This window comes from Populus trichocarpa, chromosome 9 (assembly GCF_000002775.5).
Source record: "Populus trichocarpa isolate Nisqually-1 chromosome 9, P.trichocarpa_v4.1, whole genome shotgun sequence".
Classification (NCBI taxonomy): Eukaryota; Viridiplantae; Streptophyta; class Magnoliopsida; order Malpighiales; family Salicaceae; genus Populus; species Populus trichocarpa.
In genome coordinates, this window is record NC_037293.2 from 3,675,376 (window position 1) to 3,814,606 (window position 139,231).

Below are 139,231 nucleotides of genomic sequence, written 5' to 3' on the forward strand. Positions count from 1 at the left end.
CAGCAAGAAAGGAAGAATGGAGAAAGGTTATGAATGAAAAAATTGTAATTATTGAGAAAAATCATACATGAGAGTTAGTGAAATTCCCAAAGAAAAAGAAGGCAGTTGTATTAAAATAGATCTACAAGACTAAATATAATGAAGATGGCAGTGTACAAAAGTATAAGGCAAGACTTGTTGCTAAAGGCTATTCATATCAGCTTGGAGTAGACTTCACAAAAACATTTGCACCTATTGCTAGAATGGAAACCATCGGAATTGTTCTTGCTTTGGCAGCACAAATATAATTACAAGTTTTTCAACTTATTGTCAAGTAAGCTTTTCTCAATTGAAAATTATAGGAAGAGGTTTATGTAGAGTAGCTTCCTGGTTGTGTGATGAAAGGAAAAGAAGACAAGGTCTGTAGATTTTACAAGGCCTTTTATGGTTTAAAGCAAGTACCAAGAACATGGAACAATAAGATTGATTCTTATTTTCATCAAAATGGTTTTGAAAGATGTTAATATGAACCATCACTTTATGTGAAGAAAAAAGGAAAAGATTTTGTGATGGTGTTCCTTTAAATTGATGATTTAATACATGCATGCTCTAATACCATGTTAGAAAGAAACAGGAAAAAAGAAAGGGAACTCTAACATTACATTACTTCTTATGAGAGGAAGCCCCCTGTAAACCTAGACTTAAACTAATTTAGAATAACTTAAAAGATTTAAAAGATAAATATTTTTTTAATAGTTACGTGTATATATCTAGGTCTACACTTTCATGCAATTTTGAAAGGGAAAAGGGTGTCCTACGGTCTCAATTACAATCAGCAAAGAGGAGAAACTGATTCAAAGGAAGAATTCTTGGGTAAAATCTCCTGGAAAAGAAAAGACCTTGCCCCTGCTTTTCATAGCCAATTGCATGTGAGCTTTTGCGTGCTTAAGAAAAAAAAAGGGAGATTTTCTCCTATTCTATGAAGTAAGGTCGGCCACCTGCAAAAAAGCTTTTTGTTTGTTTCCTCTTCTAATATAAATACATGAGGGGACGTTAAGATCTTTCCTATTTCAAATCATAGCAAAAAGAGAAACAATTCCTGTTTTGTAGTACAAAGTCGGTTTACCCTATGCCCTTTTAATAAAGATAGTCTATAGCCCTTTTCTTTTTCTTTCTTCCAAATTAACTGCTGCTACGATCTCACAGCCCGCCATCACCATCGTCACAGGGCAAAATGAGAATTAGCAGACTCCCTCGGTGATTACTAGTAACTAACAACAAGATAGATGAGGCTGATAGTAGCTCAGAGTCTGCGTCTTCACATAAACACAGGGAGAGGTTGCATTCTGTCCCTCCTCATAAACATACTCAGCAGTTTCCAGAAGATGGAACCAAGTAAGCTGATGGGAGCTGCTGGAAAAAAAAAAAGTCAAACGGCCTGTGGGAATATTTTTGTTTCTACCACCTCCGTAATATACAAAAGAAATCCAAGATCCATTTCTGTTGAGCACCATTATTTCTTTATCATTCCAAATTCCCAATAGATTCAAAGAGGTTTCTGCATATGAATGACCGTGTCCACTCATTGTCCATAACTCAAAAGTGAAAGTACTAGCTGATTCTCTCTCAAAGTATACGGTAATGGCAAGTAATCCTTTGTACACCATAAGATCCATTTCAATCCCATGAATCGATCATTATAAGGTACAGCAACTTCCATTCCTCCCCATCCGATTGGCTAAATGGTACCGCCAATGACCACATCCACTCAAAGGAATGCCCTTAACTTCTTCCCAGTGGTTTGTACAAAGTTTTACTACGAGTAACTTCGATAAATTCTAATCATAATCTTTTAGTATTTGATCATTCAAAAGGAAAATTATTCTATTCTTATACATAAATATAGAACAAATTATCACTGGAGATTAAATTTCACCTTCAAAAAATAAAATGAAGGGTTAGTTTTCGGAAAAATTAAGGATAAAAAGAAAAGATGATGTGCTTAGGCTTACTAGACCAGCTTCAAAGACAGAGAAGTCTCAGCAAGTCTGAAGAGCATAAGACAAATTAATGTACGAGCAGTTTAACACCTTCTTTGCTATCTTCTTTTCAGCAAAGAGGCTGCCTGAATTACTACTCGATACAGAACCAGATAAAATAAAATAAAGAATCAAGGATGTATCAGCCTTTCTACAGAAATCCGCCAGAAAAAAAAAGAAGGCGAAAAAGGGTGAGAAAGGGCTGTTTGTTATAGGTAGCTGCATTCATCTCTATGGCACTTTTTATCAGCCAAAGAGCCAAACTCCAGCCCCATCAATTCCTTTGATCATCGGATTGTATAAAAAAACAACAAGAATTAGGATAACCCATCAATTATTTTGATTATTTGATCGAAATAAGATGGCAAACAAACCCGGATTGGAAGAGAGTTGATAACTTGAAACTAAGGATGGAGCCTTGGGCGGCTTGGCCAAAAACCCTACCTTTACCATGATGCTGGCTGTGAGGGTTATACTTGTATATAAAGGCAAAACCCTTTTGAATATTATTCAAAATCACGAATTTCTCCTCTTTATTTTTCTTTATTTCCAATTTAAGCCTTTGTTTTCCTTTAATTTTTTGTCTGAAGTAGGGTGGGGCTTAATGATGGGTGACAAATCACAGAGCCTGGTTTTTGGTAAAGCCCACTATGACCCATACCACCATTTATTTATTTGGATGGTAAAATGACAATTTCCAGGGAGATTAGGGCTAGCAATTTACTGTATGCTAGGGGAGTCAGGATGAAGACTGAGGAGGGGCCGGGAGGGGGTTAGGCTGAAGAATCACAAATTAAGAGGAAGGCAGCACCTTTCACTTGTTTGGATTAAAGAACGTTGAACAGATTTTCATTGTTTGGTTAGAGAAAGGAAGGGGCGTGTTTCTTAAGATTAATCCTTGCAAACACTTGACGAGGCAGAGACAGATATTATCAACCCAGTCACAAGATTTTTTTTTTAAAAAAATAAAATGTAAAATAATGTGAAAGAAAGGAAAAATAATACTTGGTTCATCTTCTCATTCTACTACTACAGTTGATGCTGGATGACAGAAACGGCCTGTGGAGAAGTCAAAAAAAGAAAAAGAAAACAGAACCAACCCTGGCGCAAACGGAGTGGCAGTTTCAGGAGCCCACCTTCAGAGAGGATGCCCTGAACTTTAAGACAAAATAGCAAAATCCGTTGGAGAAAAGGCAATATAGGCTGAATTATGACAACTTTAACCGTAGTTTTGTGGGGGTGATATCAGTGAAGACGACCGACCGGCAAAAACACCTAGAATATTCCTTTCTCGTGCTTCGGAGAGAGAGAGACAACTTTTTTTCATGAATGTGCTTTATTCCTTGTTGCTAAGCAGCCCTGGTGGGTGGCTGCAAAAACAAAGTCCAAAACACCCAGATACCTTTCTTTCATGATGGCCGATTGCCGATGACCAATTCACGTTGGAAAGAAGTTTAATAGATGCAGGCATGCAGTTGAAAGAAGTTTCTTAGAGACCAAGAGGGATTAATTTCTTTTCCTTCTCTATTGTTCTGAGGACGGCTCCACACTTCTGAGCAAGGTCGGTCTTAATTTCTTGTACTGGAAATCAACAGGAAAGGAAAAATAAGGAAGGGAAAGAAGTGAATGAAGCTGACGAACTTAATGAATTAGTCTTTCACAAAACATTCAACAAGGGGCGACGTCTTGTATCAAGAATGGAAAGAATTAAGGAGGAATGAAGCATAATTTTCATTGTGAACAGAGATTGTATATAATATACAAGTATTATGTCGACGTTATATTGGTTCTTACATGGTACCAAGTAAAGAAATCACACAAAGGATGAGTGCACAAAAATTAAGACGAGAGAGAAGAAAAAAACCAAATCTTTCATACGTCTTTATTTATTATCCGCTAGTTAGAATCATGAAGGGATTGATTGAGCTATTGGATTCAGGATGATGAAATCTTCAAATCAAGATTTCGCGGTAGTCACTTTTAATGAAAGAAAGAAGTCCTACACACCGGTAAAAATTGTTGGTTGCTATTTATGTATAAGAGTAGGTGATTTTCTCGAGGGGTATCTGTATAACCAAATAATTTCTACCAATAAAATTTTCCTGTGTGTTATTTTTACATAAAAAAATAAAATAAATAACATAAAAAAATAAATGGGTCTTTATATATTTTTTATCTAATAAAATATTGACATATGAGATGAGATATTTAAAATATCTTATCATAAATATAATATCATATAAATAAAGATCAACTAATAAAATAATATCATGTGGCATAAGAAAAAAAATCTGAGAACCCCTTCAAACTTTTATAAATAGAAAGTCTCATCCTAGAAAAAAAAAATCATTACAGATACAAAAAAAATAAATTCAAGACAAACTCTTCAAGTAGAGAATTTTTCTTAAAAGCTCTCAAACCTATTTATTTATATTTGAAGTCTATAAAAAATGAAACTTTATTGAGTTAAGCTTAAACGGTTCATAAGAGTTCTTCAACAACACTTTGAAGACAAATCAAAGATATTTTTCAAAGTATTAAATTATCAAATCTTGCTTTGTAACACACGTTTAAATTCGCATTCTTGCAAAATATAAATCTTGAATTCATTTCATAAATAAATCAAGTCACTACTTCTTAAATTCAAGAAAAAAATTCAAGGATTGTTTTTTTTTTTGTAAGAATATTTTAAACATGGATTATATGTGTGTGCTTGCTTGTGCTTGTAAAATTTTAGGTATTCAAAATTGTCTGCAACATACAGCAAAGTGGCTAGCTTGATCAGAATTCAGGAACAAAACCATCACTCTACAATTTGGGATTTCTTTTGTGAATGAAATGAAACACTACGCCAAGAGTATTTTTTGGTACAAATATTGATGGAATTAATGGCTAAATCACTGCCCCTAAAAAAAATTAATTCAAGCTTATGTCATGTAATTAGATATGATACTATATTCAAACTTCATCTCCAATCCAATTTCTTTTCATTTTGGGGCCTGTTGGTCCTTGTTCCCCGAGCACTTCATTTGGTAGACTCCTGATAAACTTGTCGAAAGCAGATTTTAGTTTTCCGGGCAATAGTTTATCCACCTTCTTGATCTCTTCCGAGATGTCGTACGTAACTTTTGGACCCCATTTCCTGAAATAGTTGAGCCATGGTGGTTCATTAATGTCTGTGCCCAGATACTCAGCTGCCACCACTAAGGAATTTGCTCCTGTATCCATCAATTTCTTGCTTTTAGCAGTATCATTCCTAATTCCTATGCCTCCACTCCCTTGTAAAACTAGACCTGGCTTGGCATACATGGCATGGCCGTGTAGGGATGAATAGGTCACAGCTTTGTTGCCATTTTGAAACTCAAGTTCTGAAGCCTTCACCCATGTTCCCCCACTGTGTTCCGAAAAATAGACGCTCCATAACTCTCCATTAAAATTGCTGATCCTCAATGTCACATGCTCCCAATCACCAACATGTTCTCCTATCTTTCCCAATGGAATATTTATAAATTCAACTTTAGCCTTTGAAGGACCATTGAAAGGGTAGAACACCCACACAGCTATATCAGTGAATGTGGCTCCGAGCATTGGCTTTATGTGTAAATAGACTTGGGAATCTTGTAGATTTCCTTTCTTTACCCTCTCTTTGGCCCCTTCGTCCAGAGGAAGATCCATCCAATAAGTATCATCATCTGCACCACCTTGGGGAAGTTTCGAGCCATTGGATTCGATTGGCACAGGTTTGGATTCGTCCCCCTTTTTATATAGCAATGCCCCGTTTTTAAGATACCAATTCACTGAAGAAGGAAGGTATTGTTCATCAGGATGAAAATACATCCAAGGAGAATATGCCTGAAAGATCGTTTGAATTTGGTTTCGATTAGGCATACAAGATAGATTGGACACCACATTTTTCACACAAGCCAGAGAAACAGGAGCAGTGAAAGTATTTTGGGCTACAAATGTCCCTACACAGACACCCATGGCTTGCGTTCCTCTATTACTAGGCAGCAGACTATAAACATTGAAACCATTTGGATCGCTCTCCTTACCAAGTCCCCATATCCACGAGTCAAACTCGCATTGGTCGGTGAGGTCAGACCTGACACAGTGGATTTTTCCAAGAGGAGGCTTCTGAGGGGAGTTGGTGACGACATGGCCTACAGCTTTGTAACCATCAGGCGGAGTAGGTAGCCAAATGTAGCCAACGCCGTCTTGCTTGATTCGCAAAGAATCGCTGCTCCAAACAAGAGTATAATCAATCGGTTGCTTCAATGCTGAGCCTGTGTCGTCTCTCCCTGCAAGAACCCATCCATGTAGCAACGTGTTGTTGGGTTGGCTGTAGGAACCAAGCATAGAGAAACCTTGTGGAAATTGTGAGGGTTCAAAGAAGGAAGCTCCGAGATTATCTGGCCCTCCTTCATGTGTGGCCCAAACTTTGTTGAAAGATGATAACAGGCACACTTGTAATCCATCTCCAAGATCAATAATTCCACTGCCAAAACCTTCACCTGTACACATATATAAAGGAATATATTCAACAGTACACCACAATAGGACTGCAATAGTTTACTACCAGAAAGAAGAAAGCAACCTGGTGGCCAAGATGGTAATGGAGCGGGAAGCTTGAAAGAGGCATCAATGGGCAATGTTTTCCGTTTCTTGGAGATAACATTAGGATTTACTGCAGATTGAGTGGAGGAAAGACAGTTCCCCATAATTGCCGGCCGATCGAGTTATTCAAAGAAAGAAAGAGGTTGAGCTTGATAAGGAATACTTGCGTACATTTACAAGGAGATCAAAGCCTAGACTAGAGCCATATTCTGTTTATAAGACAGCTTAAGGAACACAGATATGAATGATTGTGTTGAGGAAAAGGGAAAAGACAGCGCATAAATAAAAGTAGAGAGAAGCTAAAGGCTGTAACGTGCAAGCAAGACAACGGGATATACATCCATATTTGTATGCTGTATGCTTTCAAACTTTGTTCAACTTCTCTTTCACACCAAGATTCATATATGGGTGAACCGCATATACACTATTTCCCAAGTCTGGATGATGATTACAAGAAGATACGTAACATATGTAACATGGGCATAGCATGATTTTCTTTTTTAACTTGATTAGTCTTTCAAGTAAACAAATATTCCTGAGCACGCCTGTATATGTTAGTCCATGCTTGGGCGGCATATCAACTTCATGCCCATCTACCGATGCGGGTAAGGACTAAAAGTACGAAAAACGGCATGCTTATTTATCTGTGTTATATAGTAGTTTTGTGAATAAAGCAGAGATATAAAGCTCAAAAGCCTTAAGCCCCTGAATCCTAAATTTATAAAATTGCAATAACAAAAAAATATATCCATAGAAGGAAGCAAGTGCAAATATATACAGAAACGAACAAAGAAAAATCCCAACCTTCCAATACGGATCTCTTGTTCTTGATACACGGGTGGGTTTGTTTTTGTTTTTATTTTTGTATTTGTATTTGTCGTAGGATACAATCCTCCACAACAAAAAAAAATACAAGAAAAAAAACAGCAAATTCATGATGTTGTTGCGGCTATTTTTGCTTTTAGTGACCCACCTCTAAAAACAAAATTAAAGCAGCAGCAAAAACGAACACACATTTAATTATGTGTAGTACATTGCATAGTTGTAAAAGACTGGTCTAGTAGGTTGACTTGAGATTTGGTTGTTTGGAGGTCCGAACCGATTCGGGTTGAATAAAAAATAGAAAAAAAAAATATGGTTGTCTCAATAAAAAAAACCCAAGTTGATCTGCTGACCTAATCGACCTGGCTTGAACCATTCAAAACATGACTCTTAATCCATTTTTATTTTGTAAAAAAAAATAAGTCAAAACATCTTTGTTTTGTTTTTTTTTATAAAAATAAAAATTAACATGGATATACATCCTCAATTTGTGATTCAGGATGCAGGGGTTGCCCTGGGTGCATTGAAACCAATTTTAGTCTCAAAAAAGTCAATAATGAATTTAAAGTTTAATTGACATTTAGATCTTTCTTCTTTAATTAACAAAAACTCTAAATCCCATTGAAAAAACCATATCATAATCATTGTGCATACAATCTAAATTCACTATTCATTGCTATAGTACAATGACTTTTGTGCCCTTCCAAGAAAAAATGAAAGTACTATTAGGTGGGAGTAGTTTGATCTTACTTTTCGGTTGACTTATTAGTCATTAATGATTTGGCTAGGGATATATATGACTTTTTCCTCTTTTTGGAACAATAAAATGACTTGATTATCATTCTGTTCAAATTTTTTTAAGTTGTTAGTCGAGGGTATTTAAGTCTTTTTTATTTTTAAAATATGATGAAAGGACATTTTTGCCCTAGGAATAAAAAAATAAAATATAAGTTCAAAAGGCCTTTTGATCTTTTCACATAGGTTTTTTCTTTAATTCCAGGCCATCATGGGTAATTTGGTCTTTTAAAGTTAATTAACTAATATTACATTTCAAGAAGTTGATGATGTGTGGGAGGCCCACATGTTTTTTTGGCAGTGCCTACGACGTGATACGATTCAAGAAAAGGTAGAATAAGAAAATTCAAAATCTAGTGTAATTGTGTTTGTTGTCCAGTTTTATATTATTAAACATAATTGTAAGACCCATGTTTTGGCCCATCAAACCTAAGCTCAAGTTTAACCCAAACCTAAGAACCCAACCTAATCTAGGTATTTAAAGAGAATGTGGCCAGGGAATTGATTTTTTTTCTCTTCTTCCTTTTCCTCTCCCCTGTTATGACTTTCCTCTCATATTAACCAAGAGATTCAGCTTTAAACTTAAGTTTTTGGGTTTAAAGAAGGGTTGGAGAAGCAAGTAAGTATCATGACTCTCATTTTCTGTTGTTTTTTATTGTGGATTTGATAGTTGATGGATTAAAAAAGTATTGTTTTAGGGATTTTATGATGTTTAATTTATTCATTTGATATATTGATGATTTAAAAGGTGTAATTGATGTTTTAAGGTATTAATTTTAGGATAAAATGAACTAATTAAGGACTGGAATTATAGGTTTTAGAGGAACATGTTGATTATTATATGATCTGTAGATTAGGAAACTAAGAGATCAAGATTCTAAAATCTCAATCTACTGGTTAATCGGTTAGGTTGAATAGGTCGATTGGTCAGCCATTTTTTATCGACCAGTTTGTCTGATGGTCTTGATTGATCGATTTATCGATTTCGATCGATCGATTGACCGGGCAATAGGGAATGATCAGTTCTTTTTTATTTGATTAGTTTGGGAGATGTTCAGGATCAATTAGCGGATCCGTTTTGATTTTGTAATTATGTTTTGGTCTCTACTATTAGAGTTGAAATATTTTATGTTGTCTACTTTGAGTTATTTTATAGTATTTTTTGTATTCATTATAGGTTTTGTTAACGTTCCTCCTAATGATCTTTAGTAATCTCTAGTTCTACATTTGTTTATCTTTTGCTTTGATTTTTTAGGTGAGTATGATAATTTTATTGTGCATGTAATATAAATAATTTATGTATGTTGATTAGATGATGAGTACAACTGATTATTTCTTGAATAATCGCATATGTTGTTGCTTTATTTTCTAAGTACTCATATATTCTTGAAATTATATTGGCATTCTGTTGAATTAAATTCCATTTGATATGATATTCATTTACTTTGATAAGTATGTGAATATTTGTTATATCTTGATATTGGGATACTTGTCAAAAACTTCATACTAATAAAGAGTAGTTAGTCTATGTGCACATAATAGTTTGTATACCTAGTTGGCAAGTGAGGCACTAGCTTGTGGTGATTGATCCTCCCATAGTTATTGGAGTCGCAAACCTCGTATATTATCGGAACCTTCAGGTTTCATATATTATCTATTATTTACATGTATTCCACTACCATATTACTATTATGCTTAATACATGTGTGTATGGGGGGTAGGTGGGTTTCAGTTCTTATACTTCTATTTTATATATGTAATGTATATTAAATGTTATTCCCTCATCGAGTTGGGTGAACTTACCCCTCATTTTTAATATTATTTTTAGGTTCTTAGTTTCTTGATAACATGTTGACTTTGTTGAAAGTTCTTGCTTTATCATCTTTTTGGTTGGTATGCATTGCTTACTTCCGCGAGGCTTTTCTTTTTAGTTTTGTTTTAATGTCTTAGAGTGCCCCACCATTACATTGTTTTAGTTAAAGATCGGATTTTGATATTGTAATAAGTATTATGAAGATTATTTGATTTTATTGGTTTTGAAGAGTATTTTGAAAGTTTATGAAATGCTATAAATTTTGTATAATTTGTTTTATGATAAGTATGTTTAAGGCTTAGCGTAAGTGGGATGTCCTCATAGCATCGCTCATGTGTTGCTAGTCATGGACTTGGAATTCGGGTCCTGATAACAACACTCAATCCGACTATTGGATTAACTAAAATTTTACAGGAGTTTCTAGTCATATTATTCTATATTGGGTTAAAATTTAAGGTCAATCGGAGTTCGGGAAGGTCTTGCAATATAGGTTAACAAATGCAATATGAATTTTGTTATTTGTTGCCTTTTGACCTGTGAACTTTCTATTTGAAAATGATTTTTTTTCTAATAATACAAGGATATTCAACAACTAATTCAAGAAGTTTTCTTAATTCTACAAGGACACTTACTGGAAACAATAAAGGTTTCCTTGTGTGGTGGGGATTATTTAATAAAATCATAGCTATAAAAGGAAATCTTATAGGCAATAATAAAGAGAAACATGCCTCATTGTTATTTGTTCATGTTTTGCAAGGATCTCCTAATATACAAGGATTATTATGGGTGATTACTTAAAGGAAACAAATCAGCAATTATATTCAAAAGTTCCATGCTTAGAGAGGACATTAATGGCGTCAACATTTTCCTATCTCTACTAGATTGTGATCTCAACTATATGTAGAAAATCAAGCAACGAAGATTAGTTGGGGCTTATTTAAATTATTTGTATTAATCTGAATATTTATTTGGGGCTTTATTGTTGTTTTATTTTCATTATAGTTTTGGACAAGTGTTAGCTGAATTTTAGTTTAGGCTTTTTTGTTTGCAGTCTAAAAGAGGTGCATTAGGGTTATTTGTATAAGGACTATATATTATTTTCTTCGCTGTAAAATCTAGCAACCATGATATTTTGAATAAACTTGTGTTTTATGTGATGCAATATTTTTTTATTTGCCGAGACAAAAAGCAAATTTGACTTATCAAGGTATAATTAATCTTACAATGTTTTCGTATACTTTGGACTCTTGATTCTCTATAATCAACGAGTCCAATTTCAGTTTCCAATACCTTTAGTTATTAGGTATAATATTATCTTTGGATCAAGGTTTATTTATCACATACTTGAATTTTCATTTTTCAAGATTGTGTCAATCTTGCTTGTGGGTTTCTAGATTTTTATATCTAACATGGATATAATTTTGAAAACTAAAATTGACACAGTCTTGAAAAGCTGAAACTCAAGTTTGTGATAGATAAACCTTGACCTGAAGATAACATTATACCTAATAACTAAAGGTATTGGAAACTAAAATTGAACTCGCTGATTATAAAGAATTAAGAGCCCGAAGTATACGAAAATGTCATAAGGTCAATTATACCCTGATAATTCAAATTTGTTCTTTGTCTTAGCAAAGAGAAAAACATTGCATCACACAAAACACAAGTTTATTTAAAACATCATGGCTGCTAAATTTTGCATCAAAGAAAACAATATATAGTCTTTCATCTAATAACTTTAATGGACCTTTTTTGAACCGCAAAAAAAAAAGGCCTAACCAAAATTCAGCCATGAGATCTAAAACAAGTCCTAAATATTGATTTTGAATTGTTATAAACTCAAACTAAAATAAAGCCCTAAACTAAAATTTAAATCCCAAATCATCCCTTGGCCTTCGTAGAATATATGGAGGAGATTCCTTAGGCAGCTTATACAGACAGCAACATGCCCTCGTCATCCCTTGGCCTTTATAGAAGATACCGTGGACATTTGGCAATGCCGGCCTTGTTTATCTCCCTATAAAAAATATTGCAGGGAAAAACTGAACTAAAGAGAAAATTTAAAGCAACGCAAGTAAGAGATATCTTATTCGAGTTCGTAAAGCATGTAGGACTTCTTTAAAGAAGGTTTCTTGCAATGTGATCCAGTCAACGGTGAGATTGTGTTGTTCTTTTATGCTAAAATCATCCTTGTTGCCCTCATCCTGATGCTCTGTTAATGCCAGGTTAAGAGTATCAGGGCTTCATATTTGTTTTCAAGTTTGAACTACTGGAGTGTGAAAGGCAATCCGAAATGTTAATAAGAAAAATGAGTGGGTTAGATCGTGGGAACTCAATGAGAAGAGCTGGTAAATTTCTCGTAAAAATAATGCGATAAATAGCAAGTAGTGAATCTCATTGTTGAATCATCTGTGTAGAAGGTTTAATGTATCCTTATGTATTTGGTTCTGTGTTCAAAGGTGCTGTTTGGAAGGCATGACTAAGTGGGATTATTGATAATTGCAGCACATACAGGATCGTGGGCTGAAGCCTCTCCGGATTTCATGAATTGTGCAAACATGTTCTGGTGGCCGGCTGAAAGCCAGTGGGGTGGCCGGCTCGCATCAGAGCCGGGAACTGGCCACCTAAATCCCTTGAATCCAAAGACCTAACAAATTCTCAAAAATGTGATTGGTGTTACAGCTACCTTATTTCCTGAGCCATTTGACCATGCTGGAGGCCTGGATGTTGGAAAGCAGTCCCGGCAATGGAACTCTCAGTCAACTCCTTGAGACATTTGTGAGCTCAACCTTCCCTTACATTGTGTCCCTCAATCGCACAGTGGTTTGCTGGGAAGACTTTTTATTGGATGACAACACCCTTCATTTTTTCCACCTGATAATACCATCCTACAGTCATGGAACAGCGGTCCAAACAGCACAAAACTGGTTGTTTCTTCTGTTTACAGATCTATTGCGTCATCCTCAGAGTTTTATTACTTGGATTGTGGGCGTTGTGGTTTTGTTGGGAATGACAGCCACTATGATCCACCACCACCAAGCGGTAACAGTGGCAGTGGTGGATCGTGGTGTGGACCTTTCAAAACATGGCAAACCATATATAACTATGACATAACATATGGATTGACCCCGGAGGAGACCAAGTTGGTGCTCGGGGGTGAAGTGGCGTTATGGTCAGAGCAAGCACGCCCAACAGTTTTGGACACACGGAGTTTTATTACAGGTCGCACTTTCGGTTTTTCGTTCTTGTTCCTACTAGTGTATGGACCTTAAATAAGATCAAGGGGTGCTGCAGGCTTGAAATTCCAAGCCACTTTCATGGTGATTGTTAGCTTAATTTCAGAAGAGGTATGGGTAGTTCTGCTAACCATTTTGGCAATCATTATACAAAGTTACGGTAAAATCATCTTTGAAATTGTGTTTTATTTTCTCTCAAATGAATCATCCATGCTCTTTGTAACAAAGATTCGGCATTCCTTGTCTTTATGTTATACATTGCAGAATTCAATCAAGAGGGTTCAAGAATCAATAAACATAAAAGTATACATGCCCAGCTGGGGAGAAACTTATCCACATGTAAGTGCAGTATTTCAATTTTTTGACAGCATACATCTAAATTCTGACCTCACTGTGTTGTGTGTTAAGAGGAGCAGTTATATCCAATAATAACAATTGAATTGCAGTAACATTGATATACTTTTAGACAAAAGCTAGTGTCCTCTTAGCATAATTTCAATGAAATTGGAAGAGTCACAGATATAGACCTGCACTGATTCCCTTGGGGTATTTTTTGCAGGCACTGTTTCCCATCAAGAACATCACTATAATGTACACATGCTGTTTTCTGTTTGCAATGTAACTAGTCTAATCACACAAACCAATACAGAAACAAAATGGCTCATTTGACAGAAAAAGAGAGTGGTTAGTAATTTGCTTTGTAGAGATAAATCATCAATTATAATGTTTACTTGGTCTAAGACAACACACCAGCTGCATCAATATTTGTTTTGGCAGTCTTTTTCCTAACCATCAACACTTGGATGAACCAAGGACCACAGACACCACCGCTTGTAGGAGAAGACATTTGTTGTTTCTTGTTCTTGTAATATAATAAAGTTATAGTCTAAGTTGAACAATACAAGTAACAAAAAGCAAAGCAAATGCTCAACAGCCAAGCTACATAAACATAGACGACAGCCTAATTAATGCACTTGCTTTACTCTATAAGCTAATTTGTTAGAAAATCTTTATAGATGGTTGAGATATCCATTTATGAGAAATGAGTGTCTGATTGTTTTTCTGCTCTATATTCTTTTAACTGGGAAAAAACATATTTGATGGAACTTGCTCAAAAAAATGTTTCACTCGGGGTTTGGCATTACTTCTGTATTGAGTATTAGGTGCCGGCCTGCCGATCTTATACTGCTCCAATGCATCACAAATGGAATTGGGTGTCTGCATCATCCTTTATAATAAGTTTTTAACTCGATATAGAGTGGATAGCATTACTGAATTTACGAGATTGTATTAAAAAATAATATAAATTATATTTTAATATTTCACTGAATAATTTAAATATTTAGATTAAAATGATTCTTTGATATAATATTGAAATTTTGATAACTACGAGTTCGAATGTTAATATTTTTATTTTTTTCTAATTAAAATTAATTAATTGTATAAAATAGCATGAGTTAATTTATATAAATTTCAAGTTTTTACTTCAAAAAATAATATAAATTATATTTCGAACTTAAGATTTTTTTTTTTTTTTTGACAGACTATTTAATAGGATTGGCCTCCGGTGAAAATTAGGTTGAAATTAGAGGAACTTGGGACAGGGGAGAAAACAGTTGAATGGTAAATCTTGTTTCAGGCAATTAGCGAAGTAAACATTTTGCACAAGTTAAGATGGCAGGTTCAATAGCTTGCTTGAGACTTTCTTCATTAATCCCACCTAACTTGACTTTTTTACACTACCTTATAGGGATCATTTCCTCTTTTTAATTTCTTGCACTCATTTATAACTGAATCGTCTAAATCTTTAGATTTTTCAACATTTCTTGCACTTGTGAGTATCCCTCCAGGTTCACTATAAAACTGAGACTAGTTTCAAGGGAAGTGCTCAAGTTAGCCTTATCTCACCTTCTCCCGCGCCATGAACTCTTCAAGTGTAGTGGTGGCAGCAATGGCTGCACTAATGATGTTTCTTTTACTTGCCCCAACTTCTGATGCTGCGATTTCCTGCAGTGATGTGATCAAGGACCTGAGGCCTTGTGTGAACTACCTTACGAGCGGCACTGGGAAACCACCTTCTGCATGCTGTGCAGGAGCCTCAGCTCTTCAATCTGCTGCATCAAGCACAGCTGATAAGAAGGCAGCTTGTGAGTGTATCAAATCAGCTTCAAAGTCATTAAATCCAAACCCCCAGTTAGCCCAGGCTCTTCCAGCTAACTGTGGAATCAGCTTGCCTTACACTATTTCTCCCAGTGTTGATTGTTCCAAGTAACATATATATCAACTCTCTCACGCTGTCAACTTCCATCAATGCTTGCTTTTTTTCCTTTTACTGCAGTTTCCTGCTTTCTCTTTGATAACCGAATGTTTTTCCTTCTGCAGGATTAGTTAGTTGAGATGGAGATGGAAATGGTCTGCTGAAGGCTTTTCGATCCGCGTGTTACTATTTTAAGTGAAATGGGAAGAGTTCTACCTAATTTATGTATGTGTGTGTACGGGAAGCTTACCCTATTTTGTAATGTGTTGAACGCATGCTAGTGCCTTTGCTTCTGCAAGTAAATAAAGACACCATAATTATGGTCAAGATTAGCACGCTAATCCACTCATCATCTATGCCCTTTTCTTAATATGCAAAGGAGACTTCTTCTCTTTTTTCTTTTCTATATTGAACTTCAATGCTATAACAATTAAGGACAGGGCCATCGTCTTCTGCATTTTCTGGGGCACGTAAAAATTACGACTATTGCAGTGGAACTCACGTTGTTTGAATACCATATGATGTAAACAAAAATCAGCTGTGTGATTTCAATCTCAATTAATGGGGTTTGAGAGGGAAGATCTGAAGCTGGACTCTCTGAAATGCAAGTAAGATCACATTAAATCTATGGTTAATGGACATGGCAGCGAGCATAGTTTTGAAACCCGGCTGGCTCGACGGGTCGATCCGAGATCTGGCCGATTCGGCCGATCCGGGACTGGAACTAGGCTAGGTTGAAGAAAAAATAGAGGAATAAAAAACCTGGTGTGACCTGGTTGACCCGGTCAAAAACTCGGTTGCAATCTATTGACTTTTGTCTTTTTACTAAAACGACGTCGTTTTGATTTTAAAAAATAAATTGACTCGAGCGACCCAGTGACCTGGCCAAAACCCAAAACTCGGGCTTTAGACTGAGCCGGGTCTGAAAACTATGGCAACAAGGATTATCATTCATAGGCTTGTTTTTTTTATTCAAAACAGTTTGTTATTTTTTTTCTTCACATTAATTTTTTTTTTCATATTATTTTTTATTTATTGATGTCAAAAAATAAAAAAAATATTTTAATATATTTTCAAACAAAAACATTTAAAAAATAATTGCTATTAAAATAACAAACGGGACGCTTTAGAAAAAGAGGTTTCTCATATTAGGGTTTGGTGGTCGATGAACAAAGAACAAAAAGCTTTTCTTTTGCTAAACACTCCTTAGATCTAAACCATCAGATTCAAAGAGAGAGAATATGATGCAGCAATGTGCCAAGAATAGCAAATAACTTAACTATTATTAAAAAAAAAAAAAAATCTCTCAGTGAAAGATAGAGTTAGTAACACAATAATGAAATCCCAAAACATCAATTTTTACATGTTATTCAATTACTTGCGACTATTGATGACACATCAGCACAAGCCCTTCTAAGACCTTGACAAGAACATAGAAAAAATTGAGCACAAGAGGCTTATGGTATTGGAAAAATGTGATAGCATTACATACATAAAATTAGACCGAATGGGGCATGGCAAATCTTATTGTAATGATGTTTTTATGCGCATATATGACTAATTAAAAGGACTATTTTTCTTCCATCCAGCTGGAGTTGGATTTGTTGAGATTTCCTGATTTATTGTATGTATAGAGATTTAGAGTTTTTTTCTTAATTATTAGGTTATTGATTTTCTATATTATTAGTTTGATTAGTATTGTGTGTGTATATTATATTTCTCATTCTCTCAATAAAAGAAATCAGAAAGGTATTTTCTTTCTATTGAAAACATATTTTTAAAACTTTTAAACCCTTGATTTTTCTTTATTGTTGTCTATTTTTTCTTCCTTTTTTAAAAGTCTTTGAATCCTAGAGGAAAAAAAATCAAATTATTCTCTCTTCGAAATCTTTCGAAGGGTATTATGTTTGTGTGTGACTTTTTAGGAAAAATCAATTTCTCAAGAACAAGAATTTGAAAATCCATCTAATTTTGATCAAACATTTTGATCAGAGTCATCCATTGTCCGATTGAGATAAGATTTTGTAAGGAAACATAGGTCAAAAGAGATATTGATGTTATCATGAATAAATATTTATCAAAATAGATATTGTTTTTTTATGAAAAAAACCATGTTTTTTTTCTTTGAGTCTTAACTTCAAGGGGAGTATCAGAAGAAAATTCAAACGCTAAATTAAGATTTAGGAATGATGATTCACAATCTAGATCAAATAATCAAGAAGAATATGAATTGAATTTGAGTGGTATGATTTTGGATTAAAATGGGGATGAGCACTCGAAAATCTAACTCCAACAAGTGCTTTGTTCAAGTTAGAATCCCTTGCAACTAATATACCAAACCAAGTGATTGTTGAAGATATTTCTAACTTAGTGTTGAAGTTAATCAAAAAATTATCAAATTGTCATATTAAAGAAATTTCTAAACCCATATATGAACCTAAATTGTCTAGTAAAGTTAAATATCCTACGAGTTATTATGTCTTTAACTATCATTTTTAAAATTAAATTTATTATTTATAAATCAATTATATATTATATTTACTCTTAACAGTGTATAGAAAACCAGAGGTGAAAAGCAATTATGAACAAAAAAAAATGAAATCTTTGCAAAAAAAAAATAAAAAATAAAAGTGGGAACTCCTGATCCTCAATCAAGAAGGAAATCAATTGGATGTCAATGGATTTTTACACAGTAAAGTATCCTTTATTGAGGCGTTGAGATTTAGGTTTTTGATTTTCTATGTAATTAATTTTGATTTTCTATATGATTAATTTTGTAAGGTAGCTATTAATATTGTACATAAATTGTATCGAAAACACTCACAACTTTCCAATCTAATTTATGTAGCTGAGATGGTCCCATCACATCTGCTTAGTAAACAAGTTCTAGCATCGGGCAGATTAGGAGCCATAAGCAGACCACATGCACATGTGCAACATCACTAACTTACATCAAAGCCTTAACTTCTGTCCCAGGAGTCAGGACAGCATAAGCACTCGGCTTACAGCCAGTGGTAAAGTACAGTACAGAGTCACAGTTTTTTTCTAAAGACTCGATCCCCGCAGCCTGGGGGCAAAATTCTGACAGCAGAAAGCAACCGAGTAGGATAGGAGCAGATGGCCTCGGTGGGTTCATTTTAAGTCTAAGTGGGGTGATTCTCCATGCCCCCTCGTAGCATAGCCTTGACGAACAAGAATAATGATTGAACACCCCAAGTCTCGGCTATGAAAATGACGAGTTAATAAAGAAAGAAAAGTAAAAGCAAAAAAAAAAGCAGCAGCAGCATGGTTGGAAAGCTTTTTTTATATAGTATTTGAGGTCCCACAACATAGGACCTTTTCCCCATGTGAAATAGCCAAAATCCGGCACCGGCATGAATATCTTCTCCACCGGCCTTCCCCCACAAAGACAAACCCCACAGCCCACAGGGGGCCCTCGTGTTTGGTAAGCGTAAAGAGAGGGGATGCATGTATGGTTATGGTCCACCCGCCCATGATTTGAATTGTAGAAAAACATAGGTGTCTTTCTGTGACTGGATTCTTGAAATCAGCTTTCCTGTTTCTTTCTTTACAAATGAATGGGAATCACCAAACTGTCCCCTTCTTCCTTCGAAGACGTTGACTTTGACAGAATGCTTGACATATTCCATTATCCGGCTGAATGCATATATTTATATGCGTGTGTGTGTGCAATATGAGGTCACTAAACTTCAACAGCACTTCTAAACGTCACTACAACAGACTTAATTGAACAATGCTGCTAAACTAGAACTACAAGATGACCCCTCTGCAGAAACAATCAAGGTTGCGCTCATGCAATGGAACAGTACCGTGACTTTGTCCATCACCGCAACATAATGTATCTGCGGGATGATGGGAATCAAATTCTGCTTGTAGCTGCTACGTATGGCTTAAGCAAATAATGAAGAGATTGTGGGGGCTTCTCTAGTGGCGCCAGGTCAGCATCCTACGTATGATGAGCAAAAAAGGTTGGCAATGGAGTGGGGGCGGGAGGTGAGGGGTGGCTGGCTGGCTGGCTGGCTGACTGCTTCCTTTTGCTTTTGAGTTGCCACACCCTGCACTCCCTCTGCTTTTTGAATTCCTTTTCAACATTCTTTTATACTTTCAACTTCTTTAATCCAACACCCAGTGGCTCTATGACCACCCTTGATTAAAAAGACATTCCCATTCTCCTAGCTAGCTAGCTACTACATTTCTTCTTCTTTCCTCTCTTTCTCTCAAAACCATTACATTTTTTCCATCTGCTTCTTTACATCATTCCAATTCTGAAAAACATTTGATGATCGTATAAACAAGCTTTTCAATATGGTAAGCTTCCCGATCATGGGTTTTTTTGTTGGTTCATTTTCCACTCTTTGATTTACTAGCAAAGTATTTGAAATGATTGATATTATGTTCTCTGTCGTGGATGATGTATCCAGGGAACCCCGGTAAACATCATAGTTGGATCGCATGTTTGGATTGAGGATCCTGAGGAAGCATGGTTGGATGGTGAAGTTACAGAAATCAAGGGCAGAGATGCCACCATTACTACCTCAAATGGAAAAACTGTGAGACTTCCTGTTTAACTATATCATCCAATCTCTTCCATACTAGTTCAGATCATGTAAATATGGTACTCAGAGTTTGAAACCATCTATTCTATTGAAAGGGTTTTGTACTGATATAGTAGAAAAACTAAATACCTTTGAAATCCAGGATCCAAAGCATGGCAAAAGATCCATTAGTGAGTGCATGAATGCTAACTACACTTAGTGAATATCTTGCAAGAATCTGACTCTGCTAGCGATCCAGCACATCGTGAAACTTGATTGTTTATATCATAGTAGCTAGGCATACTTAGGGGAAATGTATATTGTGGACAAACAAAAATCAATTACAAGATGGATAAATATATACTCTGTAACTTCTGCTTTGTATATTGAGGACATTGGCTGACGTTTAAATTTAAATTGCAATTTTCTTCTGAAACAATTTAGACAACTGTTATAACACTTGCTAGCTGTTACAAATAAGAAGAAGAGGCAAAAGCTTACATCACTCAAACAAAATACCGCTCTATCACTCATTGAATTTTCTTGACTCCATAATCGGTCAAGATTTATGCTACATTATTATGTTTGAGGTTTGTTCTTAGAGACCAGCCACCAACATATGAACTAGATAGATGAAGTTCGAAGTATTGATTGGTATTGACAAGAATTCCTTATTGATTCTTACCTCAACTCCAGATAGTTGCAGATATTTCAAGTATATATCCAAGAGACACAGAGGCGCCACCAGCAGGAGTCGATGACATGACGAAATTAGCATACCTCCATGAACCAGGAGTCTTGCATAACCTTGCTTGCCGGTTTGCACTCAATGAGATATATGTGAGTCAACATTAATTGATGCATCTGACACCACCGTAAATTAAGTGAATATAATTTAGGAATTAGTCTTGAGACTATAGAACATAGATTTATGTACAAACCAGTATACTGATGATCAGTACTGAAATAAGCAGACTTACACTGGGAACATTCTAATAGCGGTAAATCCTTTCCGAAGACTACCACATCTGTATGACGTCCACATGATGGAGCAGTACAAGGGAGCTGCATTTGGAGAGCTAAGTCCACACCTTTTTGCTGTGGCAGACACTTGTTACAGGTAATATCAACAGATCAAAAACTAAGTTTAATTAACATGCATGAGCTGAATTCAACATATCTTGTAACTAATATATTTTTAATATATACATATATTTACATATATCAAGCTAATATGATAACTTCAAACATCAGAGCAATGATAAATGAACAGGGCAGCCAGTCCATCTTGGTAAGTGGAGAGAGTGGAGCTGGTAAAACAGAGACAACAAAGATGCTCATGAGATACCTCGCCTTCATGGGGGGGAGATCTGCAGGTAGCGAAGGAAGAACAGTAGAACAACAAGTTTTGGAGGTAAGTTAAAAACTATATATGACAAAATATTGCCTTTTAGGTGATTCAACTACTGAACTAATTGAATGAAGACTTGTATTAATTTCCACTTCAGTCCAATCCAGTATTGGAAGCATTTGGGAACGCAAAAACTGTCAAAAACAACAATTCGAGGTGAAATTTAGATGCTCTATCTACGTTCTATTTCTTCTAAAACTTGGTGTTAAACTAACAAAAATTGGGTGGTCAATCAGTCGATTTGGCAAGTTTGTTGAGATACAATTTGACAAGCATGGGAAAATATCTGGAGCTGCAGTTCGTACTTATCTTCTCGAAAGATCACGTGTTTGCCAAGTCTCTGACCCAGAGAGAAACTACCATTGTTTTTACATGCTCTGTTCAGCACCACCAGAGGTGATTTCCTGACAACAGCAAGAATTCGTGGCCATTCAGGAAAAGCTATCTAACTGATGTTACCTTTCAGGATGTCAAGAAATACAAGTTAGGGGACCCGAGAACTTTCCACTATTTAAATCAAACAAACTGTTACGAAGTTGCAAATGTAGATGATGCAAGGGAGTATTTGGAGACCAGAAATGCAATGGATATTGTCGGGATCAGCCAGGATGAACAGGTTCTTACTCTTCCCATCCCTACAGGAATGGATTACTTAGCATAGAGATACATGTTCCAGATTAACAAAGGGGAGTTTTCTCTTCTGTAGGATGCTATATTCAGCATAGTAGCTGCAATCCTTCATATCGGAAACATTGACTTTGTGAAAGGGAAGGAAGCGGATTCTTCTAAACTTAAGGATGATAAATCACTCTACCATCTTCGAACAGCAGCAGACCTACTGATGTTAGCACTCTGACTTATTTTGACCATCAAAATAAAAGATGCTGTTATAATATCTAGTGATGCCATGTCACTATCTCACAAAATGCTTTGATTTAGGTGTGATGAGAAGGCACTGGAAGACTCACTTTGTAAGCGGGTTATAGTGACTCCAGATGGTAACATTACAAAACCTCTGGACCCAGATTTAGCTGTCCTAAGTCGTGATGCCTTGGCCAAGACCGTATACTCAAAGCTGTTTGACTGGTAAGAAAATCAAACTCATTCATCTAGACCAGAAATTTATTCTAGACACTACATGCAAACAGTAGCAAGAACATCAATTTTATCATTTGTTCAGGATGTTTTGCAACAATGTACTTCAGCCAAATTCTGAACTTACATAATGTTTCCTTGGTGATATCAAATATGGATTCTGCTAATAGATCGGCAGGACAAAGCTGATATATAGTTCTCTAACATCACTTCAGTTTCTCAATTGTTCATTTGGAATCATCTTGATCGATCCCAGTAAATAAGGAATTAACAAGAGAAGAGTCAATTGAATGTTGCAGGATTGTAGACAAGATCAATAGTTCAATCGGTCAAGATCCTAACGCAGCAAGCTTAATTGGAGTCCTTGATATTTATGGCTTTGAAAGCTTCAAGATCAACAGGTACATGAAACTACATATGAAGTTATCTTCGAATAAATATTTCAACAGGAATATCTCATCATGTGATGAATACTGTAGTTTTGAGCAGCTCTGTATCAACTTGACAAATGAGAAGTTACAACAGCATTTTAACCAGGTAGGGTTGAGATTCCTATGCATAGTTTTGAGTTTCAACCATCTTCATAAGTGCTTTTTTTTATGCACACATGAATCTCTATCCACAGCATGTATTCAAGATGGAGCAAGAAGAGTATACACGGGAGGAGATAAACTGGAGCTATGTAGAATTCGTAGACAACCAGGATGTTTTGGATCTTATTGAGAAGGTAAGAGTACTGCATGTCAAAGTAACATATTCTATTCATGAAATATTGACACACGGTTATTATGCCCGTGCCTGCAGAAACCGGGAGGTATTATAGCCCTTCTTGATGAAGCCTGGTATGTGATTCCCTTCTATATTGAAAAAGTTATAAATTAATCTAGCTGTGAAATTATTTACCTTCTACATGAATATTCATACCTAACACATAAAGGTGTGCATGATAGCTCAGGGAATTAAATGTCAGTTAAGTAATATTAATGGAAAGTGGAGTGGGGGAACTACATGATCGTAAGAGATTTAATAAACCTTAAAGCAAAAGGCTACAGAAATGCAAGTGAATGTTATGAAAGCAAGCAAAACATTTCTTCTGAAACTTGTTTTGCATAATAGGAGGTAATCGAAGTTACCAAAGCTAGCACCACAAAACGTCTGAATACTTATTCTAAAGAAAAAAAAGTCTAAATCCTTGAATTCTCTAGACCCGACTATACTTATCGTGAGGCAGCTGAAAGAATATAATAAAAGAAATCAAAATGGGAAAAGGAAAATAAATAAATGTTGAAATCATGGGATGTAAGAATGAGTACCTTCCTAATGCAGCATGTTTCCCAAGTCGACCCATGAGACATTTGCACAAAAGATGTACCAGACATATAAAGCTCACAAACGCTTCAGCAAGCCGAAACTTGCTCGAACAGCCTTCACAATCAATCATTATGCGGGAGATGTAAGTGATGTTTTGAATCTTATTCCTGAACACCAGCTAAAGGAACCACATTTGTGGATTTCTAATCATTGAGCCATTCTGTGAGCAGGTTACATACCAAGCAGATCATTTTCTTGACAAAAATAAAGATTATGTTGTAGCAGAACATCAAGCTCTATTAGATGCTTCCAAGTGTCCTTTTGTTGCTAACCTTTTCCCTCCACTGCCTGAAGAGACATCTAAGCAATCCAAGTTCCCTTCAATTGGTACCCGCTTCAAGGTAAGCTTTATCCACATAGAAGCAGCATCCTGTATGATACAGAAAATAATTCAGACCATGACTGATTCTTGGCTCAAAATTAACATCCAGCAACAATTACAAGCTTTGATGGAGACATTGAACACAACAGAACCACATTACATCAGATGTGTAAAGCCGAATACAGTACTAAAGCCTGGAATCTTTGAGAACTTCAATGTCTTGAACCAACTAAGATGTGGGGTAAGATAAATTCACTTGCTTCCTTGTCAAGGACATATATCGCTTTGATTTTCACTTTTCAGATCAGACAAAACATGTCTGTTTCCAAACTATTTATCAAGCTGCTCTGATTTATAATTATTATTCTAATGGATTTTACAACAGGGAGTACTAGAGGCGATTAGGATAAGTTGTGCTGGTTATCCTACCAAAAGAACATTTGATGAGTTCCTTGATCGTTTTGGAATGCTGGCTCCTGATGTTCTAGATGGGTATGAATTCTTGTGCAGTTACTTTTCATTTCGCGTTATGCAATTGTGGCATGGAGGTCTCAAAGTCAGGGCTAGAATGAGAGCATTGACCTGTTATTTTGAGCAGAAATTTTATCTTATCTAACAGGAGCTGACCGAAGTTTGTGACAGCTGAGTTGGAACATCTACTCAGCTGTTCGTCACTAACTATTCTCCAACACCTAAATCATCTTGAACTGAATTGGTCCAACCATAACGTTCACTGTTTCTTCTGGGCAGATCTGACGAAAAATCAGCATGCGTTTCCATCTTGGACAGGATGGGTTTGAAGGGCTATCAGGTATGTTTAATCATGACAATAATAAAAAGGAGCCATGTTTATAAAATATGTTGTGTTATTGTAACATTTTCCCCTAAATGCCTGGTTTAGATTGGGAAAACAAAGGTGTTCCTCAGAGCTGGGCAGATGGCTGAGTTAGATGCACGAAGAGCTGAAATTTTGGCTAATGCTGTCAGGCGAATCCAGAGACAAATCCGAACATATCTGGCCAGAAAAGAGTTCATCACCCTAAGAAGAGCTACAATTCATTTGCAGAAACTCTGGAGAGGTTAGCTTTCTTTTCCCAAGTAATTGCATCTTGCACTGTAAAGCATGACGGCAAACAGACCAACTGAGTGAAGTAACTTGCACTGATGAAGAGTGATTGAATAGTTTTGCATGCCATATTTGGTTAACAGAATCCTGCCATTCTAAAATAGTTGTGTTTGAGTTAGGCATCGACAACTACATTGACCAGGAACAAGTACTTTGTTAATTTTGGAATTGCCATGATTGTTAATGAAATGTTTTCAATATCAAGAGGTAATATGGTTATGGTTGTTTGGTCGAATTTCTTTATGATTTTCTACAGAAAAATCAGGTTTTATGGCCATGACTTGACCCTAACTGAAAATGAGCCAGACCACCATTTGAAGTCATAGCCTAGAAAACATAGAAGTCTGAGATGACAATACTTCTTTTGTCTTGCCTCTTGTGCAGCACAACTTGCCCGTAAGATATATGAACATATGAGGAAGGAAGCAGCTTCTATCCGTATACAAAAGAATGTCCGTGCTCATAGAGCAAGAACATTTTACACTAACTTGCAAGCATCAGCAAAAGCTATCCAAACTGGAATGCGAGCAATGGCAGCACGTAATGAATACAGATACAGAAGAAGAACCAAGGCTGCAACTGTAATTCAGGTGATGTACTATCTGGCTGGGCTACTTAAATAAGTTTTAAATCATAGGGAATCAAGGAGAATGTAATTAGAAATAGATTGGAATGAAAATGATTTCTAGGAAGAGCTGGGAATTAAGAAAATATAATGTCAACATAAGAGCAAACATGAGATCGGATAAAACATAGCAAGGATGGCATTTGTTCAGGTTCAAATGAATAGAATTTTATTTTTTTTGTACCACTTCATGCAAAAGAACAAGCAATTCCAGAGTGCTTAGATGAACGATTTCTGACTAATAATTTTTCCTGTCTTATCAAATCTTTAATTTTATAGACTCGATGGAGAAGATACCATTCTCTTTCTGCGTATAAGCAGCATAAGATCGCAACTCTAGCATTGCAATGTCTTTGGAGAGCAAGGACAGCTAGGAAGGAGCTTAGAAAGCTCAAAATGGTGAGTGTAACTACCTATAAGCAGTTTTAACTGCAGTTCTCTACCAATTCTTGACATTCAACAATTCATTTGCACTATAATTACAGTTGGTATTTGCACAATAGAGCTGACAAATATACTGATGCAGGCTGCAAGAGAAACTGGGGCACTAAAGGAAGCTAAGGACAAGCTAGAGAAGCGAGTTGAAGAGCTAACATGGCGACTAGAATTTGAAAAGCACTTGAGGGTATATTTTATATCAAAGTTCCAAAAAAAGTATAACTAGTAGCACAGTAATAGTTTGATCATGCAACAAGAAAGAAATGAATTTGTTTTTTGTTTAACAAAGCACAATTAAATTTAGAAATGGACACTATTCATCAACAAATTTAAATGGCATTTCACTTACAGTGCAGGAAAATTATCACCTACATATTGAACACATCCTATATGCTTCCTTGTACATGCTGATTTGACAATCAGTTATTTAGACAGTCAGTTACTTCCCCAAAATGCCCAAGAATCTAAAGTTGTAAAGAAACTTGCTAACAATGTCCAATCTTGTTGCTAAGCTCCTCTTCGATTGGCCAAACTATGCCCATGACATTTGTGTGTGTGTGTGTGTGTGTGTGTGTGTGTAGCTTGATCTTGAAGAAGCTAAAGGGCAAGAAATTGCAAAACTGCAAGGTTCATTAAATGAGATGCAAGGTCAACTAGATGAAGCCCATGCCGCAATAATCCATGAAAAAGAAGCGGCAAAGTTAGCTATAGAACAAGCTCCACCGGTTATCAAAGAGGTGCCAGTTGTGGATAACACCAAGCTGGAGTTACTCAAGAACCAGAATGATGAATTGGAGGTATGACACTGTTCAACCACCTAACATCCTACAGCAGCATCAGTATATTAAATTATGCTACATTAATTGACAATTTTGACACAAGTTATAGCTTTATGTGAAATTGTAAATAATTAACTTGAGGAGTCAAAATTGGTGGACCAAAAAGAAAAACTCTGGAAAAGAGTAAATTGTCAAGCCTGACAACAACTTCATGCATACCAAGCACACACGAGTGCACACATAAGTCTACTGTTGCCTAGATGGATGATATAATTTATATTATGAATACATAGAATGAGCTAAGTGAGCTGAAGAAGAAGATGGAGGAATTCGAGAATAAGTGTTCTGAACTTGAGAAAGAGAGCAAAGCAAGAGCTATAGAGGCTGAAGAATCACACCTGAAAACAATGAAACTTCAAGACACCATTGAAAGGTAATTTCCATGGCTTTATTACACAGGCATTCTGTGATCTTTAGCTGGGGTTTACTAACTCTTTATGATTTTTAGATTGGAATTAAATTTGTCCAACCTCGAATCAGAGAATCAAGTTTTACGACAGCAGGCTTTGGATGCATCAACAAATGAGGATCTCTCTGAAGAATTAAAAATGTAAGACTCAGTCACATAATTAAACCTGAAAAATTGATCTATTTCACCCTCTCTACATTGTTCCCATAAAAATTAGCTAACGGAGAAAATCCATGATGAGATGCAACAGAGTACGGCTGACAGTGCCATTGATGAGTGACAAAAGAGATGTTTGCGTGTGTGTGTGTGTAATGGAGGACCCGCTTCTAAATGGCAGAAAATTTATATAACACAACATCAGACAATTAAACAAATCGTGGAAAAATGGAATGTTGTAGATTATTTAGCAGAGATACCTGTAAATCTAATTTGGTACTTGAAATTGATTCGGTTTTGTATGGCCAAGTTGAACTGGGTAAGCAACATGCCAATTTACCATGAAGTTTCTAAAAAATCTTGAAGCCCAAAGATTAAACTACTCATTCTCATACAAATCTGAAAGCTTTGTACCTTTTATCCAGACTCAAGAGTAAGATTGCAGAGCTGGAGTCAGAGAATGAATTGCTCCGCAAACAACCAGCAATTGTGGAACAGGTAGCGAATCCTGAAAGGATTCTGCCTCAAGTCAAGGTATGCTTCTCTAAAACTGTCGTTTTCCTTGGATAAAATCATCTTACAATTTTTCATTAACCTTGTTTAATGATTCAGAGTTTTGAGAATGGACATCAAACAGAAGAAGAGCCTCAAATGACAAAGGTACAGCCACCTTCCTTAAACACACATTTCCAGAAGCAAATAGATACTGCCATAAATTAACCCTAGACCTAATGATAAATTTTGTATCCAGGAATCCGGGCCTCCCATCTCCCTCTTAACTACACAAAGACCCCTAACAGACAGGCAGCAGGTACCCAGCTGGATGCTGAATTCTTGCCAAACCCAGAAAATATTTCAAAAGAGTGTCTGTGCTTCAATTGTGTAATTGCTGAAAAGGAAATTCTATTATTTCTACTCTATGGACAGGAAAACCATGATGTACTTATCAAGTGTCTTACAGAAGATAAGCGGTTTGATGAGACCAGACCTGTTGCCGCCTGTGTTGTGTATAAATCACTTCTTCAGTGGAGATCCTTCGAAGCAGAGAAGACAACTATATTTGATAGGATTATTCACACAATTCGATCATCAATAGAGGTGGAGTCCTTAACCAATGGAACTACATTATCCAGATATAAGGAAATTAAAATACTATCAGTTTTGCATCATATACTTCGTAATGTTGTGATACTGATTTTCTATATTGTGCTATTGTAGAGTCAAGACAACATCACTGATCTAGCATATTGGCTATCAACAACTTCTACCCTTTTGTATCTGCTTCAAAATACTCTTAAAGCAAGCAATACAACCAAAATATCTTCACAGCGCAACCGAACATCCCCTGCCACCTTATTTGGTAGAATGGCACTGGTAAGTGCTATCAAGTTAATTCTTTAGTAAATCTAATTCCATGACAAAATCATAATACTCGAGCATCCAATATCAGGGATTCCGTTCATCTTCAGTTGGCATGGGAATGTCAAGTGGGTACAGTGGAATGGTGGGAAAAGGAAATGATCAATCAAAAGTGGAAGCTAAGTACCCAGCACTGCTGTTTAAGCAACATCTGACTGCATACGTTGAGAAAATATATGGGCTGATCAGAGACAGTGTTAAGAAAGAGATTGGTCCATTTTTGAATTTGTGCATCCAAGTAAGCATATTGGATAAGAGTGAATTCACACAAAGTAAGAGTTGAGTCATTTAATGGCAATTTCATGTTTACTTAAATGAACAGGCTCCAAGATCCATAAGAGCTAGATCAATAAGAGGGTCGTCCAAAAATATCCATTTGAGTATTGTTGCCAAACAGCAATCGTCAAATATACACTGGCAAAGCATTGTCAATAAGCTAGATCAGACCTTGGGCATAATGACAGAGAACCATGTAAGAATGAATCTTCTCTCTACTAGGTTTTCCAGACTTGAAGTATCAGTACAGAGAGTGGGAAGGAAAGTACTTATCACCTAACCTTTTGAAATTTTCAGGTCCCTCCTGTGTTCACAAGGAAAATCTTTAGTCAGGTTTTCTCATTCATAAATGTACAGCTCTTTAATAGGTAAGAAGATTTTTCATTTCTATTTTTTTTTATTTCATGTGTTTAACAATGCATTCTCATAATCTATGTTGATACTCAATCCAAATGGTTGATCTGGCAGCTTATTGCTTCGTCGTGAGTGCTGCTCATTTAGCAATGGAGAGTATGTAAAGGCTGGTTTGCAGGAATTGGAACAGTGGTGTCTCAAAGCATCAGATCAGGTAAGCACAAAAGGCAATCAATGTATGATTAGCAATACAGAAAAGAAAGAAAATTACTCTAATATCTTGTTATTTATTTCACAGTTCGCAGGATCGTCATGGGATGAACTCCGACACATAAGACAAGCTGTTGGGTTTCTGGTAAACCTTTTAGAAAACCGAAAAGGCCTTTCTTTGTTTCTTGGACTTAGTTCCAGAATGGTGAATTTGATTTGAACTAATCAATGGATTGTTTTGATAATATATGCATGTAGGTTTCGCATCAAAAGGCTCAAAAATCTTCGGATGAGATCACAAATGAACTCTGCCCAGTAAGTAATTTAGTGTGTGCATAGTAAATAAAAAGAACTAAAACTATGGTATAATAAAATTTGCTAATTTAATTTTTGATAGATGTTGAGCATTCCACAAATATATCGCATTGGGACTATGTTCTTGGATGACAAATATGGAACTCAGGGATTATCTTCAGATGTAAGCAAAGCACTCTCTTTTATTTGTTTAGTAGTTAGTCGGAAGTGGGCTTGGTTAAGAAAAATTAAAAATCCTTTTTGCAGGTGATTGGCAGAATGAGAGCCCTAATGGCAGAAGATTCAATAAGCATGCCTAATAATACATTCTTACTTGATGTTGATTCAAGGTATGATAAGTACTAAGACTAGCAATGTTTCCTTTTCTTATCACTACTAATTTTCCACCAGCACTGCAAGAACAAGAAAGAAAGAAAATTAATAATGTAAATAACAATCATTTGGTTTGGTTTCAGCATACCTTTTTCAATGGAAGAGATATTCGGATCCTTGAGTGCAATCCACTTATCCAACATGGATCCTCCACCGCTACTCCGTCAAAGATCTGATTTCCATTTTTTATTGCAGGAAACACAGACAGAAACAGCCTAAGCGTGCCTTTGAGTTCATTTTTCATTTATTAATTTATTTGTTTATATACAGTTTGTTTTGCTTTGAAGGGGTGAGTGAGGTGACTGGGTGATTTCTTCTGCAGAATGTTGTTATTCTTTTGTTTGTTTACCACACTCTCATCAATTTTTGGCAAGTTAGTGTACATGGTTTTTTGTAATCACAATTGTTCCTGGACAAGGAAGAATTCTTGGCATCAAAGAAAAAGAAGATAGTGATTATTTAGTTTTCAATGTTTCTATATCTTCTTTGTTTCAGCTTGTAAGACAAAAACACCAGAAAATAATCAGCAGCCAACAAGAATCAAAGTTGCATGAATCAATTGTGACCATGTTAACATGTGACAGAGACGGTGCAAATGTCTTCTGTTGTGATTTTCTTTGCATATTCTGCTTGAAGAGTTCACAAATGAATTGGATAACCAGATTAACCACCACATTAAAAAATCAAAGCTCATTCGTCTTTAGTATCTTCTTCTTGATTGGCTTCCTCTGCTTCCAATTCATTAGCATCAATACATAATTCATCACTTAAGGTGAACTTGGTTGCATCATAATTCATCAACGTCGACCCATGATGAATTGATTGCAGGAAATTGAAATAAGCATACTTGATGTCGAACTGCATATCATACCCTGCCACACATATCTGTGCGTTAGAATTCGACAATCGTGTGAATATTTAAACAAAAAAAGACACAAGTACTAGATTCTTACAATAGTTTATGGCAATGGTGCATCCATTGTCATCTGGACTCTGTCGAACATGATGAAACCACATACTTGGCCTGCATCAACTTCACAAAATTAGCCTCGATATTATAATTTGTTTATTATTCAGCAGAATAGTCCAGCCTTGCTGCATGTCCCTCTAAAACTCACCAAAAACATTCACTTGTATGAGCTGTATTTCAAAGTTAAATGCTTTTGAGCAGTGCTATGCATGCAAAATTTACATACATAGTAATGTGTGTGAAGCAAATCGAACAAGTAAATGAAAATCTTTCTTACAAGTAGAGAATCTCTCCAGCCTTGACAGTACAATGAAAGGGCTTCGGACCATTGAAATACAAAGGAAATTTGGACATCTCATTCTCCTTAGTCTCTGGAGGCGGGTAAGGATTCACGCTGCACCAAGGCACATATCTCTGCGGCTTCTCCAACTCCAATCTGAACTCTCCAGAGCCACTGGTATAAGAATATTGAGCAGCTGGATACTCTTGAATGTACATGCGATGCACGTCCGTAGGAGGAAGTAGCAAGAATTGCTTCTCCCCTGAAACAACAGCATACAGATTCTCGTAATGGTCCTTGTGGAATGAAGTCTCAGATGAATGGTTTCCGATCCACAGATTCACTGCCTCCGGAAGGCAGCCTCCCAGTGCCTCAGTAGCCCACGGGATGTGCGCATCACAGTCAGAAGCCAACACCGAATATTCCTCCTGAAAACAGTCATTCTGCTGCTGCAAGTATCCCACCACATTATTTCTTTCAGAATTCAGAACAAGATCTAGAGCGCAAGGGAAAGGAACATGCTCCACGTGAGCAGAGGCAAAGCATGTTTCTCCTTTTTTAGGGGTTTCTAGGGGAACAAGGGAATCAGCGCGGCCATCTGGGGTGAGGTGAAGGGAGACAGTGGAATCAGAAAGGGAGGAAGAAAGGTAAGAAAGGTTAGGCCAGAGGCTGAGAGCAGGCCAGTGGGAGATGGCATTGGAGATGATGCAAGGTTTGTTAGGTGATACATAGTCTCTTAGGAATTGGAGTGGGGTTGGAGCCAAGTCTAGCCGTTGTATTCTGTTTCCTAGGCTTAGCTCCCTCACATCCCCCCACAGCCCTTCTAGTACTCTTACTTGCTCCTCCATCATTCCACTTTTCTTGAGCTTCTGTATTTCTTATTATGTTCTGCCTTTCAACAGTCTTTATTATGCATGACACTCCCACATGACAGTTATCGTCACACCCAAAAATAGAGCAAGTTTCTGGCACATAGAACAAGGTGTACGTAAAGATCACATTGGCTGCACTAAGCCTTAAACCTGGACAGATACAAAGAATTGTCCAAATAAACTCCTTGTTCACACTAACAAAATGAACATCTAAACAATTCCTTATTACAGAAACTAAAGAGTAAGACTTAATAAATAAAAGGTCTCACAACGAGGAAATGCCGGGCGTACCAGTTAGGAATATGTACAGCTGCTGCTACTAAGTAAGAAGACTTGTTCTGCTACCAAACACTATTAACCTGATAAGAGATATTGCAGAAAGGAATGGGTTTCCATGACTTGGTGAACAGCAAATACAATGTTTCGGATCACAGAAGCAACTTACTCCAAATCACGTCACAGTCACATATAATCAAATCCATGGGTTCTTTTCATAACCTCCAGGATTTCACAAACACATTAATTAAGTTAATCGATCTTTAAACCTCACGTAATCTCCAAACCGGATAATGAATTAAGGCAAACTGAAGAGCGTAGACTTGCACTCAATTTTTCCCAACAAAATTAACTCATGGAATAACCACAGCTTCTTTTTTGCCGAAATTTCATTAAATTTCCATGCAAAACAAAACAAAACTTGATATCAAGCTATCCTACAAAACACAAATTTATACCATGACTTGACAAGCCCATCCATCTTAAAATTAGAACAGAAGAAAAAAAATACACCTATAGTTATTATTAGCTTAAAACAAACTCTTATTAGCTTAACTAATGATAAAGGAAAGAATTAGAATTAGCATGGCTGTAGTATGAGCCAGAAGCAGCTGAACTAAGGGAAAGAAAGCTTGCCTTTGCGTTATTGTACTGGGTTTTTGTTTCAGAAGCCAGACAAATAAAGAAAAGCTCTTTCCTAATTAAGTCGGGGTTTTTGAGAAACAGGGAGGTGCAGACTTCGCAGTATAGGAGAAACTAGAGAGAAAGACCTGCTTCTCTTCTGCTTCCTAAAACAACGTAATACTAGAGAAGACAGACACAAGTCGCTGCTGTTAAAGCGCCAAGGGCTTTTAAGTTTTAACAATGGGCTCGGCCCTTACATTGTCAAAGAAAATATTATATAATTTATTTATCTAGTTGACAGCCTAACTAACAAATTGATCACCTTCCCTGCCCTGCTCTGCTCCTCTACTCTCCTCTCTTAACAAGCAGCAGCACTTGGCAGCAAAAAATCTAGTCTTGGACATGCCAGGCACCGTACATTTTCATAACACACAAATGCAGGTCTGTATGTAGCTGCAAATTCTCAAGTCTGAATGAATGGTTCATGTGTTGGGGGAAACATAGAAAGAACAAAAAACATTGAAGAACAATATCAAGAGAAGCAGATTCACTGCTCTCCAATACCAAATACGCCCCCCCGTATCTCTGTTTAACAAGATTGAAGTTTTTCTCAGAATTCATTTTACATGGTCGACTGTTAGAAAAGGCTAAAAACACGTCAGGGGTGTTGTTTTTAGGCATCAAAAGGAACCAAAAACCAGTCAACAATATTTCTCTGTTTATATTTGACTAACAACAACTCTAAGCTAGTGTTACTAGTTCATGCCATACATTGACTTGATCATATGATCATTTTCTGTGAGAGTGAGAGAACCAGGTTCAAAACCCAGGATCCCCCACCCCCAAATCCTAAAGATATTTTTTAAAAGAATCTCTCGATGATGATACTCCACAACACAATAGTTGGTCTCAAATGTTTTCTTCAAATCGCCGGAGCTTCCTCGACCAGAGAATGTTTTTCAAGGATTGCCAGAGTCTCTTCCTTAGCGCTGAAAATACAAGAAAAAAGTAGCATAGTTACTACAGCATCACAAAAAAAATAACGGAAGATGAAAGTAAAAGGACCATCTGCATCCACATTACAAGGCTTCATGATCGAAGGGGACAAACAAAGTTTGACAGGAGAATTTCTTTTTTAGATAATTCTAGTTTGGCGTCTGCAGTCACTGCCAACATGCACACCCAGAAAGGTATGAAAGAAATTTTCTATGAGCAACATTTCAATATGGATTCAATTAAATTCTTCATAAATCCAAATCTAGCTCAGACAATGGTCTATGATCAACTCAGTTGTCGTATAAAAATCCACAAATCAAAACTGATAGATGCAAATTGCTGGTTTCATGTTTCTTTACAGCAAAAAAATGAGCCATCTATGCGACTGAAAAATATGCCAATATTGAGATTGTAAGTCCAGGGCAAATGTCTTAAGGGTTCATCTGATTTTATAAATCATCTCAATTCAAAGGTTTAGTGTACCTTCACAGCATTGCAACTATCAACGACGCACATAATGGCAATTTTCTTTGAAAGTTTGACCTGAACAGCTTATAACAATCTATGATATCTCTTCTATTTTTTATTCATTTACACAATGAAAGTTCATTGAAATTTACCTTCCAGGTCTAAGAATCTTGTACTTTCCTGGCCTGGTGAGGTCCACAATTGTTGATCCTGCACGATTGGATGGAAGTACACCACCGTCATAAACATACGCACAACGGTTCCAGAGGTTCTCAAAATCCTTGATGCAAAGGCTACTGGGCTGCCCACTAAGGTTTGCGCTTGTAAGGGCAACTGCTTTTCCCAGACCACGAGCAACTACCCTGATGAAGTTACAATCTGGTACACGGACTCCCACACTATCCAATCCTGGGTTCAAGGATTTCTCAAGTGCGCTCGACTCCCCTGGAAAATACCCAGTCATATACTTTTAAAGCATGAAGACTTGAGACACTAAAAGTTAACATACCAAGAAATTATAACATAGATACAAGGATCTAGGATAACAAGATCATCAGTTTGCATGATTATTTAGTTAGTTATGAAACAAAACCTAATCCTAAAATACAACAATTTTTTTTCCTCTTCCACATGTAAGAAGACATGACTACAGACCTCGCCTCAATATAACAGTAACAGGCCCCGGAAGTAGAGAATCAAGTAAGCCATGAGGCAGATATTCAGTGACCGCGAAGTGTTGTATTTGTGACACATCCCCAACACAGATTGCAAGAGGACTTGTATGCTTACGTCCTTTCATTTCATAAATTCTATTGACTGCTTCCAAAGAACTGCCATAAGAGAAAACAGCAGATTATCAAATATATGGTGATTTCAGACTTGCCCGAATATTGTGAAACGTGCAAAGCGAAGGAGACCATGAAAAATTTACATGGATATCCTTACATGTTAGCATCATCACTCCCTTTAAAACTGGGAAAGAAGTGTACTCAAAAGTAACAGAAAGAAAAACTGCAATAGATGCCTTGCTTAAGAGTGATCTAGAATATGATACCAAGCTCCATCAGAGTTCAATAAGAGGCGTCTATTGACAGGAAAATCTAGGTTTAGTCATTGCCGACAGCACGACCATTTTATCTTATTAAACAATCAAACATGACACTGGGCACAACCATGAGAGCAATAAAGGGAAGGCAAGCTTAGACAGGACCAATTTAAAAAATCTGCAGAAGCAATTAGCTACAAACCCATCAACTATTTCTTAGCAAATCCTCCATCCTTCTCAAAATCTTCTTTACTTCCTAGATTATGTGTTTGTTTTTTTAGAATAGCATGCCCAGATTCCCTTCTTTCTTGCTGTCATATTTTTTAAAGTTCAATTCTTCGGGTCCAGTGCACAATGAAACAGGAAAAGAAATAACACTTAAATTTTCTTGGACATTTCAGTATCAAGAAATCATAATTTAGAGGAATTAAACAAATAGTAAAACGAAATGAATCAAAATTGCCATACCAAGCATCACAAGCAAATCCATACAGTGTATCTGTGGGTACTGCAATCACCTTCCCAGCTTTGAGAGCTTCAATTGCTTCTTGGGCATAAACTTCCGTGGCAGGCCGAACCACCTCCAACTTATTTTGAACATCAACATGACAATTCTCCATGCTCGAACTCATTTTCTTTGAAAACCCCAGCCCTAAATGCCTTTTATGTGTTAAAAATGGCACAAACCCCAACTTTGGGACACCTAGATATAAAGAGAAAATCAGTAGAAAAGGGAGTTTCTTAAGTGAAATTGATAAATAAATGGCTCAGATAGACGAGCGATGCTTCTGAACGTGGCATGGCGTAAACAAAAAGCAATAGTTCAACCTTTACTTATGCTTCATTTTCTTAGCAACTAATAAAACAGTTAAATAATAACTTACAGATCTTTTATAGACAAAAGAAAAGAAGAAGCATCCATGGTGTGTTTGTGTGTGTGTGTGTGTGTGTGTGTGTGTCGAGAGAAAAGAAAGGAGGGGGACTGACGATTGTGATTATAGAGCACCACCTCGGAGGAGGAGGGGAAGACCAGCTGTGGCAATCTGACTGCAATTCTTTCAGGAATGTTCATGCCAATCCACTTTTTCAAATAAAGTCTGCAAGTTTCCTTCTCTTAACACTCACTAGCTTTCCTAAAGCCAATACACATGGTTGTCTACTCTAGACCTCAAAAGCAAGGAGAGGACAACAAGATTTCAATTGAGCACAAAAAATATTTGGGATTATTAGAATATCACAACCCAAAATCATTAAAATGGTAAGATAATAGTAATAAAAGAAACATATTTTACAAGAGGAAAAAATAAGGACCACGAATAGGTGAAGGGGGGGGAAATGTCCACGGCCACAGGTGGGCAACGAGGGACATATCCAGCTTAGAGGTTGTTTGTTTATGCCTATGCAGCTTTTCAAACCGTGATTGAAATGAAAATTATAAAAAAGAAAAAAGAAATATTGTTTTTTTATTCTAATTAAAGTTTTAAAATTACCAGTATTCAATAAAATCCATGTGAGTGATGCCAAAGAAACATGGAGCACAGACACTGTTCATGAATCCAAAATATAAACTCCATCCCTCCCCCTCAAGTTATTCATTCAAGAAAATCTAGAAATTAAAATAAAAGAAGGCTAAACTGGGATTCTTACAAAACACCATTAGCCAACAACCCTCCTACTCAAGTTATTCATTCAAGCAAACAGTCATGCAAGCCAATATTTTCACATACATGAAATGATAATAATAAATTTTACCTGCCTTTAGACCACCGACTGGAACGATAAGGGCTTGAGATGCAAGATCAACTCGATCCCTCCCTCCAACTTCCCAAGACTAAACCCTATTACTCAAAAGTCAAAACCCCTTCAAGACTCTGTCTTTCTCTCCCGAAGTATACGGCGCAGGTTGGGTCGGGTTTTCTTTTCCCACCAGTTTAGAAAGCCCAGGAAACAATAGAGCCCATTGTTCATAAAGATCGACTAGCATTGCTGGTCTGTGGATCCTTTTAAAATGCAAGACCAGGACGATCTGATTTCAGTGAGTTTCCCTGGGAGAGGAGATGAGGTGCTTTAGTTTTTCAAAGAGGAGGAAGGCAAGGCAACTGTATCCTTTCTTGATCCTGATGACAAACCCGCTTCTGGGTTTGGTGTGTCTGGAGATCATAGCCCCAGATCCTCTGAACTTTATGGTATCGTAGCCTCCATTACAGCCGTTGCTGCTACTTTCATTTTCTTGGATTCATCATTTTCGGCCTCATTTTTAATTGCAACCAGTGGCCCTATGGCATTGTTTTAGCTGCTACTCTTTTGCGTTGAGAAAATCAGAAGATGAGTAAGCCTAGTTGTAAGTTGGATTCTGCTTTTTACTGGGGGGATTGGTTGTGCCAACTTATGCCATGGAGTACTTACTGACAGTAGTGTTAGCTCTGCTATTTTACGTTGGTCTCAACTCCATGTCCTCTCCTCCCTCAACTTCCTTAGAATACAATTTTTGGTAAGCCAAAAATGTTATATGATGTTGTACTCTGTATGTTCTTTCTCCAGATGAATTCAGTAGGGAACCTTCAACTTGCATTCCTTCGAGGGAGGGATATGAGCTGCCCATTGAACCCATATTTGATATTGGCATCAATAAAATCAATGACTTCATTATTATTATTATATTTACTGATGGAGAATGACAGATACACCTATGGAAATGGCTCTTCTGCCAAATTTGCAGTTCGGAAGGAATTTGTTATGAAGCTTAAAAAGTTGCTGCTAACATGTGCATCTTCATGTCTTTGGATTTGAACATAAAATTATAATTTCTTACTCCTGTCTTGAAATGACCTTGACTAGCAAGAACAAGGACACTCGATGTTGAAAAAGGCAATGGACTTCCTTCCACTCGTGCAGATATTTGAACTTCAATCTTGACGGCTTTCAAAACCTCACAAATTAAAGTCTCTTCAAAGCTGGTTCTGGTCGCGGATACCATGAGTGAGCCGTTGAACATTATCATATCGAAGAGTCGCGTTCACTTGCGTCCGAGGATAGGAATGTTGAATATTTGATACACACACCTCTACCTTCCCCGGGTTCCTTCTGGGCAATTTCTAGGTAACTTATTAGGTGAGTTAACTGAATTAATCTGATTTTTTTTATTTTATAAAAAAGTAAAATGACGTTATTTTAAAATAAAATAATGGGTTTGAGTTGTCAAACCATTTTTTTAGATGATGTCAAATCACTCCCTCCTCTTTTTTTTTATTGAAACATTAAATCTTGGATTAAGATAATATTTGGTGTTGTTATAATAATTATTTTTAAAAATATTTTTTTATTTTAAAATGTATAAAAATAATATTTTTTATTTTTAAAATTTATTTTAAGATTATCGTATCAAAACAATACAAAAACACATAAAACACGTGTGTATGTATCGTCGCCTTAAATTTTAAATCTTAAAATAAGTATTGTTTATGTATACTTAAATATATAGATAAATTATGTATATGATAATTCATGTTTGAGTATTGTATTTAAATTTTAAATTTTACAATATAAATAATTTGTTAATTATTAAAGTGATTAGATCCTTAAAACAAATGAGTTTCAAGTTATATATTTTCTTAATCACCAATAAATTTAAATACTTATAAATATAAAAATAGTTGTTTATTTATGGATAAATAAAAATTCATTGTTATAAAACATTTTAGAATATTAGTTATTTTTACAAGCATATGCCCTTCAAATTAATGAAAGGACATGTTTTCAGAGCTTCGTTGCAGCTATGCCTCATTTCATAGAGAGAGAGGACTTCATCATCTTAAATTTTGATTTGAGAAAAATAAATGAATTGTTAAAAACAAGAAATTAAGGTGGTTCAGCTTGGTGGCGTACTCCATCAACGTAGAAGCTACAAAAAGATACTATATCTCATTTATATTTTCTGAAAATTATAAAATACCCATATTTATCTATGTAGAAAAACTCACTATAAATGAGGAATTTCTTGTTATTCAAACTATAACCAGTAACATATCAACAAATTCAAAAAACCAATCATGTTGATAAATTAAATAGAAACAATTACTTTCTCATCAATCACTTTCCTGAACAATCAAATTAATATAATTATAATTTAAAATTTAACTGGTCAGACCCTGAGTTTGCTTCCAAGAAGTTAATAGTTTCAGTCCCATAAATCTCGGGGCCATTAGAAGTTTACTTGGTCGTTAACTTTAGGACCCGTGGGATTAGTCGAGGTGCACGCAAGCTGGCCCGAACACCCACGTTAATCTAAAAAAAAATTAATATAATTATTATGAGTTGTCTTTTTAAGTCCTTAATTTGTGCACATTACTATATTTATTTAATGGTCAATGTATTATTAATAAGAGGGTATTAAAATAAACTTTTTGAGCTATAAAAATAATGGACTAAAAATAGATTTTGAGTTTGTTTATAAAGTTTTTGTCCATGACTTTAAAGTGATTTAATTATCTCTTCATATCAAATTTATTTTATTTTATATTACTGAATTGCATAAACAGAAATTCTCTGCAATTAAGTAAACTAATTAAGATGATCAGTACCCTATTATTAAGTGTACGAAAACACTTAATCCTTGCCAAAATAATAATTACATTAATTTGATTTTTTTAAAATAACTGTTTTCATTTAATTTTCGTATTAATATATAGTTGTTCAAGATATATAATTAGACATAGTTGATGTTTTTTTTTAACGTGATGACATGGAACGATGATATGAAATATTAATTAATTAATGATATAGGGTGTAACTTATAAGTGCCTCTAATTACAGCTCAAGCATCGTAAAATTTCTTTATTTATAATGGGTGATTCATGTGAACAGGGAAATATATCGATTAGGTTTATTATAAATTAAATTATTTAATCTTTTGAATCACTCTAGCAAATCCCAAGATTAAGTATTTTTTACTTATAAAAATATTAAAATAATATTTTTTTATTTTTTAAAGATTATTTTTTCTATCAGCACATCAAAATAATTTTAAAACACCAAAAAATATTAATTTAAAAAAAATATTTAAATTTTTTCAAAAATATTTTTAAATATAAAAACAACCAGAGTTTAAATGAAATATTAATATACCAAAGCTATTAATGGATAAATGAGAAAGAGGGTGACGGATATTCGTACACTTACGTGATTGTGTTTTATGTTTTAGACATGAATTCTAAGATCTTTGGTTAAAAAAAAACCAATTATATAGAAAGCTCGGGTTATTTTCTACAGGGCTTGCAATATAACACTTGAATAATATATATATATATATATATATATATATTAAAAGACTGGAGAAAATTATATTGGAACCCGGAATTTCCAAGAATATTTTAACATTTCATCCACGAGTAGAAGATTTGTTTTCTTTCTCAAGTAATATTTTATCGACTACTTATTAATTCATGCTCGATTGATTGATTTGAGGTTATCTAAAAAAAAATATTTGACATGTACTGACACAAGGAGATATTGAATTTTCTTGAGAGCACGTCCACTTTTTAGCCCAGCTTCCCTTTTTATATTTTAAAAATATTTTTAAAAAAATTTAAAATTTTTTATTTTTTTTAAATTAATATTTTTTAATATTTTTATATTATTTTGATATGCTGATATCAAAAATAATTTTTTAAAAATAAAAAAATATTATTTTAATACATTTCTAAATAAAAAACATTTTAAAAAATAACCACAACCACATTTTCAAACAGGTTTTAAGAATACAGCAAGTCTTAAAGGCCATCACTATAGTCTTCAGCTAATTTCGAATAAATAGTAATTATTATTTTTTAAAATATTTTTTAATTAAAAAAGTAATTTAAATTTATTTTTAATATTAACATATCAAAAGAATTTAAAAGATTAAAAAAACTAATTTAAAAAATAATAATTTAAATTTTAACAAAAAAAACAGGTTGAAACTCACTCATATATCAAAACAAATTTTGCTGCACGCTTTAAAGGTTCATACCTTTAAAGCGTGCAGCAAAAAAAATTTTGGTATTGTAATAACAGTTAATTTTTAAATTATTTTTTATTTAAAAATATAAAAGAATATTTTTTTAAATTTATTTTTAATATAAATATATAAAAACGATCTAAAATCATCAAAATAACTTAATTTGAAGCTAGAAAAAAAATTTAAATTTAAATTTTTTAAAAATACTTTTGAAATGTAAAAATAATATGAAAGTTTTGCGTATAGCCTGCACTGCAATACCACTGTGACGCCTTCACAACCCGCCCCTCTCGAGCCAACAGTGCATTTTTGGTTGAACCCTTGGTCAACTGTGCCTCGAATTTCCTCGGGTCAAAAGCACCCCGTTTTGATCCCTGGCCTAGGGTGTGCGGCAAGTCTGGAATCATGAATTTTTTATCCATGAAGAAACATAAAGGCAATCACATGGAAGTTTCGTACGGGGAATAAATAAAATTAAAAGACTAACCCATGACTCGTTGATTTACTTACCATCAAAGTAAAATTCAAAAACTGTGCCAGGAAGCGTTAATATCATGTTTGTTATAAGTTTTAAAAGTAATTTTGAAAAGTATTATTTTTTTATTTTAAATTAATATATTTCATGATTTGGATTATTTTGATAGGTAGATATAAAAATTAATTTTTTTAAAAATATTATTTTAATATATTTTTAATTAAAAAATATTTTAAAATAAAAAATAATCAGCGATACCAAACACCGCTGTGAGTTTCTCGCATAATTATACCAGTTGCGGCACGCCACGTTTGGAAAGTGACCCAACAATACATCTACATACCGGGAACTTTAATAGGCCCGTCAACTTCACTTTTGAGACGTGGCAGTATTCAATTGGATGGCCACATAGTGGAATCTTGTTGCTTCCAAACCTAATAAAACACAAATTGTAACTATTCTTTTAGTCCTTTTATTCTTAATTAGGTTATAACTTAGTTCTTCGTCCGTTCAGACAAATGATTTTTTGAAAATTGTTTTTGAAAATATTTTTTTTATATAAATATATCAAAATAATCTAAAAATACCAAAAACTAAAAAATATATATATATTTTTAAAATACCAAAACAAACAACTTTTAAGAATTTAAAATCAGGAATATGACCGGACTTTTACTTCATTCTAATTTTATTGAGTTTGAAAATAATGAAGTACTATTTTCTTCATTAAATTAAACTTAAGAGGATATTTAAAAATAAAATAATACTTAATTTTTACAGAAAACTAGAGATATAAAAATAAAAATAAAAATTGAAACTTCATATTTAAATGTATGGTTTCTGCATTAAAAAAAAATGAAGAAAGTAGTTTTTCATAAGAATATATTTTAGAAGTTCTCCACTATTTTTCTTAACAATATTTTTGCTATCTTTCAAATAAAATAAAAATGATATGAATAATAAAATCTCTTCTGTACATAAGTACTTTTTTTAGCAAGGTAAAATTTTATTTTATTTTATATTTTTATAATTTCCAATATCATAAATTTAATTATTATTGTCAATCTAATATAAAGACGTTTCTTGAGTTAATAATATAAAATCTTTATTATAATTCTTAAATACTAAGATGGTTATTATAAATTTTAATTTTAATTTTTTATGAAAACAATTTTCATCTTGAATTATTTATTTTATTTATTTTTTCGTAGAAAAATTTATCTTTGTTCTCAACAAATAAATATATTTTTATTTTTTTAGTGGAAATAAAAAGGAAAATAGAATTTTTCTATTAATGAACATACCCAACATTTTTTTTACCTTGCAATATAATAGTTAATATGCTATGGAAAAATAAATACAAAATACATGTAAACATTAAATTTCATCATGACTCTAATACATAGTTGAATAAGAAAATTGGAAGGAAAACTTGATAATAGATTTATTTTAAAAAATCAAAACTTCAAAAAATGTACTTGATGAAAAATCAAACACGACACGTTTGGTTCAGCTTACTTACAAAACGAGGAAGGGGAAATAAGACAATGGTCAACAGGGATTAAATTATAGTGTTTCAAATGCAAATGACTAAGATATAATTAACTTTAAAATATAGGGATTAAAAATAAATTTAACAATACACAAAAGACAGTCAGATAGGTTATTAAAGGAGAAATGAAAAGGAGTTGGGGGCAGAGAGAGAGAGAGGTCTAAGCAATTGAATCGCTCTCTTCTTTACATGCTCACAGTCGCAGATCTAAATATTCAGAAGTAATTCTGATTTTGTAACCCTAAATAAATACTACGAATACAACTAGAGATTCAGAGACATATCAGTACTGGTAGCGGCCGCCGAGTCTCTCTTTCCGGTAAGTGTCCGACCACCTTTCTCAATTTTAGTTTAAGATCATCATTGAAATGATTTTCATCTTCTGTTTTTTAAAATTATTTGATTTTGGATCCGTTATTTTCTATTTATTTATTTTTGTTTTAGCTTTGGCGAAGTTAGCTAAAAAGAAATGGAAAAGTTTGTATCCGTCAGTTTTAATTTCACTTACCTATTTCTTATACTACTTTGATTTTCTGTTCTTGTTCTCTCAATTTTCCTAGTGATTGATTGTCAATTTCAGGTCAAAGGGCGGGACTGATTGGATTTCACTAAGATTTAGGTTGTAATTGATCTTTCTCGATGGGTAAAGGAGGGGAGGACTATGGGGAAAGGGATCAAAATGGTATCGAGTCGCAAAACCAGGGTGATATTTTCCCTGCATGGGCCAAGGAGGTTAAGGAATGTGAGGAGAAGTATGCAGTCAACCGTGAATTTGGGTTATCGAGTGCGGATGTTGAGAAGAGGCTAAAGATCTATGGTTACAATGAATTAGAGAAACATGAGGGTGTTTCGATTTTTAAACTGATATTGGATCAGTTCAATGACACGCTAGTTAGGATTTTGTTAGCTGCTGCTATTGTATCCTTTGTCTTGGCTTGGTATGATGGTGAGGAAGGAGGGGAGATGGGGATTACTGCCTTCGTGGAGCCGTTGGTGATTTTCTTGATCTTGATTGTCAATGGCATTGTTGGGATTTGGCAGGAAAGTAATGCAGAGAAAGCATTGGAGGCTTTAAAGGAAATCCAATCAGAGCATGCCACTGTTATAAGAGACCGAAAGAAGTTCTCCAGCTTGCCTGCAAAGGAACTAGTTCCAGGGGATATTGTGGAGCTGAGAGTGGGTGATAAGGTGCCTGCAGATATGCGGGTTTTGAATTTGATTAGCTCCACACTTAGGGTTGAGCAAGGGTCTTTGACAGGAGAGAGCGAGGCAGTGAGTAAAACTGCTAAGCCTGTTGCAGAAAGTACGGATATTCAAGGGAAAAAATGTATGGTTTTTGCAGGAACAACAGTAGTGAATGGTAACTGTATATGCTTAGTTACAGAGACAGGAATGAATACTGAGATTGGGAAGGTGCATTCCCAGATTCATGAAGCCGCGCAGAATGAGGAAGATACCCCATTGAAGAAGAAATTGAACGAGTTCGGAGAAGTTCTAACAATGTTAATTGGAATTATTTGTGCCTTGGTTTGGCTTATTAATTTGAAGTACTTCCTCACTTGGGAATATGTTGATGGCTGGCCAAAGAATTTTAAATTCTCATTTGAGAAGTGCACGTATTACTTTGAGATTGCTGTTGCGTTGGCGGTGGCTGCTATACCAGAAGGGTTGCCAGCAGTAATCACTACATGTTTGGCACTTGGAACTCGAAAGATGGCTCAAAAGAATGCACTTGTTAGAAAGTTGCCTAGTGTTGAGACTCTTGGTTGCACAACAGTCATTTGTTCTGATAAAACTGGTACTCTAACTACCAATCAGATGGCTGTATCTAAGCTTGTTGCTATGGGTTCTAGGGTTGGCACTCTCCGATCCTTCAATGTGGAAGGGACAACCTATAGTCCTTTTGATGGAAAAATAGAAGATTGGCCCGTGGGTCGAATGGATTCTAACCTTCAGATGATTGCTAAGATTGCTGCTGTTTGCAATGATGCTGGTGTAGAGCAATCTGGGAATCATTATGTTGCTGGTGGAATGCCTACAGAGGCTGCATTAAAGGTAAAATGACCATCAAAAACTGGATTTTTTTCTCAATTATTATAGCATTGTGAATTTGTATATAAACATAGTTTACGTAAGGTAGTGCCAACAAGGCATTAACAGCACCAATTTGTGATTGAGTTTTGATGCTGTCCCTGTAGTCTCTCTCTCTCTCTCTCTCTAATTGTGTGTGCGTTCATGCTTTTGTATGCATTATTTGTCAAGTGTATTTTCTTGCTACTGTATATGTGGATTTATTAGTATGATTCGGGGCGAGGCTTGTTTGTCTGGGAAAGATATGGGATTGCCTTGTGATTATATGGCACAAGGACTCAGATAGTATGCAAGGTTTATGGGATACAGATTTCTTACTGGCTTTTTTTTGCTCTTTCCCATGCTAGGTTATGGTTGAAAAAATGGGATTTCCTGGAGGGCTTAGCAAGGAATCATCTTTAGTTCATGAGGATGTTCTAGGTATAATACAGTATCTTGTTCTATTTCTCTTCTCTATTTTTTTAGTAGCTCTAACATTTATTTTTTGGTCTATTTTGGTCCTATATTCTTGTGCCATGTAAGCTTGCTGCCGATTATGGAATACGATGGAGCAGCGGATTGCAACCCTTGAGTTTGATCGTGATAGAAAATCCATGGGGGTTATTGTGAATTCTAGCTCTGGCAAAAAATCACTGCTAGTGAAGGTTCATTCTTCCCTCTTGCTGTCTTGTAGGTTCAGCTTTTTTGCAGTTAAATTGTCTGTTCTTTTACAGCTAATATCAACTGTGGTCGGTATTGTGTATCATGCACTGGAAAAAAAGAAGATGATCACCAGTCATGCTTAGCCCATGAATATGCATAAAAAGTTGGTATTGAGTCTGAATATCATAGATATTATTTAAAGCAGATTCATGATTTGTTTCTCCTTCTAAAAGACAGGCTAAAATGCAAGTCACCCTGCATACACCCTACGTAGGACAGTAATGTATATGGTTCATCAAACAGTCACATCAAGTTGTATCATCCATTAGCATGAACCTAATTTCTAATCCTTATCTTAATAGAGTGCAGGAAAATTTATTTTGTTACAAAAATCAACATGTGGTCTGGTCTTTTACCTTTTGTTTTGGTCAGATTATACAAAATAGTCACAGGGATTTTGGTGTGTTTGCACCTTGTTTCTCCTATTTTCAAAATGGCACGTATCTTGTGACACTAAGCATCCAGTGAAACCGTTAGTCAAAGGGTGAATAACCATATTATCATATAGATAAAGTTTACCCTACAAAACCATATTACTCTCTCACACACATATGGCAGTCATCATTCTCAACTACACCTGTTTGGCTCACCAACTGATTTCCATGCAGCATTCTCTCTTTTCCAAAGAATTTCCTTAAGCCTTGAAATTTAGGTCATGAAGTTTGTTCCATAACAATTTGTTTTAGACAATCATGTCATTGATGGACTTGATTCAAACAGGCACCTAGAATACCTTATGTTATGGTTTAATAAGTAGATTGGAAATAAAATGGTAATATATATATCCAAAAGGTGGTGAGACTTCTAACATGCTCCCCCCCTCCCCAGTCTCCTTCTTCTCCTGTAGGCCATACTCATCGATAACGTCTTCAACCTGTTTTTCTATTTTTACTTCCATCTATGCTTCTCAATTTTATTTTTAAGTTCACTTTAATTTATTGTTCTTTTCTTTTTGGGATTCTTTTCTGTCGGTAGTGATTGACGCTTTTCAATGGAGGAGGTTGAAACCCTTCAATCAATCTTGCAGATCTAAAATGTTAATTTATTTTGCTTTTTAGGTGACCATGTTATAATCCATGAATGGACCTAGGTTAAATGGACCTTAAAAATAATTACAATACACTGAAGAGGATTAGGAGATGACAAATGTACTTGTGAGAGTGAAAATAAGTAATTAGAAATTGGGTTTTTTATTACTTGGGTAAGATGTTCTGCAAAATTTGCCAATTGGATGCTTTGAAAGACGAGGAACAAACATGATCAACGGGTACTTGTGGAACTTTTTGTCCTTTAATTGAAAATTGCTCATTAGAAGTGTGTTGTTGGACATCTACTGTAAGAACCAAAAGTAAACTATATTTTCTTTTAATCTTATGAACTGATCTCTTCTTTTTTCATTGTTATTTTTTCTCAGTGTAACATTCTAAGTGAATAAATAATTGAATTTATCTAGCTATCTGCTTAGTTTTATTTGTTGTTTTCTTTCCCACTGGAAAATCATTACCCACAACATTTGGTCTGGGGTGAATATCTTGGGTTTGTAAAATTTTCTAGAAGGCTATGTCCTGCTGCTGCTTTTGGACTTTCTGGTTGAGGTTTGACTTGGATGACTGCAAGTTTTTTTAAGCTTCTGTGTCTTCTTTTTTCATTTCAGTTTGTCATGTATATGTCTTGAGGTTAATGCTCTGCTCAAATGTTGCAGGGTGCGGTAGAAAACTTATTGGATAGAAGCACATCTATTCAGTTGCTTGATGGCTCTGTTGTAGCATTGGATCGGTGTTCGAAGGATCTTATCTTACAAAACCTTCGTGAAATGTCAACAAGTGCATTACGTTGTCTAGGTTTTGCATACAAAGAGGACCTTTCAGAGTTTAGAACTTACAGTGGCGATGAAGACCACCCAGCTCATCAGCTTTTACTTGATCTGCATAATTACTCTTCAATTGAGAGCAATCTCACTTTTGTTGGCTTAGCTGGGCTCAGGGTGAGTTTCTCCAGCAATCTTCTGTTTTCTGGTCTGTTTTCTTGCTTTCTCAACCATAATTAAAATTCATTATTTGATCCCAAATTGTGAAAGGATCCTCCTCGGAAAGAAGTTCGTCAAGCCATTGAGGACTGCAAAGCAGCTGGAATCCGTGTCATGGTCATTACAGGAGACAACAAGAATACAGCTGAAGCAATTTGTCATGAAATAGGTGTCTTTGGACCTTATGATGATATCAGTTCTAAAAGCTTGACTGGCAGAGAGTTTATGGGCCTTCGTGATAAAAAAACTCATTTAAGACAAAGTGGAGGATTGTTGTTCTCCAGGGCTGAACCAAGGCATAAGCAAGAAATCGTGAGGTTGCTTAAGGAGGACGGTGAAGTTGTTGCTATGACTGGAGATGGAGTAAATGATGCACCTGCCTTAAAGTTGGCTGATATTGGCATAGCCATGGGCATTGCTGGGACAGAGGTCAGTTTATGGTAATTTGGTGGATATAAATTATGTGGACTTTATGCAGTTAATGGACATCTCTGTGGATCTAATTGTATGCGAAAGTGTATTGGCCAGTTTCTTATGCTTTAATTAGATCTCATGGTTTGTTCTCTTTGTTGTTTGCTTTGCAAGTGTATAATTATATATCATGTAGCTAGGGCATTTTAGTCAACTTAACTAGTCCATGCTGCTCTGAACTGCATTTTGTTTACTTACATTGTCTGCACCATTTTTTTATTAAAAAATTTCATACCAAATACTCATTTTCAGGTTGCCAAGGAAGCCTCTGACATGGTGTTAGCTGATGATAATTTTAGCACTATTGTTGTTGCTGTTGGTGAAGGCAGGTCCATTTACAACAACATGAAGGCTTTTATCAGGTTCGATATATTCTGTTTAGTCAATTTTACATCCAGTGTGGTCTATAAGATAATTTCATATATTGGTGGACTGGAGCACAATTGACACAGGCAGTTCAAGGGCTGTTCTGGTACTGCTTTTATGGGCCGAGAATGGTTTTTTGAGGGGTTTTAGGTTAAGTTTTGATGGTTAAATATTGGGTTTTGTTTGCTGGAAACTATCGATAGACATAACAGGATTTCTAGGAGACTTTGAAGGAGGAAAACCTAATCCCTTGTACCTGGGGTGCATATGCGTCTCACCCAAGTGAGATTTTAGTGAGATTTTATCAAACTATCGCAAAGCATATAGCTGGAAAATTTTAAACATAAACTCATTCCTTATTGAAAGATTCCAGACCTTTTGTGTAGAGTTCCTAATACTCCAAATTCATATATAAGAAGCACTACTATTTCTATGTAAACCCACTAAATTAAGGACTAGTAAGACACTGAAACATGAAATTAAGAAGGGTATCCCATCAATTTGATCTGACAAAATAACAAGTGATTGTTGATATTCGCTCAGGAACATACACTTCAAAATTTATAGAGAGGGTTTCATGAGTTCTGTTTGTCTTCACCCGGTTGGTCCTAACAAATAGTTAGCTTCTGGCAAACAAACCAGTAGTATGTCTGTGATCAGTAGAAATAATTGATTAGCGATCCTGGTGGATCTAACATTGGTTGTTATGCATGTGATGGAGCTTTGACTCCTCACACTTGAAATGAGATTCATTAGCATGCTAGAATTTCAAGTGTCAAGGGATGAAGTGTTAAGGCCTAAGGGTGCAAAAAAATAAAAAATGGTTGAAGGGTGAAGTGTTAAGGATGTTTGGTAGGTATGTTAAAAATGATGTGTTATAGTGGGAATAAATTTCCAATCAAAGTTTAAATTAATAATATGATTAATAATAATAATAAATAATGTGTATTAATGGGACCCAATGGACATAAAGGACATGCCAGAGAAAAAGAGACATCAATCATGATTTTGAAAAAATAAATTGGCACAAATTTTAAAACCTTTCCCCCCTCAACACCCCCCCAACCCCTTAGTGGGTTAACACTTGCCCCTTCTTGGGGTTAAATGTTAACTAACACCTCAACAACACCCCCCCCCCCCCTCCCCCCCTTTAAAAGTACCAAAAATATTGCATAGTTCCTTATGTTGTCTTTGGAGATGTGTGGGATAAATGGGAATGCAGTAATCATTACCCTGACGAGTCAAGTGCAACTGTAGAAAAATTGTCCCTGTGCTTCTAAGGTTCTGTGCACTCTTGCTGCTGACTAGTTTTGTCAATTCCTGAATAGGACACCTTTTTATACAAAAACTGCTTGCTGTCGTTTTCATCAAGTACTGAACCATCTTTCTTGCTCTTGGTTCATCTTGAGAATTTTGGGTTTTAACTGTAGTGATGCTTGAGCTCTCAGATTGATATGCACCAGATGGGATCTTTGTTAAGCAGTGTTTTTGTTGCTTCGGATGGCAATCCACCTAGTAGGATACAGCTTTTTTGCGTATATGCTGTTAGAGTAATCGACAAAATGATAATTTGTAGAGAACTTTTATATTGTATTCTTTTGTGCATTTAGAAACTAAAAACCATGTTGCTTGAGTTCTCGAATTGATATGCCCTGACAACATGAGAACTTGGTTCAACCAGTGCCCATGTTGCCTGTATTGGTGATCCACCAAATAGGATACAGATTTTATGTGCATGTGCTGGTAGTCATGTGTGCAGATTATGATGTGTGCCTATGCAATGTGCATACATGTCAAATAAACATCTTTTTGTATGAATTGATAATCTGAGATTTGTGTATTCATTATGTCAAAAGTTTGCATCATTATTAACTTGTACCTGTCATACAACCTTAAAATCTCTTGCAATGAAAATACTAGATAAACTTGATTTCTCTGACTTGAAGATCTTCATTAACGGTCTTCCTCCTATTTTGAGATTGCATGTTTATTCAGTTCGAAACAACTTTCTTTTTTAACTACCTCAAAGTAACCGTTTTTTTCCTTTCCCATTTTCTCCCTTGAATCATATTTATTACAGGTACATGATCTCCTCAAATATCGGTGAGGTTGCCTCTATATTTTTGACTGCTGCTCTGGGTATTCCAGAAGGAATGATCCCTGTTCAGCTTCTCTGGGTTAATCTGGTCACTGATGGACCCCCAGCAACGGCGTTAGGATTCAACCCGCCAGATGGAGATGTAATGAAAAAGCCTCCTAGAAAGAGTGACGACTCCTTAATTAGTGCTTGGATTTTATTCCGCTACCTGGTAGGGAAACGGTTTTTACCTCAAATCAGATAACTTGTTTTTTCTCCCCAATCAGAGAACTTTCCTTGTTAACCTTAATGTGTCCTTGATGTAGGTGATTGGATTCTATGTTGGGATTGCAACAGTTGGTGTCTTTATCATATGGTACACACGTCACACATTCATGGGTATTGACCTCAGTGGAGATGGCCATAGTCTTGTCACCTACTCTCAGCTCGCTAACTGGGGTCACTGTGAATCTTGGAAGAATTTTTCTGCATCACCATTCACAGCTGGGTCTCAAGTGTTCAACTTCGATGCAAATCCATGTGAATACTTGCGATCTGGAAAAATCAAGGCTTCAACGCTCTCCCTTACCGTATTGGTTGCCATTGAGATGTTCAATTCCCTCAATGCCCTATCTGAGGACTGCAGCCTCGTGAGAATGCCCCCATGGGTCAATCCATGGCTCCTTCTAGCCATGTCTGTTTCATTTGGCCTGCACTTTCTGATCCTCTATGTACCTTTCCTAGCACAGGTATTTGGGATTGTTCCGCTCAGCCTGAATGAATGGCTCTTGGTACTGGCCGTGGCCCTCCCGGTTATTCTAATTGACGAGGTTCTCAAGTTCGTCGGGAGATTGACAAGTGGGTGGCGACATTCTGGTTCAAGAAGACCTTCAAAATCCAAGCCAGAGTGAGCACTAAATAAAGGATTGTGGTTGGACTCCTAATCCTGGTCCATTGCCTTTAACCCTCCACTTTTCAATATGACAAGGGCTGTTATGGACCTCGAAGACTACATTAGATTTCGATTAGACAGAATTGTATTAAGTACTCTGCTTAAAATATAGGATTATTCTGGGATTCTACAGTGGCCCAAATTTCCCCTTCTTCGCTCTCCAAAATTGAGCTTGCAGATCTTTCATTTTCGTAGGCCGAAGAAGCATCCACAAGGGTGGTGTCACTGGTGTGCCTGGCTATAGCAATTAGCAAGTGAAATGTTATGTTATGGAGAGGAGATTCAGAACAATTAAAAAAAAAAGAGAGTCAAATGTGTTCCATGGCAACATTGATAGAAACGAACGAGCATTTATTACATCACATTTTGTCAGATCACCAATCAAGGTGTTGATATGTCTGTTAATTATCGTTGTCTATTTTTTCTTTTTGTTTCTGTCAATGATAATTCCTGGATATGGCTGACAATTGCTAGTTTTTGAAAAAATCCAGGGAATGCTAAGCCAGGAGTGAACAACACCAATAAAAAATAAACTAAATAATCAAACTCAATCTTAAATAAATATTGAAGTCTGAAATTAAAAAAATATTGGATGAAATTTTTTATCAAGTACCCGTTGATAGGATAAAAAAATATTGGATGAAATTAAAAAAAATATAGGAAAAGAAACTTAAGGAAGATGAAATTGTAAAAAAACATTAATTTCAAAAATTATCCCAAACAAAACAAATAGTAATCAAAAGAATGATGATCAAATTTGAAAAATGAAAAAAATTAAAGGTGGATGAAACTGAAAAAGAAATTTAATTTTATAAATTATCCAAATAAAATAAATAGTAATAAAAATAAAATTGGTCACATCCGAAGAAATAACAAATTGAAGGGCTGTTTTGAAATTTTGAAGGGGTAAGCAAGAAATCGAGGAGAAGAGAAAAAAGAAAGAAAAATAAAGAAAAGCACACACTGTTCAAACGATACAAGGGTCGCACACGCATATGTCAACTTTTTTTTGAATAATATTGATGTATGTTAAATTACAAAATCACCCCTAAACCAACCTATAATAACAAAAAAAATTAAGTAAAAATACAAAAATACCCTTGAACATAAGCCGTAGAAAACTCAACCTTTAAGGGCCTGTAAGTCATTGTATTATTCTTAAAAAAATAAAAATACTAAAACACCCTTGAAGATAAACTTTAAATAATGTTAAATCCAAGGGCATACTGGTCATTTTAATATGCATTAGAAAATAAAAAAACACTATTTGCTCTCTTTAAATTTGACAATGACCAATGCACTATTGGGGAATACCAAAATATCACCAATAGCTAGTTACTTAGTTTTGTTTTGTAGGGGTAAAATAAGATTTTCGTTGTGGATTACTAAACTAAAACCCCACAGTTTTTAGATTTTGTTAATACTAATTATATGTATTCATAAAAAAAAATTACAAAAAATAATAAAAACTATACTATTGGCCCATGCTAAGTCGTGGATTAGAGCAGAAATTTTTTGTAAAGGCATTGGTAATGTGTTTAAAAAATATGTTTTAACCATGAATTGAACGATATTTTTTATCTAATATTGAGATGGAAACACATTAGATCTACCTGGGTTAACCTGGGCTGACATGCGAAAGTGACGGGGATAATCTAGGAAAAAACAAATCGGAAAGCTCAATCTCCAATTAACTTAATGGTGAAAAATGAAAGAAGGTAAAAAATAACACTTAACTAAAAAAAAAAACCAAGTGAATTCAAGTTAACTAAGCAAACTCGCGATCTAAATAATGCATGTCATCGGATTCAATAAATTTTTTATTCAAAATATTATTTCTCATTTAATTATACAACAACAAAATGCACGAGAATTGTTTTATGATTTTTTAAAAGGAAAAATATCTTGATATAGATCATTAATAACAAATAGTGAAATTTCATTTTTTTTAGTTTTGAGCTAAAAAAATAAAATAAATTATTAATAATAAAAGGTAAAATTGTATTTTTTTCAAATCGAGAAACAAAAAAAGCATTAAATAAAAAAACAAGTAAATAATAGCTTGGATGCTACGGATTAATTGATTAAACCCGCAATTCTGTTTATGAACTTAATTGGGTTCAATGATATCTTTTATCATTTTTTTATGCAAATACAAAATAGAAAAATTTTAAAAAATAAGAAAGAAGTCCAGGCATGTGGTCTGGTAGCCCAACATGCATGGGAATAAAAAAAAACCAACCCAGTTCGTGTGTCTTGACCTAGTTTTATTCTCAAGATAATTTCTTGAAGTGGCATCCTCCCTTCTTTTTTTTTTTCAAAGAAGACAATACACAACACATCGTCTGCTCTTTTTGCAAAATCTAGTGACCAGAGTCGATGAAAAAATGGGCCTCTAATTGTTTTTGGCTAAAAATCTCATTTTTTATTCAAAATACTTAATTGATCGAACTTCACATCCATCCCAAACAAAACCACGTTGGATTTTTATATGATTTATTTTGACCCTGGTCGTATCAGGTTCTTACGTGATCCAATAGGGTGGGGTCATCCCTACTTTTAATCGATTCTAATCAAGGTTGTCAATTCCATTTCGTTTTGCCCGGAATGACAGAAACATTTCATACCAATTCAAAAAACAGAACAAAATGGAACAATTTTCATCTCATTTTAAATCTCAGTTCGTTCTGGATTTTTCGGCTAAATTTCGGCCGGAACGTTCCGGTTCCATTTCACATGTTCCGTTCCGCTCTTAAAAAGTCATTGAATCAAATTGAATCTTGTTCAATTTAATTAATTAAGCCATCCAAGTATAAAAATATCTTTTTCATTACTATTTTCAATAACAATGATACTAATACTAATATTGAAAAATATTATTACTATTTTCATTAACAATGATATTAATTTTTTAAAATTAGATTTATCACTAATATATATGGTTTATATTTATATTGTTTTTTTTTTCATGTTTATACTTTGTAGAAATTTGAGCAAAATAAAGGATATTTTAGATTCCATTAGCCTTGATAACATTGACCTAACTTTATATTTAAAATATTTATGTTAAAATATTTTACTTTCATAATATTTTGATATTTTGTTTAAGTTAAATTATTTTAAGTTAAAAATCTATTTAATGTTTACTATTTAGAAATATTTTAAATTTTAAAATTATATTTGTTTTACATTGTGTTTGTATTGTATAATTTATAATTAATTTATTTTAAATTTAAATTATGTTTGTTATATATATATATAAAGTGAAATCTTGAAATGGTACAGACATTACAGCCATACCCAAGATTCTTGGGTATAGTTTTATAAAAAAACCTAAAATTTTTAAATTTTTGTTTTTTTTAATATTTTTTATAAAAAAAATGACCCGCGGCATCGCGCGGGTCATGTATCTAGTGTGTGTATATATATATATATATATATATATATATATATATATATATATATATATAGTGAAATCTTGAAATGGTACAGTAAAATATTTTAAAATTAAAATATTTTATTTCAATTAAAAAAATAAAATACCTATGACAGTCTTGATTTAACAACGAAAAGAAAGGAGAGCCGCATTGATATCTGGGAAAGAATTAGGAATCAATTGATAATCGAGTAATACATCTAGAGTTAAGGTTCCAAACCGCTTATCAAAACCCTAAAACCCGTAAAACCCAAATCATTTGAGAGTGAAAGGGCAGAATATGGGGGGATTCTTCGACCTCAACATACCCCAAGACACCACGAAAACTACACGCATAAAACTTGTTGTGAAAGCTATGGAGCTAGGATACAGTGGCATCGCATACAACCGGAGCATCAAAGGTATCATGTCTGATCACGACCGTTGCACAATCCCACTCCTGTCCCTTTCCTCTTTACTCGATGTAGCTCCTGCCCTTGCCTTCTCCGTTAATCTCCACCGTGACCTCCTCGGAATCCCACGCTCCTCCCCTTTCCGTCAGTACACGCGCTTGACTGTCTCTGTTGATACTCCTTCTCAGGCCCAGGTGCTTAACTCTGGGAATCCTGTTTTGAAGACTTACGATTTTGTTGCTGTCAAGCCTCTGAGTCAAACTGCTTTTGATCACGCCTGTCTTAAATCCGAGGTTTGTATTATTATTATTGCTGCTGCTGCTGCTGCTTTTCCTTTTTATTTTTTTTTGCTGTTCACAAAGTAAAATTGAAAATTGCTCCTGGGTTTTGTATTTAATATTGATTTTATTTTATTTAGGTGGATATGATTGCCATTGATTTCTCTGTGAAGCTACCGTTCCGGTTGAAGCTACCTATGGTTAAAGCGGCAATAGAGGTTTGTTGTTCAATTGCTTTCTCATTTCATTTTTAATTTCTTTCCTTTTGTTGGTGGTTTTGGCTAATGGTTTTTTTTTTTTTCCTTTTGGTATTGATAATCAGCGTGGAGTTTATTTCGAAATTACTTATTCTGATCTTATTGCTGATATTCAAGTGAGGAGACAAATGATACCCAATGCGAAGGTGAGTTTTGGGATAGTTTAATGCTGCGTGATAAAGTTTAGTGATAAGTGAAATCAAATTTGTATAAAAAGCTTATGATAAAAAGAAATATAAGAGTCCGTCACATTTCTTGTTTTTGAATGACATGCGATTCATGACTCTGATGAGGTGATTTTCCACACATGCAATATCAGAAAAAGTGATCACTGAAATACGAGTGGGAACACACACTTTGAATTTTACAGATAGGGTTTCATGGGTTTAGCCATCAGCCTGCACCATGTATACATACATGAAAACTGTTGGTGCCTAGTTGGTCCTTACAAATTGTTCAAGGACTATCTGCATTTTGGCCAGTAGTCCAAAGGGGTTGGCACATTTTACCCTTTGGATAGTGATCCACTAATTGGATCTAGCTCTTTTATGCATGTGCTGTTAGTCATGTGAGCATATTCTGCTGTGCACCTATTCATTGTGCTTTCATTTGTCATTTGTTAAACAATCATCTTTTTGTATGAGTTGACAATCCGAACTTTGGTTTTTTTCATGCATATGTATGCACATATAATTAGCAATTAAATAATGGCTAACTTTACAATTTATTGAGGAAAAATGACTCCTAAGAAATTCAGTTTGTATTAATTAATCGTGTTTTGGCATTGATTTCCCAAAATGCTTTTGGTTGAAGCTTTTGTATTACAGTATCTTAAATAATGTTTGGCCAGTATAGGTACCTTGAATCATGTTTTGAGTTTTTTATTAGCCTCCATAACTCATCGAATGGTGGTGCAAAACAGTTGCTAAAGGACCTGCTGCATAAGAAATATAAAGACGTAAGAATGCCATCAATCTTGAATCTCATGTTATTACAGGATTGAGTTTGCATCGGAGAAAATGTGTAAATAACTAGTGTTTTAGAATATATAGTGTCTTAGCTATCATTTACAATTGTCAATCTTGTCAACTTGAAGCATCCAAGCTCCAGTTCTATTGCCAAGTTCATTTTATTGCTGAATCTTCTACTCATCTGGAAGCAAAAGCATTGCTTTATTGATTTTTGAAATTCTATGTGGATTGAGGCCTTTTCAAATTAAAACATTGTTTGGGACTGTGGTGTCCATTGGGATCCCTACTCCCACCAAAATAGAGCCTAAAAAATTGGAAAAAAAAAACAAATAGTTGTGATTCTCATGTGATTCATCCTGCAACTATCAATATGAAAGTTTACGCATGTTTTGACAAATCATCTGAGCTGTACTCTTTCTGGACTTTCAGTTACTAGTGGATTGGACTCGTGGAAAGAATCTCATTTTCACAAGTGCTGCTTCTTCTGTGAATGATTTTAGAGGGCCCTACGATGTTGCTAATTTTTCATCTTTGTTTGGTCTTTCAATGGAACGAGCTAAAACAGCTATTTCAAAAAATTGTAGGTATGAAATCATGCAAAAAGCTTAATTGCAGCAGCACAATTATGGTGAGCTAATGTTTGTTATGTGCACTGTTTTCAAAATGTTTTGTAGGAGTCTGATAGCAAATGCTTTAAGGAAAAAACACTTTTACAAAGAAGCTATCAGAATCGAACCAATATCATCTGATGAAATATCTGACACAAAGGAACTTATTTATGTGAACTGGCTGAAATGGGATCCAATCTCCAGTGGTGGAGGGGATTTACAACTGGGTGATATAGAAAAGTCTTTTTCTGCCACCACTAGAGTATCCACAACTGCAAAAGCAATTGATTTTTCTGAGGTTTTAAACGGCATGGCATCAAATGGTGCAAGTTTTTCAACTACTATTCCGGCAATTGAGACACCAGTTGCAATTAGTGGAGTATCTGAAAAGCCTGGTGAATTTGATTTTCTTCTTGAAACTGATCAGGCTTCATCAGACAATACTTCAGTGAAGAACCAAACTTCGAGCAATGAAAATTCTCAAGAAATGAATTTACCAAATGATGATACGAGGGCTTTCACCAAGTTCGAGGGAAGTAGAAGCCATGTGAGTACCATCAAGGAAGAATCCAAGAATTCAAACATATCAGATGTTATTCTTCCTTCAATAGTGGATGAAAGGCATGATATGCAATCACAAAAATGCATCCCTAGTTGTGAAATAAATGCTGTGTTATCTAATGCGAGTGTGATGAATCTGACATCTGCCACGGACATTAATAATACTACTTGTGTTGCTAATGCTAAAATAGATACTTCATGTGAGAATGCTAATTTTCTTGCTCCTCTGATTGAGAACCCCTCAAGTTTGAAAGGTTCTGATTTAGTTTTATGTCCACAAGATGTTTCTTTGAGTGAAAATTTAATGGAGATGGATGTTAAAGATCAAGAAGATATTCCAGTGACTGAAAAAGTTTCAAGCAGTGATCAGCTGGGAGAGTCTCAAAGTGATTTGATTACTATTGTAGATTATATCCCTCTTCTTGCCACTGATGACACAAACATTGAAAACTACCCTTTGGTTGCCAATAACCTGGAAGTTATGATGGATGAAGATGATACATATGTGACCAATAATGTTATGGGTAGAGCACAACTTGAGGAATCTGGGGATGAACCAATTGCACCTGTGGATCATATTCCACTTTCTGTAACCTCTGATGGCATGATTGTTAAAGATGTCCCTTCAGTTGCAAGTAGTGAGAACCTGGAGAAGCTAGCTGTGGAGGGGCAAGAGCATGTAGATGCTGATTCTAGATGTATTCTTGTCGTGGACGATGATTTGAAAGTTAAAGATAACTCTCCTGCTGAAACTTGTATGTCTCTGGAGGAAGTGGGAATGACAAGGCAAATGCATGAAGAAGCTAATGTTGAAAGTAAACATACAGCATTGGCTACATTTCAATCAGGTATCCTTTCAATTAGTTTTAGGAGTCAGATGCTATAATGACATTAATCAAGCTTTATTTTCTTTGATGATTATTCTGGATTTCCTCTTCTTTTTTTTTTTAATTTAATTTTGATTATCATGAAATGGAGGCAACAAGTTCATTGGTTTTGTTAAGAAATTCTGTTCTGACAACTGCTTTTATTTTGGCATCATTTAATTCTAATTTCAGTGTCCTGATTCATTTTCTTTTGAGGATGTTCTGCCATATCTATCTGTTAATAATCTTTGCTTTCTTCATATCACGGTGGTGATTGGGAACCAGAATAAATGGCAGACAATTCTGATTACAAAACTTGACTTCTGCTTAGATATACCTGACTACTTATTTATTTAATTGTCTTCTTAATGCCTCAAAAAAGGGAATAAAGTCTTTCGAACGATTTCACTCCTCCTGCCTTGTGTGTGTGTGCTTCTTTGATGAACAATTTCATGTTTTGTGAATGCAGGGAAATTTAAAGCAAAGCGGAGGACATCCCATCAACATCCTTCATTTCCTCTGAAGCGTTTGTTGAATCCCATGGCTTTCAAGAGAACTAAAAAATTTAAGCGGAAGGTGTGACCGGAACTTTATTTACCTTTGTTTCCTTTGATTAGCTGGAGCAGGATAAAATGTAAAAAAGATGAGAGATTTTGGTTATGAGGTGGAGAAATTTTGTTTTTAGATCTTACAGATGTTCCACTATATTTAAAATTTTGGCCTTGACACTTTGATTATGAATCTTGACAAATTCACTTGTAAAAATTATTATTTTTTTGGATTATTTTGGATATATATTGAAGTTAAAAATATATATATATTTTTTTTAAAAAAATATTATCATAATATATTTCCAAGAAAAAAAATCATTTAAAAAGCAATTCCTATTATGCTTTCAAATATCCCTTTAATCTTATTTAATTTGACCATAAAAGGATTTCATAAAAAAAAAAATTCGAGAATAAAAAAAAAAAAGAATGACTGAAAGAAAAAAAAAAACTGGGGAAGTGCTTTATTATTTACATGGATCATGAAGCAATACGAGAAATCGCCGTTCTTTAGGTTGTTATATATATATATATATATATATAGATCACAATCACAATTGGAGGCTTCTCTATAGAAATAACAAGAGCGTTGACTGTTGAGTGGGGGTGCGCGGGTCTCAACAGTCACCGCACTTTCTCCAAGAACTGGGTTTCTAAAAGGCTTTACCATAGAGCATTCGGTGCTAACGATGGAGTCATCACTAGAACTAGAAGCAGTGAACTTTGGAAAATCTATAATTATACCTAGCGTTCAAGAGATGGCCAAAGAGTCTATGACCAAGATCCCACCTCGGTATGAACGACCTGATCAAGATCCTCCAATTATCTCAACCGATGCGTCACTACTACTTTCGTCGATCCCTGTTATCGATCTTGAAAGATTGGCTATTGAAGATTCCATGGATTCTGAGCTGGACATCTTGCACTCTGCTTGCAGAGAGTGGGGTTTCTTCCAGGTGCGAATGAGCCTTTCTTTCATGTTATTTTTACATTATATTTAGACCTGTGGCACCAATGCTAATTGTCGTCGATGATATATTATAAACAGGTTGTGAACCACAGAGTCAGCAGTACATTGCTGGAAGAATTCAAGATGCAGGTCGAGAATTTCTTCAAACTTCCGTACGAAGACAAGAAGAAGCTGTGGCAGAAACCAGATAATCACGAGGGATTTGGGCAGCTCTTTGTGGTATCAGAGGAGCAGAAGCTAGACTGGTCAGATATGTTCTATGTAACAACCCTTCCTCTTTATCTTAGAATGAATGACCTTTTTGACAAGCTCCCTCCAAACCTCAGGTATCTCTCTTTCATCCTCTCTTTCTTCTTGGACTCAAAATCCACTCTGTGAAATGCACAAACATAAAAGCAGACACTTCACAGTTTGGTTTATTTCATTAACTAGGAGTCTAGGTGAAGCTATAACACATGAGATTGAGGCTAGAGTTTAAGAAATTAATAAATCTGTTTACTAGCAATTTTTTTCATTTCAATTGAAATTATCATTTTTTAAATGCAGAGAGACTCTAGAAACTTACTGTTCAGAAGTTAAAAAGCTAGCCAGTGAAATTTTGGGTCATATGGCAAAAGGTTTAAAGATGGATGCTGAGGAAATGAAAGAGCTATTCAGTGATGGAGTTCAATCGATTAGAATGAATTACTATCCACCATGTCCTGAGCCAGATAAGGCTATTGGGTTCAGTCCCCATTCTGATGCTGATGCTTTAACAATTCTTTTTCAGCTCAGTGATACTGAAGGACTAGAAATTAGAAAGGAAGGGAGATGGTTTCCTGTTAAACCACTTCCAAATGCTTTTGTTGTCAATGTTGGTGACATTACAGAGGTACTGTTTTTTCGCTTTGCTCAGTGTAGCACCACAGTCTACAAGCTGCTTGATTGGATTGTACATGAATAAATATGTTAAGCATTTATCTCAATAGCAAGCAAGCCTCTAATGAATGGGAAAAGATAAATAAGTTGATGTTATTTCACTCAAAATTGCCGAAAATACTCTTGGCGAGCATGGTTTTTTCTTTGTATAGAATGATAAATTTAAAGGAGAAATTGGTTATTCACTGTTATGTCTGCATTATCAGAAAAGTTGATCTCTGTTGTTGCCATTGTCTGATCGAATAATGTTCAACTTGATTTTGGATATCTTAAAACATGAATTCTTAGAAAAATCCGAAATTGGTAAGATCACAATTCATGCATTTAGCTGCCCATTGTTTCCATCATGTGAGATGCTCCTTTTTCATTCATAGGGACTGCAATTCGACCTCAACTTCTCAGAAGCATTGAAGGCGATGTGAGATGTGAACCTCTTCCTTAAAGGATTTTTAGATTAACTATGATAGATGCAATATGCCTGAAGAAGAATGTGAATTGCTTTCTAATTTGACATTAAAATATTTGTTGATTTTCCATCAGAACCTCAAATGGGTAACAACATCCAATAAGATCACCTGGGCCATGTATAACTTTTAATGACTTTAACAGTAAACATGAAACTGGCATGCCTTAACATAAGATTGTTGCTGTTCATGTTTTCTCTGCAGATAATTAGCAATGGTGTTTATAGGAGCGTTGAGCATAGGGCAAAAGTGAATTCAGCAAAGGAGAGACTCTCTGTTGCTACATTCTACAGTTCCAACTTAGACTCTGTCTTAGGCCCTGCTCCCAGTCTTCTTGGCAAGCATAATCCTGCAATCTTCCGGAGCGTCCCTACAGAGAAGTATTTCAAGGACTTTTTTTCTCAAAAATTGAATGGCAAGTCATACCTTGAATGCTTGAGAATAGCAGATGGATAAGACAACACTGCTGTGCACCCATAAAAGTAAAGAGAGTTGAATTTATTGAGCTGCTTATCTACAGAACTACTAATTATCCATGCCATGGATTGTTAGGTTCTATATTTGAAGACCAGCTTTAAGCAACTTAAATGCGATGGATTGAAAATCCAGCATTGTTATCCTATATAAAGGGTGTTTAAACGAAGCTACATTCCTTGGATCTGTGAAGTATCTCTGCTGGGAGGCAATTGAAGAAGTTGAAGAGGAGCTGCAAATATTACTAATTCACGCCGCCAGACCACCTTGAACCCATGCTGCAAACATTGCAAGCACAAACCACCTCATTATGTGATTTACCTGTTCAAGCCCTTTTCTAATTGATGATTTGTTGAATTAAGCCTATGTCCACGCTTTGTAATTGCCCGGCACACTGGCTGGTAAAAGATTAGACGCTCGCTGCCTCTGCAGCATGTTTGTATCACTTGGTCTCTGGAATTTAGCAGTCGTACAAGTTTTCCCGTATTTAGGTTTCTCTGTTCCCAGCAAATCTGAGAGCTATGTGCCCATTTAGTAACTCGAGATCCATGTCCCAACAATTTCTATGTCATCTGCATATGCTAGTCCACTCAATAGAAGTGTGTCTGCATCATTCTTTCCCAGACAAAAAAATGAGAATTCATCATTGGCAAGATGAACAAAAGCTTGAGGCATTTATCATTAATAAATCATTTATTCTTGGTCAATAAAAACACGTAATAGCATACGAGAAATATAGAGCACAAGATGATATGCCCTTGCGCTGTCGCGGGCTTATAAAACAATTGTACTTAATAGTGTTATAATTGTGAACCAACGCTAGATAAGTAATAGAAATTAAAGGTATGATGGAGCAAATATTTCATGACGGAAAAAAAAGTTGTGTTGGTGATCAAAAACTTAAAGACTAAACAAAATGATTTGTAGCAATCTACAGTGTTTTGTGAGAAAAAATACAGTACTTTCACCACATGATTTAGCTTTTCAGTTAATAAAAAGAAAAAAAAATTACAAAGCTAAATTCTCTACCAACTTAATATTAAAAAAAAACCAACAAAGATAATTTTGGAAGGAAAAAAACCCATGAGAAAAAACGTTGCAGCAATTGACAATGTTTTGTGAGGAAAACTATAACACTTTTCCCAATAAAATAAAATAAAAAACCATTTAGAGAAATATTGTAGCAATCCACAGTGTTTTGTGAGAAAAACTACAACGCTTTCCTCATATGATTTAGCTTTATTGTAATTATAATTCTTAACCAACTCAATATTCAAAAAACAATCGACAAAGATAATTTTGGAAAAAATCATAAAAAAATCACATGGAAAAACACTGCAATAATTCACAGTGTTTTAAAGAAAAAAAAATTACAAAGCTAAATTCTTAATCAGCTCAATATTAAAAAAAAATTAACTGAGACAATTTCAGAAAAAAAAATAACAAAACAAACCCAAAAAAAGAAAAAAAAAATCATGTTGGAAACACTGTAGCAATTCACAGTGTTTTGTGATGAAAGCTACAGTGCTTCCCCACATGATTTAGCCTTATTTGTAATGACTTGTAATTGCAATTCACAAACAACTCAATATTAAAAAAATAAATTTGAAAAAGATAATTTGAAAAAAATTATAACAAAAAAAAACTATGCGGAGAGACACTGTAGCAATCCACAATGTTCTATGAGCAAAGCTACAATACTTTCCCAACATGATTAAGCTTTATTACAAAGTTAAATTTTAACCAACTCAATATTAAAAAAATCAAATCGACGAAGATAATTTTAGAAAAAAATATTACAAAAAAAGAAAACACAAAAGAAACTGGAAAAAAACCATGTGAGGAAAAACTGTATCAATCCATAGTGTTTTGTGAGGAAAAACTTGTATTTACTTGTAATTGCAATTCTTAACCAGCTTAATATTAAAAATAAAATTAACAAAGATAATTTTAGGGAAAAACATAACAAAAACAGAAAAAAACCATGTGGGAAAAAACACTGTAGCAATCAACAGTAATTTTCAAGGAAAGTTACAGTGTTTTCCTCACATATTGTAACTGTAATTTTTAATCAGCTCAATATTAAAAAATAAAATAAAAAAGATAATTTCGGAGAAAATTATAAAAAAAACTATGCTGAGAAACACTGTAGCAATCAATGATGTTTAAAAGAAAAAAAAATTACAAAACTAAATTCTCAATCAGCTCCATATTAAAAAAATCGACAAATATAATTTTGAAAAATAAAGAAATAAAATAGAAAAATTATGTGGAAAAACATCACAACAATCTACAATATTTAAAAAAAAAAAAATTACAAAGTAAAAATTTTAACAAGGTCAATATTTAAAAAGTAAAATAAAAAAATAATTTTGAAAAAAACAAATGAAAAAATAAATGAAAAAAAAGAAAAAATAGGAAAGTTGAAAAAAAAAAAGTAATTTTGAAAAAAAAGGAAAAAAAAGAAAAAAAAAGAAAAAAGAAAAAAGTTAGAAAAAAAAACAAAAAGAAAAAAACAGTATAAATTATTATTGTAATCTATATTATTTTGTAAGTGGAGAAACAGTGATTCTCCGGTACCATTTAAAATATGTTGTAATGTAATAAAAGCATCATCCCTAACGAGCTTCCTTGGGAAATTGTAGAGGTGATGTGGCTACTTGACAGTTATCATACTTTCTGAGTCTTCTTTAAAAAACTTGGTAAAATCTGTACAAGTCTTTGTATTTAATAGATTTTTCTTTAATTTAAATTAATTATTCATTTTAAGAAAATTAGAAGAGAAAAGTCTAAGAACTCAGGATTCGATCTGAAGAGCTTTATAGAGTAAACACTAATTAGAAATAGTAAATATTTTTTGTGAATAGTAAATAAAACTATACTAACTAAATGATAAGAGAGAAAGAGAAGCTTGATTGCGCCACAGCCCAACCCAACTTCTTTTCTCTCTCTCTCTTTTTTTCCTTTTTGTACTATCAGCGAAATCAGTGCTATACATTTTGGTTCTCAGTGTTCTACAAATAATATCATATCCAAGATTCATGCGGGTCGATCAAGCTGCTCTCCTTCAAAAGTTACCAGTGAGAACCAAACTGTACGTAGTAATTCGAAATAAGTTGTTGTTTCTGATAACATTTTAATTGCACATGAGATCATGCATCATCTTGAAAATAAGCGTAGACATGTTCTTCAGACTTGATACGAGTAAAGCTTTTGATAGGGCTCTAACTTCTACGATCTGGTTTTCAAGAACAAGAACTGGTCAGTACTGGCAAAAGCTCAAGCCCAGCACCAGGAGATTATATATTGGTAGCGATTAATATATAGCATGTTAACTCCTGCGGTCTCCATCCAGCACAACCCCGGCCGGCCGGTAAGGTACAAGCAAGATAAACTTCAATGGAGCATCTTCGATATATATCTGGCAGTGTTGGGCTCTTAACTAGAGATTCCACAGGTGCTTTATTGACTGCTAAATGCATCTTTTATCCCCACGCTTCTTACCCTACCATGATAAGAGAGATGATTTCTTAGATTGCGATCACTGTTACTCGAGGTGTTTATAACAAGGTTGTTGTTATTTTTTAAAATGATTTTTTATTTAAAAATATATTAAAATAATATTTTTTTAATTTTAAAAAAATTATTTTTAATATATTATATCAAAACAATTTAAAAATATAAAAGAATATTAATTTAAAAAACAATTTCTAAATTTTCAACCTCGGTTACCTCACTTAAGCACAATTTGAGAGCGCCATTTCGACCGCACCTTTCCAAATCTTATTCTTGAAGAAGTTTAGAATTAAATTTTTTTATTTTTTATGTATTTGATATTAAAAATAAAATATATATATATAAAAAAAATATTATTTTAAAATATTTTCTAAATAAAAGTCAATTTTAAAATTTTTTACATCACAATCATTAACAACCATTTGGTAACAACCCTACTTCCTAAAAAATCAGATACAGTAAAAGCATGCTTTCTCGACTTTTAATTTCTTTAGTTCTTTTAATAATGCTGCTTGTTTGGTTAGAACTCAACTTATAATAATTGCTCATCATGAAGCCTCTTGTTCATTGTCACTCTTGTTCATTTATATATATATATATATATATATATATGTTACCAGATTCAAGGCTTGTAGAAGAATCCGGCCATGCTTGTTTTATTTTGTTTAAAAATATATTTTAATAATATTTTATTAATTTTTGAAATCATTATGTTTAAAAAAATTAAAAAAAATTAATTTTTTTTAAAAAAACTCAAGATCTTTTAAAAACACAGCTGAGTCGGAAAAACAAATATTTTAATACAGAAAAAAGCTATGCTAGTGTTTTCATCATGATTATTATTATGAAGAAGAAGCTAGAATTAAAGAAGTAAACTTAACAAGTTGAACAAGATTTTGGCTTAAAATTTAGGTGACAACTTTCCATTTAGAGGAAATGAAATTAAATGAGAAGTAGAATACACGGGGAGGTTCTATGTTTGTTGCGGTTGTTTTTTTAAGTTTTTTTTATTAGAAATGTATCAAAATAATTTTTTTTTTATTTTTTAAATTTATTTTTGATATCAGTATATCAAAATAATCTGAAAAAACTAAAAAAAAATATTAATTTAAAACAAAAAAAATTCAATTTTTTTCAAAAACGCTTTTAAAACACAAGAACAAACAGAGTTAAATATCAACTAGATATTGCAATTAGATCCTTAATTTTTAGATTTATATCATTATCATCACTTTATTATTATTATCATCAATATTATTATTAGTATTAATATAGAAGACTTTTTGAAGAAAACAATTTAATGTTAATGGAGCTATAACTCATTATAGTTCAAATTAGTGTTAGGATTTGAAATATTATCAAATATTACACGCTTCTAGTTTATTTGACAACACAAGATGGTTTGTTATTTATTTTATAGACTGTGGGTCTTTTCTTTAAATTTAATGAAAATTATGTTTTGTAAAATTCTAAAAACTTTTTTTGAAATATATTTGAAAAAAAAAAGAATCAGACCTATGATAAATAATTTTTATTAATTTTTGAATATGCTGTAACATAAAATTATTATTTTTATTAGGCTATATTAAATTAATTTTTTTAAAATTTTTGTTAAAACTAGATTTCAGATTACGTTTCTATTTGGCAGTCCTGTCCAAAAAAAAGTTGGTCAAAATTTAATTTTTTTGTTATTTAAAATTAATATTTTTATATTTTTAAATTATTTTGATGTGTTGATGTCAAAATAAATTTTAAAATATTATTATTTTAATATATTTTCTAAAAAAAAAACATTTTAAAAAATACACAATTTCAAATACCTGAATATCAACCCGTCGGGTCTCTTTAGAATTTAAAGTAGTAATTTTTCTGGAAAGCAGAAGATCCTAATCGTGCCAACTGTACGCATCAGAGCAGAGGGAGGCTCCTAGTGGGGCCCAGGTTTCAACTCATCAACGAAAAAAAAATCGCTTATACTAATAATAAAGTACACTTGTAGTTTAAAGTAGTATTTGTTTATTAGTTAGTGCTTATTTTTTTAAATTTATTTTTATATCAGTATATATAATTTTATAATAAAAAAATAAAATAAAAAATTTAAAATAAGAAAAATAATTGTTTAACAAATACAACATGACAGTATGTAAGCTCAAAAGCTAGTAGCTACGGAGAAATTAATACGGAGTGGTCGTAGGCGTAGACGACATGGTATTCAAAAATTTTGAAAAGAAAGGAGATTTCTAACGGTCAGAAAATCAAGAAACGGGCGTGAGTGGGTGCCGTCCGTCCTCCTCACCTGTAACGGCATCGCGTCTTTTCAATTTCTATTATTAGCTCTCTCTCTCTCTCTCTCTCTCTCTCTCTCTCTGTCTGCAAGCTTGTCCTTCAAATCCAATTTACACTCTTCTTCTTCCCATCCTTTTCTCCCCCTCTCTATTCCTTTCTCCCATTTTTAACGTCTCATCATAAAACTAAACAAACAAATTATTATTATAAAATAATACAATTCTTCAAATAATAATAGTAACAGTAAAACACAATATCATTGGATTTCTTCATCGAAAGGAAGGCAGGCCGGCCGGCATTTGAGTCACAGTATCTGATTTATTTAGGTAATTTGTGTTGGATCTCCATGGATGTTTTCGCTACCAGGGTTTTTAATTCTTTTAGGAGAAGAATGTACCTTCATGGGATCCCTTCTTCTTCTTCACTTTTTTGTTATTGTTGTTATAATTGGACATGAAGATTCTTATCTATTGATAGATTGATAGAATAATAATAGTCGGACTCAGATGCTGAATTTATTCTCTCTCTTTTTTTTTTTTTGCTTTATAAATAGTAATATAGAGACAGAGAGAGAGAGTTGGTCAGGTGGGCGGGCTGACTTCGTGAATTGCTGTGGTGAATCAGCGGAAAAGGTTTTGTAATTGAATAGAGGAGATATGGATTCTTCTTCTTCATCACAGCAGAGAAGAAGAGGAGGAGGTATGGTTTCGCCATCGCCATCGCCATCACATACTCCGCGATCAACTGATAAGTCAGCAAGAGATCTGCGATCTGGGGACTTCAATTCCAATTCCAGCAGTAAACATGATAAAGAAAAGGGTGTCAATGTGCAGGTCATTGTGCGTTGCAGGTCAGTCTCTCTTTTTTTATAAATTGGGTTCTTTTTTAGATTAATTTTCAGCTGAGGGATGATGTTTTTGTAGGCCACTAAATGAGGATGAGTTGAGGGTTCACACTCCGGTGGTGATTTCATGTAATGAGGGTAGAAGGGAAGTGTCAGCTCTTCAGAATATTGCTAACAAGCAGATTGATAGAACTTTTCTTTTTGACAAGGTTTTTGTCTTGTCCACTTTTTTGCTTTTGTTTTTGCTTAATAGTGAATTGGGTGTGAAAGTTTATGACTTTTGATGATTTCTTTGTGTTTTCGGGGGGGTTAGGTTTTTGGCCCAGCATCCAAACAGAAGGACTTGTATGATTTGGCAGTGTCTCCAATTGTGTATGAAGTTCTTGAAGGTTATAACTGCACCATCTTTGCATATGGACAGACAGGAACAGGGAAGACATACACAATGGAAGGAGGAGCCAGGAAAAAGGTTTGATTTTTCCTATTACTTTTATATATTTCTTTGCTTTTTGGCTGAAACTGTTTTTAATTGTATTTGTACTTTACTCTCTCTTGTAGAATGGAGAGTTTCCAAGTGATGCCGGTGTTATACCAAGAGCAGTTAAACAAATTTTTGAAATATTAGAAGCTCAAAATGCCGAGTATAACATGAAAGTTACCTTTTTAGAGCTGTACAATGAGGAAATAACGGATCTTTTGGCCCTAGAAGAAACTCCAAAATTTGTTGATGACAAATCTAAGAAACCCGTAGCTCTTATGGAAGATGGAAAAGGAGGTGTTCTTATAAGAGGCTTGGAAGAAGAGATAGTATGTACTGCTAATGAAATTTACAAAATCTTGGATAAGGGCTCTGCTAAAAGGCGCACAGCTGAGACTCTTCTTAACAAGCAAAGCAGTCGCTCTCACTCAATATTTTCCATCACCATTCACATTAAAGAATGTACTCCAGAGGGGGAAGAGATGATCAAATGTGGAAAGCTGAATCTTGTTGATCTTGCTGGTTCTGAGAATATTTCCCGCTCTGGTGCCCGAGAGGTATGTTGTAACCAACACTAGAAAATTATCTACACTACAGCACAGGCTGATGCAGCTAGGAACAGAGCCTTGCATTCAGTGGGTTTTATGCACCAGTATCTTACTCTTGTAATTTCTGCAGGATTATGCTTTTGAATTTCTCGACACAATAGCTTAATCGAAATATTAGTTATTTTCACTACTCGAACTCTTTTCATCCTAAAGAAAATGACTTTTGCAGGGGAGAGCAAGGGAAGCAGGGGAGATTAATAAAAGCTTGCTTACACTTGGTCGTGTGATCAATACTCTTGTTGAGCGTTCTGGTCATATTCCATATAGGTACTGCTAATAAAAAACATGTATGATATCCACTTTCACATCCTTTTTGTGATTGCAGACCTTAAAAGTGACATTGGTTGGAAATGTGGTTGGTTGCAATTCCAGGGATAGCAAACTAACCAGGCTATTGAGAGATTCGCTGGGTGGGAAAACAAAGACATGCATAATCGCCACGATATCACCCTCTATTCAGAGTCTGGAAGAAACACTTAGCACTCTAGATTATGCACACCGTGCTAAAAATATAAAGAACAAACCAGAGGTCAGTTGTTTCATTTGACCAATAAAATTGTAGTTTGGGCCTCTAGATCACTTGGTTATTGGACCAATCCATGTTCCTCTTATTCGTGCAATTGTCCACTTTTGGAACTGCTCTAATAATTTGTTTTGGCTACCATTTCAGATAAATCAAAAGATGATGAAATCCGCAATGATCAAGGATCTATATTCTGAAATTGACCGACTGAAGCAAGGTGCTCCTCTCCTTCACTGTGTATTCAAACTTTCTTGAAAACATAAACATTCCTGTGCAGTTGAATTGGGAATGCTGTAGTTCTTTGCATCCTCCAATTTCTTATAAACATAAACTTTTTCATACAGTTAGATTTGACAACTTGTTTAATGTGTTGATTTCTTATAAAAAAAAAACAAATTGTCAGAGGTATATGCTGCCAGAGAGAAAAATGGAATCTATATACCACGAGATCGTTATCTTCAAGACGAGGCTGAAAAGAAGGTTCACGTCCTACCATATAAGTGCTGATATTTTCTGCACTTGGCTTTACATTGAAGTCTGAATATTGATCATTTCTTGTGTTTTATCTGTCCAGGAAATGGCTGAAAAAATAGAACGCATGGAACTTGATTCAGAATCCAAGGACAAAGTATGTTTCATCAAGATTTTTGCATGGTTCTTTGCCAGTTTCCATGCACAAAAATCAGTCTAATTATTTTGTTGTCTTTTGCAATCAGCAATTTTTGGAGATCCAGGAACTCCACAATTCTCAGCTACATTTGACAGCAGATTTAAGTGAAAAACTTGATAAAACTGAGGTAAGCTACTTTAGGTGGTCAACACGTAGACCTTCTTCATTCCACTTTTCTGCTTCCACCAGCAAGATCTGAGTTTATTATTCTCTTCCTTGAAAATTCAGAAAAAGCTCGAGGAAACTGAAAATTCATTAGTAGATCTGGAAGAAAAACACCGACAAGCAAACATAACTATAAAGGAGAAGGAATTTTTTATATCTAATCTCCTCAAATCTGGTGAGACATCTTGTACTTGAGTTTTCTTTTTTATTGTTTGAATGCAATTAGTGAATCTGTATTGTTGGAGAGAAGTGGTGTAAAAGAAATTTTGGACATCCTTGATGAAAGATATGATTCCATTATTTGTTCTGGTTTCATTACTCGACAGTTATGTGATAATGGGCTTCAAAATATCTTGTATATATGTTAACCAGTACAATTTATGTGACTGATATTTGATAAAAAAACTTGTCTTTTGTTCAAAGCTTCCATGTTACTGTCCTTGACATGATTTATTTAGTGTTCGACGTTTGAAATTTGAAAGTCATTCATCTATGCGTCCTCTTTCTTATGTGTTGGCCTGTTCTCTGACCGTGAACTTTGTTATTCTTTCAGAGAAAGGACTAGTTGAGCGTGCATTTGAGCTTCGATCAGAGCTAGAAAATGCTGCATCAGATGTGTCCAGTTTATTTGCCAAAATTGGTTTGTACTGATTCCAAATTTAAACATAGGTTAGGTATTATGTTGAAACCATTGGTGATTGATTGTTATCAATAAATGGTTTTCAGAGCGGAAGGATAAAATTGAAGACGGAAACAGGGTACTTACACAGAAATTCCAGTCCCAGTTGACCCAACAACTTGAGATCTTACATAAGACTGTGGCAGCCTCAATGACTCAACAAGAGAAGCAACTGAAAGACATGGAGGAAGATATGCAGTCCTTTGTATCGATTAAGGCTGAGGTTTGGATACAAACATGATGATAATTGAACTTGTCTTTGTACTTGTCTATCATTTCTTACAAAAAAATTTGGTATTCATGAAGGCTACTGAAGAACTTCAAGGAAGGGTCGGAAAGCTGAAAACGATGTATGGATCAGGTATCAAAGCTTTGGATGATATGGCTAAGGAGCTTGAGGAAAACTCTCGGTCTACTTTTGGTAGTCTGAATTCTGAAGTTTCCAAGCACTCGCATGCTGTTGAGGGTGTAAGTATCAAACTTATGCTACTTTTAAGTGACCTTAATTCCTTTTCACTTGTCTGAGTTTAGTTTGTTTATTTGTTTCAGTTCTTCCAAAGAATTGCTTCAGAAGCTGATGCGTTAATTAATGATCTTCAAAGCAATCTTCAGATGCAACAGGAAAAGCTAAGTGCATATGCACAACAGCAGCATGAGGTTGGTATTTGGCTATCTGGTTTTATAATAGCCATTAATTGAGAGATGTTTGGATTTTATTACTTCTTTCAAATGAATGCTTCTATTTTGATACCGATTACAGGCACATTCCAGAGCGGTAGAAACTGCGCGATCAGTTTCGAAAGTCATAGTTAACTTCGTCGAGACTCTAGACATGCATGCATCCAACTTGACCCAAATTGTGGAAGAAGCACAAATAGTCAATGATCACAAATTGTCTGAACTAGAGAAGAAGTTTGAGGTGGTTTCTGTGGTCAAATTTAGAATACATATATCAATTTATGAGGCGTTTTCTGAATAAAATTAATGTGTTTTGCTTGTAACTGTGTAGGGGTGTGCTGCGAATGAAGAAAGGCAATTGTTGGAGAAAGTGGCAGAGCTGCTTGAAAGTTCAAATGCGAGGAAGAAAAAACTAGTGAGTCACTTTTCAGTGTTAGTTTGCTGGCAGTTTGATTGGCTGGCTTTTTGGGTGCTTGATCTTCACCTGGTGTGTTCTTCAGGTGCAAATGGCAGTGCATGAACTCCGGGAAAGTGCAAACAGTAGAACTAACAAACTGCAGCAAGAAATGTCAACAATGCAGGATACCACGACTTCTATTAAAGCTGAATGGACAGTCCACATGGAAAAAACAGAGTCCAATCATTTTGAGGACACTTCTGCAGTGGAAAGTGGAAGGAAAGTCCTGGAGGAGGTTCTACATAACTGGTATAGGCCGCTTTTGCAATCTGTTTTCTTTTTTTTCTTTTTCCTTTTTTTGTTGTTGACCATTTTTCATCCTGGTATCGTGTGGTATGCTTTTTTTTTCTTGTACTCTCTTCTGAATTGGTTCCTCAACTTGTTCAGTTTAAGGAAGGCAAAAATGGGTGCCCAACAGTGGAGGAATGCTCAAGAATCCTTGCTCATCCTAGAAAAAAGCAATGTTGCTTCTGTGGATTCCATTGTTAGGTATGCTACTTCCCACGAGTATTCTTCTAGCCTTTTGTTTCAGATCGGCAACATATTTTTCACTTTTCATTTAGGGGAGGAACCGAAGCCAACCAAATCCTTCGTGGACAGTTTTCTTCCGCTGTATCAGCTGCAGTTGAAGATGTTGACATTGCGAACAATAATCTCCTCTCATCCATTGAACGTCAGTATTTTGTTCTGCAAGTGTATTGATATTTGTCCATGATGAAAGTAAACTGATGAATGAAACCCCCCCTGCAGATTCATTAAATCTTGACCATGATGCTTGTGGAAATTTCAATTCCATGGTTTTACCTTGCTGTGAAGATCTGAGGCAACTGAAGGGTAGCCACTACCACAAGATTGTTGAAATTACAGAGAATGCTGGGAAATGTCTTCTGGATGAATACGTGGTAAGCCTTTGATGTTCATTTATAGAAAATTGGGCCTGCCATAAACAATGGCATACATGTTCATTTTAGAAACACCATCAAACTCACTTTGGGAACGAAACCGACCATTTTATAAAGCATTCAATCATCACTCTGGTTATCATCTCTTATGTGTTCGCTGAACTGCTTCATCCTTCCAACAAACAGGTGGACGAACCATCTTGTTCAACACCAAGAAAGAGGTCATTCAATCTGCCAACCATTGCATCAATTGAAGAGCTTAGAACTCCTGCTTTTGAAGAATTGTTGAAGTCAATCTGGGATGCGAAATCCGCAAAACAAATAAATGGAGACACCAAACATGTAGCGGCAGCATTTGAGGCTGCCCAATCCTTAAGAGACCCTAGAGTTCCTCTCACCGCTATTAACTGAAGTGAGTAGAGAACATGACGGTTAGGGAGGTAGTGTAGTGGTAAAGGAGAGGGGGTATGTGTACAGAAGAGTATATATATGATCAAGCACGAACTCTGCATATCTTATTCGTTGATTGTAAGTTCCCTTTTGTATGAAAATATTAATTTGTTGTTCTTCAATATCATCATCCTTGATAATCTCGGGTCCCAAGTGTGTAATCTCCAAGAAGGAAGAAGACATAATGGCTCCATGGAGAGAGATTATCCGAAGCAATTAAGTGAGATGAATTTGAAATCTAGTGCTTAACATATTAATTTTTTGCAATTAAGGAAGCATCCAATTTGACAACAGTACATGTAACTCCGGCTTCTTTCTTCAGGTGTGGTCCTCTTTTGCCACGTGTACATCTTCTCTTTGTAAACTTGTCAGCTAGTACTTAGTCCTTTGTGGGCTTATTTTAACTTATTTTGGTATAAGGCCTTCTTCACCACTCTGTTAGCACGTTTATTTTTAAATTTTAAAAATACTTTGAAAAAAAATTAATTTTTTTTCAAATCATAAAAATTATTTTTAAAAAATAAAAAAAATATATCATTTTAATATACTTTAAAACAAAAAACAACTTCTATCCTACTCTCAAACTCTCTCAACATCATGTTAAAGAATTATCCAAATTCAAAAATTTAAGTTAGTGATATCCTCAGAGTATTTCAATTGAAAATTGGATAGCATGTCGGGCTAATTTGATATTTTTCCCTTTAAATTAACTCATCTCTACCGTTGTTAAGGAAGGTTAATGTATTATTTGATACACAAGGGTCATTTTATAAAAGGAGATTCAATTCTCAAAGGACAAAAGGAGAGAAAAAGAAAAGGATCTCAATTGCAAGTTTTTGTCATTTGCTACAAGTGGGAATTGTGGGCGACAAAAAAAAGGGTAAGACTATTAATCTAGTATAATCTACTGGTAAAATAGAGGTTCTTGCTTGATTGGGGAGCCTGCAATGGCATGGCGGTCAAATTAAAAGAATAATAAACGAGGGGAAGAAGCACAGGCGTGAGAGAGTGTGTGTGTCACAGAATTCATTCTTACTTGACTTGATAATGCATTCGTTTGGAAAATTTGATATGATACAGAAGGAGCGAGTGTTCTGCTTAAGTTTTGATAGAAGTTTCTCCGCTCTAACCTGTGTCAGGATTTGAATTCAACTGCTAATTTGGGACATTTTTGAGAGCAGAATGATCAGCCAGTGGTAAGAGCCAGAGAGCATAACAGATGTGGAAGGAGCAATCCTTGTTCATTTCAAGGGAAGTAGGATGGATGGCCTACATTTCAAAATGATCTGCATAACGAATTAGAAAGCAAAAAGGAAACGTTATTTTGGGATTACAGAACCAGCTAATGGACATATTCTGGACCTCAAACAAGGTCTGGTCACTTGCTATTCTACATTTTGCACTAAAATCATCAATGTACATACAATAGCATTTTATGTATGACAGCTTGGAGAGGATGACTGGCACATTACTTCTAGCATAGATAGACTTCTGCACCAGCACCTGCAACACAAGCCAATTCTGCATTGTTAGATCTCTCTTTAAATCAGATGGTCAGTGCACGTAAATCATATTGCAACTTAAATGAATCATAATAAAAACAACAACAACAACAACAAAAAACAGATCCTCAGAATGCAAGGTACCCACTGACACTTCTTCTGAACATATAAACTCATGACAAAGCATTGTGAACAGATAAACATACACTAAACAGCAAACTCTATTTACAAGGAATATCACCAAGACATTTTCCAGAATAAGCCCCACGAAGCAAAAGCTAGCACCAATTGTCAGTCCCTAGTAAGCATGGCCCTAGCACTGTACTTACAATTCTAACTTATTCTGACACAACCCCTAGCTGCGCTGATCTACTAAATCCCCTCTCCAATTTATCTTGCCAGGAAACGTTCCATATATGCCTACTTGAATGAACTACCTATGGAGGTCCCTCTTTCCCTAAACCTCCAGTCAAACTACCGCCATGTACATTAAAGTAGCACTTCAAAATCTTTATGAAACCTTGACAGCAAGCAACGTTCTGCATCTCAACAGTCATTGTGATTGGATGCATAGCAGCACATCAGTTTATGATAATCTGACAAGCATAGGAGCCAGGAACTCAATGATCTTAAGACCTGCCGTGCATGTGTTCAATTTTATACATTTAACTATTTAAGAGCGAAAAAGTTTGCTACAATTTTGAAAGCAGATACACAAAAAATTTTGGTTCCCAAAATAAATTTAAATAGCCCGTTCAATTGAGAATGATCATATTCCAGGAACTAAAGAATAGCAGAACGCGATGGGATCTAGGGAAAGGCATGATGGTATTTAAATCTACCTGAAAAATTATTCATAATAAGCTTGTACTTAAGATTCCATCTGGCCTTTCTCTCTCAAATGTTTCATCATCAAAATCTTCATTTGTGGAATCTTCTTGACATATCAATTTGTTCTCTTCCAATGGATTTAAGCTCAGGGCCTCCCAAACCATTGATTCACCCTGATATGTGCTGCCTTGCTGGAGCCCATGAGTGGTGTCAACAGTATCTTCCGCACTCTGTCTCACATCACTACAAACAAGATCTGTTCTTTTATCATCAGCAGCAGCTAGTGGCTCAGCGTTGAGGTCAGAGCCCAAATCAAATCCAGATTGATCCCCTGCCCCATGAAAAGCAACGGTAACTGTTCCTTGATCGGATAGATCAGCAGGGTCTTTTTTCTGTCTCTTCCATTTCTTAGTAGATGAAGTACCATCATCTTCAAAATCTTCTTCTTCTCGATCTCTGTGCAGGTAAACCCACAATTTCCTTTCTCCATCAAATTGCACACAAGGATCACGCTCATAATGCAAACGATCCAGGGCTCCACTGACAACTTGATTCACTTGTGCATCAGACACGTCTTCAACAGTATACTGAGAGTCTCGTATCAAAGTACAAACATCTGCTCTAGTGCCAATACTTCCTGGCAATCTAGCAGCTGCATCTCTCACAAGACAAAGAATCGTAACATGAGGTGGTCGATCACGCTTCAGCATGAAATGGTCTCGAGCTTTTGAAGTTGGCTTACCACCACACCTCCTCAAGGGAGCAACAATAGATTTTTTACCATCAGCAGCAGTGTATGAGAAGGCCCTGTCAGGAATCGAATACCTCAGGACTTCTTCCCTACGAAAATAAGCTCTCCCTTCTTCAGAACTCGGGCTGATAGTATTGAGACTTTTCTGAGCTCTCAAGTCCCTGAACCTCTCTTTCTCATCCAGGTTACATTGCATCAATGACAGAGGCGGTGCAGGAAGACTTCCAATTTGTTGAAGAGTCTCTTGCCCGCTTTTCAGCCAATTAGCAAAAGAATCGACCAACTTGACACAACTTTTGTGAGGAAGGCCCCAATATTCAGGAGACGTCACTTCAATAAAAGTGTCATGATCTGTCAAAGTGTGAGAAACTGGACCAATCCAGGACCAAGTTTTTGTAGATTTGTCATAAAAAACAAGTGCTTTCCAGCCCTTTATTCCTAGAGGTGCTGTTTTTGATGAAAATATCTTGAGAACTCCTCTGATCAAATCCTGGAGTGGCTCCTGCGTCTCAAGAATGCAGGGATCCATAGGGTTTGATCTCACACGGTTAACAATCTCCTGTACAGTAAGAGAAGGCATTTTCACTTGCGCGGCAGGGTCTGATTTATTAACATCTGCATTCTCATTAGAAAGAACCCCATTGTTGTCACCTTCATGTGCTCTGTTCAGCTCTGCTGTGGGTTTGCCAACCTCTAAGGAATCTTCTGAAAGAGGAGTGATCATTGCCAAACGAACTGCTGAAAGGAGATGTATAATGGAAAATGAGAAGCCAATATGAACTGTTGGTGTAATCGGTGTATATGGCTTTTTCTGAGGTTTCGCTTCCAGCTCCACATCCACCACTCCTGTTTTTGTAACAGGTGCCTCAGGAGTTTCCCAGTCTGGAATAACATCGTCAGCTTCCAATTTCCTTTTCCCTTTTTTCTTCAATGAAATGGAGTCGTCAATTTGCTGCTCAACACTGTTAGAATGCCTATTACCATCTTCGTCTCTGCCAGCCATGTCCATCACATCGTACTTTGCTTTCCGTTTCTTCATCCCTGAGTTGCACCCTAGCAACAAAGCCTCAGGTCGGTCACTTTGACCATGAGCATATGTTTCCATGTTCCGTCCTTTCTTTCGCAATCTAACCAGTGCATTTTCATCTGACAGTAACTGTGTTTCAAGTAAATCATCCTCGTCGTCAACAATGAAATCATGGCTGACTTCCCCTTTCTGCTTTCGGTCAGAAGGGTAGGCTTTCGATGAGGACCTGTGTAACCTTTCACCAGATTCCACCCGTAATTGACCAATCTTGCCAGATCTGTGAATTCTGTTTCTGTCATTATCATCCTTTAGTTTACCCAGGCCAGTGAGAGAGCTGTCTTCCAAAACTCTAGCACTGGAGCTATGTGTCTCATGCATCTTACCCATTTGTTTAGCTTTTGACAAGTATCTTGGCATTTGCCCAGGCTCAGTAAAGCCACTCACCTTTTTGGAAACGTGTGCGATTCCATCGAAAGCCAGTTCATTCTCCTGCACATCTTTCTTAATAAAGGAGGCCTTTTTAGCACCTAAGCTAGGCTTCAAAAAGGACGACCGAGAACCTTCTATGATACTGGTGGGGTAAGCTGACTTGCTTTTCATCAAAGGATTGCTACCATCATCATCCTCATCATCAAATTGTTCAGATGAGTCTGATTCTGTTTCTTCACCTTTTATATAAATTCTGTTAGCTTTCAATGCTCTCTTTTCTGGTCTTCCATTCTGAATAACACGCCCTCTGATCTTCTCCCGTGATTGTTTTGCTCTCACCTGAGGCAGCGCAATTCTATCATTCACCTGCGGCGACAATGCTCGATGAGCTTTGAAATTAAGATCCGGGGACTCTCTCCCCGTCCTACATTTCTTACTTCTCATATTCCAATCATTAGATTTAAATGTAGAATCCATAGAGAAAACCTGTCCTTGATTCTTGCTATGGCAAATTGGTTCAGCATGATCTGATAAGTCAACTCGATTACCTTTCAGTGGTAGCTGCGGAGTTTGGCCTTTCAAATATTTCATCTGATCAGGAACTGTGAATTGCGGAGAATTTTCAGCATACTTGGTCTTTTTGGAAGACTCGGACTTGGTCCGATTATTGAGAATATTTGATGTGAACACTTTAGCTTCTGACAGCGGACCTGCATTATTGTCCCTACCATAGGCATGCAAGTCATTGTTTGAAGAGAATGGCAAATTCATGAAACTGTCAGCAGCTAATCTGGTAGTTCTGAAATCATGCTTCTTTCCTGCTCTTGGAACCCTGGACTTCACCATATCACCACCAAGTACCATATTTCGATCTCGTTGGACACCCAATCTGTACATCGCATATTCAGCATCATCCTTTTCAGTTGTCATTTGATCCCTTTGCCTGGGTGCATCTCCTGAGTCATACCCAGCAACCTTATTCTGCCTAGAAAGTGTCAATGCGGATCCATGCGGACTTGAAGTCATCCCCAAACCATGATAAACAGAAGGAAATCGACCCGGCACATCTCTAGTTGAAGGATCTTTTGACCCAGCTGACTTCAGTATACCCCTGGGATTTTGCTTTCCATACTTTGCCACTTCCAAACTGACTGGTGAAGAAAATTCCAAACCAGAACCAACGCGATATGCTGGAGTACGATCAAATTTGGATGCACTCTTCTTATCCTTAACCGTTCTGTCCCAAAACCTATCACCTGGTTCCCCTTGGTCCGATGAGCCACTCTCCAATTCTCCCTCCGCATTCTCATGCATCAAACTCTTATGACTCTTCATGATATTCAAAACTCTAAGCTTCTCACCAATGCTATACCCTTTACAATCATGCCAAGCATCTCTTATCTGGCACAAATGACTAACCATACTATTCTGATGCTTCCTCAAAAGATGGTAATGCTGCCTTTGCTGAAAGAAATACAAACCATCTCTGTAAAGGGCAACCCTCGGTTCACACAACCCCCCCTTGAGCATCTGAAACAATTTGTTGATGGGACTACCAAAATGGAAATTCCCACCCTCAAGAAGCTCTTTGAGGGTTCGCATAAAGGTGTCCTGATCAACGTCAGGTAAATACTTAGTGAGGCTAAATTTATCATCTTCGGTTAAAACATCATTCCACACATCAACAGACAATATGTCCTGCAATCCAGAAAGGTCATACAATTCAAAGGGAACACTGCAAGTTAAATTCCCGAATTGGCAAAACTCAGCCCTGGTTTCCCCTAATTCTAGCAAGTCAAAATCATCAGATCCTGCCCCAGAATCAGCATCGTTGAATTCTTCGTCGTCTTCGTCACCCTCTTCAACATCAACGTCATCCTCTTCATCCTCATCAGACCCAATCCGCTGCTGATGAAGAAGGTCATCTTCATCCTCGTCCTCATCACTGGACATGGCAGTATCCCTACTATCAGGAGAAAGCTCCGCATCAAACTTATTAGATACCTTGAAATTGTTCTTCTCAATCGCCATCCACGCAAGCAATATACGATAAGTAACTCGCTCCAATTTCAAAACCTAACCCTAAATCCAAAAGAAAAAATAAATAAATCTCAGAAAGATTGATATTGATTTATAATTATTAATAGACGAGTAAAAAAAGACACCTTACCTTGTTCGCGCGAGAGATGGAGTGAAATTCTTATGGAGAAGCCCTAAAAAAAAAGCGAGAGGCGCATGTAATTTGTAAATAAGGAAGAGAGACAGGGAGAGAAGATGACAGGAGAGGAGGAGGTGAAGAAGACGATGGTGACGTGGAGGAAAGCGGGCTGTCCGATTTGGAAGTGGTGAAAAGACGGAAAAGGGTACAGAAAAGAGAAGATATGGTAATGGTGAACGAATGAACGAGCAGAGAGAAAGGTAAAAGAGGAAGAAAGAGGTAGTGAGGAAGAAAGGGTTGGGTTGATTCGGGTTTGGTTTGGTGAGAGAAAGAGATAGAGAAGAGGGTGGCTGAGTGGGTTGACTCAGTGAGTTTTGGTTCTTGTTGCTATTGTGCTGACTCATCTCTCCCTTCTGTTTCTGGAGATCTCCCAGACCGTTGATTTAAGTGTGCTGGTGAGTGAAACTCCCTTTCTCGGAAAAGAACACATCCCTTCATTACTACCTTTTTAGCAGCTAAAAATCACTGGAAATCCCTCTATTATCCAAACTTGATCAAATTAACTCCGTAGAATAAATTTGATCGAATCGACCCTCGAACTTTTGATTTTGGGCTGCCTAAATCTCTCCTTTCATATGTTTTGTTATTTAAAATAAAAGCATTAGTATCTCTTGAAAAACCAAATAGTCACAAACACTTGGGGGTAATCTTATATTTTCGTATCTTATTGCATAGTATAATTACTCCTATGTCCTTTAAAAAAGAAAAACACAATTAATGTCAGAGGGGTTTTTTTTGAAATTTTACATTTTTGTACAATCTAATTCCCTCGTAGCCCTTCGGGTGAACTTTTTTTTCCCTAAGATAAAGGGGTATTTTTTATTTTTTATTTACCTCGGTTTTTTGCAATTATCGCTTGGAGTCAAGGGTGTTATGGTCTTTTTTAAAACAATAAAAAAAATAGCTTACGCGTGCAGTACACCATCCTTTACACGATAGGCTGGTGTATGCTAGCCGCAAGGGCACGGTCAAGCTCCAATGATAATTTTTCTCCTCCCCCTATTTTCTCTCTCCTTCACCTCAAAATGTGTGTTGGTTTTGCAAAATTGCAAAATGATCCTCGATTTGTTAATTGTATTGAATTTGATCTAGTTTTTTTCAATTTCATATCTTGCATTTGATTTTTTATGTTTTTTTTATCATATTTGCTCCTCATTTTTTTATTCCTATTTATTTTTCTTTTAATCTTTTTATAATTAGATTAATTTTTCAATTTCATCTCTAATCATTTGATTTTTTTGTTAAATTTGATTCTTATTCTTATGATTGTAGTTCCTTTTATTTTGAGTTCTCTTCTTAGTTGATTTTTTTTTTGCCAATTTCATCCCTTGTTATTCAATTTCATTAATTTTCATATCATATTTAGTGTTTATTCTTTTATAATGCATTTAAAGCCTAGCCCCTGAGTCGATCTCGTCATGTCTCGAGTCATGGGCTGAGTCGAATGATCGGAGCTACCAGGATCAATCAAATTTTTTTATTATGCAGAAAGTAAAAATGATATTATTTTGATAAAAAAAATAATGGTAAAAAAAACAATGGTTGTCGCTTGATTTTTTATTGAGCTAAAAAGTAAAAATAATATTATTTTGATAAAAAAAATAATGAAGAAAAAAAATCAATATAATTCATCTTTGTTTTGAAAATAATTTGATACACTTGAATGTTTTAATAACATATATAGATGTTTGATTCAAGTGAAGGTTTTAATAACAATTATAGATTTACTTGGTTTTAAATACACATTCAAAGCATTTATGTTTCGAGATCAATAAAATAATTTTATTTAGTTTTTAGCTATTTTTTAATATAATAAAAAATTATTTCTATCTACATAAGAAATTAAAAGGTGTTTAAATGTAATTGAAAAAATATATCGTCTACATTTCTAAAACTTTTATTCTTTACTTTGTGTTTCGAGTAAATTTAAAAACCTATATTCTCAAAAAAAATCCAACAAAAGATAAGAAAAGAATAATCCTTAAGAAATATTTTGTATAAGTGAAAAATATTGAAACTATCAAGCAAAGCCTAATGTTATGGTTTATATATATATAAAAAAATTTAAATGGAGAGTTTGAGCTTAAAAAATGGCTAATTGTAAAAGGGGGCAAGATAACCTTCTAACTTTGTAATAGTGGGCAATTTAGTCCTTATATGGGTTATACAACTAACAACTAACTATTAATGCTAAGCCTACTAGTGTAGGTTGTGTGCTTCTGTTAATGATTAAAAAAAATAAAAAAATATATAGTTGTTATATGATTGGATCCACTATTAATGCCAAGCATTTATCTTCCGTGGGATTTGACTATTTTTTTAACAAAAAATAATATCCAAGCACTGAAAATAGGTAAAAAAATACATATATAAAAAATCATTTATAAAAATATGTAAAAAGGCTAATTAGATCTAAGCCAACACGAAACATTTTATCAAACCTATGGTCCAAATTATGTGATTGGAATAACCCGATTAAAAATTAAAAAAAAAATTATAAAGTCTTTTAAAAAATATGTTAACTTTTTAAACCCGTGATCCGAGTTTTTCAACTTGAAACACCCAATTTAGAAAAATCACGAAGTCCAAATTCTAAAAAATTAAATATTAAATGATGAAATCAGAAAAAAGAATTAATCATACAAAAGGATTTTAAAAAATAGCAATTCAAAAAATAAAGATCAAAATCACCATCACTATTATTAATAATAGGTGATACTATCATTATTACTATTATTATTATAACCACTGTCATTATTATTGTTGTTATTATTGTTGTTGTTGTTGTTGTTATCATTAATAATCATTATTATCATCATCACTAATATTATTATTTTAGTTGTTGTTGTTATGACTAATATTATTTTTTTTCACCACCACCACCACTATTACGACCATTATCACTACCACCATTGATGCTACTGCTATTATTATTATTATTACTAAAAAAATCATGAACTTGATTTGAATGATAAAATTAAATACTATAAAAACTTTGATAAAATAACCAAGTAAAATAATAAGAAAAGGAACCAACTTGAAATCATTATAATCATTGAAAAAAACAAAAATTATAAACTTTATTTGAAGGATAAAATTAAAAGCCATAAAAACTTTAATAAAAGAGCAAAATAAAAAAATAAAAAAGTAAAAGTAAAAGGACCGAATCGAAATACCTTATATATACAAATTAAACACCAATGATTGGATTGAAAACAAATAAAATTTCAACAAAAAAAAAAGACTAAAAATCAGTAACTAAAACTAAAAAGTCTGAATCTGAAATAACTATAATAACTAGGACCATGATGTATTTACTAAGGTAGGAGAGAGAAACGAATGAAGAAAAAAAATGGATCATTGACGATACAACGACCACATTTGGATAATACACACCGCCTATAATAGAAGATGAGACATTGAGGAATAAACTGAGACGATGAAAGCTCATTTTTTATCGATGGAAACTACCACACATGCCGCCCAAAATGTATGGCGGTTCCAATGCGCTGGTGCGTGCTCTGCACATGCCAAATAACTTTTTAAATATAAAATTATTAAATCACGTTACTAATTTCAACCGAACTTAAAATTAACAAAAACACCAATGTTAAAAGACCCAAATACTCTCGGCTACAATGAATTCAATGCCTTACATCAAGGGGTACAAGTGTAATTTTACTTTGTATAAAAAACAAAAATACCTAAATACCTCTACCCGAGACCACTCATTTTTTTTTTTACTTTTGGGGGTATTTTGGTTATTTCATTGTTCTTTAAAACCTTGAATAGACAAAAATATCTCCAAATAAATCAATAATAACTAATGCATATTATGAAAAACTCCAAAATAACCCTGGTCCAAAAACATATTTTTTTCTTTAAGAAATACAAAATGATCACTACACTATAGTGGTAAATAAAAAAAATGCAAAAGTAGCTACAATGAATACTTTTATTTATTTATTTTAGTTGTTTGTTAATTATTGGATTAAAAAAATCACATGAGACTTCTTTTATTCATCACCTTCTATATTACGTTATTATCAATTAAAATCTAAATACTTTAACTTTATCAAATTTGTCAAACACAACTGACATAAGTTCATATTACCTTGCATCCATCGGTGTGGTTGATATATTAAGTTATTTTAGCTTATAAAACTTCACTTTTTTATTAAATTGATGCTAAAATCTTTCATTAGGATATATTAAAGCTTATTTTAGCACTTTGATGAGGGATGATAACATCCAATATCGATTATATTTGGGTGAAATTGATAAAATCAAAACATTAATGACTTAATTGATAATGGGGTAAACTGCTAGGGGCTAAGCTGAGGTTTCCCCTAAAACCTGACACGAGCCGTCTTGTGGAAAACAAGCACCCGGGAGGCCCACATAATAATGGGCTCAACTGAAAAATAAAATTAAAAAATAACCAAATCTCTCCCAACCGAGAGATTCCAAACCTGGACCACGCGGCGATCATCTAAAACGCCACAGCCGGGGACTCCACTGGGAGAGGTTTGGCAAATAAAGTAAAAACCAAGGGCATGATGTGGAAAATGACAATATTTAAATGACTCCTACGCGAAGAAAGTGAAATGAAAGGCAAAATAGGCTGCAGCCAAAGGAAAGGAGAAGAAAAGAGAGAGAACCAAACCAAACCAAACCAACGCGTAGTCGCAAACAGCCACAGCCTCTCTCTCTCTCCCTCCCTCCCTCCCTCGCCTAAAATAAATAAATAAAATAAAAAGCTTCTCTTTTCCCTTCCTTTGTGGTTTGTTTCTCTCAAGTTTTTGTTTTTTCTTCCTTTTCTTCCCCTATCTTCAATCTCATCGTAGCAGATTCGCCCTCTTTCTATCTCGATCCACAAACTGTAAGCCTCCATGACCCTTAATTTTCAGATTTAACCTTTTGATCTGGCTATAATTTTCAAGATCCCTAATTACTTTCTATTTTTTTTAGAATTACACGCAATCGATTTTGATTTTTTTAAATTCTGTCGTCTGTGAATTGATTTTTTTCTCCTGATCTGCGATTTATTTTTGGTGTTGGAGATCATAATTGATTTTCTGATTTTGTATGAGTGAATAATCCTTTTAGGGTTTGTTGAGAGAGTTTTTTGGGGATTTTTCTAGGGTTTTGAAATTATAACCTGCCTATTTTATATTACAATAGAAAATCAAAATTCAGCTGAGATTGACAAAACATGTTCGTTCTGTTGGGGTCATAATTTTTTTTTTATATATATTGATTACTTTCTTTGTTGTTTTAATTGAATTTAATAATAGGGCAACCATGAGCGACGAGGGAGAAAGGACTTGCCCACTTTGCGCTGAGGAGATGGATTTAACTGATCAGCAGTTAAAGCCTTGCAAATGTGGTTATGAGGTTCGAATTCCTTGTAATTTTTCTAGATTAGACTATATTCGTGATGAATGCATTTTTGCAACCAGGAGGGTTTTTATGACCTAATTGTGCTGTTAGTCCATTAACTGGTCTTTGTAGCCAAACCATTTTGTCAGTCATTCATAGAATGATAAACTTTTGTATCTGACAAGTTATTTCAGCAATTTTTCCTTGCTTTTGCTTTCTTCTTGTTTGGCGAGCTCTTGGCTTTCTAATCTCATTATAATTTTTTTTTGCAACTAGTTGACTATTCCCCTTTGGTTTTCATAACAACAATTATCGGTGTATTTATTTGATTGTGGTAATGTATCTTCTCCTTCACAGATATGTGTTTGGTGCTGGCATCACATAATGGACATGGCGGAGAAGGATGACACAGAAGGGAGGTGTCCAGCATGCCGCCTTCCTTATGACAAGAAGAAGATTGTGGGGACGGCTGGAGACTGCGAGAGGTGGTCTTTCTTTCAACAGTTTGTTCAGTGTTGTTACAAGCACCAGGGTCTCTTTAGCATAGGTGCTAAGTTTAGCAGAAACCATGGTGGAGATCTTTAATTTTGAAATATCATGTGCACTAATTTATATGGACTCATAATATTTACACTATTAGCTCTAATGGTGGTGAATTGCAGAAAATAGCCATGTTGCTACCTGTAAAAAAAGTTGGGGAGGGACAGAGAGATACTGAATGATGCAACAAGAGAATACACAGTAGAGCAATGAATAGAGGAGAAAGGAAAACTTTTTTTTTTTTGAAACGAAGATTGAAAAGGGCTGCACGCACTCCTATGTGCTTGGTTTTGAACGAGGGGAGAATTGATTTTAACAGGGCTCAAACCAACCAACAATAGGAACTCTCAGCACCTGTGATGGGTCGTGAGGATGGTCCCTCACCTTTTATTTTCTTTTGGCAAAATCACCTTAATTAAAAGAAGAGCTGACTCTAGTTAAGTTTATCTTTGGCATTTGTAATTATTCTCACCTGTACGAACTCTTCCATTTCCTGCCTTTCTGCTCTACTCTCTGTACACCCCAACTAGGAAAGTGTCAACCCTACAGCTACTCCCTCCCCTACCTCTGAAAATCCTTCTCTTCCTTTAACCTCTGTTGGCAGATACAATGTCAGGCGTTTCATGTGCACCTTGTTTAAAGACCCGGACCCAGTTCTCTAGAAGCACTTTATCTCTGAACCTTTGCACCTTTCTCCCTTGGGCACACCTAAGCCACCCTCCTTTAACTGCACTGGGTTCATGCACTTGGCATTACAAATTATATTTGATGCTAGCTGTGAGCCTTTGCACCTTGTTCCCTTGGGCACACCTAAGCCTCCCTCTTTCAACTGCACTGGGTTTATGTACTTGGCATTAACAAATTATATTTGATATTTTTTTTTCCCCTAATGATTGTGCTGGACTTTTCTTGATAGATTGGTGGCTGAAATCAATATGGAGCGAAAGAAGTCACATAAGGCAAAGACAAAACCATCTGAAGGAAGGAAGCAACTGAGTAGTGTTAGAGTGATCCAACGGAATCTGGTGTACATAGTTGGGTTGCCTCTTAATCTGGCAGATGAAGATGTATTCTCCCTCTCCCTCTCCCTCCCCCCCTCTCTCATCTCCCATTTTCTTAAATCTCCTTTTAAGTGTTTTCGAAATTTTGAGCAGCTTCTGCAGCACAGAGAGTATTTTGGTCAATACGGGAAGGTTCTAAAAGTCTCTATGTCTCGAACAGCAGCTGGTGTTATTCAACAGTTTCCAAACAATACTTGTAGTGTGTAAGTTAAAAGCATCTTTGACCTTTTATTTTGGTGGATTTGGTTTATGATCAAGCTGAATGGTGCAGAAAGTTCTGTATAGCCGACCCTGATTAGTCTGGGTTGAGGTTTTATGTTGTCTGACTTTATGTATCGATGTCTAGTCCGTAAACATACCATATTCAAAATTCTACCTTTGCAGTTTTTGTCCTTTTTAACTTTATCTATCGAAACTCGTGGGACTTTAGGACTATAGAAATGCTCTATATTTTTGTGTTTTTGTAATTTACACCAGTATGCATAACCTCTTATCCATTTTATGTAATATACCTGTTTGTATGCTTTTCAGGAGCAATATTTTGTTCTACATTCTCTAAACAAGCTCATTGTCTGTGTAATTTTTATTTGCTCGCAGATATATAACTTACTCCAAGGAGGAAGAAGCTATTCGGTGTATTCAGTCTGTACATGGTTTTATCTTGGATGGTAGATCTTTAAAGTATGTGCATCTTTACATATTCTCATTTGTTCATTAATGTTTGCTTTCATATTGATATTCTGGGCAATTTCAGGGCGTGCTTTGGAACTACAAAGTATTGTCATGCATGGCTGAGAAATGTGGTATGAGCCATTTTAAACTTTCCAGTGGCAATTATTTCTTGGAATTGATTTCATAAATGCTTGAAGAAAACTAGTAACGTGCAATAGAGTTTAATTGGATGCAATTTCTGTTGGATCCAGCCTTGCACAAATCCTGATTGTCTATATTTGCACGAGATTGGTTCTCAAGAAGATAGTTTTACAAAAGATGAGATCATATCAGCATACACAAGGTATATTTGCGTTCTGTTAACAACTCATTGAGAGATTGATCTAATCTTGTAGAAATGCTGTACTCTTTTATTCCTCTCGAATTTTTGTTCCAGTTTAGTGTCTAAAGAAGAAAAATATCATTGCTAGCCTGAGAAAAGATTTAGCACAGCAATAATGGATGCCCCTTAGTTGCTCCAATGTTTTTTTATTCATCAGTACTTTATGATTCAAAAGTTCCATGAAAAGTTAAAAAACTGTAGTATTGAGAAATTGGAGATAGGGTTGCTGTGAGCCAAATTGATTTTGTTCTTTTGTTGAAGCTATGGCTTTTCTTCCTCTTGTTTGGACTTCAGAAAGTTAATTTTTTTTTTTAATTTTTGAAATGCTTATTTAGATCGTATACCCATTTTGTCTAGTTTTGGTCTTTATTTTCTCAATCCTAAGCAAAACATTTTTTTTTGTTGTGATTCAACATACCTCCAGAACTCGTTTTTGGCAGTGTGTTTCTTGATGTTATCTTGCATTTTTTATGGAAATTTTGATGATTAATGAACTGATGATGGTTTTGTAGGAGTAGAGTTCAACAAATTACCGGTGCACCAAGCAGTCCGTTGTGGCGTTCAGGGAGTATGTTGCCTCCACCTGCAGATGATTATTGTAACAATAGTTCTGCTTCTGCAGCAAAACCAGTTGTGAAAAATGCATCAGATGTAAGATTTTTTTCTGTTAATAGATTTTACTATTTTTTTTTTCTAAAATACACACTGAAATGATATCTTACACCTTTTATGCATTTTAGACGAGTTTCAAACTAGATGCATATCTGTCTGTCTCTGGTTTTGAAGTTATATATTTATCTAACAGAATATAATGAGTAATGACCAAGGTTCACCTCCAACTGGAAGCACTGGTAGATCTATGGCACTCCCTGCTGCAGCGTCATGGTATGTCAATTCCTTGTGTTTAGTCATAATTGTTGAATTTGTCTGTTAATTTTCATGAAATAAATGATGTGCTAGGGGAACGCGTGCTTCAAACCAGCCTCAAGCAACAAGCTTGACACAGTCTAATGGACCAATAAGGCTTAAACCAGACACAGCTAGTGGCATGGTAGCTTTCTCTTCTGCAGTTGCAAGCACAAGTCAGGGTTCTATGTTGCAGAATGATGTGGGTAGAAAGGTTGCATGTGATGAAGAAAGCCAATCTATGAATGGAAAAGGTAAATTAGATTTGAAATCTGCAAAACACCATGTGAGCTTGGATAGCCAAGCCACTGCTCCCGAGAAACCAGTTATAAACGATGCTACTGCTACTGTAACTTTAAGTAACCAGTCTTCTTGTCCACTGCCATCCATGTACAATGGCTGGGACTCAGATGTGCTGCCAAATATTACAAAGTCCTTTGATGGAACTCAACAATCTCTTGAATCTGAAAAGGAAGGCTTTGCTATACCTAATGGAAACTTTCAGAACTCATTGCCTGACATCTCTTCAATGAAGGTTGATAGTAATATCAGAAGTGAACTTTCTGGTGTAACTAGAACTAGTTCATTTTCAGATGGGAGTATGATTAAATCACCTGGAAATCAAGGATTGCAGCCTACATATGCTGAACAATACTGTGAACCTACTCCACTAGCAGCAGAGAGAACTGGTGCATTAGAATATGTGGTTTCTGCTTCAAGTGAACAATTGGATTGGAGAACAGATCAACCGATGCATGCAATTAGAAGCACTGTTTCTGAAGTAGAGGAGGATATATTAGCGGTTGAGAGACTACGTCTCAAGGACCCAGAGGAAGCGAGCCATGATACTTATTTGCCGAATTCAGCTCATTTACCTCATATACCAAATCATTATAGATCTAGTTCTTTGCAACACACTGAGTCTTTTGGGGCTGCTAGTTTAAATTCGGATTCTCAATATGCAGATACTAGAGTCAGTGATCTTTCACTTCTACATTCATCTAGTAACTGTGTCACATCAAATGGTTACCCTGAGAAATTAGTCAGCAGTTCTGCTTGTTCAGATAGAAACATAGAGCGCTCATTTTCTCTCTTGAATGGAGTGGAAGGGAAGAACATGGGCAGATCACTGGGTGATGCTGATAGCAATGGTGCTCTGGATGTGGGTGAGAGCAGCATCATTTCAAATATATTATCACTAGATCTTGATGCCTGGGATAACTCGTTAACATCACCTCAGAATTTGGCCAAGTTGTTGAGTGAAACAGACAAACAGCCTAGTTCTCTCAAAATGTCAAGTAACTGGAAGGTACAAAATAATAACAACCAGTCTAGATTTTCCTTTGCAAGACAGGAGGAGTTGAGAAGTCAAACACTGGGTGTCGATCCATCTCTTAATGTATTTGGGAAGTTGTCAAATAACTATTCATCCAACCAGGATTTTGGTGAAAATAGAAATTCATATTCGGAAAAGCTTGGGATTGGTAATAGTTTTTCATCCAGCATTTTTGAAGAACCTGAAAATTTTACCTTCAGTCCTTCAACTTTCTCTTCTAACAGGCCTCCTAGTAAGTTTTTTCTCTAACTATCCAAGTTCTATGCTCTTTGTTTTTAGTGTTACAGTGATGTTTCTTTTTCTTTTTCTATTTTTTTTTTGTTTTTAATTGGGGACAATATGGTAAAATAACAACTTATTTTATTTAGGGTGTTCGTGAGTTTTGAAAGGTAAAAGCTCGTGAATGATGGTTTTGTAGGATGTAACATTACCATCTTTTTAATGCTGACTTTGAATTTTCTTCCTTTGCTTGAGCTCTTTTAACAAGTTTATTAAATTGTCATGAGTTCTGTATGCTGTTATATAAGCTTCCTGTATTGAAGAGGACTAAAATATTTTTTTGAATGTTGTGATTGAATTTGATAAGCTGCCATGCGTCTCACAGTGGCCAGACTAAAAGCTTTTGATCATTTGCAATGCATGGATGTGGACTCTTAATGCCATACCAACATGACTTCATAAATTTCTATAAATGCATGGTTATCACCACATGCAATCCCATTACTAAAACTAGACTGTCATAAGTTTTTTCTGCCTCGTATAAAATCTCATCTGGTTTTGAGGCCTTTCCTGTTCCTCTATTAACCCTGACTTTATCTCAGTTCTCTATTTACTGTATTTGTTACTTTATTTTTTAGCATTTGTTTATATTTTGTATTGTATTTGGTGTTCGTTTAGCATCTTGTTATCCTCAAGTATTTATGAATTTTCCTTGTGTCCCACAAATTCTTTTTTTTTTGTGCACAGTAATCAACTGATACTTTTTCCCTCTTCTTAACAGTTTCAAGATCTCAAATTTCTGCCCCACCTGGATTCTCTGTGCCAAGCAGAGCACCACCTCCAGGCTTTTCTTCTCACGAAAGAATGGAACAGAGTTTTGACATTATATCTGGTTAGTCATTCTCATCCAGGGTATTAAATTTGATTATGATTTTCAGCTGATATTTATCTTCCTTTTCCTTTTGCAGGGAATCATTTGCTTGACTCATCTTCCTTTCTGAGAAATTCATTTCAGTCACCACCAACTGGCAATGCTGGTAGTGCTGGAGAAATTGAATTTATGGATCCTGCAATTTTGGCTGTTGGAAAAGGGAGACTTCAGGGCGGGCTTAACAATCTAGGAGTGGACATGAGATCAAATTTTCCACAACAATTGCATCATTTTGATAACGAGGCAAGACTTCAACTACTAATGCAAAGATCTCTGCCCCCACACCAGAACACAAGATATGCTGACACTGGGGATAGCTTTTCTTCTCTCAATGATTCTTTTGGCATTTCTTCAAGGCTTGTGGATCAATCACAAATCAGTGGTTTATCCCCTTATGCACAGCTGTCCTTACAGCAATCGAGGAATGGGCTTATGCCAAATGGGCGTTGGGATGGCTGGAATGAGGTTCAGGGTGGCAACAGTTTGCGTATGACAGAGCTTCTCAGGAATGAGAGAGTGGGATTCAATAAGTTTTACACTTCTGGTTATGAGGATTCAAAATTTCGGATGCCCAGCTCAGATGACTTGTATAACAGAACGTTTGAGATGTGAGTTTTGTCGTGGCGGCCTTTTTAACCTTGTTATCAAGGGTCAACCAAGAAAAAAGAGATTTGTGTGTTTATGCTGGTTTGTACTGAAGGATGAGACTGACTCGTAATTGGCCTCATTAAGCAGCCTGATGAAAGATCACCTCCCAAAATCCAGGTCTTGAAGGCAGCAGGTAGGGTTACATTCTTTAAATTCACTTGTTTTGGACAACATTTAATTTATGTCTTTCGCAAGGTGATTGAACTTGAGACTGCAAATTATTCTCATTTTTTTATTTTTCCTAAACTTAATGCAATAATCATATGAACGTGCAAGTGATGGTATATGCACAACATGACATTAGCAGGTGACCAAAACTTTCTACTACTTTCACACCCCTTGCATAATTGAAAAAAAATAATGAAATCCATGTCATATGAATGTGGTGTTGGTGGACAGGTCTTCCAATTTAAAAAATCTCTTGGATTGAGTGGGTCCAAGGAGTCCAATAGTCATCTAAATTCATGGCATCACTTTGATGTGCCAAAATTTCTGAAGCATTACTCTGAAATTAGACAAAATAGTAGCAACATTGGTATGAAGTTTTAACTCTGTCCACAATGACTATACCATCTCATAAGTGGGTTTATTTGTGTTTTGTCTCTGCAGGAGAACTGAAGCCGCAAACTTCATATCATACAAAGAAGATGTGCAGTCGGAGTGCTGTACATTGTTGAACTGTCAGGTTGATCCCTCCAGGAGGTCTCTAGTGTCGCTTATTTACTGGAATTAGTCAAGTTTAGTTGCGCAACTCGTGACTAAATAGAAGAAGTTTGGATTTTTTTTTATAATTTTTTTTTGAGTTTTATACTCCCTCTAGAAATCTATACTTTTTCCATCAGAAAGTTTGTTGGGAACGGTTTTTTGAGGCGTTTTTCTCATAACAATGCTTAAATGAGTGGTTTTCCAATAAGCAGATATACCAAGTTTCGTCTATTTTCTTCTTGGAGTAGTATCATTTGTTATGTTAAAATTGCATTTTGGACTGGGATCGGACTCTGGAAACCTTGTTCTAACAGGAAATGTTAAAAGAAGGTGCTCGTGAGGTGTTTCAGTTTGGCTTGTTCCAAATAGCCTCCTCAACTTTCACCGCACCCCATACCACCATAACAGCGACAGAAATAACATGTAAAGGATCACAAAAAAGAACACATGAGGTTGTTAGTGGGTGAAAATTGAAGGTTTCCTTGAGTTCAACCATTTGTTTTATTTTGAATATATTTTCAGTTTTTGATAATTTCAATTTCTTCTTGTCTTTGTTAATCTCTTGGATGATATTGAGATACCTGAGAGGGAGATTGAAACGTGCATATTCTCTTATCTCTATCAGTGCTGCGTCAAACATTGGAAGGAAACAACAAGAAGAGGAGAAAGCCGATGCAAAATTTCTGCCAAATAGTCATCAAGGGAAGGGTTTTTTCATATTACTGGATTCCAACTCGTCCTTCAACTAAGCAAATTCTATTCCAGATAAAATCAAGTGTAAGAAATTGAAATGTGACTTCTTGATAGGCTAACAGAAGGCTATTATAGCCAAATACCCCTTGTTCACATGAGATTATAAACTAGCATCACAGATACCTCATACAAATCTCACGGCTGCTCCTCCAATCACAAGAGGCAACATAAGAAGAACATGTTCATTTCCAAGGCTTCACCTCCAGGCGGATTGAGGGAGAAAAGGAGAGATTATTGATATAAACCTGCAAAAAAGAAGCAGTCACATATTGTGGCTTCGACTTCATTTGACCCTGTTAACATATCTTTCAGTTTGGATGGTCACAAACAAGGATTTGCAAGTGGGAATTATCTTGCTCAGCTACATATTGTCTGATAGAAGTTCTTCTCCACCAGACCTGAATGCTTTCTGTATACTGGGGCCATCGTCCCCTTGCTAAGAAAACGGCCAAACCAATTAAGGAAAATAGCCTGTTGTTGAGGCAATGGACTGGTAAGAATTGTCTAGCCGAGTCCATCCTCCATGCAAAGTCTTCATAAATAGCTTCCAACCAGGTAGCTAACAAAGAAAATCTGACGTGTTTTGGCACCAAGACACTGTTGGAATTCTGGAATTTTGTGCGCAGTCTTAATTAATTTGTTAGGTAGTAAATCTAAAACCTAATTCTGATCAGATGAGTTATATCTTTCAGGAATTTTTAAAGAACGGGGAGCTCGAGTTTCTTTTATCTGCAAGAAAAGTGACCATCCCAACTTCATTAAAAAATAATTTTCTAGCATAATCCATCATTTTCTTATTAATATATATATTATTTTCAATAATGTTTTCTCTGGATTGTTGACCTGTAACAATAAAAAAATAATCAAAATAAATAAAAAAATTTAGATGATTGAAATAAAGATAATTTTTTTTCCCTTCAATTAAGCCTCATCGTCTCATTAATGATCTTTTTTTGTTTTTTGTTTTTATCTTTTTTTTTTTGCATTTTTCCCACTAGAAGAATTATTTTTTTGCACACCAACTTATCATAACCATATACGGCAGTTTCAATAAAAAAAGGATATATATATAATGATATTTTTTTGATCTGATCCACAATCATAGCACGAGTGAATAAGCTAATTATTACTAGATAAGTGCAGATCTAATTCTCTATCAGCAATTACATTTTTTTTTGTTTTTCTAGATTTCGACGACTATTTCATGATAAAAATAAAATAAAATAAAATCTGACTACTGTCAAACAAGGGAGAAATAACCGCATTTATGTTCGTTGTTGATCAACAACTTGATACCACAAATTAAACAAGCTTTCGAGGGAAAGAAGAAGAGAAACTATTCTAGATCCGCAGAACTCTCAGTTCTGTTCCTCTGCATCTCACCATTTCTTCCATCTTCGCCATGAATGCGAAGGGCAGGGTACGTAGCTAACAAATTACTGAAAGCAGAAACAAAATATTAGAAACATCGTACTTTTTTCCCCAAGAGAATAGAATGTCCTCTGCCCAGCAACGCACGACACAAACTGGAGGCTTCAGAAAAACGATCGCTTGGTTCTTTATCATTGTCGGCACGCTTTACCTCATCTACTCTTCCCATCTTATCCTAAACAACGATCGCCGATGTCTTGCGACCGAAGAAAATCTAGAACATCTTACAAACTTGTCCACATCAATCCAGCTAAATGAACAAGACAGTAATTTTGAATCTCCTCCTATACTTTCTAAGAAATCACAGGAGTACAACACTGAGCTTAAGCACATTGTTTTCGGGATAGCAGCTTCGGCGGATTTGTGGCAGAAAAGAAAGGAGTACGTAAAGGTGTGGTGGAGGCCGAAGCAGACTAGAGGGATAGTCTGGATGGATAGACAAGTAAGGAGCCCAAGTGATGAAGGGCTGCCTCAGATTAGGATTTCGGCGGACACGTCCAGGTTCAAGTACTCGAATAAGAAAGGACATAGATCGGCCTTGAGGATTTCGAGGGTGGTTTCGGAGACGTTGAGGCTTGGATTGAAGGATGTGAGGTGGTTTGTGATGGGCGATGATGATACAGTGTTTATTGTTGATAATGTGGTCAGGATACTTTCGAAATATGATCATAGGCAGCTTTATTACGTTGGGAGCTCGTCAGAGAGTCACCTTCAGAATATATATTTCTCTTATTCCATGGCATACGGAGGAGGTGGTTTTGCTATTAGCCAGCCATTGGCACAAGAGCTGGCAAAGATGCAAGACAGGTGCATTCGGCGGTATCCAGGATTGTATGGCAGTGATGACAGAATCCAAGCTTGCATGGCTGAGATTGGGGTGCCGCTCTCCAAGGAATCCGGGTTTCATCAGGTTTAATTTAAAGGCTTTATTCTAACTCTATAGTTTTATAAATAATTTTCTCAGCAGGAATTAAGGAATTGAATGGAACGAATACAAAGTTCTTCGTTTGTAAAAACCTGTAAGCATTAATTAATTATGAGCTTAATGAATATCTTAATTCCAGCAATATTTTTGAAAAGCTTCTGACGAAGAAACGATAATGTTTTCGGAAAGCTAGGGCCAGGAGAGGCAATTTAATTTTGGTGTCAAATTCTTTGATAAGATAACGTTCTGTTGCATATGTATATATATTATCATCTGGATTGTTAATTTGTTATGCTTATGCAGTATGATGTATATGGAGACCTTCTAGGCCTTCTGGCAGCCCATCCTGTAGCTCCGCTGGCTTCACTTCATCATATCGATGTAGTGCAGCCAATATTCCCTGGCATGAGCCGAGCCAGAGCTCTCCAACACTTGTTCAAGTCAGTGCAGCTTGATTCAGCTAGCGTAATGCAACAATCCATCTGCTATGACAAGAATAGGTACTGGTCCATCTCAGTCTCGTGGGGCTATGTTGTTCAAATCTGGAGGGGAGTCGTCTCTCCTAGAGAGCTTGAGACTCCGGCAAGAACCTTTCTTAATTGGTATCGAAAAGCTGATTATACTGCATATACATTTAACACAAGGCCCGTGACGAAGCACCCATGTATGAAGCCCTTCGTTTTTTACATGAGCACTTCTAAATATGATCGAGCTAAGAAGCGAGCGATCGGGGTCTACACTCGCCGTAAATCACCATCCCCTTATTGCCGGTGGAAAATGGCATCCCCAGAAAGAATTGACTCTATTGTAGTATTGAAGAGGCCGGATACCCTTCGATGGCTCAAGGTAATACCTACTTTCTTTGAAAGAATATGATTTTCTTTAATGTTATTCCATGAGTGCTAATTATGATGCGTTTTTCTCGCGCCATCTTTCAAACAATTGGTCACGTAGTGTCTCAGTCCAAACTCCAAAGGAACTAATTAATAATAAACTCATCTAAATGATCATTATATACTCTGCTTAGAAATTTAGTGAAAGTCAGACACAATAGTAATAGCACCCAGGCAGCCAGCAGCTTGCAGTCAAAATCTTGTAAGGTTGATGCATTTACTGACTGAATGCAGCTTGTTTTGCAGTCACCGAGAAGGGACTGTTGCAGAGTTCTGCCAACAAATAAGGCATCGACGATGTACTTGTGGGTTGGCAATTGCAGAGATGGTGAGATCAGTGAATTCCAGCGACCATAAGTAATATTTATTATTTTCTTTTTCTCGGATCATACCATCCCAATGCCTTAATTTCCCGGAGAATGCTGAATGCATACAGGAATCAAATCAATACCAAGGGTATAAAATAGAACAGAAATAGAGCTCATTTTTACTAGTTTGAGCTGCTGCAACAAAGAACTCAGGTTTTCAATAGCCATTTCTTTGCTTCATTCATAGAGGTAAATTTGATACAAGCTCATGATTAACAACAATTTGTTTTCGCAACATCACCTAGTTTAAAGGTGCTCTCTCTATTATCTTCTCAAAGTGCTGAAAATCATATTTTGGTACCTACTTCTGCTGCAATTAAAATAAAATTCTGAGTGATAGTTTCCTCACCCAGACCACACTCCTATTGGTAGCAATTCTTTTTTGTTTGGCTGCACTTGAATTGGATTCTAGTAAATCTACAATTTCATTTCATTGGATGGAATAGAATGGAATGATAGTGTCTCAGCAAAGCATAACCTCCATCCAATTTCTTGGCAAACTACATTGTCATGTTCATGTCACTTCATGGGTGCTCTCTACGACTTGTTTTACACCTCCAAACAAACACATGAACCTGAAAAGTTTGACCCTTACCTTCTGGTTAAAACTCCCACGAAAACCCTGCCTCATCGTGAAGGCTTTCCTTGGATGAAAAGAAACGCGTTTCAACTTTTAAAATGTCTTCATATTGTTGCGTATGCCATGGAATATACCAAGCCAGTGCACCTTGTGTCCAGAATAGGAAGAAGATAATCAATGTTCCGGGTAAAGCTGTCCCATTTCAACTTTCCATTTCCAGGTATAATGCTAAATTCAATGATAGGAAAGAAACTATAGACAGGTGTGCAAAAAAGAACAACTCAGTGAGATTAGAGAAGGGCAATTATTACTTTGATTATTCAGGGTAGAATATATAGAATGTGAAATAATTTCTAAAGAGTGGCATCTTACATCCAAAAGCCAAGCTGTCATGTACCCCTGGAAAAACGAAAGGGCAGGAATTTCTCTGAGAGGATGAGGATGGAATTATAGCCAGATATCTCCCAGGTTAGAAAAATTGATACCCGGCACTAGGTATATTAACACTGCAAAAAGGTGTTGGGCACTCAATTCCTAATTTTCCATCCTCCATATTAGTTACTCGTGAGCCCACCCTATGCAATTTGTCTCGTGAGCCCACCCTATGCAATTTGTCTCGTGAGCCCACCCTATGCAATTTGTGCTATTGTCCTCTGTCCTTATCTAATCCAGGACGAGATGGGCTCCTCCGAGAGTCTTGGACAGAATGGATTTGGGGATCATATTTGTGAGATGCCAGATAGTTCAGAGCCATAACCAAATCGGATACCGCAGGGCGCATATTGGGCTGCTCCTGCACACACATTGCGGCAATGGCGAGGGCTTGGTATAATCCTCTTATTGGATATTGACCTTGAAGCAAAGGGTCAACCATGCATGAGAAGTTCCTCCGGTCTTTGAACATGGGTCGTGCCTGCAAGCAAATCCAATGTATTTCATAAGTCTGTCACCACTATTCTACTCTTTGGTTTAACAAATTTCTATTTTTATACCTCGATTTTCAAAAAGCAAGCATGCCCTTCTTAACACATACTCACAGTTAAGCCTTGTTGAAGAAAGCTACGTGTCAACTATTTATCACGAAGTTACAAAATTGAAGATCTTACATTCAAAATACTTTTTCTGAGCCAAAGTTATCAAGACATTATAGTTATAGTCAACTTGAGTTGTTAACCAAAGAATTTCAAGACTAGTTAATTGTTATAGAGATTTCTGTTTTATTAGCACTGGAAGCAATCTACAGAAATAACAATTATAAATGAAACCATAAAAACGCATCATCTATATTCCACACTAGTGGTGTCATCAGAACCAATTAAACATGTAGAGCCAGTTTGATCAGCCGATTGCCAAATGACATCAAAACATTAGGCTGCTTCTCGATTTTTATAATAACCAGTTAAGGTGTCATTTCAGTTAAGAGTTGTCCAAAAAACAAGTGTCCTTGAAAGCACAGTTAAGCTGAGTTTTAAGAACAAAGTCCTTTGCAATAATGTAAAAACAAGGACATCAATCAGATATTGTCTTACCCATGCAACTAGATTCTGCTCACCACGTTCTTTTCTTTGATCAATTGCTTTCCTGCCTGTGATGAGCTCCAAAAGAACAACCCCGAAGCTATAAATATCTGATTTAAACGTCAGCTGACCTGTCATTGCATAATCTGGTGCACAGTATCCGTAGGTGCCCATAACCCTTGTAGAAACATGAGTCTTATCTCCGCTGGGTCCCACTTTTGCCAGACCAAAATCAGATAACTTAGGATGATAGCCCTCGCCAAGCAAAATGTTGGAGCATTTTAAGTCGCGATATATAACAGGAGGTTCCATTTCATTGTGCAAATACTCTAAACCTTTTGCTGCACCAGCAGCTATTTTCATTCTTGCGTTCCAATCAAGCGGTTGCCTATTGGGTGGAATATCTGAAAGCAGAAATTACAAAGGCGAAAATGTTTAAAGATAAAAGAATAGTAATTGGTAAAGCACAAATGTAAACAATGAAAACGAGAATGCAATGCCAAAGAGACCTGCATACCATGTAAATGATTTTCCAGAGATCCTAATGGCATGTACTCATAAACCAATAGCCTCTGATCTCCCTCAGCACAAAACCCAATCAACTTGACAAGATTTGGATGGTCTGCTAGACTTAAAGTCACTACTTCAACTACAAACTCCCTAATCCCCTGAACTCCATTTCGATCAAGTTGCTTGATAGCAACAGCCTATGACAACAACAACAAGAAGAAGACAATTTAAGTCTAACCAACTAATAAACGGTGAACATAGACAAACTACATCGGGGACACTGTAAAAGGAAGGTACCCTGTAAAAGGAAGGTACCCTGTACTGAAACACGAACCTATTGACATAGAAAACAATATTTCTGCAGATAGTAAATGAATTATTTTGTACGAACCTGGTTGATTTTGTCCAGGTACCCTTTGTAAACCTTACCAAAACCTCCTTCACCCAAAAAACAATCAGACCTAAAATTGCTCGTTGCGGCCGCAAGTTCCTCAAAAGTAAAAGTTTGAGCCTGTTTTCCATTGCTTCTTCTATCCTTAGAAATCTCATCCTTCATATTTAAACTCTTTACATCCAATGACAATTGATCATCCTTAGATCCCCCCTCTTTACTTAAATTGTTCACATATGGCTTCATTTTCAATGACCCTAAAACAAATATAAAAAAACAATCAGAAGGGGCAATCATGAAAGGAAAAAAAATAATGTATACCGAATAAGAGTTTGGCGCTATTTGTGACAAACAAACGGCAACATAAAGCCCAACAACCACGAATAATTACCTCTCTTGATTTAGAGAAATGTTTCAAACACCAACAAAATCAAAACGATTCCAAATCAAAGCGTGAAAAAAATTATTACAAATTCAAAAACATAAGAAAACCCTTTATGTTTCAATCCATGGTGATTGATTTTCGGGGGAAAAAAAGAAGGAAAGAAAACCCTATATCATATCAGTTGACTGAAAAAGGGTTACATTTAAATATTCAGAAAGATAAAAACTTTGATCATGAAAAATTTAGTTACCCGAAGTGACTTGTGTTTGATCCTTGCGCTTAATGTTACTGTTATTTTCATTGATGCTGCTGCTCTCTGATCGCTTGCTCGGTTTCCCACTGCAGCAAAGAAAACCCATGTAATATATTATATATTATATTATCTTCTTCCTTTTGGTTTCTTCTCTTTCTCTTGCTTTTGCTTGAACAAGGAGAACAGCACAGACACGGAAGAAGGAAACACAACTGACAGAGTTACAAATAGTTGAAGAAGATAGCTTGGCTTGGTTTCTAGGAGAGAAGTTTCTATTTAATTTATTTATTATTATATTTGGACATTTTTCATGCTCACATTGAATCCTTATATTCTCGATATTTTCCAAATGTGTCCAACTTTACTCTATTTTTAATTTAAATAGTCCCTCGATTGAAACACTTCTCAATATTATCCTTCCCGCCTAGATTTACCATTAGCTTTGGACGCACAACTTAAAAATACATAAAAAAATTTACGCAAAAAATCTTTTTAAATTTTTTGAAAAGCGCAACATGGCCGGGACCAAATCAAAAACTCAAGAGAAAAAAGATGCAAAATTTATAAATTAAAATTAAATTGAAAATATAGAAAAAAGATTGAAGAAGAAAAAACCATTCCTAATTTGGACTAAAAAATTCAAAATTCTCCTTCTCATATTCAAAAACCCTTACCTCTCAAATCTCATGAAATCTCTCAAATTAATGGCAATAAATAATGAAATATTTCGTATATTCAATGGCATCATTATCTTACGACATGATACATACTAATTTTGCTTGACATATCATGCCATGTTGCATAAACTAATGTCAAATTGGATAGAGGGACTATATTAATAATATCTATCAAGTCAAGGGACTATATAAAGCCAAAAAAACTAGTCACTTCCAAGCTGGTGCTTCAATATAAACCTGTAACGTGGAGATCCATCGTTAGAAAGTACCACGTGTCCCTTGTAAGGTTCGATTGGTAATCTTAAAAGTTGTCATTGGTCTTGTCTTCGCGCTCGAGTGGAGTATGATGATGTGTCACTTCCTTATTGGCAAAGCAGGGTTTTTGTTTTTGTTTTTTTATTCTTCTTGCCTTGTTTGTATTACATTACATATTGCCTGACCGTGACGTACTTATCAGACTGCCAGCGAAAATAAATTTAAAAATAAAAAAATATTATTTTAATATATTTTTAAATAAAAATTATTTTAAAAACATGCTTTTTTTGTCGGGTCTTGAAAACAAAAAGCAAAGTAAAATGCTTTTATATAGGTTAGAAAACTGAAATTTTAGTGGAGCCCACTCAAATGAGAATCAATGACATATATATTACGCGGTTTCCCATTTTTAAAAAATATAATTTGAACAGTGGTGATTCCACCACGTTAAACATGAAATTAAGAATAGTAAATGTTGTTTTTGAATTTTTTTTTAAAAAATATATTAAAATAATAATTTTTTATTTTTTAAAATTTATTTTTAATATTAATATATCAAAAAATTTTAAAAAATATATTAAAATTTAATAATTAAAAACATTACATTAAATAACGTGTTTGAGAGTGTTTTTAGATTACTTTTCAAAATGCTTTTTACTAGAAATTATATTAAAATAATATATATATTTTTTATTTTTTAATTTTTTTTAATATTAGTGTATTAAAATGATCTAAAAACATCAAAAATTATTAATTTAAAATAAAAAATAATAAAAAATTTTAAATTTTTTTAAAATATTTTTGAAACGTAAAATTAAATAGATAATTATTTTCATTTTATCCCTTAATACCATAATTTTATTCTTCTCGAAGCGCTTGACCTGCTAACATTACATCAGGTTTACCACTTTGTCCCTTAATACTATAATTTTCTAAAACATTATAGTTATAAATAAAAAATCTTATTCAAATTTAAAATTTCTAATATTTTAAAATTGTAAATTTATACTGAATTTAAAAAAACACATTTTAAAAGTTCTCTGCAATTTTTCAATACAATGTTTTTATTGTTTTTCAAATAAAGAAAAACATGAACAATATATGTTTTCTCCTTTTTACATACAAGTATTTTTTAGCAATGTAAAATAATAAAAATATTTTTTTAATATTTTCATTTTTAGTTAGTGACACAAATTTAAGTTTTATTATATATCTAATATAAAGATTTTTTTAGTTAACTATATACTTTTTTCAAGATAATTTTTTTTATTTAATTTAATTTAAATGAACTAAAATAATATTATACAATTAGATTATCCCAAATATAAAATATCAAGGTGATTGTTATAAATTATGGTCTTGATTTTTCTTCTTATGAAAAATAGTTATAATCTTGATGTATCTTTTATTTTTTTGGTGAAGAAATATGTCTTTATTTTTAATAAATGAACATATTTTTCATTGAAATTTTTTGAAAAAAGTAAAAAAAGGAAGATATATATATATATATATATATATATATATATATATATATATATATATATATATATATATATATATATATATATATATTATCCTTTATAAAAATATGGATCTTTAGAATTATTTTATGATAAATAATTTTTATGAGAGAAAGGAGTATAATATCTGAAATGTCTAATAATTTCTTCGCACAAAGACAAAAATCTGATTTCTTTATTTTTAAAGTAAAAATTATTAAAAACTCTGTAGTTTTTCTAGGAGGGCTTACCGGGCAGAAACATGGACAGAAATATAATGAAATTTTATTTCAAATCTACCATTATAAATTGTTCAAGATTTCTATCTCAATAAGAGTGTCGCAGACAGGAGTTGTTATTGGGACAATGGGATATGCAGCAAGTAGTTCATACTAATCAGATGATCTTCTTTCACTTTTAAGATTTTGTGTTTCGTGTTAGAATTCAACTACAACTCTCTCCGACAAGCTTTTCTTGATTCCATATTTGTCCGAGCATGCATAACACCAAACAAAATCAGATGCACGGAGAAGAGAGTGGTAAAAGCCCATAAAAGAAGGAAGAAAGGTGAAAGAGGTGGCTTGGTGATCGACGGCAGTGCATTTGGGGAGTTGAAAGAGCCGGAGCCTGGCCCCTTCAAAATAGATAAATAAGTTTTCTAGCATAGTAGTAGAGTGTATGTTTCTTACTGTGATCCAAATTGTTTTCAAAAAATAATTTCCTTCTGGTCATTTGGTCATCATTATCCTTAAATGAATTTTCAATTGTGCTGATAAATCATGAGGTGTAATCCAATGGCTGCTTCCCTTTATGAGTCTCATGTTCAAATCCAAAGTAATTCAACATTCGCCACATAAATCTCAGCATGAATGGATATTTTCCATCCACGCAACTCAGGGAGCACGCCTACTGGGTCAAAAAAAGCAGCATGGAAATCATTTCCAATACCAGCAGTTGCAAAACAACTAATGATCATCATCATGAGACCTTGCGATTATGGCTTGTCAAACTAAAATAACTCCTCCATCACAGGCACAGCATGTGTTATTGTCATACTAAGCATAATGTGAAGAATACTCGATGCAAGGAAAAAAAATATTCAAAAACATCTGCAAACATAGAAATTAATGCACCTCATACCGACTTCATATTAGTACCAACAAAGAATAAAGACACATACATTGGTACAGGATAAAATTCAACTTCCTTGTCAATTTACTAAAACTCACTTGAAAACCATCGCTTCTGTAACTGAAAATGTAGCTTGATTGCAGAATTCTGGAAGCAATTCAGCATGGTTTAAACAACTTTATGAAAGCTGACTAGCTGTAGAACATGGGAATGTCTCCAATCACAAGACATAAAATGATCTGGGGAGATGCTATCATAAATTGAACAGGGAAGCAAATGCACCTTGACAAGTATAGGGTTTCGTTTCCCAGCAAAATAAAGAGAATTTCCCCATCTCTTCTAATATGACAAAAACAGTGGTTGGTGAAAGGACAAACCAGAGTTATCAGAGGAGCTAAATCCATCAAGCTTACCATCTAGCGAGTTATCTGCCCTCAGACTTAACCAGTTGTGAGAATACCCTGCTCATTGAAACACCTGAGAGATCATCCACACTCGAGGCTTCAAATTTTGCAGCAGAAACACTACTATCAGTATGGCTGAAATTGTTGATTTGCGGAGAGAGCTCGCCAATCATATTAATACTGTTGTCTTCGGGATCGCCTAGAACAACTGCCTCTTGTAGTTGAAGGGCATACTCCAGATTCCACAAGACATCTCCCATAGAAGGCCTGTCAACCCCAAAGTCAGCTAAGCATTTCTCAGCAGTTTCTCCAAACTTCCTAAGTGAATCTGGTCTAATTTTTCCCACAAGAGTAGGGTCTATTATTTCTTCCAGCTGTCCTCTCTTCTGCCATTTCATTGCCCATTCAGCTAAGTTAACCATTTCTCTTGGAAGGGATGGATCTATAACCGGTCTGGCACAAAGAACTTCAAACAATACCACCCCGAATGAATAGATATCTGATTTCTCAGTCAGTTGTTGCCTTCTAAAATACTCAGGATCAAGGTATCCAAAGCTCCCCTTCACTGCTGTGCTCACATGAGTCTGATCAATTTCAGGTCCTGTCTTAGAAAGCCCAAAATCAGCTACTTTGGCCATGAGATTCTCATCAAGCAGGATGTTAGCGGACTTCACATCACGATGTATAACTGCTTTTGCGTAGCCAGTGTGAAGGTAATGAAGTCCTCTAGCTGCTCCAATGCATATCTCAAGCCTGTCCTTCCAACACAGACTGGGAGAACCTGAGCCATAGAGATGACTCTTGAGAGTCCCATTCTCCATGTATTCATAAATCAAGATCATTTCATTCTTTTCATCACAGTACCCAATCAACGAAACCAGATGGCGATGCCGGAACTGAGAGAGCATCTCAATTTCAGTCTGGAACTCTGCAAGTCCCTGTTGGGAGCGTGGATTTCCCCTTTTAACAGCCACTTTTGTACCATCATTCAAAACTCCTTTGTATACCTTCCCAAAACCACCAATTCCAATAACCCAACTCTCATCAAAATTGTTTGTCGCCTCATGAACTGCTGCAAAAGGAATACAATACCCCAAATTAGAATCAAGAGTAGCGGTTGTTCCATTTGAGTATTTAGTACCCATGGTGTGAGAATTTCCTCCATTGATGGATAAAGGAATCCACATCTTAGAATTTCCTTGGCGTGCCAGCCTTCTTCTCTTTCTGCAGAACACAAAGAAAATTCCAGCCAACACCACTAGGATAACTGCTCCGATGCTTAAGCCCACTATCACACCAACATTCTTCTTCGAACTTGAATCTGAAACATCAGGAGCTGGCCCACTGAGGCTGCCCAAGGAGTTGTTCATTTTCATGATCTCCAACCCATTTAGAATTGCATTGGGGTAGGCAACAGCAATGGTGTTAGTTGGGCCAATACTCACACGAAGTTTATTGCTGACTGTTGCTGCAGTAACAAAATCCTTATAAAATGCAACAGCCAAAGCATTTGCAAAACTGCTTGGATCTTCATCCTCGGCAACAAGCCAGGAGTCAATGTAAACATTGAAGTAGAGATTGTTAAGACTGCTACTTACTATATCACAGAAGTGAAACCTAACAAGATACTGAAAACCTGGATTCACATTGAACTCCCAGGTCACGTTGAAGTTGCTGTTGGGATCATTCTCTGAGTTCATTCTAATGGCAGTACCATACACAGCATTTGGAGCAGAATCCTGAGTTGCCCCACCAGCTACATACTTGACAGCTGCAATATTGGACACGTTGGTAGCAAGATTATTTCCAACGAGATAACTTTTGTCAGGAACCCAAGTTCTCCCAAGGGTATCATTCTCAAAGGAAACTGTTGGTCCACCCATGTTCACCCTATAAACTGTTTCCAGTGCCTGCCAGGACAGGCCTTTGAATCTCCCCGCTGGATTAAAAGTCTCGGCATCATCTGTAATGAGCTCATCAGGAACTGAAACGACTTCCAAGGCATTTAAGAAGGCGAATGAATTGCCAGAGGGAGTGAAAGTGATAACAAGATCCTTCGAGGTTACATTAGCTGAAAATTCTTTGACAACAGAAGTCTTCACACTGAAATTGCTGAGGAAGACATGGTTTGGGGTGGAAACATCAAAACTCGCACCGCTCATGTCATAACTACCACTAACAAATGGATTGAAATACAGGCGAATCCAATGCCTCCCAGGTTGACGAATCGAAAAGGAGTACTTTGAGGTTCCGTCAAAGATTCTTGCTGTTTGATAAAGTGGTGAATCATCTCCGGAAGTGACAGATTTCGAACTACTTGCCAAAGTGCTTTTCGGGGTTGAAAGAAAGATTGAGGCAGAGTCATCAGCAACAAAAACACGGCCACCCACTGTAGTATTGGTGGGTGATCCACAATCTATAAGATAATTGTCTACAGGGGTAAATCCACTAGACAAAAATGCCAAGATTAAGACTGTAAGAAGTACACAAATGACAATTCTAGATCCTCCACCACCCATCATTTCAAAATCTGGAACTTTATGGTGGAACAAAGGAAATATGGGAATTTATTGAGCTTTAAAATAGAAAATAAGGATTCTTATCAAGGCAGAGCACTAAGTTTGCACTAGTAATCAATAGCAAAACAACAGAAACAAAAATCCATGAAGAGGGCTGAATAAGGAAGTGAAATCAAAATCCAAGATTGTATAATAAACCAAAATCAAGCAAAGAAGTTGTGCTTATTAGTTGCAGATATGGAAGAAATCTAAACAGCAATGGATAGAATTGAATAAGAAAGAGTACAAATCTAAAGTTGTCAAAAGCAATACAAGGAAAGGAGCTTGTAGTTGCTGGCAATCACAAATAAATGGAGACTACGAGAGCCCATGAAGATAAGCGAACAAAATTAAAAAGAAAAGATGGCACCTTGAACGAAATTTGAGTTTCAGTGGAGAGATGGAGAGATACCCAGATGGGAAGTGCATGTGAGGAGGACAAAGTAAATCTGGTGTCCTGTGGAATTCTAATAAAGGACTTCGAACTCAAATAAGAGCAGTCAAATCACAAGCTAGTGTGAACTGGATGACAACCCAAGATAACGACAGATTCCTAGATGTTTTATGTTCTGTGCTGAATTAATAAGAAGGTAAAAAACACTTGCACGAAAAAACCAAGGAATTACAATTACAGAGTCAGAACCAGCTAGGGTTTTAGATGGCTGAGGTTTGTTTTGGTGAATTTTGTGAGTAAATGTTATGGGGTGGATGAAACCTCTTCTATTAAAATATGATTTAGGTCAGAAAATTAAGGAATATGGAACATGGGAGTTAGCAGCTACTCCATAGATATGTCATTGGAAACAGGGAAAAAAAAAAAAAAAAAAGGAAGAAGAAGAAGGTTTGACTATTCAATCCGACACATTCATCATTTATATTATACTAGTTTATTATCTGCTATTTCGCTGCGGATTATACCTAAACGTATAAAATAAATATTTAGAATATAGATATTTTTTTAATGTTATTATTAAATTTAGTATAACATTTAAAATTGAAAACTATAAAATTAATTTTTTATTTAATTAAAATTTTGAATTAAATTATAAAAAGTTACTCCGACATTATTAATTGAGCATCTTCAAAGAAAAATATAAAATAAAATAAAATTAATGAGATTAATCATGATCAATTCTCTAAATCCACAATCTATATTATATATTCTACTAAATTAAATTAAGTTTTTATATTTTATTATATGATAAAAATATAAAAATTAATTTATTATTAATTCAATATTAAAAATAAAATTAAATAAAAATCTCAGATTAAAAAAATCAAAACATAAAAAAAAGTCAAAGTCCTGTTACAATAAAAAGAAGTGTATGCCTGAGGGAGGCTGCAGGCCTGGGCTTGACCCCTTTTTTTTTTTTTTTTTTGGTCTTCTGTGTTTTTTTAAGGAAGTGCTTCAATCAACTAAGACATGACATAAAATTATTATAAAAAAATTAAAAAAAATAAGTGTCATCTCCTCAGTTAAACCATCCCATTTATTATAGTTAATTACTAGTTGGGTAAGCAATGGAAATGAGTTATATACACAAGGGGACATAAATTAAAGAAACTAATCAGATTTAAATGTATTATTTCACCAAAAAAAGAAGAAAAAAGATACATTCAGCACTAAAAACTTACACCAAATGTTGCCTTAGAAGACACTATTCAAAGCTGCACAAAGGTACTGATAATGGTGTGTTTCTTCTTTAGCTATAACACGGGATTTATTAAAAAAAATTCGACCTAAAAAAAACAGATGTTGAGAATATGTTAGTGTTTTTAAAAAAGAAAAAAACAATATGATACTTTGGTTATTAATTTAACTGGATTTATTAAGCTTTTTATATTAAAATAATATGAATAAAAAATACAACGAAAACAATTAAAAAAAACAACGAAAAAAAATACGAGTCAACTTAGGTTAACCCACTTACCCTGCGACCTTGGAAACACGATTAAGATAACGTATTAGAAAGGAAAGTGAAAAAAAAACACGAATATCAATTCATAATAAATTAAATGTTGAAGAAATAAATTGAAAAAAATTAATTTTAAAAAACTAAAAAAACAAAGTCAACCCGTTTTGAAACCTGTAACCTTGATTATGAGCCCGAGACCAGCCCCATAAAAGAAAAACCCTAGAAAATAACACAGAAAATTTTATATCAATAAAATATTGAGGGATGGAATTCAAAACAAAATTCAATTAGAAAAGAAAAAGACAAACAATAATTTAAAGAATGATGACCAAGTTTGATATAAAATTAAATGAAACCAAATGATGAGAGATGAAATTAAAGAAAAAAAATCAATGAAAAAAGATATATAAAAAAACAAATAACAATAAAAAAATGAGGATCAAATTGGATACAAAAAGTAAATGAAATGACACCTTTATATTTTGGTAAGGAGAAGGGAGAAAAAAGAAAAACAAAAAGAAAAAGTTCACCGAAGCCCAACAATTGTTCCGCTATGTACACGCGCAACACTAATGGAAAGACTATGACGAGATGCTTCCAACGCCACCCTTGAAAGGCGATGTTTGGATGTGGGACGAAGTCGAACATGTCACCCACTCGCTGGAGCGTATGTCGCCCACACCAATAATATTTTGTAATAATATTTATGTTTGTTAAAAGATCAAATCGCCCCTTGGTCAACTTGTTAATAACTAAAAAATCAGTTTGAAAATACAAAAAAGCTTTTGCATGTAACTTGACAAAATTTGCTTTTAATGGTAATATAATCTTTATATTGTGTTTTTAAAATGTAAAAAGACCGAATTAACCTCTATCAACATGTTTACAAGTTTTCACTTTTAAGGGTAATATAGTCCTTACACTGCATTTAAAAGATAAAAAGAACATTTGTCTTCGATTAATCTCATAGCAAGTTCATTGGTTTTTTTGTTGGAATGACAAAATGGTAATTACACTATTGTAGTAAGTAGTGATATGTAGCTAGGGACTAATGAATTCTCCATGCCAATCATTTTTTTTAATATTCATGTGTAACTGCAATCGATCTTTTTCATTTTCAAAAAGTTTACATATTGAGAGTGCAAGATTCCCATTTAGAACCATTGTGTTTTTACAATACTACATATTAACATATTAGATTTACATGGAACACATTTCAACTATAATACCTACTCATTCTCTATGACGTTGGAAATGAAGTTTTGCTTTCACTTCATTTTTGTTGTAGTGCTTTGAAGACCTTCTCTGATTGAAGTATATTGTCATTTATAAAGTAGTGTGTTTGACTGGTAAATGCTCAGGAAAGATATATGTGAAAAAAATTGAGAAGGAAGAATGATGATGTCCAAAAACCCATAAGGTTTATGTAACAAGTTATATAGTTTATGGGAAATGACTAATCAAGATGTTCAGGTAAATAGTTTTCTTCTTCTTAGCTTAAGAAGCACCAAATTAATAGTAAAGCTCTAAGTACCTGCAAAAACAATCTTAATCTCACTAAAGACCCTCTGATGATAAAGTCATTAACTTTATAAGAAAAACAATAAATGACTTAAAAGAGCTTTTAATTCCAATAACAAGTTATGTTTATTCTTGTATTTTAGGGTAATTAATACTCTTAAATGTATACAAGCTATTAAGTTATGAAAAGGTTCTGCACTTCTTACCTGGATGGTTCAGGGGGTATTTATACCTCATGAACCTTATCGTTTTTAGAGAAGGCAGGCTTGAAAAGTCTTGTTTTTTATGGCATTAAATAAGGAATAAATATCCCCTACATATTATTAATGATATGATAAGTGTGGTGGGTCCTTTAAGAGACCTTTTGTACATCTATAAGTGTAAGGAGATCATTACTTCAAATATGAATACATGTAATTGTTTTAGAAGTGGGATTTCTTAGTTTTGGATACTTAAAACCTGTGATGTAACCTAACCTAAGTTAAATGGTATGATGGTTTATCCAACTCATAACACTTTCAATTTAAATATTCATCTAAGACCTGACATATTGCCTTGGATTTAGCTAATTGTTAAATCCAAGTATATTAGATCTGGTATCTCGCCAATCCCATGTTTTCTTAAGTTCAGCTGACAGCTGAACCCAAGTATGTTGGGTCTAGCATCTCACTATACCTATATGACCTAAATATATTAGGTTTGACATCTTGTCAGGTCCATGTTTCTTTGGGTTCAGCTGACAGCTGAACCCAAGTTTAATGGATTTGGCATATCACCAACTCCAATATACATTGGGTTCAGCTAATCACCGAACCCAAATGTGTTGGGTTTGTCATAACATCATACCCATGTTCTCTTGGGTTTAGTGGATTGTTGAACTCAAACGTATTGGGTCTAGCAATTCACAAGGCCCGTATTGTCTAAGGTCTGATATATCATCAGACCTAATCTACACTGAATACCAAACCCAATTGTTTTAGGGTCTAGAATATCACCAGACCCACCTTGGTATAAACCTTTTCAAGTCTAAAAAAGATACACCAAAATTAATTATTTTATCGATTGCCCCTCAAGCCTTTAATGTGTATCACGTATAAAGGCTTAAAAGATGTCTTGGGAGACTACCAATCAAGATACGTCTTATCTTCCTTTATGAAGAAGCGTTTAAGCCTTTAATGATTTGAAAGGATTTCCTAGGGAAGAGGAAGCAAACATCTTGGGAAGATTACCCAACAACATGTAATAAATATTTGTTGGCTTTTAGCCTTCCTAGGGTTATGATGAAATGCCATCTATCCTTCATTTATTTCTGGAGAAGGTTGGCTCGTATATAAAAACCTTTATTCATTTTAAATTGCATTTTTTTTACTTCTACTAAGATTTTTATCTGTTTCCTTAACTTAGAAGGTTTAAGATATAATAACAAGATTGTTTTATCGTAGAAGAATTTTTCTTGTTTAGGCAAACCAAATCTCTATCTTCTTCTTTTCTTGTAAGCTTTTTATTTCAGTTTTTCTTCCTTACTTTAAAATATTCAGAATGACTTCTAGAAAAGTGAAGAATGAAGTATCCCTTAAGAGGGATTTTACTTTTAGGTCAAAAACTAGCGGCATTCGTCAGAGATCATCGGCCATTAGGATTAGCCCACAGTCTAGAATCGATACTTCCCCAACTTCCCTTTTAGAAGAATGGAATACATAAGTCCTTAAGAGGTTTCAAGCCTCAAAGGGAACGAACGTGTGCCCAGGATTCCCACTGATAATGTTCAAAGCACGATAACTCCAAACTAATTGGATAAGGCCAATCTCCAACAACTAGGAGATTATGTAGTCTCGTTACCAGAACTTAGTGACCGTGTTTTAGAAGTCACCAATAAATGCAGTGGGGGAAATTTTTTAATTACATTCCCCATTTATATGTATGAGTTTGGGTATTTGTTTCCTTTACAAGGTTTTGTAAATGAAGAGTTCATATATCATAATTTGAGTCTAGCTCAACTCCACCCTAATGGATGGACTATTCTATTTGAATCCGATAAGTTCCTCAGAATGCTAGATGAGGAACCCATAATTAGGGTTTTTAAATAATGCTACACCCTGATCAATAGCGTTGAAAGAGGGCCTTCTTTCCCTTGTTTTTTTTTAAAAAACTTTTCCAACAAGCCAAAGGGGCCTATGAAGGAGACTTTTAAAGGAAAGTCATCTCGCTTAAAGAACTGAAAAGGATAATAGGTGGTAGTGAGCTATAATACCACATGGGACTATACCTATTATTAGAGAGCATCCATAATGGGTGTGAATGCCATGCCTTTCCTCAACACCAATGAAGAAATGGTATGCACTATGCCAAACTCGTTGCACACCCATTTCATAATCAACTGTATAGATAAAGGATTTTATTGCACTGGGATAAAATTTTGCTTTGACATCTTATTTTGGTTTTATGTGTATATTCATTTTATAACTTTTCTTTGTGTAGGGAGTTTATTTAGGAAAGCTGGATCTGATGTTAGTGGATTCTTCATTTCTCGACCTAACCACATCGCTACATCTCCTCGCAATCATGCTTCTTTTATCCATGCTTCTTTTGCTCCTGTCTCTCATGAAGATAGCCTCTCTGAAGATAGTTAGTCTTTGATACATAGATAACAGGTCAGAAGAACATCTCCTATAGACCTTAAAGAGCCCTTCATATAGGTCCCTCATGTTAAGAAGGTTCATGAGGATGTCTCTCCTGCTGAAGAGGTTAACGTATTTATCAATCCCGCTAAGTAGATGTGTTCTAAGGTAATAGGGGGTAATCGTTCCTCCTTTTCAGGGGGTGCCTTGGAACCAACCCCAATAACAATGATTCTAGAGGCAACTTCATAATGAAAGAGAAGGATCTTTGTGGCTTCAGATTCTGATGTAGAAGTGGTCCCTCTTCTCCCGTCAGTTTAATCCTTATGCTTATAAGGTCTTTCAACCAATGATCTTATCCCTCGGAGGTGGAAGACGCCTCTCCAAGCTGAACTTGGGTTATGCTTCTCTTTGCTTTCCCAACTCGAGTGAGAAGGAGAAAAATACGATGAAGTCCTTTTTTCATGAAAGTTCCACCTAAGGCTTGGGGGAGTGGAGGTGATGAAAGCCTTGAACAAGCTACTCACCCTCCTCTCTAACATTAAAGATCTTACTAGCCCTAATTATTAGTGTCATCTGGCCATAACTAGACACATGGCCTTTCAAGTATAAACAAGTTTTTAAGTTATTCTCTTTTATCTAATACATTGATTAATTTTTTGAACTGTATTATTTATTTACTTCATATTATTGTTATGTCAATCTAGACCTTCATGATATGTGCCTAGTCTAAGAATATGTGGGTTGAGGAGAAAAGAGTCATGAATGAGGCCATCGAGTAGTATCATGCTAGCAAGTCTAAGGTGCGTAGGATCAAGAAGGAGAACGTTATTCAGGATGCTGAGATGACCTCTCTCAGAACTCCGTATACTTGATTATAAGAGGAGCTGGGGGCTCAGACATACATCCTGGAGTCTACTAAACAAAAGATGGTTAAAACGTATAACTAGATAGATTTTCTTGAAAAAAGAGGTGGCTAAGCTCAAGGGTATCCCATATGACTAACTCTAGATTACTACAGGCATTCTGTATATGTTCTCTAGGGTCTGTGAATCCATTGTAGTTATCCAGAGCCATCTTTGTGGCGATGTAGTCCCTAGGTATGTGGGTGTTCAATATATTTCTAGATAAATGAGAGTTTCTAATTTGGTGAGGGTTGTAAACATCCTCCTAGAAAAAATTTTCTTCTAGCTGCTTATCACTTTTACACCTATAAGGCTCTGAAGAGCTTGAAGTTTCTGGTGTAGAGTGGCCTGATACATGGATGACTCATTTTCTTCGATATCTAGAAAAACTTCTTGAAAAGCCGCTTTATACCTAAACGTTATGAAGGCATGTATGTTCATTATAATGATTTGATGACATATGAGGTTGGCAACCTTTCTTAAACTCATTCTGCCTATATTCTTTTAGGTAGTGTAACCGTCTACAGACACTAGATGGAGCTTATTGCTGGGAAGGTGATTGGTGAGATGAAGGGACTTGTCAAGGTTGGACTAAAACTTACTGAGGTGGATTTTCTCTCATTTATTAAGTTGCCAATACTGTTTAGGTAAGGAGCTGCACCTGGTCTATAAGTTCTTTGATTATTGGTTGTGCAGGAGTATCTGATATGGCAAAGAGATTAGTAATTCATCCTATCCCAGGAGTGTCTTGATTGTCTACCATTGATGATTATGAGTATGGGGAAAAAGTAATCAATAGGGTTATCTATGACTTTTTAAATAGTTCTCTACAGACAACGTATCTAATGATGTCCCAAAACCTAAAATGTTTATGTAACGGGTTATTTAGTTTATGGGTAATGGCTAATCAAGATGTTCAGATAAATAGCTTTCTTCTCCTTAGCTTATGAAGCACCAAATTAATGGTAAAGCTCTAAGTACTTGAAAAAACAACCTCAGTCCCACTTAAAGACTCTCTGATGATAAAATCATTAACTTTATGGAAAAGACAATAAATAACTTAAAAGAGTCTTAAATTCTAAGAACAACTGATGTTTGTTCTTGTATTTTAGGATAATTAATACTTTTAAATATATGCAAGCTATTAAAAAATAAAAAGGTTATGCACCTTTTACCTGGATGGTTCAGAGAGTATTTATATCCTTTAAACCTTGTCATTTTTAGAGAATAGAAGGATTGAAAAGTCCTTTACTTTTGGTGGCATTAAATGAGGAACAAATATCCCTTACATATTATTAATGTGATAGTAAGTGTGGTAGGTCTCTTAAGAGACCTTTTATACATCTATAAGTGTAAGGAGACCATTACTTTAGATAAAAATATTCATGTCATTGTTCTAGAAGTAGGATTTCTTTGTCTTGGATACTCAAGACCTGAGAAATAACCCAACCTAGGTTAAAGGGCATGACGATTTATCCAACCCATAACACTTTTAGTTTAGATGTTCATCTAAGACCTGAAATATTGCCTTGAGTTCAGTTGATTGCTGAACCCAAGTATATTGGGTCTGACATTTCGCTAGGCCCATGTTTCCTTGGGTTCAAATAACAGTTGAACCAAAGTATGTTGGGTCTGGTATCTCTTCAGACCCATGTTACCTTGGGTTCAATGGACAACTGAACCTAAGAATGTTGGGTTTGACATTTCAGCAGACCCATGTTTTCCTAGGTTCAGGTGACGGCTGAACCCAAGTTTATTGAATTTGGCATATCACCAACCCCAAGATACATTGGGTTAGGTTGATCGCTGAATCCAAGTGTTTTTGGTTTGGCATAACGTCAGACCCATGCTCTTTTAGGTTCAATAGATTGTTAAACCCAAATATATTGAGTCTAGATGTAACATCCTCAAATTATAAAGTCATGAAATCTCAAACATTTCTTTACGATTGTCAAGTATTGAATAATATGTCTAAGATTATAGAATTTTTTTTTGAAAATTTTGTCAAAGTTTCCTCTATTTTTATTGGTACCAAGTTATCAACAACACTTCTATTATATGTCATTACAACTTCCATCTTGATCCAGTCATCCTGGATCACATCCCATTCATCAATCAATCTCTTAATATTTATACTTATCAATATATTCAAGTCTCATAATATCAATTAATAAGTCAACATAAAAGAATTACTAAAACAAATTGAAAAATAAACAATTTCATCACTAAGGAGTAAAAAACCAATTAAAATAAAATTCCATGTAATTACTTCCTAACTTAATCAAGTAAGCTTAAAAACATCTAAATCAAACATTAAATCCAAACTTTTAATGCTTACCAATTGACTTTCTTTCAATTTCTCTTCTCTCCCAAGGTTAGCCAAATTTCCTCTCTCAATTTCTCTTTCCTTCACTTGATTCTTCCTTAGATTAGTGTTTTATAAGTTGAACTTTGTAAGTTTACAAGGTTATTCTCTTACTTTTCTTATTTTTTCCATGGTTTTTATGTTTTCCCCTTACTTTTCTCTATTTCTCTCTCGCCTTTTCTTTTCTTTCTTTTCACATTCTGCTTCTACCTAGTCGGCAGCATATAAAAGGAAGAGAGAACTGATTTGTTTTATTTTTTAATGGCAAATAACCATTTTGCCCTTAATGAGTTATTTTGCTTCTATTTGACGGTCCATATTTTTTTGTTAGCACTACCAAGCTCTGTTAATCCTAAATTTTAACCAAATTTTATTCAGTGTATTTTAAGGTCTCTTGTAAAATTTCAGCTCAATCTGATGGTCGGATTGAAAATTACACCCAATAGCATAAAACTGGTCAAATTGTAATTTTTTGTCAAATTTCTGAATTTCTCCAAAAATTATGAAATTTTAACCCAAGCTAAGATATCATATTAGAAGGCTCCACGTAAATTTTTAGAATTTTCTGATATCCCGATCGAGAATTACAAATTTATTTTTACATAAAACTAATCAATTTATGATTTTTCATCCAAATGGTTTACACTAGTTGTGTTTTGGATCTGATACATCATCAAATTTAATTTATATTGTGTTCGCCTAATTATCAAACCCAATTGTTTTGAGGTCTAGCATAGTGCCTATGCCAGATCCACCTTGTTATAGACCTTTGGAAGTCTAAAAAAAATACACAAAAAATAATTACGATATAAAAGAGAGAGAGAGAAGAAGGTAAAAGTTGAGAATTTCATAAGATCTTTAGATTTCATTAATCATGTACTTTAAAACTTTGTACCAACTTTATGATTGATTTTGAGAGCTAGTAAACTTGCGGAATGGAATATATAGTTTTTTTCTTCAACAATATAATTTCTACCAACTAATCACGGCACGTAACGAGACTCGCCCACAAATCTTTATCTGAACTTGAGTGGAAGTCTCTATTTTTAATTTCCACCGAGGGAAATTTTGATGCAACACAACACGTAAATGAAGGCATGACTCGAGGGGCGATCTATGAGAACAGACAAACCATTCGTCTCTTTCAATGCCACTCTCAATTTCCCCGAAGACAAGTTGCCTGCCTTTTTTGTTCTTTTCAACTTCTCGTTCCAGAATTTGGACTATCCGAAAGGGATCCTTTCCCCTGTGGATTCTCCTCTTGGTAATTTCATTCATCAAAACTCCTACATGCTGGAAATATGTGAATGCGGCATTACATTTTGTTTAAGCTACCGACTGGAATTTTATTCTGTTTGAAAATATATAGTTACGGTTATTTTTTAAAATATTTTTTATTTAAAAAGCATCAAAAAAATATCTTTTTTATTTTTAAAAAATTATTTTTGGTATCAACACATAAAAATGATCGGAAAACACAAAAAACATATTAATTTGAAGCAAAGAAAAAATAAAAAATTTTAATTTCTTTCAGAAACGTTTTTGAAACGCAAAAACAAACAGGGTATTAACACAAAAATTAGGACAGAAAATTGTTTTAGAATTTTCTTTATTTATTTTTCTTATTATTTTAGGATTGTTTTTCCTTTTCAAGGTGGGTTTAACACCTATTTAAACACTTTGCAAGTTGTTTTTAGAATATTTTTTTAAGAATTATTAAATTTCATAATATATCAAAAAATAGTTTTTTTTTCTACCATTTAAAATTGTAAACCTAGAATTTTTATATTATTTTCACATACTAATATCAAAAATAATTTTTTCATGCCTTGCCTGTAAATTCTGAACTATACAACCTTTGCCCTTCACCAGACATCCAATTACTGGTCGATACAAGGACCAATCAAAATGTTGTTTTTTTTTTACAACCAACAGGCATGAAGATTCTTTGCCTCATGAATACTCAAATTTATTTACAATAATGGAAGAGAGCACAAAAGCAAACATGGAAGAGAGAGAGACAGAGAGCACAAGGATTTTATATTTGTTTTTCTATTTTTTACCTTTTTTTGAGAGAGAAAGTATGTTTGGTATTATAGTAGTTTTTTTTGTGATTATAGTTTAAAAAAATTATTTTATAAAAAATATTTTTGGTTGAGGTTGGTTTGACATTTATATATGTTTGGTTAAAACTATGGTTGAAATTGAGATTAAACAAAAAGTAGTTTAATGTGTTTGATTAAGAATGTTTTTTAAATTGAGGTTATATATATATATATTGATAGTTTGTAATTTAAATATTGTAGATTTAACTAATGTTATTAAATCATGAAATAAATAATACTTTATATAAAATATTTTTTTATTGTTCCATTAAACTATCTACAATTTCATCACGTATATGAAATTCATCCGACAAGGACTACAATTTTCATGGTTTCCTGAGCGTGCAACAACATCAAATAAAATATCATCAGGAACAAAATTGGGATTGCGATTAAATACTACAAATGTTACGTCATCATACGATCTCCTTCTAATTTATATAGTGTCATTGAATAATGTTAAACACTAGTTTTTCAAATAAAACACAATTAAAAATAAAAAAAATAATTGAATTTTTTTTTATTAGATGGGACCCGGTCCAATACATCTCCACTGAGAAGATGGCAGGAGAAGGAGAAGCAGCTTGGAGCTGCTTTCGGTAAACTTGCGTTTTGAACGTAAATTATATTTAGTAATTAAACAAATAGTTTTTTATGTAGTCTGCTTCAAACGCAGAAACAGCCACAGAAACAAACACTCAAGAATGAAATATCTCAACCCTTATTTATACAAAAAGCTAGCGATGCAGAATTAGTTCTAAAATTAGTAATAAAAAAATATACATCAAATCTAATAAATATAAAAAATTAGAGAATAAAATTGAAAACAAATTCTAATTTTATAAATTATTTCATATAAAAAAATAATAATCAAAAGAACATAGATCAAATCCGAATAATATTTTTTTATAAGGTTGCTTTGAAAATTTAGAAGGTCAGACATGAAAATTGAGGGAAGAAAATAAAAAAAAGAAGACAATCAGTACCAAATTGTTTGTTGACCACACGTGCCGTCCAAGATTAAAGGGGACACTAAGACGATTTGAGTGCCGCTTTGGAACCTGGTGTTTGGTTGTCGGACGACGCTGCACGTGCCGCCCTAAAAGCGCGACCACTACCCACGCTTTAACGTGCGCACACATCAACAACTTTTTTTAATAATATTTATGTTCGTTATGTCACACTTAGACATCGTGGCGACCTGTTAAAAATTATCACTCGATTGGAAAAAGAACAGATAGGTGACATCTTGTTCTTTAGGAGAAATAGTCTAGTTCAAGGAATCGCCACCTAGTATTATGGTCACTAGAAACCCTAACTGGTCAACAAAGATTCTATGGTATGAGACTAGTTACACGAAGAGGGAAATATTATCACCCCTTAAACGTCCTACCTAAAACAAGCTATATTGCTGGTTTTATCTTGCATTGCTAAATGTTTGTTTGTGCTACATTTTTATGGTCATCCTATAATATTCTTGACTCTGGCGTTAGTGAATATTCGTCTACAAATATTTTCAACTCTAGCGTTGATAAATATTATGTAACCCAAAAAGTACGGTATTTCTGATTCTGACGCCATTGAATAAATCTGCAAAATTTGTATTAAAAGAAAAACAAAACTATTTTTTTAATTTTTTTTATTGGATAGTACGGCTGGGCGCTAGACCCAGCCAGCCCAGCCGGGTTACTAGTCCAAACCAGTAACCCGGTTTCTATCACAATGTGCAAGCACGCGTGAATTATAATTCATGCATGCTTGCACAGTAACCGGTTAATTAAAATGCAGAAAGAACAAGGGAAAGAGGCATCCTCACCTGGTGCAGCTGATGAGTGAAGGCGAAGACGATGGTGACGATCGGGTAACTGCTCATGGTTGAAAATCCCACTTGCTGTTTTCTGTGGTGTGATCGTCCTGGAGGTGCATGCTGCTATTGCCAGAGGGAAGCTTGCGGTGCTGGGCTTTTTGAAGACGCAGCGCTGGTGAGAACAAAAACGGCAGGGTAAAGGGCTGTCGCAGTTGAGGATGGTGGCTTCTGGTGTTGCTGAGATCAGTGCAGCTGCTTCAATGGAGGACTGCTGGATGTTCACGGTGTGGAAGAGCTGTTGGGGCTGGAATGCGGGAGTCTCACGGTCCTTGTGCATGAAGAAGTTTCACCGCTGGAGGAGGAAAAACCACACCATTGGATTTTGGTGTGGTCGTCGCTTGTGCAGAAAGAGCCACCTCTATCGTTGCTGCTGTTTACGATGAAAAGGGCTACAGCTTCGGTTGGTGCAAAGAAAATGAGGGGCGGGGCCTGAAGGAGCTGGATGGAAAATGCTTGTGGTGCCCTTGCTGTCATTGCTTGTGGTTGGAGATTGAAGATGACGACGGCTGAAGGAAAAGAAAGTGAGGTCCGCTGAAGGAAAAGAAAGTGAGGTCCAGGAGGGAGTCTGTGGGGGCTGGTATTTTGTTTTGGCAACAGAGAGGGAAGTCCCGGGGGGGCGGCGGCGACTGTATCATACCCGGCTAAGGATTGACCTGGTATCTATTTCAGGTTTTATAGGTTAACTTAGAAAAATTAAAAAAAAAATATTTAAAATTTTAATATTTCATATGAAAAAATTTAAAAAACAATCATGTAAATATAAACTATATATGTTGTAAATAATGAAGTTTAAAATAATATTTTTTTAAAAAAATTATTCCACATTGAAAAGATACAATGTTATCTTTTTAAGTTGAAGTATTTAAATCAAAAAAGTTTCTTATCTCATGTTGAAAAAACATAATTTTTTTTCTTATGAACATAGAGTATATATACCAAAGGGCTTTAAACATAATTTTTTTTCTTATGAACATAGAGTATATATACCAAAGGGCTTTAAATCCCACATTGAAAAAATAACTTCTTTCTTGTGAACATGGAGTATATATATTAAAGAGCTTTAAATCCCACATTCAAAAGATATTATGTTATCCTTTTAAGTTGAAGTATTTAAATCAAAAAGTTTTTTTATCCCACATTGAAAAAACATAACTTTTTTTGTTTTGAACATAGAGTATATATACGAAAGGAATTCAAATTTCACATTGAAAAAATAATTTTTTTCTTGGGAACATATAGAGTATATATATTAAAGGGTTTCAAATTCCACATTGAAAAGATACAATGTTATCCTTTTAAGTTGAAGTATTTAAATCAAAAGGTTTTTTTATCCTACATTGAAAAAATATAATTTTTTTCTTGGGAACATATAGAGTATATATATTAAAGGGTTTCAAATTCCACATTGAAAAGATATTATGTTATCCTTTTAAGTTGAAGTATTTAAATCAAAAGGTTTTTTTATCCTAAATTGAAAAAACATAACTTTTTTCTTGTGAACATAGAGTATATATACGAAAAGATTTCAAATCCTACATTGGAAAAATATTTTTTTTCCTGAGAACATAGAGTATATATACGAAAAGATTTCAAATCCCACATTGAAAAAATAACTTTTTTTCTTGGAAACATAAAGTACATATACTAAAGGGTTTCAAATCTCATATTGAAAAAATAAAATATTTTTCTAGTAGTTATATAGTGAACTTTAAAAAGTGTTAATAACCAACTAAAAAAATATGAAAAAAAAGGGTATATATATATACTAAAGGGTTTCAAATCTCATATTGAAAAAATAAAATATTTTTCTAGTATTTATATAGTGAACTTTAAAAAGTGTTAATAACCAACTAAAAAAATATGAAAAAAAAGGGGTATAGGAGAAAAACCAAATTTGAAAAGGAAAAAAAACACATCAGGTCTCGTCCGGATTCGCCCGGGTCATGGGTTGACCTACTGGGTTTTGCAGGGTTGTTGCACTGGCCGGTCTTTTAACAAACCCAGACCAGTCCAGCCACCGGGTCCCGGGTCGACCTATCAGGCCGGTCTGGGTTTAATAATTGTGGTATATGGTGTTGGTTTGTTCCTGGAGAGAAAGAAAAAAGGCAGAGGGTGGCGGCTGGTCTTAGAAAAGATAATTCTTTATGGTTCGCCGCCTCCTCTGTATTTTTAATGTTTTTTTTTTAGTAATGTGTTTCTTTCTTGTAATATCTACTCGATTTTTTAATATCGGCCCCTAGGGTTTTTTTGTAATGGCCTCCTCCTCTTTTTGGTATACACTAAGATCTGTATTTATATTGCAAGAGTCTCATCGCTTGTGAGAAACAAAGTCTTAATCAAACTCATTTTCTTCTTTGAAATTTGAATTTGATTAAGAATCAAATTTAAAAGCGAATAATTATCATTATCTTGAAGATAAGGATAAAATGACAAAAACACATTGTAATCCCTAGTTTTCATGCAAGCTGACAAATCATACTTTTTATCGAAATAAATCTTTGATTTTTTAATTTTACATCGTAAAATTAAATTAAAAGCTAATGGGTCAAAATTGAATTATAACGTGTTAAATTACCAAATACCTAAATGAACCTGATTATAATAAAAAAAAAACCATAATAAAAAGATGAAAATACCCTTGGACACAAGTGAACGAAAATTTGATTTTAAAAATATTTATCATTTCACCATGTTTGAAAAATTGAAATGATTAACAAGCTCTTTAATCTAAGTTTAATTTTTTTTAAAATAATTAAGTCATTTTACTATGCTAAAAAAAAAATATAAAAAGATTGATTTGTTCAAATTAATTTGTTAATAAACAATGAATCATATAAAAAATATATATTATAAAATCCACAACTAAATAAATCTAGGGCTACAATGATTTGCTTTTCCTTTCCTTTTTTTAAATATCGAGTTTCCTTTGCTTTCTAAACAACTGCCTCCATATGAATTCATGCTAAGAAATAAACATTCATCATAACAGTCCTAAGTTAAGCATCAGGGCAGTTTTTTAAGTCATCAGTTTTATATGTTACTCTTGCTGTCTCTTTCTCACTGTGTAGTTCAGCCTTTTGCTTTCTCGAGGTGATTTAAGAAACTACAAATCAAAGAATTCCAGGTGATATAACACCAGCTTATTCAACTGACACTGTTTAACGACATTGACGCGAGGAAAATAAAGTTTAACTTCTCACATGTAAACAGAACTGGCATTTTTACACATGCTACAGCTTTAAATAGCAAATATAGATACATGCATTGTCGCATCTATGTATGCAAGAAGAGAATCAAGCGAAATGCCTTCCTGTTATAGTGTTAACTGGAATGTCGACACCAAGTTTATGAGAGTCAAAATCCTGTTGCTAAGTATTATTGAGGGGCTAAGAGCTGACGAATTCCATCGTTTGGCAGTGAAGAACCATCAGAAATTCTTCATAGCTTCCAACATCAGCTTATAGAGAGCAAATCCACCTTGATGGCAGCCAGGCATTTTAGATGCCATGTTTTCTAATTCAATCTGCAATATAGAGATCCTAAAGTAAGTCAACGTGTGTTCAATCAACATGGTGAGATTATGTGATTATGAATGATACCAATACATCAAGAAGTTGTATCCATACTTCAAATCATTTCCAGTAGTACTACAATCTATCATTTTTCATGAATCATTAAGTGATGGAAAGTTTAATTTCTGTGATAACTTTGCTCCCCCTCCAGATGCATTTTTATATTAATCAATGGGAGTCTCCTCTTAAAGCCCACCCACTGTGCAGCTGCATCCAATGCTCCTACCAATTTCTTCACTTTACTATCATCACCACTGTTAGCACACTATTGGCTCATTCTATCCATCCATATTCAGCCATTGCCAAGCAATTAAATTGTTAAACGCATGACAACTAATGCAAACAAAAATCTAGCATTTGTTCATTGAAAAGAAACCAATTGAGACATCTATTAGGAAAAATGAATTTGAACTAACCAATGAAACTGTGTAAAGTTGGGTTGATTCATAACCATCTTGTGCACCAGCATACAGTCGTTGAATTTCTTTTGACTCGATGTTACATTTGATGAAGAAAAAAGCAGCTGGTCTGACGTTTAACACCCTGCGGGATATACCAATAAATAGTGGATTGCACTGCAAGGCAAAGATGAAGACAAACATTAGATACATGACTCGCTTGAACTCCATAATTTACATACCAAATAAAAGTATAAAACCACAACGCTGGATTATAACCAATGTAGAAATGTGGTCTAAACAAACAAACAATATGGGGGGGGGGGGGGGGGGGGGGGCATTCTCTCCAAATGCTCATATCTAAAGCATTAGAGATGAGGTTATGACACCAGGACTTTTCTTTAACAACCCTCGAAAGGCAGATCTAGGCCATGGAGTTGATTGCACAAGCAAGGAAAAATATCCATGGATTCAGCCACAATCAATCAATATCTGAAGACACTTCAACATTTATACCATAGGTCCAAAAATACACTGCCATACAAGAAAATCCATCTAAAGCTGAGACCATGGACATTCTCCACGATTTTTTCAGTACACAAACAAATTTATGGCCAATACTTTTTATTAAGAAAGTACATGAGCATGTTTTCTTTTCAAACTTGGCTTTTTAAATGTTCAATAATTTTTTACCCCGGTCCATTTGCAACAAATAAGCACTAGAATTGGAATGGGAAAACACAAAGCAATTACCCCCTGGCAACAATGATGAAACAAACCTGTAGACAAACGAAGAAAGATAAAAGGCGTGTTCTTGATTAAAAAGTGTAACTCACAAGAGAGGTCACAGGTACTCCAATTTCTTCAACTACTTCACGAATTATACTATCAAACATTTCTTGAGAGACCTTGGTGTTATTGTGTTCTGAGTTTGTTAAGCGTTCACCCATCTGATGAGATGCTGCTCCAACTTCTTCAGGCTGTCATCATCATCAAACAATTGCACCAGGTTTAAGTCTTGATAACCCAGACATAAATGTCTGCAAAAGATAAAAGGAAAGAAAAACTTCTGCCACTTGCAAATAAATAACAAAAATAAACTTCCAGTGCATTAATGCACAACAAAATCCAGGATTATAAAATGCTTCCAAAACAATAAAATCCAAAAGGGAAAACAGGCATCACAGAATTATGTCCTCAGCTATTCATCATATTGGATAGGATTTAAAGAATCAGGATGCAAATGTTTCATTTTTCAGATTCTATACCTCTGGATGGCCTCCAGGGAAAACAATGTGTCCAGGAAATTCCCCTACATTGTAACTTCTTTGTAACACAACTATTTTCTTGTCAGATGTCTCTAAAATTGCACCATTACCCAGTGGACTTGAGGTGTGTTGACACTGCATAAGGTCATCTACACAAAAATCAAAGCTGTAGATACATATTATGAATTATAACAAAGAAAAAATTAAAAGAGGGCATCTTGTGCTAAAAAAATAACAATTCTGTGAGATATTCAATATGATTTTTCATCTTTCACAAATCAATACAAGATCATTTTTTTTTTCAATAAGAAATTCAGGCAGTATCTGAAATGTATTCTCAAAAGATTCATCACTGAATATGTATTAATTTATTGCTTGATTTCATTTAACTTTAAAATATACAGATTTTCAACCAGCAGACAAGTGCATCATTTCATGTTTTAATAAAATCCTCCAACAGCAGACAGACCACCACATAAGTTGCATTAAATACTAAGACGAGGCAAAACACAAATTTATGAGCTCATGTGCATAGCTACTGAGATGGTAACAACAACAACGATAAGGTGTCAAAAAATTAAAAATTAAAAACAAACAAAGACATCCTATTCTGTGATAAATATTTCACATGAACGAAGAGATACCTTCTGATGGAACAAGGAACTTTTCCCAAAGAGGATTTAAGTTTGTTCCCACAAAAGTCCTGGATAACAAGTAGATAGCATCAAGTCTTCATTTCAGGGGAAGAAGAATAATAAGCATAAATATGATGTGTTTCATTGCAATTACTGAAATTCAAAAAATCAGTTAAATATTTAAACCAAGAGCAATAATCCACTAATTTATAAGAAAATTGAGAAGCAGCTTCAGGCCAACCATCAGAAAACTGAAAAACCGAATAAATGCAAGGCTGATTATAAAAACAATTCTATACAGTATCCAACTAAAGAATTTAGCTGGCAGCTTTATATCTGTCCACCTTAACCTATGACAACCCACTGTTAAGAAGACTAATCAGTTGATGCAGAACTCATTTCCAGTAATTGTGAAGGGTGAGATATTTAATGAACTTGCTATGTCTTGCCACTGGTAAGAGTTATAACATGAACGGATACTATCCTCATAAGATCATTGACCAAGTATTATGAATGTGGGACTGAACACTATGTCCAAATATCAATCTAGATGAGATTAACAATTTAACGTGAGAGTTGACTCATATTTATTGGTTTGCTCTAGGAAATTAATAGATGGTATTTATGAACTGAGGTTGTAAACCATACCTATAATCTGTCAAACCAAGGTGGAGACACACATGAAAATCTTGTTGTGATCCACCTCTGTTGCACAGTGTATACCCTCCATACTGTGAAGTTATTAACAAAACAACAGATAAGGAACCACAGTTCATAAAAAAAAAGCTTTCAAAGTAAAATGCAGGGAAAATTTTCATGCATTAAAATTTTAAAAATAAGTTATACATATGCAAGGCATCAACTTTTAGTCTGCTGCATAACGCAATTATTATGTCTTGCATCAAATGCTTCAATAGAATCATAGTTTTATTTCTACTATCAGTCCAATTATTAAATCCCCATTCTCATCAATATTTGGTTTCTCTTGCTTTTTATCAACACAAGACATTACAATCCGTTTAGAACTGTGGAAACTGTATAAAAACTCAAGAATAACTGCCGAATGCACTTGACATCAACTCGACAGCATTGGCAAAAGAATCATGGTAATAAGCATCACATCATACGCAAATAACGGCATTCTAGAGTTCTTTTTGATCTGGTATTAACAATGAAGGTTTGGTAGAATGATGTCTAGCACAAAAATTACACACTTCCCATCATTGGTGCATATCATTAGATCCACATACCCGGAACTTTTTCCCATTGAACAAAGATGCATTCTTCTGTACCCTCTGATCCCATATCTTTAAAACACCGAAAAAAACAGTTAGTTGTCGAATTCTATAGATTTGGCCATTTATTTCAATACAGAAATAGATAAATCAGTAAACTAACTTACCTCAGAAATGGAGTTTTCTAATTCAATGTCAGGATGGGCGATTCTATCGTAAGATGGATCAAAAACCACAGATACCTTAATCCAACAATTTTAAAAACTTAAACCACATACATAAATTTTATAATAATGAAGCTTATGATAGAACGGAAAAAAAAAGACAAAAAAAAAAAAAAAAGAGGACCTGAGAAGGCGAGAGACCAGAGGGGCATGAGAGCACAAGTTCGTAGTTTGTTTTCTCCATTTAAATGTCGTCCCACGCACGCCAACTGTTTGATGAAGGTGTCCGATCTAATACAGCCTCTTGTCTAGAATAGTCTCCTGGAAATCATTTTCCCAAAAGTCCTACGGATTGGATGAAGGGATTACATTAGTCAGTGTGATCGCACTATGTTGGGTAAGAATAAGTGAAATTATAAATGCATTTTTCAATTTCATAAAAATTGTTAATTGAATGAAGTTGATATAAATCCACATGTAAATATTTTACTTGTATTGTTAATTTTATTTTAAATAATTTTTTTTTATTTTGAAGGTTTATTCTTATGTTGACTTTATATAATTTTAATTTTTATAAATACATCATGCAAATATAAATAATTTATGTATAACTTAATTAAAAAGTAAATATAAATTATAATGATATTTTTAATTATAATGAATTTATAAAAACAATCTAAAAAATTAGTTATTATTTAAAAACATTGTTAAATTAAATAATTAAAAAATAAGTGAGACCACGTTAATTAAAAATTAACTTTTAAAAAAATTAGAAAAAAAGCCAACTATTGTTGGGCATTAAAAGACTACAACGTGCCTCACCTACAAAAAAAAAAAAAAAAAGTTGAGGCACACTAGTTTATATATATATATATATATATATAAATCATTCACTCAAGTTATTTTTTAAATAAAATGAACAACTTGTCACCTGAAAATTTATATTTAAATATTTAGATTTCAAAACTCAAATTTCAATTTATTTCACATAAAAAAATATAAAAACCTCAATAAACTCATTTCTAATTCCAAAACACCATTTATTCAGTCTAAAATTAAAAATCAAACCAAATAAAAAAAAATTATAGCATTTAATCTATCTTTTCTAGCATGGTTAAATAAAAAAACTACATTCACTAAGTTTCTCTTAAAATAAACTCATTAACACTAATATCAGAATATATTTTTGTGACTAGAATATGATTGATTGAATCATTTTTCTCTCATCTCTCTTATCGAGTGACTTTCTCTCATTTCTTAATATCCAGATACTGAAATATAATAAAAATTATGTTTAAAGCGAGAATCTAAAAATCTAAAATAACATGGACCAATTATGTAAAAATTGAAAACTTTAGGGACCTAATTGAAGTTCTCTACACTTGTTGAACAATGACAATGAAAAATAGCTTTGTTTTATTTATTTATTTTTGGTTATTTATTTTTTTAACTATATTTTAAATTTTTGTTTTGTAAAAGGGTTTTTAATTTAACTTGAGAATAACCTCTGACATAAACAAATCTCAATACATAAAGTCATGCCAGCATAACTTGTGAGGACAAAATAACAAAGAAATAAAGTTCGATGAGCAAAGTGTAAAAAAAATCAAAAACCGAAAAGAAAAAAAATGGTTATATGAATAATGAAATGAGGACTATATATAAACATTATTGTGACATTGAAAATGCTACTATGAAACACCTTAATATTTTAATTTATTTTGTAATAGTAATGGTTGATATTTTTATTTTGGGATGAATTTTTGGCTAAACCTATTAGTTCGCCCCTGAATTGTAACTAATCAATCAAATTAGTTCTTTGATTATTAACTAAATCAGTTAAACCTTATAAAGCTTTTTGGTTTCTTTTTTTTGGCATGGGTTGGTATTCTTCTGTGGTGTTGAGATGTTGATTTTACAGATTGATGAGGCATGGAGAGAGCCTTTTTTTTGGGCTGGCTTAACTTCTCCTTTTTCTTAGGCTCGGGTGGGGGCCAGCATTTACCAATGTGGAGACAGCAGCAATGAATGCACTGCCCATTTGCCTCCAACATTGAAAGAGTTGTTGCAATTTTGGTTAGGATTACCTTCTTTATTTTTATATTTTAAAATTATTTTAAAAAAATTTAATTTTTTTAAAATAAATTTTTTTATTATTTTTAAATCATTTTAATATGCGATATCAAAAATAATTTTTAAAAAATAAAAAATATATATTATTTTAATATTTTTTCAATTAAAAAATATTTTAAAAAACAACTACAACTATATTTTTAAATACCCCTCGTATTTTTGGTTTTGGATTGCTGGTTTGCCTTGCCGGTTCCTTGCCATTGTTTGCTTGATTTCTTCTTCTACTTCAATGTAACCAGGTTTGTTTTTCTCTATCCTTTTTCCATTTGGTTTGTTGTCTTAATGCATTTTGTACTTTTAGCATCATTTCATTTTGATTTTTGTGAGCTTTTTAGGGTTTATTTTGTCATTTTCTGCGCTTCATGTCTTGGTTTCATATCAGTTAGGGGTGTATGTTGCAAATTTTTTTTTTTTTTTGGGCGAGAGGGGGTATGTTCTCAGTTTGCTTTGTTTTCCAAATAGCAAGAAAAAAAAATGCATGCATAGGCACACAGAGATGTGCCAAAAAAAGTTTCTTTACAATTTTAATTTGTTTTGCTGGTTATGTTTGAGCTTTTTATTTTATCTCTTCGTATTTGCAATGTGATTAGCTTGTTTGATAGTTATTTTGTGTTTTATTGTTTTCACTCTACCTTTTATCTTCTCTTTTTTTATTTTCGGTGTTTGGGTTGAGATATCAGACTTTTCCACCTCCTATTTGGTTTTAGATCTATGAAGCTCTAAGACTTGCCTACCTAAATATCGATCCTAGTAGGCAAAATTTCCTTATATGTCCCTACCTAAACACCCACTTAGTGTTTCCTTCATTTCCATTTGGTAAGGCTACTTGGAAGAGTTTAAAGAAAGAAACATCATATATCTTCAATGGATTGGATGAATCCCTTTTTGGTGTTGACATGACTTTGATGTTTGCAAAAAGATTTCATAGATAATTATGGAGTTGGTGATAATGACAATAACAATAACAAAATAATGATGCTCATAATATTAAAATTGATGAAATATATTAATGATTATTGTGATTATGATGATGATGATGTAGCGGTAAGTGGCAGTGACAATCATTTTAAGTCGCTATCAAGGATGTCAACAATGTCAATGATGGCAGCATGTTATTACTATCGTGGCGTACATGACTTCGAATGGTGGATGTGTCTCCTGGAATTGAAGGGTTTTGAGTTTAATCAACAAATTATGATTTTGAAGGAGTTGCCACCTGATATTATGGTTATTGGAAGACCTATAGTCTGTAAGAGTGTGGGTGAAAGGACTAGTTGTGTAAGTGGAAAACGCACCATCCCCAGTGCACTCTATTTATGGTAAGCTGCATTGTTGATTGATTGTTATTCTAAGTCGTGTTTCTATTTGTTAGTCTCATCTAAGGTTTAAGGCATGCAAATCTCTCTTCGTGAGGAAGTCTCTACCTTATCAAGTTAAATCTTAATCATTTTAGGATTCAAATTTTAGAATCGCATTTATTTCCTACTTTGTATCTTTAATGCCTGAGGGTATACTTTACAATGTAATTTTATATCCTTAAATAATAAAGTCTACAACTAATTTCTAATATTTATTGCTATTAATTCATTTAATTTAATATCGAGAACATGCATTACGTTATAAATTTCATACTCTGAATATTAATTAAACAAATTATTTTTTGTAAGATTTTTGAGATTTTGGCCAAATCCTATTGGATAGTCATAAACTGGTTACGATATTCATTTTGATATTTTTAAAACATGATAAAAAATGCATTTTTTTGTTTTTTGAAAAATATGTATGAAAAAATCTTTAGAATTTGACCGTATGTACGAAAACAAAACATATTTTGTATTTTTTTTAAATGAGCAATTTTTTTAATGTTTTTAGACTTTTTGAAATTTAAAAGAAAATCAAGCATTTTTAATATCGGGTATGTACCTTACATTGTAAGTCTACAACCCAAAATTAAATGAAATTCTTAAAGAAAAAACATGTTTTTTTATTTTCTGAAATAAATGAAATCTTCTTGAATTTTTAAACTTTTGGCATCGTTATTGGCTTCTTTTTTCTTTCTCTTAGGATACTTAGATGAATATATCAATTAATTTTGGCAATAAGATATTTAGATGTTGTCATTGCCACGTGTTTTTCTAACTTCAAGAACAACTTACATGTTCAACTAAAACAAGCTCACAATTCTCACTTTGTTGTCTTGGTGGGAAAATTCGACTGCCAAAAGCATGTCCAACACCTGAATATCTAGATATGCTTCTTAATCCTACAAATGGTCGGTTATCTAAAAAATTTTGGTCCAATTTATGTGCTTACAACTCTATACTTTCTTTCACATCTATGGATGCTAAGATTGATCATTCTATTAATAATTGATCTGGATCATTGTTAATAACTATTGCCATTTCACCATAACTTAAGTAGTTTTTTTCCAGTAATGTTCTTTTCTGTGAAGTTACTGTCTGGTTGTCCTACTCACCCAATTTTAGCACTCAATACATGATAATATCCTATACTAATTAAGAACTGTTTTAACATGCCACACTTTGATTTATCAAATGATGAGCTCAAGAACTATATTTTATATAAGTTTGAACAACTTTTCAATGTATTATCCGAGCTTAAGAACTGTGTTTTATTCTTCTGCAACATCACTTCTGAAACATAATCTTCCAATGCCCAATGGTTGTTGCTTGAAGAAATTATAAACAAGCTTCTTAGAGAAGAACTTAATTACAATGTTGTCGAGCTTAGGAGCCATCATTCATTGGCTTTCCCCCATCTTAATCTTGGATAGATAAACATATACGATAAATGCAATTATTAAAGTAGTGGTTGATAAGAAATAGTCTTTAATCTTTGTCCATAACTATGAAGGAATTGGAAAAACTTTTTATGGAATACTATAATCAATTGTGTTAGATTTGAAGGATTGGTTGTAATTGATCTGAAGGGTTATTTGTACTTATTATTACCTTATATGTATTGGTTGGTACGATGCAATTATTAGAGCAGTGGTTGATAAGAAATAATCTTTAATCTTTGTCCATAGCTATGGAGGAACTTGAAAAACTTTTTATGGTATACAATAATCAATTGTGTTGGATCTGAAGGATTGGTTGTACTTGATCCGAAGGGTTGGTTGTACTTGTTACCTCATCTGGTATTGCATCTCTTCTACTACTTGGTAGTCGCACGTCTTATTAAAGGTTCAAGATTACATTAACAATCGATAAAGGTTCGACATGTGCTATAAAAAACACACACACATCTCACGCCTCCTTGAAATAACATCAATTATTGTATGGGATGAGGCTCCAATAAATAATAGATGTTGTTTCGAGGCATTAGACCGCTCATTACGTGATGCCCTTTCGGGCTGTGTTAGTTGTCACCACAGTTTGCCATTCAAAGGAAAAACAATCTTGTTTGGCGGTGATTTTAGCCAAATTTTGCCTGTCATTCCTGAAGGAACTCAGGATGAAATTATACATGCTTCTTTGATCAACTCATCGCTCTAGCCCAAGTTTACAATTATAACACTCCAAGAGAACATGCATCTTTCATTTGACAAGCTAAGTTCTAATGAAAGATTTGAGATAACCCCATTTGCTAAATGGATTATTAGCATTGGCAACAATGATTTACATGATTTGTCATGCTCTGATGAATGTGATGCATCTTTTTTAAAACTTTCCTCTAACATTCTCCTTCACGCTTCAATCGATCCTATTACAACCATTGTCTCAACAATTTATCAATGCATTGGCTAAACTCAATTAGATCTTTATTACTTCAGAAAGAGAGCGATTGTTACTCCAAAAACATAAAAAATTCTAAAATTAATGATTTTATTCTTAATATTATACCCGGTGATAAACCTATATGTATCTTAGCACTGATTCTATTTCCGTGTCATCTGAAGAGAACAATAATGTCAATATATTAAACTTGTATTAAGGGGTTTTTTTGTGTTTTCAACTTGATTTTTCTGTTAAATCAAGTAGACTAAGAGAAATTTAGTATTTCAATAAATACTAAATATTATTTAAAAAGGAAAAGTGGCTGACACATTAATCGCACGCGCCAACGCCATTTAGGCATTATGTGCGGCATTGTCCAACGATCAAACAATGGCTTTTAGGGTGGCGTTCAACTCGTTTCGAAGAGGCCTCCATTCCTAGGACACATATGGCCAAATGACATCCGATTTGGGGTCGGAAGCCTTTTTTTTTTTTTTTTCTCTCTTCCTCGATTTCAACGTTTGACCCTTAAATTTTTCAAAGCAACCCTTCAATTTAGTTTTCTTTCTGATTAGGTCCATGTTCTTTTAAGTACTATTTATTTTATTTTAAATAATTTATAAAATTGATGTTTTTTAATTTCACCCTCCTTTGATTTTTTTTTTATTTGTCAAATTCAGTCCCTATTTTTTTTAATTTTATCTTTCAATATTAAATTGACTGGGAATTGAACTTCATGATTAAGCCAAGGTCTAAGATTTTGCGGGTTGCGAGTTTGAAAGATTAACCTTGGTTTAGGAGATTTGTCAAGGTTTGCATCTTTATTTTTTTAAGCTTATATTTTTTCAGTTTTATCCTTCATCATTTGTTTAATTGGAGATTGGGCTCCACTATTTTTTTTATTTTCTTTCTATTAGATTTCTCACTAATTTTGAAAAGAATTCGAGTTATCTTGTCCTTCGATATTGAATTGTTTGATAATTAAGCTTCATAGTTTTATTCAATTTGCTTTCAACATGGTTATCTTGGTATCACAACAAGGCTCATTCAGATTTTTTGGACCTTTTCGTATTATATTTTTTCCTTCAATTTTATCGTTCAATATTTTGTTTGCTGTAAATTGAGCTTTAAACTTTTTTTATTTTTCTTTTTATAGGGTTGTCACATTCTCATTTAATTTTTGCTTTGTTATGTGATAAAATCCTTTAACATTTGTTTTTTTTTAAATAATTTTTTATTTCAATTTTATCCTTCAATATTTGATTGATTAGGAATTGATCTTCGTTCTTTCTTTTCACTTTTGTTTTCTATGATGTCATCTCAATCTTACACCCATGATCGTTTTATTAGCGAGTTAACTTGATTTGACTTGGGTTTTTTTCGTTGCTTTTTTAAAAAAAAAAATTAGCATCAACCTTTAACATTGGATTGTTTGATAATTGAGTTTCATGGTTTTATTCAATTTACTTTCGATAGAGTTACCCTAGTATCATGAAAAAGTTGCATATGTCATGTGCTAACCTAGATGGACTTGGGTTGGTTTTTTTTATTTTTTTTTTCATTGTCAATTGTTTTTCATATTATATTATTGTCATTGTATTTTTTTTATCTATCCTATTAAATTAACTAAATTTATTAAATGAGTCAATAATGATCCGAGTCTTATATTTTGGTTTTCTTTTCTATAAACACTAGCATTGCCTTGGAACTTTTTTGTTATGTTTGAAAACAATGGGGTCGACCCATATATGGGCCACCTATCTAGATAAAGTCTAAATATCATTTTTTTTTTAATTAACAAGCACATTTCTTGCATATGTAATTATCAAATATCAAGTAGGGCTTCAGATTTTTTTCCCTGTTTGAGTCCACGATTAAAAGGCAACCATCAATGATAAAGTGATAAACATCTGGTAACCTTTTATTAGTCGACTGGAAAGTGGAAAGCAGAAGGCAGAAAGCAGAAAGCAATCCTCTACCTGAAAGGGAGGCCAGACGTGTAGTTTTAGTCGGTAACAAATTAATGCGGCTGTTGCAAAGGGGCTGCAAGATCTTTTTTTAGTAGTCTTTATTAGTATTAGCATTGTTTTTCAATTTAATGTCTTCTCTCTTTCAGTGGGTTCCTGTCCAAAGTTAATGCATGTTGCTTGAGCTCCAATGGTGATTCGGTGAGTCCAGTTGTACCATTCATGCCGAGGAAACGAGCCATGCCTGCCTGTGAATGTAGGAGAATAGGCTAAGTTAACTGTGGCATTAATTTATTGGAAAATTAAAGGTGCCGCGGGTTCATGGACCACGGTGCCTGAAAGCTATAGAAAGGCCAACCATTTCTGCCATGAAGAAATCTTGAGCTGGCACATGTTGTTATGCATATACATTTACTTTGGTTGTTGAGAATCATCTCTTTTAACAAAAGCAGCTTAGGTTTTTTTTTTTTTTCTTTGATATCCCAATTTGTACACCAGAACGACACCATCCCCTCTTGGAAGGTAAGGTTTTCATTAAATGTAAGTCAACTAGTTAAGTTTCGGGTTTGTTCTCAAATAATTACAAGTTTGAATTCTCTCAAGAATACTGAAGACTTACATGGTCATTAATTTAGGGGCCTGTGGGATTAGTTGAGAAGCATGCAA

General features: G+C 34.6%; 15 protein-coding genes, 1 long non-coding RNA gene and 1 other non-coding gene across 34 annotated transcripts; 9 read left to right on the forward strand and 8 right to left on the reverse strand.

Annotated features, from left to right (window-relative positions):
• Positions 1-1,974: 1,974 nt before the first annotated feature.
• Positions 1,975-2,106, reverse strand: LOC112325949 (small nucleolar RNA snoR77). The gene has a single exon (XR_002979745.1). It is a non-coding gene; the product is annotated as a small nucleolar RNA snoR77 (small nucleolar RNA).
• Positions 2,107-4,777: 2,671 nt separating this feature from the next.
• Positions 4,778-7,054, reverse strand: LOC112328634 (hypothetical protein At1g04090-like). The gene is made up of 2 exons (XM_052455807.1): positions 6,613-7,054; positions 4,778-6,529 (listed from the first exon to the last, which is right to left on the reverse strand). Exons 1-2 carry the CDS (start codon positions 6,734-6,736, stop codon positions 4,977-4,979), a joined length of 1,677 nt encoding a protein of 558 aa, XP_052311767.1. The 5' UTR covers positions 6,737-7,054; the 3' UTR covers positions 4,778-4,976.
• Positions 7,055-15,171: 8,117 nt separating this feature from the next.
• LOC7488152 (non-specific lipid-transfer protein 8) lies at positions 15,172-15,896 on the forward strand. The gene is made up of 2 exons (XM_002314177.4): positions 15,172-15,566; positions 15,681-15,896. The coding sequence occupies exons 1-2, from the start codon at positions 15,220-15,222 to the stop codon at positions 15,688-15,690; spliced, it is 357 nt and encodes a 118-aa protein (XP_002314213.4). The 5' UTR covers positions 15,172-15,219; the 3' UTR covers positions 15,691-15,896.
• Positions 15,897-19,592: 3,696 nt separating this feature from the next.
• LOC7489286 (myosin-12) lies at positions 19,593-31,319 on the forward strand. Of its 3 annotated transcripts, XM_024609055.2 has the most exons (40): positions 19,593-19,884; positions 19,998-20,126; positions 20,808-20,951; positions 21,086-21,231; positions 21,366-21,525; positions 21,620-21,678; positions 21,759-21,918; positions 21,989-22,138; positions 22,229-22,365; positions 22,462-22,608; positions 22,917-23,018; positions 23,097-23,154; positions 23,243-23,344; positions 23,422-23,459; positions 23,944-24,070; positions 24,159-24,329; positions 24,420-24,551; positions 24,696-24,802; positions 25,061-25,121; positions 25,212-25,389; positions 25,821-26,026; positions 26,341-26,460; positions 26,588-26,686; positions 27,081-27,296; positions 27,572-27,711; positions 27,787-27,888; positions 28,329-28,437; positions 28,516-28,563; positions 28,655-28,714; positions 28,831-29,001; positions 29,122-29,277; positions 29,354-29,560; positions 29,645-29,794; positions 29,896-29,966; positions 30,067-30,166; positions 30,251-30,307; positions 30,421-30,477; positions 30,560-30,640; positions 30,724-30,806; positions 30,933-31,319. In XM_024609055.2, exons 1-40 carry the CDS (start codon positions 19,882-19,884, stop codon positions 31,066-31,068), a joined length of 4,680 nt encoding a protein of 1,559 aa, XP_024464823.1. In that variant the 5' UTR covers positions 19,593-19,881; the 3' UTR covers positions 31,069-31,319. The 3 variants fall into 3 exon arrangements, with proteins under 3 accessions (XP_024464823.1, XP_052311768.1, XP_024464824.1); XM_052455808.1 differs by lacking the exon at positions 19,593-19,884 and having other exon boundaries at positions 20,812-20,951; XM_024609056.2 differs by lacking the exons at positions 19,593-19,884; positions 19,998-20,126; positions 20,808-20,951 and having other exon boundaries at positions 21,104-21,231; positions 21,385-21,525.
• Positions 31,320-31,369: 50 nt separating this feature from the next.
• On the reverse strand, positions 31,370-34,259 carry LOC7489285 (lysine-specific demethylase JMJ32). 4 transcript variants are annotated; one of them, XM_052455809.1, is made up of 5 exons: positions 33,884-34,259; positions 33,263-33,330; positions 32,097-33,121; positions 31,803-31,873; positions 31,370-31,721 (listed from the first exon to the last, which is right to left on the reverse strand). In XM_052455809.1, the coding sequence occupies exons 3-5, from the start codon at positions 32,948-32,950 to the stop codon at positions 31,540-31,542; spliced, it is 1,107 nt and encodes a 368-aa protein (XP_052311769.1). In that variant the 5' UTR covers positions 32,951-33,121; positions 33,263-33,330; positions 33,884-34,259; the 3' UTR covers positions 31,370-31,539. The 4 variants fall into 4 exon arrangements, with proteins under 4 accessions (XP_052311769.1, XP_052311770.1, XP_024464825.2 ...); XM_052455810.1 differs by having other exon boundaries at positions 32,097-33,064; positions 33,417-34,259; XM_024609057.2 differs by having other exon boundaries at positions 33,417-34,259.
• A 131-nt stretch (positions 34,260-34,390) lies between these two features.
• On the reverse strand, positions 34,391-38,280 carry LOC7488149 (uncharacterized). Of its 7 annotated transcripts, none has more exons than XM_052455811.1 (6): positions 38,133-38,269; positions 37,368-37,541; positions 36,849-37,083; positions 35,990-36,165; positions 35,488-35,779; positions 34,391-34,860 (listed from the first exon to the last, which is right to left on the reverse strand). In XM_052455811.1, exons 2-6 carry the CDS (start codon positions 37,450-37,452, stop codon positions 34,794-34,796), a joined length of 855 nt encoding a protein of 284 aa, XP_052311771.1. In that variant the 5' UTR covers positions 37,453-37,541; positions 38,133-38,269; the 3' UTR covers positions 34,391-34,793. The 7 variants fall into 7 exon arrangements, with proteins under 7 accessions (XP_052311771.1, XP_052311772.1, XP_052311775.1 ...); XM_052455812.1 differs by having other exon boundaries at positions 37,368-37,536; positions 38,133-38,265; XM_052455815.1 differs by lacking the exon at positions 37,368-37,541 and having other exon boundaries at positions 38,137-38,280.
• Positions 38,281-38,581: 301 nt separating this feature from the next.
• Positions 38,582-39,035, forward strand: LOC112328695 (uncharacterized). Its single transcript, XR_002983821.2, has 2 exons — positions 38,582-38,721; positions 38,922-39,035. It is a non-coding gene; the product is annotated as an uncharacterized LOC112328695 (long non-coding RNA).
• A 5,495-nt stretch (positions 39,036-44,530) lies between these two features.
• LOC7488148 (calcium-transporting ATPase 4, endoplasmic reticulum-type) lies at positions 44,531-53,492 on the forward strand. Its single transcript, XM_002314173.4, has 9 exons — positions 44,531-44,721; positions 44,983-46,457; positions 46,841-46,913; positions 47,016-47,137; positions 48,898-49,179; positions 49,273-49,650; positions 49,945-50,054; positions 52,139-52,367; positions 52,462-53,492. Exons 2-9 carry the CDS (start codon positions 45,042-45,044, stop codon positions 53,044-53,046), a joined length of 3,195 nt encoding a protein of 1,064 aa, XP_002314209.1. The 5' UTR covers positions 44,531-44,721; positions 44,983-45,041; the 3' UTR covers positions 53,047-53,492.
• A 3,175-nt stretch (positions 53,493-56,667) lies between these two features.
• On the forward strand, positions 56,668-61,190 carry LOC7488147 (uncharacterized). The gene is made up of 6 exons (XM_002314172.4): positions 56,668-57,208; positions 57,334-57,411; positions 57,516-57,596; positions 58,851-59,005; positions 59,096-60,438; positions 60,926-61,190. The coding sequence occupies exons 1-6, from the start codon at positions 56,804-56,806 to the stop codon at positions 61,036-61,038; spliced, it is 2,175 nt and encodes a 724-aa protein (XP_002314208.3). The 5' UTR covers positions 56,668-56,803; the 3' UTR covers positions 61,039-61,190.
• A 102-nt stretch (positions 61,191-61,292) lies between these two features.
• Positions 61,293-64,316, forward strand: LOC7488146 (protein SRG1). Its single transcript, XM_002314171.4, has 4 exons — positions 61,293-61,960; positions 62,053-62,300; positions 62,521-62,845; positions 63,561-64,316. The coding sequence occupies exons 1-4, from the start codon at positions 61,694-61,696 to the stop codon at positions 63,810-63,812; spliced, it is 1,092 nt and encodes a 363-aa protein (XP_002314207.1). The 5' UTR covers positions 61,293-61,693; the 3' UTR covers positions 63,813-64,316.
• A 5,377-nt stretch (positions 64,317-69,693) lies between these two features.
• On the forward strand, positions 69,694-76,226 carry LOC7489284 (kinesin-like protein KIN-5D). The gene is made up of 23 exons (XM_006378943.3): positions 69,694-69,958; positions 70,186-70,482; positions 70,556-70,685; positions 70,790-70,945; positions 71,035-71,511; positions 71,732-71,829; positions 71,935-72,091; positions 72,233-72,302; positions 72,489-72,565; positions 72,660-72,713; positions 72,802-72,882; positions 72,984-73,095; positions 73,474-73,560; positions 73,647-73,822; positions 73,906-74,067; positions 74,149-74,256; positions 74,360-74,518; positions 74,609-74,692; positions 74,778-74,983; positions 75,122-75,223; positions 75,298-75,407; positions 75,485-75,636; positions 75,823-76,226. Exons 2-23 carry the CDS (start codon positions 70,289-70,291, stop codon positions 76,045-76,047), a joined length of 3,177 nt encoding a protein of 1,058 aa, XP_006379005.2. The 5' UTR covers positions 69,694-69,958; positions 70,186-70,288; the 3' UTR covers positions 76,048-76,226.
• Positions 76,227-77,306: 1,080 nt separating this feature from the next.
• On the reverse strand, positions 77,307-83,258 carry LOC7488145 (uncharacterized). Of its 2 annotated transcripts, XR_002983790.2 has the most exons (4): positions 82,797-83,258; positions 78,431-82,708; positions 77,511-77,589; positions 77,307-77,372 (listed from the first exon to the last, which is right to left on the reverse strand). XR_002983790.2 is itself a non-coding variant. In XM_006378944.3 (3 exons), the coding sequence occupies exon 2, from the start codon at positions 82,655-82,657 to the stop codon at positions 78,443-78,445; it is 4,215 nt and encodes a 1,404-aa protein (XP_006379006.2). In that variant the 5' UTR covers positions 82,658-82,708; positions 82,797-83,258; the 3' UTR covers positions 77,307-77,589; positions 78,431-78,442. The 2 variants fall into 2 exon arrangements, 1 of the variants encoding a protein (XP_006379006.2); XM_006378944.3 differs by having other exon boundaries at positions 77,307-77,589.
• Positions 83,259-87,464: 4,206 nt separating this feature from the next.
• LOC7488143 (uncharacterized) lies at positions 87,465-95,857 on the forward strand. Of its 4 annotated transcripts, XM_024608036.2 has the most exons (15): positions 87,489-87,726; positions 88,142-88,241; positions 88,584-88,711; positions 89,683-89,833; positions 89,921-90,030; positions 90,425-90,508; positions 90,582-90,630; positions 90,751-90,842; positions 91,394-91,532; positions 91,687-91,766; positions 91,842-92,041; positions 92,198-93,355; positions 94,124-94,234; positions 94,311-95,054; positions 95,531-95,857. In XM_024608036.2, exons 2-14 carry the CDS (start codon positions 88,149-88,151, stop codon positions 94,883-94,885), a joined length of 2,970 nt encoding a protein of 989 aa, XP_024463804.1. In that variant the 5' UTR covers positions 87,489-87,726; positions 88,142-88,148; the 3' UTR covers positions 94,886-95,054; positions 95,531-95,857. The 4 variants fall into 4 exon arrangements, with proteins under 4 accessions (XP_024463803.1, XP_024463804.1, XP_052311628.1 ...); XM_024608035.2 differs by having other exon boundaries at positions 87,465-87,726; positions 91,842-93,355; XM_052455668.1 differs by lacking the exons at positions 87,489-87,726; positions 88,142-88,241 and adding an exon at positions 88,889-89,202 and having other exon boundaries at positions 91,842-93,355.
• A 1,764-nt stretch (positions 95,858-97,621) lies between these two features.
• LOC7488142 (uncharacterized) lies at positions 97,622-100,348 on the forward strand. The gene is made up of 3 exons (XM_002314168.3): positions 97,622-98,720; positions 99,039-99,581; positions 99,875-100,348. Exons 1-3 carry the CDS (start codon positions 97,875-97,877, stop codon positions 99,983-99,985), a joined length of 1,500 nt encoding a protein of 499 aa, XP_002314204.1. The 5' UTR covers positions 97,622-97,874; the 3' UTR covers positions 99,986-100,348.
• A 13-nt stretch (positions 100,349-100,361) lies between these two features.
• On the reverse strand, positions 100,362-103,895 carry LOC7489282 (probable serine/threonine-protein kinase PBL5). 3 transcript variants are annotated; one of them, XR_002983881.2, is made up of 6 exons: positions 103,630-103,895; positions 102,995-103,251; positions 102,611-102,800; positions 102,106-102,497; positions 100,949-101,489; positions 100,362-100,723 (listed from the first exon to the last, which is right to left on the reverse strand). XR_002983881.2 is itself a non-coding variant. In XM_002313422.4 (5 exons), exons 1-5 carry the CDS (start codon positions 103,736-103,738, stop codon positions 101,220-101,222), a joined length of 1,218 nt encoding a protein of 405 aa, XP_002313458.2. In that variant the 5' UTR covers positions 103,739-103,895; the 3' UTR covers positions 100,867-101,219. The 3 variants fall into 3 exon arrangements, 1 of the variants encoding a protein (XP_002313458.2); XR_002983880.2 differs by having other exon boundaries at positions 100,362-100,828; XM_002313422.4 differs by lacking the exon at positions 100,362-100,723 and having other exon boundaries at positions 100,867-101,489.
• A 3,286-nt stretch (positions 103,896-107,181) lies between these two features.
• LOC7489281 (receptor-like protein kinase HERK 1) lies at positions 107,182-110,971 on the reverse strand. Its single transcript, XM_002313421.4, has one exon. It carries the CDS (start codon positions 110,118-110,120, stop codon positions 107,619-107,621), a length of 2,502 nt encoding a protein of 833 aa, XP_002313457.1. The 5' UTR covers positions 110,121-110,971; the 3' UTR covers positions 107,182-107,618.
• Positions 110,972-126,563: 15,592 nt separating this feature from the next.
• On the reverse strand, positions 126,564-131,134 carry LOC7489280 (nudix hydrolase 9). Its single transcript, XM_002313420.4, has 9 exons — positions 130,910-131,134; positions 130,729-130,803; positions 130,577-130,633; positions 129,975-130,057; positions 129,336-129,394; positions 128,692-128,840; positions 128,260-128,403; positions 127,442-127,600; positions 126,564-126,976 (listed from the first exon to the last, which is right to left on the reverse strand). The coding sequence occupies exons 1-9, from the start codon at positions 130,967-130,969 to the stop codon at positions 126,881-126,883; spliced, it is 882 nt and encodes a 293-aa protein (XP_002313456.4). The 5' UTR covers positions 130,970-131,134; the 3' UTR covers positions 126,564-126,880.
• Positions 131,135-139,231: the final 8,097 nt, after the last annotated feature.

What these genes read in the sequence shown, in the direction of transcription:
- LOC7489280 (XM_002313420.4), bottom strand. Translation starts at nt 130,969, where the DNA reads ATGGAGAAAACAAACTACGAACTTGTGCTCTCATGCCCCTCTGGTCTC. An exon ending in TCAATGGGAAAAAGTTCCGG is followed by an intron (nt 130,058 to 130,576) that starts GTATGTGGATCT and finishes ATAACTTCACAG; the next exon opens with TATGGAGGGTATACACTGTG. An exon ending in CTTGGTTTGACAGATTATAG is followed by an intron (nt 129,395 to 129,974) that starts GTATGGTTTACA and finishes CTTGTTATCCAG; the next exon opens with GACTTTTGTGGGAACAAACT.
- LOC7488152 (XM_002314177.4), top strand. Translation starts at nt 15,220, where the DNA reads ATGAACTCTTCAAGTGTAGTGGTGGCAGCAATGGCTGCACTAATGATG.
- LOC7488147 (XM_002314172.4), top strand. Translation starts at nt 56,804, where the DNA reads ATGGGGGGATTCTTCGACCTCAACATACCCCAAGACACCACGAAAACT. An exon ending in TGGTTAAAGCGGCAATAGAG is followed by an intron (nt 57,412 to 57,515) that starts GTTTGTTGTTCA and finishes ATTGATAATCAG; the next exon opens with CGTGGAGTTTATTTCGAAAT. An exon ending in AAATGATACCCAATGCGAAG is followed by an intron (nt 57,597 to 58,850) that starts GTGAGTTTTGGG and finishes CTGGACTTTCAG; the next exon opens with TTACTAGTGGATTGGACTCG.
- LOC7488143 (XM_024608035.2), top strand. Translation starts at nt 88,149, where the DNA reads ATGAGCGACGAGGGAGAAAGGACTTGCCCACTTTGCGCTGAGGAGATG. An exon ending in ACGGCTGGAGACTGCGAGAG is followed by an intron (nt 88,712 to 89,682) that starts GTGGTCTTTCTT and finishes TTTTCTTGATAG; the next exon opens with ATTGGTGGCTGAAATCAATA. An exon ending in CTCCCTGCTGCAGCGTCATG is followed by an intron (nt 91,767 to 91,841) that starts GTATGTCAATTC and finishes ATGATGTGCTAG; the next exon opens with GGGAACGCGTGCTTCAAACC.
- LOC7489281 (XM_002313421.4), bottom strand. Translation starts at nt 110,120, where the DNA reads ATGATGGGTGGTGGAGGATCTAGAATTGTCATTTGTGTACTTCTTACA.
- LOC112328634 (XM_052455807.1), bottom strand. Translation starts at nt 6,736, where the DNA reads ATGGGGAACTGTCTTTCCTCCACTCAATCTGCAGTAAATCCTAATGTT. An exon ending in ATTACCATCTTGGCCACCAG is followed by an intron (nt 6,530 to 6,612) that starts GTTGCTTTCTTC and finishes ATATGTGTACAG; the next exon opens with GTGAAGGTTTTGGCAGTGGA.
- LOC7488148 (XM_002314173.4), top strand. Translation starts at nt 45,042, where the DNA reads ATGGGTAAAGGAGGGGAGGACTATGGGGAAAGGGATCAAAATGGTATC. An exon ending in CTACAGAGGCTGCATTAAAG is followed by an intron (nt 46,458 to 46,840) that starts GTAAAATGACCA and finishes TTCCCATGCTAG; the next exon opens with GTTATGGTTGAAAAAATGGG. An exon ending in GGATTTTATTCCGCTACCTG is followed by an intron (nt 52,368 to 52,461) that starts GTAGGGAAACGG and finishes TCCTTGATGTAG; the next exon opens with GTGATTGGATTCTATGTTGG.
- LOC7488142 (XM_002314168.3), top strand. Translation starts at nt 97,875, where the DNA reads ATGTCCTCTGCCCAGCAACGCACGACACAAACTGGAGGCTTCAGAAAA. An exon ending in AGGAATCCGGGTTTCATCAG is followed by an intron (nt 98,721 to 99,038) that starts GTTTAATTTAAA and finishes ATGCTTATGCAG; the next exon opens with TATGATGTATATGGAGACCT. An exon ending in ATACCCTTCGATGGCTCAAG is followed by an intron (nt 99,582 to 99,874) that starts GTAATACCTACT and finishes CTTGTTTTGCAG; the next exon opens with TCACCGAGAAGGGACTGTTG.
- LOC7489286 (XM_024609055.2), top strand. An exon ending in GGATTCTGCCTCAAGTCAAG is followed by an intron (nt 28,438 to 28,515) that starts GTATGCTTCTCT and finishes TTAATGATTCAG; the next exon opens with AGTTTTGAGAATGGACATCA. An exon ending in CTCAGGGATTATCTTCAGAT is followed by an intron (nt 30,641 to 30,723) that starts GTAAGCAAAGCA and finishes TCCTTTTTGCAG; the next exon opens with GTGATTGGCAGAATGAGAGC.
- LOC7488146 (XM_002314171.4), top strand. Translation starts at nt 61,694, where the DNA reads ATGGAGTCATCACTAGAACTAGAAGCAGTGAACTTTGGAAAATCTATA. An exon ending in GAGAGTGGGGTTTCTTCCAG is followed by an intron (nt 61,961 to 62,052) that starts GTGCGAATGAGC and finishes TATTATAAACAG; the next exon opens with GTTGTGAACCACAGAGTCAG. An exon ending in ATGTTGGTGACATTACAGAG is followed by an intron (nt 62,846 to 63,560) that starts GTACTGTTTTTT and finishes TTTTCTCTGCAG; the next exon opens with ATAATTAGCAATGGTGTTTA.
- LOC7489285 (XM_052455809.1), bottom strand. Translation starts at nt 32,950, where the DNA reads ATGATGGAGGAGCAAGTAAGAGTACTAGAAGGGCTGTGGGGGGATGTG. An exon ending in GCTGGAGAGATTCTCTACTT is followed by an intron (nt 31,874 to 32,096) that starts GTAAGAAAGATT and finishes AAGTTGATGCAG; the next exon opens with GCCAAGTATGTGGTTTCATC. An exon ending in CACCATTGCCATAAACTATT is followed by an intron (nt 31,722 to 31,802) that starts GTAAGAATCTAG and finishes TATGTGTGGCAG; the next exon opens with GGTATGATATGCAGTTCGAC.
- LOC7488149 (XM_052455811.1), bottom strand. Translation starts at nt 37,452, where the DNA reads ATGAACATTCCTGAAAGAATTGCAGTCAGATTGCCACAGCTGGTCTTC. An exon ending in GGATTTGCTTGTGATGCTTG is followed by an intron (nt 36,166 to 36,848) that starts GTATGGCAATTT and finishes CTCTTATGGCAG; the next exon opens with TTCTTTGGAAGCAGTCAATA. An exon ending in TACTGTTATATTGAGGCGAG is followed by an intron (nt 35,780 to 35,989) that starts GTCTGTAGTCAT and finishes GGTATTTTCCAG; the next exon opens with GGGAGTCGAGCGCACTTGAG.
- LOC7489284 (XM_006378943.3), top strand. Translation starts at nt 70,289, where the DNA reads ATGGATTCTTCTTCTTCATCACAGCAGAGAAGAAGAGGAGGAGGTATG. An exon ending in ATTCAGAATCCAAGGACAAA is followed by an intron (nt 72,714 to 72,801) that starts GTATGTTTCATC and finishes TTTTGCAATCAG; the next exon opens with CAATTTTTGGAGATCCAGGA. An exon ending in TCTGTGGATTCCATTGTTAG is followed by an intron (nt 75,224 to 75,297) that starts GTATGCTACTTC and finishes CTTTTCATTTAG; the next exon opens with GGGAGGAACCGAAGCCAACC.
- LOC7489282 (XM_002313422.4), bottom strand. Translation starts at nt 103,738, where the DNA reads ATGGGTTTTCTTTGCTGCAGTGGGAAACCGAGCAAGCGATCAGAGAGC. An exon ending in TCAAACACAAGTCACTTCGG is followed by an intron (nt 103,252 to 103,629) that starts GTAACTAAATTT and finishes TATTTGTTTTAG; the next exon opens with GGTCATTGAAAATGAAGCCA. An exon ending in AGCAGAATCTAGTTGCATGG is followed by an intron (nt 101,490 to 102,105) that starts GTAAGACAATAT and finishes ATTTGCTTGCAG; the next exon opens with GCACGACCCATGTTCAAAGA.
- LOC7488145 (XM_006378944.3), bottom strand. Translation starts at nt 82,657, where the DNA reads ATGGCGATTGAGAAGAACAATTTCAAGGTATCTAATAAGTTTGATGCG.